Source organism: Pan troglodytes, chromosome 17, assembly GCF_028858775.2.
Source record: "Pan troglodytes isolate AG18354 chromosome 17, NHGRI_mPanTro3-v2.0_pri, whole genome shotgun sequence".
Classification (NCBI taxonomy): domain Eukaryota; kingdom Metazoa; phylum Chordata; class Mammalia; order Primates; family Hominidae; genus Pan; species Pan troglodytes.
In genome coordinates, this window is record NC_072415.2 from 16,758,860 (window position 1) to 16,903,038 (window position 144,179).

Below are 144,179 nucleotides of genomic sequence, written 5' to 3' on the forward strand. Positions count from 1 at the left end.
CGCTGCTGAAGTCCCATGGGGGCAGCTCCCTTAGGCCTTGCCGGGAGATAACAGGTGTTTCCAGTTGCGTGAGGGTGCTGAGGCCCCCAGTGAGCACCAGGGGAGGAGCACTGAGGCCTCAGATGAGCACCGGGGGAGGAGTCCTGAGGCCCCAGATGAGCAGCAGGGGAGGAGCACTGAGGCCCCAGATGAGCAGCGGGGGAGGAGCGTTGAGGCCCCAGATGAGCACCAGAGGAGGAGAGCTGAGGCCCCAGATGAGCCCCGGGGGAGGAGCTCTGAGGCCCCAGATGAGCACCAGGGGAGGAGCGCCGAGGCTCCAGATGAGCACCGGGGGAGGAGCGCCGAGGCCCCAGATGAGCAGTGGGGGAGGAGCACCGAGGCCCCCAGATGAGCAGTGGGCCGGGCGGGGAGCGCCGAGGCCGTCCCCCTTGCTCTTGCAGTGCCCCATTTGACAGGATCGCGGAGATCAACTTCAACATCGACACTGACGAGGACAGTGTGAGCTAGCGGGGCTGTGCGGGGTCATGCAGGCACCCTTTTCCCAGGCAGCTCAGGCCGCGCCCATGGCTCGGTCTGTCGTGGGCCTGTGCGGTGGGGCTGGGAGAGGCCCCTCTGTGGAGCTAGGAACAGTCGCTTTTCTTGACCCTCCCCATCATGCCCTCCAGCCCATGGCGCCCACATCCTGAACTAAGCCCCTCTGGGAGCCCTGTGGGGAGAGCGCCTCCTGTCTCCCCCAGACCGTCTGGAAACTGACCTTGGCGTTTTACTCTGCAGCCCAGCGCAGCTCTGAGGCCTGCTGCAGCGACCGCATCCAGCAGTTTGATGAAGACGATGACATCTCGGAGGACAGCGACACTCGCGGTGCTGCCCAGGTGAAGGCCAGAGCCAGGTGCGGGGCCTGCCTATCCCCCCAAAGCCTCTGCCGAGGAGGTGCAGCCCCCAGAACACCCGTCAGATGCCCAGACGCCCTGCTGTTTGTTATGCCGGCTCACAGAGCAAGCACACCCGTCCTGCAAGCACTGGCGCCCAACGCAGCGGGTGACACTCAGGAGCCCGGAGCTGAGGCCTGGAGCAACTTGTGCTCCTCACTCAGGGCATTCTGTGCTCACCCTCAGCCTGGAGCCTGGTGCTGTCACTGACCCTCAGTGTTAGGCATCTGTCCTGGGCCACCAGGCATCTGACTCTGCATCTCCCCGAGGTTTGGAGCCCCCCATGCTTCAGAGAGCTGCTCAAAGAATGGCCCGGAGTGCGGAGGCCAGGATGGGAAGGCGAGCTTGGAAGCAGACGGTGATGCGCCTGGGGCAGGTGCCCCCCAGACCCTGGAAAGAACAAAGCCCCTTCTCTGGAGGGTGACTCAGAAGGTGGTGCTGTGGGGCAGGGGCCGGGGACATGTGTGTTGGGGACAGGACATGGTACCCTGGCCTAGGGGTGTGGAGGCTTCATTTGGAGCTGAGGCATTTGGGGCTCACTGTGGCCCGAAACCTGCATCTCCAGCTCTTTCCCAGCCATCCTGAGTAGGGGTCTGTGCTGCCCTGTGCCCGGCACAAGGTGGTCTCCTGCCCCTGCCTCTCGGTTGTTGTCACTCCGCCACTGTCACCAAGGTTGATGGGTGGTGTCCACCTAGTCCGCATCATCCGCCCGGCCCCCACACAATGCGGCACAGGCCTGATGCCCACCCCAGCACAGCAGCACAGGCTGGCCTCCACCCTCACGGCTGACATCTAGGGCAGGAGCCAGTCCACCCCGCAGGCTGCGCGGCTGATAAGACCCCTCTCCTTACCCCTGCCCTGGGGGCAGCACTGACCCACTCAGGACTTTGGGGAAGGGGCAGGGATCTCTGTTAGGAGGTGCCGAGCTCTTAGCTGAGGCCAAAAGAGAGAGCAAGGGCAACACCCTGGGGAAGCAGGAACGTCCCAGATAGGAGGAAGGCGGCTCATCCTTGAGGCCAGGGAGGACCCGGTGGTGCTTGGTGAGCTGCCGTCTCTGTTGGATGCGGTCCTGGATAGGACAGGGCAGTGGCATCACCTCCACACTGTCAGCGTCAGCCATGCTGGAGGCCTAGAGGCCCTCAGGCACCTTACTGAGCCTCAGGTCATGGAGGGCAGTGGCATTGCCTCCACACTATCAGCGTCAGCCCTTCCGGAGGCCTAGGGGCCCTCAGGTGCCTGACTGAGCCCCGGATCATGGAGGGTAGTGGCATCACCTCCACACTGTCAGTGTCAGCCCTGCTGGAGGCCTGGGGGCCCTCAGGCGCCTGACTGAGCCCTGGATCATGGAGGGCAGTGGCATCACCTCCACACTGTCAGTGTCAGCCCTGCTGGAGGCCTGGGGGCCCTCAGGCGCCTGGCTGAGCCCTGGTTCACATGCCCCATGGATGTTGGCAGCTTGTCAGGACCCTCGAGCTGTCCCCTGTTATTCTCTGAGGGGCTGAGGGGCACTGCCTGGGCCTCCCTCCTGGAGCAGCCCCATGTTCCTGTCAACCTCTGTGGGGCCCCCGGTGGGGGGTGTGCTGCCTCCCCTTTGCCTGCAGCACCCCAGACAGGCCTGCCCACACCTGACCACTGTGTCTCTCACCCAGCAGATGCCATGTGGATGACAGTGTTTGATGAGCCAGCGAACTCGACGCCCATAGCCCCAGGAGTGGTGAGGGACATGGGTTCCAGCGTGTGGGCAGCTGGCACCTCAGCTCCAGAGGAGAAAGCCTGGGCCAGTTCACCGAATTCCAGCCTTTCTGCTGGTAACAAATGCATTGGCAGGAGGGGGCCGTGTCAGGAAGTGCCTGTCAGGGTCAGGAGGTGCCCGTCCCCCGGGACTGACCCTGTCCTCGTCCTTGTCTGTAGCTCCGAATCAGGGCCCAGGTGCAGCTCTCTGATGGACACAGAACACAGCCAGGCTGAGGCAGCCAGAGCCAAGGCCTCGAGAAAGCCTGTGAGTAGCAGCAGTGCAGGCGGCACCCAGCATCCTGCAGAGGCCTAGCCTTGCCCAGTGTAAGGCCTGAGGCCAGCTGGCCCCCCTCCTTGGGGTCAGTGGGAGGAGGTGGCCAGGACCCCGCATGCTGCTAGGTCTCTGGTGACATTGAGGTTTGATACAGCAGTGGGACTGGAGCAGCCACGTGCAGATGGGGAGGCCCCCAGCCCCCAGAGGGGAGGCAGCAAGGCCATTGGGCTGGCCCTGAGCCCCGTCTGAGCAGGTGGCACAGCCCAGGTCTGCACCCTTGGTTCTAGACAGCAGCACCAGGACCCCAGCATTGAGATGTGTGTGGGTGGGTTGTTGGCAGGAAGCCATTCTGGGGCCTGATCAGAGCCCCTGGCCCCCAGGCCCCTAGTCAGGCCGAGAGGCTCCCTCAGACAAGGCTGAGAGCTCCAGGCGAGCGACAGCTGGCTTCCAACACTGGTGTCCCCGGTGCTTGAAGGAGCTGTGGCAGGACCACACAAGGCAGAGCGGGCCCCTTCCTGAGCCTCTGCGTCCTCATGTGAGACCAGAGCACATTGCCCTGTATCATGGGGGAGGCAACAGTGTTGCTTGTATGGAGACCACATGGAAGGTGTGTGAGCCTGTTAGCCTCATCATGCGGTTTCCACACAGGTACACGTGTGCAGGCAACAGGCTGCATGTGAGAGGGCTACACGTAAGGGATCCCTATGGCCGGGGTTGCCACACCCTGTGGCCCCTCCTGCCTCACTGGACAGCACAGGCCTCCTACTCTGCAGTCAACTCAGCTTCTCCATGTACCTCCGTGTACCTCCGTGTGTGTCACCAGGAAGGCCCCCCTGCTGGCCTCTGACAGCAGCTCCTGTGGGGGCTCCAACAGCGATACATGACGACCAGAAGGCAGTGAGTGCCATGGATGCTGTGAACATGGGTCCGGGCCGGGAGGCCCCCCGCCCCCGCTGCCCACAGTGGCCAGGACAGAGGAGGCTGTCAGCAGGTGTGTGGGGCGTGGGGGGTAGGTGGGCAGGCCTGCCTGGGTGCAAAGGCTGCGGCTTCCAGGCTCTGTCCCCAGCTCTTAGCTCCCTTGCGAGCAGGCTGAGGCCAGGCCAGGGGTCTTCTCCACAGTGCTTCCCCGATGGCCCCGTGACCCCTTACAGGCTGGCTCGGGGTGGTCATGCCCACGCATTTAAATAGAGGCAGGATGGGAGGAGTGTGGGGGCTTCCTTCTTGGACAGAACATCTGTGTTCTCTGTTGTGAGTGGTTAAGACAAGAAGACAGGGCCTGGATGTCCCAGACAGTCCCCCAGGGACTTGATGGGGGCAGCCCCTACCCCAGATCCCAGTTGGAGAGAACAGCCCAGCTCTTGGGGCTCTGGGCCTGGCTGAGCCACCTGGGATCTGGGTACCCTGGTGGTCGGGGAGGGGCACAGACTTTAAGTCCAGCAGGTGAGCAGGCATCTGTGGGGCTCATGCAGACCTTGCCTGCTGCTCCCCTTCCATGGGAGGCCTATGATTTGCAGATGCCTCAGAAGCCAGGACAGTAGGATTGGTGGGGGGGCGGGGGCCTCAGGACTGCACTTGGGGCATCCAAACCCTGACTGAGAGTTGGAGGCAGCTTGCAGATGGGCAGAGGCTCAGGCTCCCTTGAGCCTCCAAGAGCCATTCCTGGGGAGTGAGTGGAGAGGGAGGCGCTCCCTGTGAGGAGGCTGGAGTATGGCCAGCCCCTCCAGCAAGCTGAATCCCATCCATCCCCCCACAGGAAGAAGGTCCCTGGCATCCTTCAGTGAACAGATACCTCTTCTGGCCTTTGGGGTCAGGGGTTGGGAGTTTAGCAGGAGGGCAGGACAGCTGGGGTAGATGCTAGGGCCAGGTAAACCTGAGGGGGAAGGTAGGACTGGGCTTGAAGTGGGGAGGAGGGCACACCCGGCAAGGGCAAAGCTGTGCAGAGGCCCTGGGGCCTGAGCTCCCAGTAGGTCCAGGCAACAGTGGGGAAGTCCTTGGGCTGCATTACTCTAGGAGAGGACAAGGTGCCTTTCACACCTGGCGGTGCATCCCAGTCACTCCTGTTTCCATGCTTGTGAAGGACCTGCCTGGAGTGGGGTGAGGGTGCCCCCAGCCTCGCTGCCCAATGCAGCTCAGCCTGCAAGCGTCCCACCTGTCCTACCCTCCCCCGACAGGTGGGGCAGGTCTGACACCTCAGAGGACCCTGCCCACTGACCCCCAGCAGTCCTGGAGGGTCTGTGTGGTATTGGGGCTCCGGGTATCTCCCCCAGCCAGGCTGCAAGCTCAGCGCCAGGCTGGCTCTCCCTGCCCTGTTGACCAGCAGGCCATGTCTGTGCTCACAGCTCCTCCCCTTGTTTGGCCACGCTGCCGTCAGGGCACCTGCAGCAAGTGGGGGGCACAACACGGGAAATGGGGCCAAGGCCACAGCAGTGGATGTCCCGATGCTGCCAGTCACTGGAAAGCCCAGGCCAGAGCCCCTCGGGTTGAAAGTCATACAGAGTTCCTGCGTGGGCTTCATTCCTTCTTAAAGTTTAGTCACTGAAATTCTTAAAAATCTTTATCCAGCCAGGCATGGTGGCTCATGCCTATAATCCCAGCACTTTGGGAGGCCGAGGTAGGTGGATCACGAGGTCAGAAGTTCGAGACTAGCCTGGCCAATATGGTAAAACCCGTCTCTATTAAAAATACAAAAATTAGCCAAGCGTGGTGGCACACGCCTGTAGTCCCAGCTACTCGGGAGGCTGAGGCAGGAGAATCACTTGAACCTGGGAGGTGGAGGTCGCAGTGTGCCAAGATCGCGCCACTGCACTCCAGCCTGGGCATCAGAGTGAGACTCCATTTCAAAAAAAAAAAAAAAAATCTTTACCTTCGGCTGGGTGTGGTGGCTCACACCTGTAATCCCAGCACTTTTGGGAGGACGAGGTGGGCGGATTGCCCAAGCTCAGGAGTTTGAGACCACCCTGGGCAACATAGCAAAACCCCACGTCTACTAAAATACAAAAAATTAGGCAGGCATGGTGACGCATGCCTGTAGTCCCAGCTACTCAGGAGGCTGAGGCAGGAGAATTACTTGAACCTGGGAGCCAGAGGTTGCAGTGAGCAGAGATCGCACCACTGCACTCCAACCTGGGCAATAGAGCGAGACTCTGCCTGCAAAAACCAAACCAAAACAAAGCTTTACCCACTTTTCCTAAACAACCCCTAAAAAACTTTGCTCTGAAAAGCAGGGAATATCACTGTGCAAAGTAAGTTGCTTTTCTTCACGGGGCTATCTGTGTAAAACTTGCCACTGAGAGCTCTCCCTGCTCCACTGTGACAGCCCAGCCTGCAGGTGAGCTTGCTTGCACTCCCACCTGATCAGAGCACGCCTCCCTGGGTCAGACACTCAATATCCTCGCCCTGCAGGAGGCCAGAGGGCCCATCTGCTGCTCATGGCCAGGCTGGGCCTTGGGGTGCCTGACCCCCTCCAGAGCAAGCCCCTTAGATGCCCAGCAGAATCCTCTCTCCCCTCCTGTACCTTGGGAGGTTTCCTCACACTATGCCCAGTGTCAGGCTGAAGTTGGGATCATGGCACAGGATCCTCTGGGGCCCTCAGAGAGTGAGGTGCTTGATGATGAGCAGAATCTGAACGCAGCCTGGACGGAGGTTTGAGGTCATCAATGGACAGACAGCTTGTCCCAGCACTTAGAACTTAGGGCAGCAGAGCTGCCTAGCTGGGCACAACCTGGGCCACCCCACAGAGGGCAGGAGTGGGAGAGGCCAAAGGGGGTGATCCCAGGACATTTTTGTATCTTTAGTAGAGATGGGGTTTCACCATGTTGGCCAGGCTGGTCTGGAACTCCTGACCTCAGGTGATCCACCCACCTCGGCCTCCCAAAGTGCCGGCATTACAGGTGAGACTCACCGCACCCAGCCTTTTTTTTTTTTTTTTAATTTAAGACAGTCTCACTCTGCCATTCAGGCTTGAGTGCAGTGACGCAGTTTCGGCTCACTGCAATCTCCACCTCTTGGGTTCATGGGATTCTCCTGGCTCAGCCTCCTGAGCAGCTGGGATTACAGGTGTGTACCACCACACCTAGTTAATTTTTTTTTTTTTTTTTTTTGTATTTTTAGTAGAGACAGTGTTTCAGCATGTTGGCCAGACTGGTCTCAAACTCCTGACCTCAGGTGATCTGCCCACCTTGGCCTCCAAAAGTGCTGGGATTACAAGTGTAAGCCATCATGCCCAGCCCAGAGTGCAGTTTAAACCACCATTTCTGTGAAGCTTTCTTTGCCTGTTACCAGGTACTACCCATACATACACTACCCACGAACAAAGAAATGTGCGTTGTTCTGTGCTACACACCACCATTGTGACAACTGTGATGATTTACTTTACAAGTTTCTCTCCCCTCTAGACTGTTGGCTCTCACATTTTTACATCTTTATCCTTTCATGAGTATTTAGCATGGTGTCGCCTTGTAGTGAATGCTTCATAAATATTTGTTAAATGAATGAATTTTAACTGATTATCTTTTTCTAAGCCACATGTCAAGATGTTCTTGTCTGTCTTTCAGTTAGGACTTTATTTTTACTTTTAAATTCAGAGCTTCTTGATGGTTGTTCTTTCTAAATAATTATTATTTAGCAACTGACTGTCATAAGAGATCCAAAATACATCAAATATCTAACACAAAATATAAAATATGCAGTAATCTTAGCCCTCAAGGAAACCCAGATTTCCCAATTCTGAGTATATTGTTCAAGTTCCTTTTTCAGGACAGTGCAAGGTTCTGTCATTTATTTTTGTCTTTGTTTTTGTTTTGTGACAGTTTCACTCTGCCATCAAGGCTGCAGTGCAGTGGTGTGATCATGACTCACTGTAGCCTCAACTTTCTGTGCTTAAGTGATCCTCCTGCCTCTGCCTTCAGAGTAGCTGAAACTATAGGCACACGTCATCATGCTCCACCTAATTAATTTTTTTTTTTTTTTGAGACAGGGTCTCACTATATTTCTCAGGCTGGTCTCCAAATCCTGAGTTCAAGCAGTCTTTCCACTTGACCTCCCAAAGTGTTAGGATTACAGGTATGAACCACTGCACCTGGCCAATTTTTTTATTTATTAACAAAGTGTTTCTAAAATTGTCACTGCCGGTCGTTTGGAAGAATCTGAGAAGTAGCAGCTCTGTTCTTGTTTCCAGAACTGCATCCTCTGCTGAATAGGTCTGGGCGCCCCCAGCGCAAGCCTCACCTTATTCACTTACTGACTCAGTTATCTCCTGACTAGAGAAGAGGCAGACCCATCTCCATCCTAGGAGGAGCTCTTAGTTCCTCCAGACAGGGATGTCTCCCTGGGACCAGGCAGTGTGGCTGGGATGAGCCATTCATCATCAGGAAAGACACAGGCTACCTGGGTAGTCATGGTGTAGAATGCCTCCAGCACAGTGCACAGAAGCCCCTGAATCTGGGAAGAAAGCTACTTCCACATCAGGTGAGAATGCACCTCTGCCCATACCTGGACTGGGTCTTGATAACGCCCTCAGAAATAGCATGCAGGGAGTCACCAGTCTTTTGAAGTGGTGGTGGTTGGTCTCTTGGTAACCAAGATCTGGGCTGCTTGCTGTGCCCAGTGGCACCCCTTGAGGGTCTCTTATGGTGGGCATCACTGGTCTTCTTAATTTGCTACTGTGTCCATCCTCAGAGTCCTTTGCTTTCTTTTTCAAAGTCAAGCTGTGCTCATATCCTAGACTCTTTCCTGTGGAGAAAGCACGTGAGTTAAAGATTCACCACAATAGTTCACACAGAAGCTTATTCCAGAACCTTCCCCTGCACATTCAGGTGACCCCCACTTGTCTCACCTCCCACTTGCCAGCTCCCTCCGCCTGCCTAATAAAGTGAGATTGAGTTCGCTCCTGGGTCCCCAAATGCTCTCTGAATGCCAGGATCTCTAAAATTCTTTCAACCACCAAGAAGACCGCTTCTTACCCAAGCCTTGCTTGTCTTGCTTGTCTGTTAGGATAAAAAAGCAAGACTCTACCTGCTCTGTCTTGTCAGGTGTCCTTGAAATTATTTTTTTTCTTCATTTCTTCTGCTCATCTGAGCTGGACTCTGATTCTGTTGATGAAAATGGAGTGTGTGTGAGTGCCTCCAACTGAACACCTTGGAAGCCTTAGTCCATTTTTGATGCACTAGAGATGAGGTTTCCGCAAAAACTCAGCTCTCCTCTGTGCTCCAGCGCCCAGGATCTGTAAAGTGCTGCATTCAAAAACACTCTCAGTTTCTTTCTCAGGGGAGACTGTGTTAATCTATATCCTGTCCCTTCTCACCTTGGAAGAGTCAAGTCTTACTTGATCTAGCATTGCTGTTTCTGGTTTTGAGCTTAGTTTTCTTGGAATTCTATTTCCCATTTGGATTGCAGTCTGGTCCTAGTGGAAAAGGGAGTTCGGGTGATTCACCTCTCTCTAGACCCAGAGTCCCATAGTCTATTTCTGACTCATATTTGTGGGTCATTTTCTCAACTGATGCTGTTCAGCCAGCGTCAAAAGTGAGTGGGAAGAATACAGTTCCAGGAGATCATCACCACATTTCTCAAAGCCACCTGAGGGCTGTAATCCATTTCCTGTCCTCAATTACAAAATAAACTCCTATCAAAGACATACAGCTTAGTATCCTTGATTCCACCCCTCTTTGCAACCTTCATAAGAACAGCCCAAGGTCTTACCTGAGCTTTGAGTGCAGCTCTCACTGGAATGGAAAGAGAGCATCTTGCCTTTTTCTTCAAATCATTTCTCCTCCTCATCTGAGCCCCTTTCTGCAAAGGAGATATGTTGGAAAGGGGGCTGGCCAGTGAGGTCTTGGATGGAGGCACAGTGAGAATTTTGGTCTGCAGTTCCCCATTCCATGTTGAAGCTCAAACAAAAGGTCCTCTCTCTTACACATCCAGATTCAGAGCGTAGCATGTTATGCTGGACTTGTCTTTTTTAAGTCTCTCTTTGCTTCGTTTTTGTTTTTGTTTTGTTTTGTTTTTTTGAGACAGGGTCTCACTCTGTCGCCCAGGCTGGAGTGCAGTGGCGTGATCTTGGCTCAATGTAAGATTCTCCTGCCTCAGCCTCCTGAGTAGCTGGCATTACAGGCGCGTGCCACTAGGCCTTGCTAATTTTTGTATTTTTAGTAGAGACGGGGTTTCACCATGTTGGTCAGGCTGGTCTCAATCTCCTGACCTCGTGATCCACCCGCCTCAGCCTCCCAAAGTGCTGGGATTACAGGAGTGAGCCACCGTGTCCGGCCATAAGCCCCTGTTTATAAGCATGGCTCACTCTTACTGGCTGAAGAGATTGATTTCTCTTGCCTGCCGCTCTTCATAGCCTCCATAAGGAATGTTTCACGATGTGATTATGCTGGGGACTTAGACACACATAAGGGGAGACTTTTGCAGAGTCCTGCCATAGCATCAAAAAACAAGATATAACAAAACCAGGAGGCACAGGGACTAGAATGCAGGAGGCTCATCACCTTTTGTTTCCCGGCCCAGTTCCCACCCAGGAGTACTCAAAACTCTGCCCAGATTCAAAATGCAAAATTAAACAGACCATATATTAACAATTGTATATATATTTTGCACATGAAGAAAATTATTATAGTATTACAATTGTGTGTGTATATATATAGGCCATAATTTTTCAGATGCTTGGAAATGACAAATATTAAATTATACTTGATTGTATTAAATATATATATATGATAAAATAAAATTCTATGATAGGGGATGTGGCATCTTGAAGGCCTAGTTGGGCTGCGTGTGCCATTAAGATATACAGGGCTGCAGAAAAGTAAACCCCAAATAGAATATTCCTTTATCCCTTGAATGTTGGAAGGATAATTAGATCAGATATGATCACGTTGAATTGATCAGATTGGAGCCAGTGCTAACTCAATCAACTTCCAATTCCTAAGGCAGCAGAAAGCCCAGCTGGAGAGGGAAACTTCTGCTCTGTCTCACCCTCCCTCATTCATCCTGGGAGCCACATTGTGTTCTGTAGAATTTGCTCAGGATTCACAATCTGAGCTGATACCCTTACCTGGATTATCATAACCCTTACCATTTTGGTATTTTCTTTTTGTTTCTCAGTTTAAAATGGGTTGTGAATATTACTAATGCATCATAAGTTTTCAGACACCCAGTATGTCACTTGTCTGGGTCCCGTCCTAGGAAATCAATACCTAAATTCAAAAAATCATCCTAAGATTAATCTTTGAAAGCTGCCTGTGATGATTCGGACTCACTGACCTCCCTTCTCTTCAATCTACAGAGAAAGCAAAAGAGCTACCAAGTCTTAGGGCACTTGGACAGAACCAGAAGATGCCCAGTGAAGTGCTAGGATAGGGTACAGTCCCATAGCTTTTAGGCCAAATGAGAAGGAAAAGCAGAACCTGGGACCAGGAAAGCCCCAGCAGCTCCAGACTCCAGGGCTCTTTACCAAGACTGATGGGAGGAACTAAGGCAAAGATGAGACACCTGTCACCAAGACACTTGTCTTGGCTGCTTCCACTTCTGACTCAGTTGTGTTGGTGTGAATGCAAAACTGGCTCTCTGGCTCCCAAGAATGTACAAATCCAGGACAGAAAACCAAGCATTTGGGCACCAGGCAAGAGGTCTTTCCAGATTCCCCAAACAGACTTTTCAGAATTCCCCAAAGATACTGAAACTCAGACCCATTCTGACCCCACCCGAAAAAGTATCATAAATGGAATCTGGGAGCCATTCAGAGTCTCCAGCCTCCTCTTTGGTGAAAATGGACTTGGACCTAAAAAGGCACCCCACTGTCCACAAGGACACAAATTCAGATGCTGAGCACTGGCCTCCTGCCTTCCGATGACGGATCTTACCTGAATCCCATCAAAGCCCATACTGTTCCCCAACCTCCACCATCCAGACATTAGGAACAATCCCTCAGAACTGTCTTGATGAGATGGGACAAGCAGTGGTAGAGGTCCAGGTTCAGAATGGTTGCCTCATCTTTCCCTTCTGAGAAGTCTATACCTGCTGGTCTTAGCCTTCATCCCTTACATGGCTTAGCCCATGTCCCAGGAAGTGCCCCCTAAAAGAACCTTCTAGTATTTTTCTCCCCTGAAGAGAGGGTCCATGAGACACTCTATGCCAGGAAATACATGACCTCCATTCTCACATGACTTGATTGACTGATAAACTGATACCCTGAGAAAGAAAAAGATGCAGGGAACATCTTGTGTGTGGTGAATCTGCGCTCCTCAGCTGTGGTGCCTGTGCAAATGGTGGAACCCAAAAGAATATTGGGTGGTAGACACACAGACCCTACCTAATAAAATTATGTAAGTTTAGGTTTAATATAGATGGAACTTATAATGTCATATAAAATGTTGTTACTTATTTTGTAAGAAAGCTGAGTTAGATTTTGTAAAGGCATTAAATATAATTTTAATGGGAAGCTATGAAAATTGTGTGCATTTGGTGTGTAAATGACTCATTTTGGGTAATTCTGTAAAGGCCACCTATGAATGTGAGTCATTAGTAACCAAATCTCCTATAGATAGCATATTGCATATTCATTTTAATGTATTCTTTTACCTGAGCTCAATTTTTCTTAATTTTATTCATCAAATTTTATACGCTTTAGATAAAAGACACCTTGTAGTTACCATGTGCTCTATGGATCTCTATTTTGTTAGAAATACAGATTTTCAGGCAAAACCCAAGTATATCGTATCAAAATCAGGTTTTTAAATAATATTCCCAGGTGATTCACATGCATATTAATAATTGTTAAGTGGGGGTAATTCTATAATTAAAAGGGAAAAGGTTATATGAGTGTATTTATTTGTTAAAAAGGTACAGAAAAGATTGTATGTTTCAATGTATATACATCTTATCTCATAGAAAATAACTAAAAACAATAATAAAGTGAGGATGGGGAATGAGTTGAAGTAGAAGTTAAACAGAAATGGCACATAATTAGTAGATGTTTAGGCTGAGCATCAGTCTATTATACTACATTGCTTATTGTATATATGTTTAAAATATTCTCTAATAAAATACTTGTATAAAAAGACAAACTTTATCTACAACATTAGCTCTTAAGACTGTGGTTACTTTTGGAGGGGAGGAAAAGAGAAAGTGGTTTGTGTGGCAGAAACAAGGCTAGTTCTATCCTATGCCTACACAAATGTATTTGCTTGTAATAATTTACTGAGCATTATGTTAATGCTTTGGACATATATTTCTGTATGCATGTCATTCAATAAAATTTAAATATTACATATTTAATCTTAACAGAATAATAGCAATGTTTGGTATTGTTTTGTTTGAAAGTGAGGCATTTAGTGTCAGACATCATGAGATGGGTATTAATATTCCAAGGTATTTATTCACATCCTGACTCTTGGGGGTCCCCCTCGATCTTTCATTTTTACCTCAATTGAGTAAGTAGCATGGTTGTAGTTTTGGGGAATGCAATTTTTTACAGCAAAGTCCTTCCTCCACGATAGTACTCACCACGGCCAGGACACTTAGCACAGGGCCCTGTACATAGTGTGCACTCAGTGTGTGTGGAACTGGTTTGAATCAGAAACAAAACAAGTAGCAGAGGTCAGTTCTGCAAAGGATAGAAAGTAAGTAATCAAGACTGAAAGGCCGCAACTCAGCAGCAAACACTTCTATGTTAATTTGAGAAATAATTTCAACTGGCTCTCCAAAAGATGTTGGTTTAAAGCAGTAACATGGGAGTTGAGCTGTGTGCTATAATCACCCGAGAGCTTTAAATCACACTGTTGCCTAGGTCTCACTCCAGAGATTGACTTAATTACCCCATTGCCACTTGGGTTTGAAGACTTTGAACACTCCTCTACAAGGTTATTGAAATATGCAGCCAAGGGTGAGAAGCATTGATTCAGGGTGAGGAATACATTGGCTGTATGTGATTTTTATGTGTGCTTTAGGGATTTGCCCCATAGCTGCTCCTGAATGTGGGGTCTTAGAAAACATCTTTACCCTTCAAAGCATATTCTGCTGATTGGCTAAATTGCAGCAGGAAAAAATAGCAGCAGCTCTGTCTTTATGTCACTTGCCTTCAAAGCAAAAGGTTTTTCAGGCACAGTAATTTGATTTAGTCTGTGTTAAAAATCATAAATAGCCTAGAAATACAAAAAAAAAGGTGTTCAGGCCTTCATCTCCCTGAGATCGGAGCATCAGAGCCCTCATGGCTGCTGGTTTGAAGTAAAATGTGCTGCAAACATAAAATACACAGCGAGTTTAAAAGATTTAGATCCAGAATATTTATAATTATTTGTTGACCACACATGAAAAATAATATTTTGGGTATAATGGCTTAAAGAGTATTACAAACAATTTCACTTGTTTCTTTTTATTATTACTATTATTTTTGAGATGGAGTCTTGCTCTGTCACCCAGGCTGCAGTGCAGTGGCACAAACTCAGCTCACTGCAACCTCCACCTCCTGGGTTCAAGCGATTCTCCTGCCTCAGCCTCCCAAGCAGCTGGGATTACAGGCGCCTGCCACCATGCCCGGCTAATTTTTGTATTTTTAGTAGACAGGGCTTCATTATGTTGGCCAGAGTGGTCTCGAACTTCTGACCTCTGGCCTCTCAGAGTGCTGGGATTACAGGCGTGAGCCACCATGTCCGGACTCTTTTTATTACTATTTTTGATCTGGCTAATAAAACATTTAAAATTCACAATAGCTAACGTTTTATTTTTTAGAGGATAATGCTTCTCTCTTAAAATCTTAGGTGTCCCACTCCAAAGACCGGCGGCCAGAAAGGTTATGAAATCTGAAATATTAAATAATTGTCATTATATTGCTTCCATTTGTGAACAACGTGTGTGTGTGTTTTATAAACGAACATAACCTTCATAACGTTATACACCACAATGCTAAAAAAATGACCCCTGGGCAGAGCCAGGCGCAGCACAGACAGAAAGCCCTGCCTGAAAGTGACTGGAGCCAAGAGCCTGTCACTCTCGGCTCATTCCGTGCAGTGTATGGTGGCATCTTCTGACACGCAAGGCCTGAGGTCGCGGTGCCTGCACTACTATCCAATCAGGGCTCTGGGGTGGGAACTGTCCAATCAGGCGCGCAGCCAGGGAGGAAGGGGCGGCTTCCGGAATCTGGCGCGGCCTTTGTCTCACTTCAGCCCGAGCGCGGGGTTAGGGCTTCATTGCCTTGTGTCTTCTGCTCCGGGAGACTTCGGTGATTCTGCCACTCACTCCGTCGCTCTGTGACCTGCTGGCATTGAATGATTTATAGCTAAGACTCCAGGACACCCCTGAAGCCGAGAAATGGTGAGTGTGGGGGGCAGGGCGTACCGAGACTAGGGAGGGGGCTCCTTGGAACCGGCTGGACATGGCGGTGACGGGACCTAGTCTGCGAGTCGAGTCTGCAGCTCAGCCCTCAGTCCCCTCCGGTGCAGGGACTCCGGACGTCCTGTCCTGTCCCTGCACGGCGGCTTTGGCCCCAGCCTGTAGCCCTCTTTGCGCAGCTCTGCGCCCGCAGCCCTGCATCTTCCCCAGGTTGTGAGGTGATGAGGCGAAAGTCATCGGAAAGACGCCGACTCGGTGTGCAGGGTTCCTGCGTGGAAGGAGCTGTGGTCCGTGGGGTCCCCCGTCCCTACCTTACCCTGTTCGGAATTAGACTGAGGCGCCATTAAAACATAGACAGCTTATATGAGTAAACAGTGATTAATTAATGGGACAGCGCTCAGCAATGGTTTGTGGTTGGGGGGCTACTAGAAGGTCTTGAAAGAAAGGCTTGTATAAGGTGTGTGAGGAAGCAAAGACAATTAAATAATTGGGTACTGTTATGTAGTCGCTTTATTTGGAGTGTCTGGGTGGAAATTTCCTGGTTATGTAATCAGGGATTAATTGGAGGTTTGTAGTTGTTTAAGCTTGAATTTCGTTTCCTCCTAAGGTAGTAACTTAGAAAAAAATGCATTTGAGTTAGATTTCTTTTTTTACATAGAGGCCTAGACCACTGGAGCCACTTCAGTCTAATTGACTGCTATGTAATTATTTTAACTTTAATCCAAGACACTGGTTTTCGCCTGCATTTTCCAAATGTGTGGCAAGCAGGGTCTCACATCCACTACTCTGTTCTGCCAGCCTAACCTGGCTTGAAGTAAAATCTTAAATTTCCGGTTTCTTGCTGACATTCCCCAAAGCCAACTTCTACGCTCCCATACATTATCAACTGTTTTTGTCCTTTATTGCACATTTCAGAAACAGTATTTGAATTAATCACTTTTTCACAGAGCAGTGGATGGCAATTTGTAAAATACTTATTTTCTACTTACAAATATTTCACATGAGAAAAAAGCAGAAAATAATCCCCTGGCACTCAACTGTAAAAAATCTTTCTGCTGTTTCTCCTTGTATCCTCCCTTAGCACAAACGCCCTTATTAGGACATCTTGGGATTGAGGTTTTCCTTGGGAAACTTTATGGGGCAATGTTTCCTTAGCCACATTCGGGCCTTTTTCTAGTCCTGAGTTTTAGAACTGTCTTGAGATGGCCCAACATACAAACCAGAGCCATGTATTTTGGGAGTTCTGGTGAATAGCAGCCCTTTGGTAATCTTCCAGAGGACACACTGAGGGATGGGAGTGCAGCTTCTCAAAGGAGCAGCTGAATGCCCTGGGGGTGAGAGAAATATCCAGGTTTACCCTTCCTGTAAAAAAAGAATCCCTTGGGATTTTTAAGATTTTTTTTTTTTTTCCCCCCAACCCCAGTTTTCATTCCATGGAAACACATTGCTTGTCAGCCAATCAGATGCTGGTATTCAGAGAAAAAGATAGACTATTCCTGTCTTCTGAATTGTCTTATATTTGCAAAGGGAGAGAAACTAACCTGAAGGACAAGAAAAACCCACCCCAGGGAGGCAGTGCAAGAACCTGCAAAGCAAAAAGCGGAGTGGGGCACAGTGCGGTGTCTCCTGGGAGGGTGGGCATTGAGCACTTCAGTGAGGAGTATGGGGGTGAGAGAAAGTCCCAAGGGATAAGGTGGCCTGATTTGACACTTGAGTCATATGTCCCTGTTCCAGAAAGCACTGCCACTCCCTGAGTTTGTCCCCCTGTATAGATTTGCTCACTTATTTCAACTTCGGTTTTTTTAATTAACTGTAAATTGGATCTCAAAGGATAGGCAGAAAAGGGCTTTTAAAAAAAGTTGGAAAGAGCAAATAAGATTAGAAGGAAGGTGAGAGAGGGTGAGCAGAATGAAGCGTGGCAAAATCAGATTCTAAATCAAAGAGCGTTCAACCCTGAAGTCAGCTTTTTCTTAGGAGGTTAATAAAGAGAGATTGAATGTTGAATCAGGCTGAGAATAGGTCAAAGTTCAGGGATCTGAACAAATAGGCTTTTTTTTTTTTTTTTGACCATCGAAGATGAAATTGTTCAGCCAATTGTATATGAGAAAAAAATGGAAATGTGTGGTCCATGTCTGACTCTGTGATAGGTTTCGAAAAAAAGAAGAGAGAGTATTATTGAAGTCACAATGGGAAGGGTGTCTCTTTTCGTTAAGCTGATTTCGGAGAACAAAAAGCATGAGGAATTTTTTGTCACAGCTATTTAGCAGAATTACCTACCTGCCCCAGCTTTCACCACCACTTTTTCTTGCCCTATGCATCTCTTCCATGTGGCTGTTCCTGAGCTGTATCTTCAATAATAAACTGGTATATGTAAGTACAGTGCTTTGCTGAGTTCTGTGAATAGTTCTACCAATTATTGAGCTTGAGGAGGGGAATGTGGAAGCCCTTGATTTGTAGGAAGTAGTTGAGAAATAAAGATGGGTATCCAGAGGCATGTGACTGGCATCGGCAGTGGGGACAGTGTTATGGGACTTAGCCTGAACTTGTGGGATCTATGCTGACTCTGGGCGGTGTTGGAATTGAGGTGTTGGACAGCTAGTTGGTGTTGGATAATTGGTTGGTGTTCAGCAAACTCCTTACGTTTTGTGTCAGAAGAAAGACATCACTGGGGCCTGGTCTACAAGGAGACTCCAGGTGTCTGAGGGAAGTGAGGCTTTGTTCTGCACACAGGCTTGTCGTCACCCCGTGCGTTGTCCTGTAATTCCAGGTCTCCTCCTACTGTGAGATGGAACGAGAGCTTAGAGTGAAGGAGCTCTGAGAACCGATTCCCTCCCCTGACCCTGCTGCCAGCCCCTACATGCTTCTAAGCCACTCCTGAACATACCCACTAAAAATTGATCTGGCTACACTCCTCCCACGACAAAGTTTTACCCTCAGGAATTGTGCTCACAACAGCTTTCCTCCTAGAGTTTTCTGCCAAGAACATACACAGGTGCCTAGAAGACTCCTGGCTTATCTCAACTGTAGACACTGAATCTCTATCGGGAACCTGTTTTTTTCACCAACCCAGGTTTCTTGGACTACCTGATCATAATCTCTTCTGATTGTATGAACACAGGAATAAGTCAGAACATAGCGCTGCCTGAGCCTGTATCTGTAGCACAAACCAGTTCCTTAACCAATTCTGCCCTGCATCCCCACCCATAGTTCTTGATAGCATCTTTCTCTTTTCTGCTTTTTTCTTCCCCACAAATCCTCTTTCATGTGTACACAGTGTGCCCAAGGCCATCCCTCCAGTGCCTGAATCCAGTGCCTACTAGAAGTCAGATGTTAATGAGTTCAAGACCAAGCCTTTAGACCCGGCTGTTGTAGGAGCAAATACAAATTAGAAAGAAAAGGCTTAATGCTTTCTCTTTAAAATGAGGGAAGAATTTTTGCTCTTCTTTCTTTTCTTAAAGCATTTAGTTTGAAAACCTTTCTCTACTTCTTTGAAATATATGTAAATCATTTTTATCAGTTAAATAGGTCATTTGGTTGTGTGTGTGTGTGTGTGTGTGTGTGTGTGTGTTTGACTCAGAATTGTCTTAATCTAGGACCTGGGAACTATTGCTTTGAAATGTAATTAGCAAGTTTATACACCCTTTCCCACAGTTTCTGTAGGAGAGTAGAAGGCTGCCTTCAGCAGGTGTCTAACTCCACATTGCAACACTACCTCCTGTCATGAAGATGAGGGAAGTTTATTTTTCCTTTAAATATTACCAATTAGAAAACCCAGATGACAGCCCAAATTATAATAAGCTGTGTATGACAAATGGTACAGTTGAATACTAATTATGTTGACCTTTCTCTGTTTGCAATCTCTTAGTATATTGCCTGTGATGCACATCACATTTTAGTTTAATTATATAACAAAACAGTTTTCTTGCTGTTCTGTTATGGTGGAGAGTTGTTGTTTGTTTTTTTGTTTGTTTGTTTGTTTGTTTTTTTTTGAGAGAGAGTCTCGCTCTGTCGCCCAGGCTGGAGTACAGTGGTGCGATCTCGGCTCGCTGCAAGCTCTGCCTCCCAGGTTCATGCCATTCTCCTGGCTCAGCCTCCCGAGTAGCTGGGACTACAGGCGCCCACCACCACGCCCGGCAAATTTTTTTTTTGTATTTTTAGTAGAGACGGGGTTTCACCGTGTTCGCCAGGATGGTCTCGATCTCCTGACCTCGTGATCCGCCCGTCTCGGCCTCCCAAAGTGCTGGGATTACAGGCGTGAGCCACCGCGCCCAGCTGGTGGAGAGTTTTTTAGGGTCGGAAATGGGTTTGCTTTCAGTTATGTTTTCCACACTGTCCAGCATTACTAGATGTTATACACAAGGTGCTCACCAGGCTTCACTTTAGAGGGAACTTTCTTTCTCAGGATTCCAATCACAACCCACAATTGTGCAGCAAAGTGCCCCCCAAATCTTGAAACAGAATGGTCTCTCTTTGGAATCTACAGTCCCTTCTAGAGCAGGTAGAGTAGATTTTTACAAAAATAACTTTTCAGGACAGCAGTCAAGTATTCCACCTCCATTAGTGCTCCTGGCATCTTCACATCTGACACTGATTCAGAGATCATGGGGCCCATAAACCCAATTAGGATCACACATGTGCATTAATTAAACCTGAAAACTTCAACTCCCTCCCACCTCCCCTTGCCCAAATGCCCACACATGGGCCACCGCTCATCAGCCCTTCAAGACCTAAATGTGCAGCTCCAGATTTTGAATTTATGTCCTGGGATTTGAGAGAAGAAAAGGTGTTGAAGGAGCCTCCATGAGAGGATCTTTCCTCTGGTTTTGCTCTGCTTGCTGTAACCCCCAAGAATGCAGAGGCACATTGATCCCACCTAGAATCTGCACATAAAAGCTGGCCTCTGCCTAGGATTCACAAGACAGGGCCAGACTTTGGGTTGAAGACATACAGAAAACTCACAGAAGACATTTTCTGCATCATGAGAGGTCAACATAGACATCTTAAGCATCAGTTTCAGAGTGGAGCCCTTTGAGTTTTCCAGATCTTGTCCAGTGACCTGCTGCAGCTCTGTGAGAGGCTTCTGGTGTCAACAGAATCCTGTAAGTTAAACAAGCACCTTAGCAGTGGGAGGTCAGAGCTACAAAATAACCAGAGCCATAATCACAACTGTGCCTCCCTGTAAACTGTTAGTGGAGTAGAGTATTTTTGTTCTTCCCCTTACCTCAGACTTAGCTGGACAGGGACAGGGGATATTACAGCTAGATTCGGGATCTGTTGCTCCACCAGGGCAGAACCATTTTCTATAATATTTGCACCCCACAAAGCCTGAGTGTCTCCTGTCTCAGGATCATTATGGAGGCGTCAGCCCATAGTCACTGGGGACGCTCTCACCAGCACCTGTGAATTTTGGAGACATTTGAGGATGTCCTGTGCAAATTGGGGTCAGTCCGACTACAAGGTTTAAATTCTGCCCCCATTTTAGAGGAAGAGAAATGGTTCAGCCAGGGTTTGTTCCTCCCCTCACAGAAATAATTTCCTTAATTTGTACCCAGATGGGAGTTGCTTCAGTTTTCTGGTTCTTTGGTGAAAAATGAGGAGATCTGGAGACTCAAACTGGTCAATAAGCTACCTGCTTCTATTTCGTATGTCATTAGAAAAAGAGATGAAGCAGTCATGGTCCCTACCATGAAGGAACTTGCAATCTAGAGCACATGAATAAGTAGTTGAATTCAGCATCGTGTGTTAAGCACAAAGACGGAAGGTGTAGAGGAGACTTAAGCTTCATTTGGGTCACATCCCTTGTTTTGAGTTTTGATGCCACCAACTGAAGGTCTATTCATGGACAGAAGAGAAGTTATTATTTGTATTGTTTTTACCTTGCTAAGAATAAATATTTACCTTCTAATATAATTGCTCTAGGAAAACGTAAGGGTTTTGGTTAAATTCCTTCTTATCGTATGTTACAAAATAGGGAAGTGGCTAAAATAGGTTAAAATTGCACAAACTCTGAAAATCAAATTTCTCTTGGTCAGGCTTAGAAAAGATAAAACTGAAAATTCTTAGCAGCATGGAGATCTGTCCCAACCCTGCGCAGATCCACCCTCTGCTGCTAAACTTTCTCCAAGTCTGATCCCACACTGAAATCTCTCACAGAACTGCCTAGAGGAGATCAGAGTTTGGAGTGACTACCCCTACTGCCTCTCCACAGCTGGTGCTCACAATTTCCTGAAACCCAAAAGGAGATAAAAGGGGAAAAACTATATACTTTGGGGCCTTAAATTCTTTTTTAAAAAATTAGGCCGGGTGCGGTGGCTCATGCCTGTAATCCCAGCACTTTGGGAGGCCAAGGCGGGCAGATCACTTGAGGTCAGGAGTGCAAGACCAGCCTGGCCAACATGATGAAACCCCGGCTGTACTAAAAATACTAAAAATTAGCTGGGCGCGGTGGTGGGCACCCGTAAACCCAGCTATTTGGGAGGTTGAGGCAGGAGAATTGCTTGGACCTGGGAGGCGGAGGTTGCAGTGAGCCAAGATCGCACCATTGCACTCCAGCCTGGGCAATAAGAGTGAAACTCAGTCTTAAAAAAAAAAAAATTAAAACCAGTGTTTCTAGAGACATCCCATCCAGCAACCTGTTCTCCATTCCTGCAGTTTCAATGATTTCTTCACAAGTCTCAAAGTAAATACAAACACTGAATTGCAGTTAACAGTTCCTTTCCGTATCTCTCCATCTGTCTAAAATGAGCTATTATTCTATACATTTTATTTTTAAAATCAATGATAGGAAAACAGAAGAAATAGAAATGGCAGGCCCTGCATTTAAATCCTGGGAAGTGTGGGACAATTAGTACCCACCTCTACAGAAACCTGTTATGAGAATTAACACATAATGTGAGCTTCCCAGCACAGTGCTCTGTGACATACTCTTGAGCACATAGTACATGCTCCATAAACATTGCATTAATGCTTGTGCACATGTTTTTCAACTGCAGACTTATTCAGACATTGCCATTATCTCCTGCCTTTGTAAACTATGTAAAAGGGCCTGCAGAGAATGCCAAGTTTCAGGCTGATGACTGGTGGTCTTTTCTTTGGATGAAGGATATGTGTGTTGTGATAAGGGTGTTGGGATAAGGGATTCTGTGTGTGCCTGCTTTCTCTAGCTGAGTGGTACTATAATGAGTCTACGAGGAGGAATATCAGCATTAACAGGAGACTTGTTATAAGAAGCTAATTCATGGACCCTTTTTAAACCTGCAAAATTTTGTAACAGTGAGGCCTAGAATACCAAATAATTTATATGCACATCGAAGCTTAAGAGGCAGTGCTTAGTTAAGTGCCTCTCAGTGCAGTCTTTCAATAGGATCACATGGAGAGTTTGAAGAGAGACCATCACCTGTGCCCTCCCCAGAGATCCTGTCTATTGTTCTGGGTGAAAACATCCCTGTTTTTTAAATTAAGTTCCTCGCATGATTCTGCAGTGAGGCCAGGGTCAAACATGAGGGCTTCCAGATACTTTAATGAGAGGTGAGTTCACCCGTTGTTCCAGAAGGAGGTCACAGGGCCTGCTCTGCTTGGTTTTGGTAGGGGTAGGTCAGTGCAGCTCATATTTCCATTGCAGCAGCAGAAATTGCTTGCTGGCATCCTTTTCCCTCAGAGTTACAGAATGCTTTAGAGAACATTACTGTGTTAAAAGTTATTTTATCAGATAATCCTAGTCAGCCACATAAGTCAGAACTAGTTATTTTAACTCATTTCATCTCTAGTCAAATTAAGAGCTCTGTCACTTGATATATGTGTTTTCAGGAACTCTTAACATTCAGGGATGTGGCCATAGAATTCTCTCCAGAAGAGTGGAAATGCCTGGACCCTGCCCAACAGAATTTATATAGAGATGTGATGTTGGAGAACTACAGAAACCTGGTCTCCCTGGGTGAGAATAACTTCAATACATAATTCCTAATTCTCCCTCAGAGTTTTATTTTCTTTCTTTGTAGACTGTCTCTTGAGAGCTTCTGCTTTGCATGAATTAATTTCAGTTCTTTTCTTCAAGAAAAAAATGGGAGTTTGCTAGTGTAAAAAAGAAAATCTTTTTTTTTTTTTTTTAATTGAGACAGAGTTTCGCTCTTGTTACCCAGGCTGGAGTGCAATGGCGCGATCTTGGCTCACTGCAACCTCCACCTCCTGGGTTCAAGTGATTCTCCTGCCTCAGCCTCCCGAATAGCTGGGATTACAGGCGCCCACCACCACGTCTGGCTAATTTTTTGTATTTTTAGTAGAGACAGGGTTTCACCATGTTGGCCAGGCTGGTCTCGAACTCCTGACCTCAGGTGATCCATCCGCCTGGGCCTCCCAAAGTGCTAGGATTACAGGTGTAAGCCACCATGCCCAGCCAAAAAGAAAATCTTTATGATGATTCATCTTTACATAAACCTTCTCTTTTTTTGAGCTAATTTGTTTCCTTTACTCTAGATTAGTGGTAGTTTTAGAAATTGAATGACATAAAATATTGTTTCCCACACCTTTACATTCATTTTGTACCACTTATTTATTTATTTATGTGTTTTGCAAACGGAGTCTCGCTTTGTCACCCAAGCTGGAGTGCAGTGGCACAGTCTTGGTTCACTGCAACCTCTGCCTTCTGGGTTCAAGCACTTCTGCCTCAGCCTCCCAGGTAGCTGAGACTACAGACATGCACCACCACGCCCGGCTAATTTTTTGTATTTTAGTAGAGACAGGGTTTTGCCATGTTGCCCAGGCTGATCTTGAACTCCTGAGCTCAGGCAGTCCTCCTGCCTCGGCCTCTCAAAGTGTTGAGATTACAGGCGTGAGCCACCATTCCCGGCCCCGTACCAGTTATTTTTGATTCGATAGTACTGGGTAGTGGAACTTAGAACCTGCAGATTTAAAATACTTAAATATTCTAAAGATTCTGTCAGGAAACAATTTTTGGATTAATTTTCTAGAATCATTTGTAATTTCTCTTTTCTGCTTAGCATAGGAGAATCCCCAGCAACAGTCATGTTGATTTTTTTTTTTTTTTTTAATAAAACAAGTGTTGCTATCTCTAACCAGACCTGGTCACCTGTCTGGAGCAAAGAAAAGAGCCTTACAATTTGAAGATAGATGAGACAGTAGCCAAACCCCCAAGTAAGTGAGGGTGAATGAAGGAGATGACACAGGCAAGGGGACCAAAGGTCAAGAAGGAAGCCAGGCCTTAAAATGTAGTTTAGGCACCGCATGTTCTCACTCATAGGTGGGAATTGAACAATGAGAACACTTGGACACAGGAAGGGGAACATCACACACCGGGGCCTGTCGTGGGGTGGGGGGAGGCGGGAGGGATAACATTAGGAGATATACCTAATGTAAATGATGAGTTAATGGGTGCAGCACACCAACATGGCACATGTATACATATGTAACAAACCTGCATGTTGTGCACATGCACCCTAGAACTTAAAGTATAATAAAAAAAAAATCACTTGGAAATGTGAATTTTCAAAAAGAAAAAAAAATGTAGTTTGGGAAGCTTTGCTCCAATGAAAATAATTTCTGAAAAGGTTGTGTTTTTTGTTTTGTTTTGTTTTCATATTTACAGATAGGGACATCTTCTGTCTCATGCTCTTAAATTTTCTAAGAATTTTTTTTTTCTTTAGTGATCTCCCTTCAAGTTTACAGTGAGACCCAATGTCCCCTTTATCACTTATAAAGGGCTGCATGATCTGTCTGCTTTTCCATTGGTTTTGGATACATAGGAATATTTGTATTTTTGAGGAGTTCTATGTTAAAGTATCTTTTTCAGATATTCTTTTTGCATCATGTCTAAAATGTGTAAGGTGAGTAGGGGACATACTGGGATTTGGTTCAGAAATCCCAGCAACACCAGGGACAGATGTTGCATCTTTTCCGCTTAATAATTTTTAATCCTGTAGAGATTGCAAATGTGATTCTACAAAAATCCTTACTCAGCAATTTTATCAGAACAATAAGCATTTTTCTAAATATGAAAAAATATAATGTTATTTTACCTCAAAGTGTTACTGCTTTAGAATAAATTGAGATTTGTAATTTAAACTCTATATGTGCAGATTTTCAAATTATAGTTCAAAGAATGAGTGTCCAACCTTTTGGCTTCCCCGGGTCACATTGGAAGAAGAAACATTGTCTTGGGCCACACATAAAATACACGAACACTAATGATAGCTGATGTGCTAAAAAGAAAAAAGGTTCATGCAGTTTTCATGATATTCGTCACCACAGATAAGCAAAAAGTCCTCTCATTCAAAGAGCTGGTTGGACACCACTGATTAAAAGTATCTACTCACCTTCTAGATTTTTTAAATGCCCTGTGTCATTAATGAGCTTAGAACATTGCTAAGCAAATATTAAGCCATCTATTATCTTATTTTTTAATAACTATTATCTTATAATTTTGTCTTATTTAGTAGGGAGCCTGCTGGGACTGTGTCATTGAGATATATCTATATGTATAAATGTGTAAGGTGATACACATACACATACCTATATAAATCGTATATGTGTATACTCAGTTCTTAATGTTGATAGTTCCTAGAAGCTGTAACTGTAAGTGAAGCAACATATTGTTTAAGAAAATGAATTTTACCATAGTTTAATTGATACAAAAGAAAGGTATTTGAATGGCATATAGCAGTGTTGTTTCATTTAAAAAAAAGCCAACAGTTTTCAAGAACCTATTTTGAACATTAAGTGAGGACTTACTCTATGACTGTGTTTGTGTGGCATGGATTTTTCAGATAAATAAAAATTGTATAACTATATATTTAATGTGTACAATGTAATGATTTGATATGTGTATACGTTGTGAAATAAAATATAGTCAAGTTGATGAACACATCTATTACCTTACATGGATAACCTTTTTTTTTATAGTAAGTATACTTAAGGTCTACTGTTGTGGCAAATTTTAAGCATATGTTACAGTATTACTTACTATAAACAATGCTATCTGGCTAATCTAATGCTAATGTACATTAGATTTCTCAGACTTGCTCAATTTGTAACTAAATTTGTATTCTTTGAACAACATCTCATATTCCCACCCTCAGGCACTAACAACCACCCTTCTACTCTCTGCTTCTATGAGTTTACATTTTTAGATTCCCCATCTAATTGAGAACATACAGTTTGTCTTTCTGTGTTTGCCTTATTTCATTTAGCATAATGTCCTCCAGGTGTATCCATGTTGTAAATGGCTAGATTTCCTTCTCTTATGGCTGAATAGTATTCTTCTCTGTGTGTGTGTATGTACACACACACACACCATATTTTGTCTGTTGTAAACAATACTACAACGAACGTGGGGGCTGAAGATACTTCTTCAAGGTGCTAATTTTATTTCCTTTGGTAGTAGTATGCCTAGAAGTGATATTACTGGATTATATGATACTTCTATTTTTATTTTTTATTGGTTTTTATGATGACTGTATCAATTTACATCTCACTGACAACATACAGGATTTCCCTTGTATGTATGTCTTCTTTGGGGTAAAATAATCTTTTGTCTGTTTTTGAATAGGTTATCATCATCATTGTTTTGCTTTGAATTGCAGAAGTTTCTTACACATTTTGGATATTAACTTCTTATACATGGCTTGCAAATATTTTTCTGTCCTGTAAGGTTTAAAAAATTTTTTTTTTCCTTTCCTGTGCAGAAGCTGTTTACTTTGATGCAGTCCCACTTGTTTATATTTTCTTTCGATGTTATGCTTTTGGTGTTATATCCAAAAAGCTGTTGCCAAGACCAATATCAACAAGGTTTTCCAATATGTTTTCTTCAGGAGTTTTAAGGTTTTATGTCTTACATGTAAGTCTTTTATTTTTAGTTAATTTTAGGGTATGGTCAAAGAAAATAATCTAATTATATTCTTTTGCTTGTGGATATCTAGTTTTTCTGGCACCGTGTATTGACAAGACTATACTTTCTGCATTGTATATTCTTGGTGCTCTTGTCAAAGATTAGTTGACCTTGTATGCATGGATTGCTTCTGGGCTCTCTATTGTGTTCCATTGGTTTTTGTATCTGTTTTTATGCACATACCACACTTTTTTCATTACTATAACCTTTAAATAAAGTTTGAAATTAGAAAGTATGATGCCCCCAGCTTTGTTCTTTTTCAATATTGCTCAGGTTATTTCAAGTTGTTTTAGGTTACACTTAAATTTTACAATTTTATTTTCTATTACTTTTGAAAATTCCACTAAAACTTTGAATCCGTAGATTACTTTGGATAATATGGTACTTTGACAGTATTAATTATTCCAGTGGAATATGTTTCTATTTATTTGGGTCTACTTTAATGTCTGTCATCAATATCTTACTGTATTTAATGTATAAATTTTTTATATCATCAGTTAAATTTATTTTGATTAAACTTCTTTTATACAATTGTAAATAAAAATTGTTTCTTTTTTTGTGGAAAGTTTGTTGTTACTGTATGGAAATGCAACAAATATTTGTATGCTGAGCCTGGTGCAGTGCTGCATTTCTGTAATCTCAGTGCTTTCAGAGGCTGAGGCAGGTGGATCATTTGAGCCCAGCAGTTTGAGGTGAGCCTGGGCAACAGAGTGACACCCTGTCTCAAAAACCCCACAAGTATTTGTATGTTGATTATCCTGATACTTTAATAAATGCATTTATTAGTTCAAACAGTTTTTGTTGTTGTACTCGAAGGTTTTATATACATATGTATGATCATATCATCTACAAACAGTAACATTTTTACTTCTTTTCCAAACTGGAGAGCCTTGTTCTTTCCTTGCCTAATTGTTCTGATACAAACTTTCAGTAATATGTTAAGGTAGAAGCATTGATAGTGGCACAGTATAACTACCCATGGCCCTGGAGGCAGACCTACAGACCTTGACCTCAGCTGTGGTCCCTGAAGCAGCCCTGTTTCTGTACATTTGAAGGATCTAACAATGGTTACAGTTTCTGTAAACTGTTTTTGGCAGGTAAAGATCTCCTTTTGTTGGGTTCCCAGGCTGATGAGGTTACCTGTGGGGTTGCAGAGAAGAAGGGTTGTAAAGCTGGGTCACAAGGGTGCTGCTGGGTCACTGTGGGGTCTGCCTTTGATGGTCCTGTTACCAGAGATTAGGATAGTCATGGATTCTTTTTGGGACCTGGAAAGATTAGATTTCCTTTAGGACATTAATCTATATGGCAGGCACTAGGGTAGAGATTTCCTTGTGGACATTAATCTATACAGCAGGCACTAGGGTAGGGTTTTGAAATTTGTCTGCATATGATGGGCCATATACCAGGTGTATGAATGGGTTTGTCTTCTACTAGCTACCTTGAAGCAGTTTTCACAGGTCTCTAACTGGGTGCCTATAACTGGCCATGGACTGTGGCTGTGAGGGCTAGAACTGAGTTACAGGGCTGCTTCCGGGACCACAGCTGAGGCCAAGATCTACAGGCCTGCCTCTAGGGCCATGGCTGGGTGTGTCTTCCTGCATCTCTCTTGATAGGAGGACCATTTCTGGACTATAGCTGAGAGGAGTTTGAGACAGGTTGCAGAACTGCTTCAGGATCCTCAGTAAGACCAAGTTCAGTGCGCCATTTCCTTGTCTGTAGCCATGTCCAAGGGCTCTTCAGTTTGCCACCTGGGTGAGGGCCTGCTTTTTCCAAATGACCCTCCTTGATCTTTGGCTCCACAAAGGTTTCACAACCCCAACCATAGGCAGTCATCTTTCTACTGCCTGTTTCTGTAAGTTTATGACATAAGATGTCTTATGTAAGTGGAATCATACACTGTCACTTCATTAGTGTCTTATTTCACTTAAAATAATGGCTTAAAGATTTATTCTTATTGTAGCATCTGACAAGATATTTTCATTTGAGGCTAAAGAATAATTAATTGTGGCCAGGCGCAGTGGCTCACCCCTGTAATCCCAGCACTTTGGTAGGCCGAGGCAGGAGGATCACGAGGTCAGGAGATTGAGACCATCCTGGCTAACATGGTGAAACCCCGGCTCTATTAAAAATAAAAAAAATTAGCTGGGCGTGGTGGCGGGCACCTGTAGTCCCAGCTACTCAGGAGGCTGAGGCAGGAGAATGGTATGAACCCAGGAGGCAGAGCTTGCAGTGAGCCGAGGCCATGCCACTGCACTCCAGCCTGGACGACAGAGCGAGACTCTGTCTCAAAAAAAAGAATATTTCATTGTATATATAAGGCACATCTTTAAAAATTACCTATTCATTGAAGAACGTTTGAGTTTTTTCACTTTTTGTCTTTTGTAAATGATATATTTTGGATCTGGGTTCCCATTTAAATCTCATCTAAGATTGCAGTTTCTAATGTTGGAGGTGGGGCCTGGTGGGAGGTGATTGGATCATAGAGTTGGTTTCTCATGAATGGTTTAACACCATTCCCTTTGGTACTGTCTGTGCTGTAGTAAGTTCTCCTGAGATCTTATTTTTAAAAAGCATGTGGCACCCCCACCCTCACTCTGTCTTGCTCCTGCTCCCACCATGTGAGATGACTCACTCCCTCTTTGCTTTCTGCTGTGATTGGAAGCTTTTTGAGGTCGACACAGAAGCAGAAGCTGCTATGCTTCCTGTACAGCCTGCATAACCATGAGCCAATTAAACCTCTTTTTTTTTAAAATACCCAGCCTCAGGTATTTATAGCAGTGCAATAATAAACGAATACAGTGAATATTGCTGCAATGAACATGGATGTGCAAATATTTCTTTCAAGTATACTCTGCATATTTTGATTAGATGCCCAGAAGTCACTTTTTCCCTACCAGCAGTGCACAAGGGTTTCAATTCCTCTATGCTCTTGACAACATTTGTTATTTTTTGTTTGCTTGATATTGGCCATCCTAATTAATGCACAATAATATCTCATTGTGGTTTTGCTTTACATTTTTCTAAAGACTAGAAATGTTTTCAGTAATTGCTATGTGTATTATTTCATCTTTGGAGAAACATCTTCATCTCTTGTCCATTTGTTAATCATGTTACTTACTCTTTGTTGTTGATTTTTCAAAGTTTATATATTCTGGGTGTTAACTTCTGTCAAACATACAATTTTTTTTCTTCTGCTTACTTCACTAAATGTTTAGCGTGCAGAGATAAATTTAATGTAGTCCCATTTTTCTGTGTTTTTAAATTTGTTGCTCATGTATTTGATGTTATATGCAAGAAAACATTGCTGAGACCAATGTCATAATCTTTCTCCCTATATTATTATTATTTTGAGATGGAGTTTTGCTCTCGTTGCCCATGCTGGAGTGCAATGGCATGATCTTGGCTCACTGCAACCTTCCCCTCCTGGGTTCAAGCGATTCTCCTGCCTCAGCCTCCTGAGTAGGTGGGATTACAGGCATGTACCACCACACCTGGCTAATTTTTAAAAATATTTTTAGTAGAGACAGGGTTTCACCCTGTTGGTCAGGCTGGTTTTGAACTCCTGACCTCAAGTAATCTGCCTGCCTTGGGCTCCCAAAGTGCTAGGATTACAGGTGTGAGCCACCACACCCAGTCTCCCTATATTTTCCTCCAAAAATTGTAGAGTTATAATTCTTACATTTAAATATTTAACTCATTCAAGACAGTTTTTGTGTATGGTTTAGGGGAAGGATCCAACCTCAATTTTTCCCATGTGGATATAGAGTTTTCCAACACCATTTATTGAAGAGACTATCTTTTCCTTAATATGTTGTTATAGTAACCTTGTTGAAGATCATTTGACCATATACACAATGCTTTGTTTTTGAGTTCTCCATTCTGTTCCATCATCTGTCTTCCTGCAAGTACCGCACTGTTTTTATTTATGTAGCTTTGTAATCTATTCTAAAAACAGGAAGTGTGGTGCCTCTAATTTTGTTCTTTTTTTCTAAGAATGTTTGGGCCATCAATGGTCCTTTGAAATTCTGTGTAAATGTAATAATTTAAAAATATATTTCTTCAAAAAATATCTTTTGGATTTTCATTGAGACTACATTGAATTTGAATATCACTGGGGATACTATTGTCATTTAACAATATTAAATCTCCTGACACTTAAAGAAGAGTATCTTAAAGAGTTTGTTAAGTTTCACAGATTTTTCAATTTGGCAATTTTGCTTCTGCTTTTGATTTCTAGTTTTATTCCATGTGGTAAGAAAGGATACATTGTATGATTCAATCTTTAATGTGTACTAGGCTTAATACCTTGGTGAAAAAATAATCTGTACAACAAACCCACATGACACAAGTTTACCTATATAACAAACCTGTACATATAACCCCAAACTTAAAAGTTAAAAAGAATAAGAGTTGCTTTGTGTCCTAACAGGTTGTCCATGAAACAACAACTACCCATTTTCTCCACTTAGCTCCTGAGACAGTTCAGTCTGTTTTCTGTTTCTAGGAGTTTAACTACTTTAGGTATCTTACATAAGTAAAATTGTATAGTATTTGTCTTTTTGTGCCTGGCTTTTTGCACATAAAGTCTTAAAAATGTATTTATTGTGAATATAACAACATTTTCTGCTTTTAAAAACCTGAATAATATTTATTTGTATATTTGAAATTGTCTTTATTCATTTATTAAGTTGGTTCTTTCCACTTACTTGCTTCTGTAAGTAATACTACAGTGAATATGGATGTGCAGATTACTCTTCATTTGATAATATATGCAAGGGATTATTGATGTGCTGTGTTCTGTTTCACTGGTATTGTCTCTTTTTAATCCATTATAAACTATTTTGATTAATGTAACTTTATAATAGGTTTTTAAAATCAGGGTGTATGCCTCCAATATTTCTCTTTTTGACAATTGTTGAACACTTGTGGTCTCTTTAGTTCTGATATAATTTTTAGGATTGCTTCTTATATTGATGTAAAATATGTATAGCCATCATCCAGAGTATACCACCATTTCCTTCAGCACTCTGTCAGGGGAGCCAAACCCCATCTTTGGATAGCCCCTCGGAAACCAGAGATGTGGACACATACTCCACACTTCTTTCTCTCCTGAGGAAGAAACATAGAGTTGGGAGTTTCTCCTGGTTGTACCATGCTGTACTGGGAGAAGGTAAAGCTGTGCTGGGCACATGTAATAAAATTTTCCTTCTCTTCTACATGCTTTTGGAATGGATAAAGCTACAGCAACTGAAGTAGTACAAATTCTTAACTGTGTTTTGGAATTCCCACAAAGGCAATGTGATCAACGTGGTGTTAAGTGCATATATCTATGAAGAAATGAAGACCAGTGGTCTTTTTTTAAGCTTTGCAACTTAAATTTATATATATTTTTTATTTTTAAATTTTATTTTTTAATTTTTGTGAGTACATAGTAGTAGCTGTATATATCTATGGGTTACATGAGATATTTTGAAGTAGCCATGAAATGCATAAAAATCACATCAGGGTAAATGGTGTATTCATTACTTCAAGTATTTAATCCTTTGTTTACAATCTAATTACATTCCTTTTGTTATTTAAAAATATACAATTAAATTGCTTTTGACTATAGTTACTCTGTTGTACTAGCAACTACTAAATCTTATTCTAATTATTTTTGTGCTCATTAACCTTCCCCACTTCCCACCAACCCCCCACTATACTTTCCAGCCTCTGATAACAATTCTGCTCTCTCCCTCCATGAACTGAATTAATTTAATTTTTAGCTCCAGCAAATGTGTGAGAACATGCAAAAGAAACTGGAGGAATCATAGTATTTGACTGTAAATGATACTACAGAGCTGTAGTAATTAAAACAGCATGGTATTGATCGGTGAAACAGTAGAGAGAACGCAGAGATAAATCCATATAGCTATAGCAAACCTATTTTCGACAAAGGTTTCAAGAATATATATTGAGGAAAGGAATTTATTGACTAAATTATGCTACAGAAACTAAATATCCATATTCAGAAGAATGAAACTAGACCCCTATCTCTTGCTGTATTAAAAAGTTAAATCAAAATGGATTAGAGACTTAACTAAGACCTAAAACTATGAAAGTACTATTAAGAAAACATTGTAGAAACTCACCAGGAAATTAAATGGGGTAAAGATGTCTTGAATAATACCCTGCAGGCACAGGCAACCAAAGCAAAAATGGACAAATGGAATCACATCAAGTTAAAGAACTTTTAAACAGCAAGTGAAACAATCAACAAAGTGAAGAGACAACATACCAAATGGAAGAAAATATTTGCAAATGGCCCATCAGAAAAAAAATTGATAACCAGATTATGTAAGGCACACAAACAACTCTATAGGATAAAATTTAATAATCTGATTAAAAATGAGCAAAAAATATGAATAGACATTTCTCTAAAGAGGGCATACGAATAACAGTGCATGTGACAAGGTGCTCAACATGTGGTCATCAGAGAAATGCAAATCAAAATGACAGTGAGATGTTATCTTATCCCAGTTACAATGGCTGTTCTCCAAAAGTCAGGCAATAACAAATGCTGGTGAGTATGTGGAGAAAAGGGAACTCTAGTACTCTCTTGGTGGGGATGTAAATTATTACAGCTACTATGGAGAACAGTTTAGAGGTTCCTCAAAAAAAAAAAAATAGAGCAACTATACTACCTAGCAACCCCAATCCTAGGTATGTACACAAGGGAAATCAGGCCATCAGAGAGAGATTTGCACCTCCATTTTTATTGTAGCTGTGAACACAAAATATCTGAGACAGGTCTCATCCAATTTAGGTAGTTTATTTTACCAAAGTGAAGGATGCACACCTATGACACAGCCTCAAGAGGTCAGGGCACAGCTTGGTTTTATACATTTTAGGGAGACATGAGACTTCAGTATGTTTAAGTTGTACATTGGTTCAGTCTGGAAAGGTGGGACAACTTGAAGCAGGGAGGGAGTTTCCAGGTCATGGGTAGGTGGGAGACAAACGGTTGCATTCTTTTGAGTTTCTGACTAGCCTTTCCAAAGGAGGCAATCAGGTATGCATTTATCTCAGTGAGCAGAGGGATGACTGAATAGAATGGGAGGCAGATTTGTCCTAAGCAGTTCCCAGCTTGACTTGTCCCTTTAGCTTAGTGATTTGGGGGTTCAAAGATTTATTTTCCTTTCACACAGCATTGTTTACATTAGCCAAGATTTAGAAGTAACCAAAGTGTCTATCAAAAACAGATGAATGGATAAAGCCAGTGTACATATACACAAAGGAGTACTTTTCACTTATAAATAATAAGATCCTGTTGTTGGCAACAACATGGATGGAACTGGAGGTCATATGTTAAGAAAAATAAGCCAGCCACATAAAGGCAAACTTTTTTCTTGCAAGACCTTTGGCTCTTCTGAGTCTTTTTTGGTTCTGTCCACTTTATAGGATTGTTTTTCCTATTTCTGTGAAGAATATCATTGATGTTTTGATAGGGTTGCATTAAGTCTGTAGATTGGATTGGGTAGTATAGACACTAAAAATACTGATTTTTCTTATGAACAAAAAATATATTTTCTTTTTTGTCTTTTTAAATTTCTTGCATCAATGTTTTATAGTGTTCATTGTACAGATTTTTAATTTCTTTGGTTAATTCCTAGGTATTTTATTTTAATTTGTGGCTATCGTAAATGGGATTACTCTCTTCATTTCTTTTTCACATTGTTCACTGTTGGTATATAAAAATGCTGCTAGCTTTTTAATCCTATATCTTGACTAAATTTATGAGTTCTAATAGTGTTTTAGTGAATTAGGATTTTCCAAATATAAGAGCACATCATCTGCAAGCAAAGCTAATTTGACTTCTTCCTTTCCAATTTGGTTGCCCTTTATTTTTTTCTCTTGTCTAATTGCTCTAGCTGCCATATGTTGAATTAACAGTGGTGAAAGTGTGCATCCTTGTCATGTTCTCAATCTTAGGAAAAGCTTTTCATTTTTCCCCATTTAGTATCATATAATGTGAGTGTCATATATAGCTTTTTATATGTTGAGGTATGTTTCTTCTATAGTTTTGAGGGTTTCTGTCATGAGGGGATATTAAATTTTATCAAATGATTTTCAGGATCAAAATGATCTTGGTTTTTGTTCTTTCTTTTGTTGATATGATGTATTACATTAATTGATTTGCATATGTTGAAGTATCTTTGCATCCCTGAGAAATCCTACTTGATCATGAGGTATAATAATCTTTTTAATCTGTTGCTGAATTTTACTTGCCACTATTTTTATTAGAAATTTTACATCTATAATAATCTTTTTAATATGTTGCTGAATTTTACTTGCCAGTATTTTTATTAGAAATTTTGCATCTATTGCTGATATTGGCCTATAGATTTTTTTGATAGGCGTTTGTCTGGTTTTAGTATGAGAGTAATGCTTGCCTTACAGAACAAGGTTGGAAGTGTTTCCTCCTCCTCTGTTTTGGAGTAGTTTCAGTCAGATTGCTATTAGTTGTATACATGTTTGGTCGAATTCAAGTGAAGCCATCAGATTTCAGGCTTTTCTCTCATAGGAGGTTTTTTATTATGGATCTCAACATGTCTTGTTTGTCTATTCAGGTTTTGGATTTCTTAACAGTTCAATCTTTTAGGTTCTATGTGTCTAGAAATTTATCCATTTGTTCTAGATTTTCCAATTTATGGCATCTATCTGCTCATAGCAGCCACTAATGATCTTGAATTCCTGCAGTATAAGTTGTAGAGTTGAAATGTCTCCTTTTTCATCTTTGTTATTATTTATTTGAGTCTTTTTTTCTTTTTTCTTTTCTTTCTTTTTTTTTTTTTTTTCTTTTTTTTGAGTAGGAGTCTCACTCTGTCGCCCAGGCTGGGGTGCAGTGGCTTGATCTTGGCTCACTGCAACCTCCTTCTCCTGACTTCCAGCAATTCTACCTGCCTCAGCCTCCCAAGTAGGTGGGATTACAGGTGCCCGCCACCGTGCCCAGCTAATTTTTATATTTTTTAGTAGAGACGGGGTTTCGCCATGTTGGACAGGCTGGTCTTAAACTCCTGACCTCAGGTGATCCCCCTGCCTTAGCCTCCTAAAGTGCCGGGATTACAGGCATGAGCCACTGTGCCTGGCTGAGTTTTCTTTTTTTTTCTTAGTCTGGCTAAAGGTTTTTTTTTTTTTTTTTTAGAAAACAACTTTGCATTTTATTGACCTTTTGTATTTTATTTATTTCAAATTCATTTATTTCTGCTTTGATCTTTATTATTTCTTTTCTTCTAATTTTGGTTTTGTTTGCTCTTGTTTTTCTAGCTCTCTAAGATACATCATTAGGTTTTTTCAATGGTTTTGGAAATACAGGTGGTTTTTCGTGACACGGATATGTTCTTTAGTGTAATTTCTGAGATTTTAGTGCACCTGTCACCCGAGCAGTGTACACTGTACTTAATATGTAGCTTTTATCCCTCACCCGCCTCCCAGCTTTCCCCCTCAAGTCCCCAAAGTCTATTACATTACTCTTATGCCTTTGCATCCTCATAGATTAGCTCTCACTTATAAGAACATACAATATCTAGTTTTCCATTTCTGAGTTACTTCACTTAGAATAATAGCCTTCAGGTCCATCCAGGTTGCTGCAAATGACATTTTATTTGTTAAGTGTTCCCATTTCACCACAACCATGCCAACATCTGTTGTTTTCTTGACTTTTGAATTATGGCCATTTTTGTAGGAGTAAGTTGGTATCTAATTGTGGTTTTCATTTGTATTTCTCTGCTTAGTGATGTTGAGCATTTTTAGATTATTGTTCGGTGTTCGTATGTCTTCTTTTGACAAATATATATTCATTTTCTCTGCCTACTTTTTGATGGAATTATTATTATTTGGCTAATTTATTTGAGTTCTGTATAGATTCTGGATACTAGCTTTCTGTGCATAGTTTGCAAATATTTTCTGCTACTCTGTGGGTTGTCTATATATTCTGCTGATTATTTCTTTTGCTGTGCAGAAGCTTTTTAGTTTAATAAGGTCCCATTTATTTATGTTTGTTTTTGTTGCATTTGCTTTTGGGGTCTTAGTCATGAATTTTTTGCCTAAGTCAATGTCCAGAAGAGTTTTTTTATATGTTACCTTTTAGAATTTGTATGCTTTCAGGCCTTAGATTTAAATCTTTGATCCATCTTGAATTGATTTTTGTATAAGGTCAGAGATGGGGGATCCAGTTTTATTCTTCTATGTGTGGCTTGCCAGTTTTCCTAGCACCATTTATTGAATAGGGTGTTGTTTCCTCAATTTGTTTATTTGTATGCCTTGTTGATTATTAGTTAAGATGAGTTGCCTGTATTTGGCTTAATTTCTGGATTCTCTATTATGCTTCATTGGTCTATGTGTCTATTTTAATAGCAATACCATGCTGTTTTGGTAGCTATAGCTTTGTAGTATAATTTGAAGTAGGGTAATGTGATGCCTCCAGATTTTTTATTTTGTTTTGGTTAGTATTACTTTGGCTATGTAGGCTCTTCTTTGATCCACATTAATTTTAGGATTGTTTTTTATAGTTCTGTGAAGAATACTGATGGTATTTTCATGGAAATTTCAATAAATCTGTCATGAAGTTGTTTATTTGAGTTTTTTATGTAGACACTTTTAGTTATAAACTTTTAGTACTGCTTTTACTGTATATCCTAAGTTTTCATGTATTTCCATGATCACATATTTCAGAAATATTTCAATTTATTTATTAATTTCCTCATTGACCCACTGGCCTTTCAGGAGCATATTGTTTAAATTCTATGTGTTTATATAATTTCAAAACTTTTTCTGGTTATTAATTTCTAGGTTTTTTCATTGTAGTCAGAAAAGATGCTTGATATTATTTTAATTTTTAAAATGTTTTAAGACTTGTTTTGTGACGTAACATATGGTCTATCAATGAGAATGATTCATGCACTGCAGAGAAAAATGTGTATTCTGAAGCCATTTGATAAAATGTTCTGTAAATATCCATTATGTCCATTTGGTTTATAGCACAGATTAGGCCTGATATTTCTTCGTTGGTTTTTCTGTCTGGAAGATTTATTCAATGCTGAAAGTGGGGTGTTGCAGTCTCTAGGTATTATTATATTGGGGCCTGTCTCTTTAGCTGTAATAATACTGGCTTAATATATCTGAGTACTCCAGTGTTAGGTGCATATGTATGTAACATTCTTATATCTTCTTGATGAATTAACCTCATTATTATTATTATTATTATTATTATCATTATTATTTTGAGACGGAGTTTCTCTGAGTTTCGCTCTTGTTGCCCAGGCTGGAGTACAATGGTGCAATCTGGGCTCCCTGCAACCTCTGCCTCCCAGGTTCAAGTGATTCTCCTGTCTCAGCCTCCTGAGTAGCTGGGATTACAGGCATGTGCCACCATGCCCGGATAATTTTGTTGTTGTTGTTGTTTTGTATTTTTAGTAGAGATGGGGTTTCTCCATGTTAATCAGGCTGGTCTCAAACTCCCAACCTCAGGTGATCCACCCACCTCGGCCTCCCAAAGTGCTGAGATTACAAGCATGAGCCACTGTGCCCAGCCCTCATTATATAGATAACCGTCTTTGTCTCTTCTTATAGTTTTGTCTTGAAATCTATTTTGTCTGATATAAGTATAGCTACTACTGCTTTTTTTGTTTGTTTTCATTCACATGGAATTTTTTAAATCTTTTTAATCTATGTGTTTATAGGTGAAGTGTGTTTCTTGTAGGCAACAAATCAGAGTCTTTTTTTTTTTAATCCATTTAGCCACTCTATGTCTTTTGATTGGAGAGTTTAGTCGATTTACATTCAGTGTTGTTATTGATTATATAAAGATTTACTCCTTCCATTTTGTTGTTTTCTTGTCTTGCTATCAACAGCAATAGGGGACCTGAAAGTGGGTAGCCATCTGTGAGGCTGAGTCCTGGATTTTTATGGGTTTAGAATGGGGGAATGCATGCTGACTGGTTCATGGGTGGACTTGGAAAAGGCACCATTCAATTGATTAAAAGGAATCATTCTCAAAGAACCAATAGAGAGAGTGGGTTAGGGATGGAAGTTCTCACTCCAGTCCATGAATTCTTCCTGGAACTGGTAGCTCAGTTTTCAGGCTTTAGACTGTCCTTTCCTCGAAGGTCGAGTTTCACCAAGGACCCATCCCTGCCTGCCTAGGAGTTTGTCTTCTGTCACTATCAGTAGGACTGCAGTGGGTCAGACCTGAAACCAGCACAGCAGTTGATCACACCCAAGGTGAGCTGTAACCACTACCTGGTAGAACCAGTAATTGCTCAAGGTCCTGGGGCTTTATAATTTGTAGGTGGTATCCTACACAGGGCTTGCCAGCGTTGTATCCTTTCCTTCAGAGTAGTGAGTTCCCTCAGGCTCTCAGCAAGCCCATCGGTGCCATCCAGGAGCCAGGGGCTAGTCAATAACCTTAGGAGTCTACTTCGTTTTCTGTTGTACTGTGGTAGAGCTAGCAATTAAACCATAAGATTCAGTTCTTCCCATTTTTCCGTCCTTATTCCACAGGCAGAAGAGCCTCATCCCATTGCTACCATCACCACAGGCCCATGGGGAATACCGCCAGGCTACCACCAATGTTCCCTTAAGATTGAAGGCTCTTTAGTTCACTTGTAGTGAATGATGCTTGGCCTGGTACTCACCCTTTTTGTCAGTGGTGTCCCTTCTGTCTCAGCGCAGGTCCAGAAGTGCCATCCAAGTGCCAAGGCCTGGAATAAGGGACCCCAAGAGCCCACTTGATGCTCTTCCTCCCTTTGGCCATGCTGGGACCTAAGTTGGCAAGATGAAATCCTCTATAGTTTTTCCTCTACCTTTTTCAGTGACTCCCTGTAGCCACCACAGTTGTGAATGTGCTGAGTCTCACCTGATTCTAGCAAGCCTCAGAGTCCCAATGAAAGCTCATAGCAAACTACCTGGTTATCACTGCAGATTATTCCAGGTTGAGGGCTCTTTACTTAGCAGTTGATGGGTCTTGTCAGTGCCAAAATTTTTCATTCAAGGCAGCAGATTTCTTTCTGGCCCAGCATGTACCTAGAAATTTTAACTAGGAGCTAGTGGCTGAAAAGGGGTTTCATAACTCTGACTGGTGGCCTTGCTGGTATCCAAAATGCAAGACAAAGTCCTGTTTACTCTTTTCTGTCTTCTTAAGTAGATGGACATGGTCTCTTGAATCTGTGAACCGTGCAGCCTTAGTTTGGAGGAGGGGTGGTGTAAGCACTCTCTTAGCTGCCCCAGTTTGTATCTCAGTAGGTAATGTGGCCCCCAAGTCCACTGGCTCTAAGCCCAGTTCAGCACTAGGACTCACCTGGGAGTTGCAGTCCTTGTAACCTAAACTGCCTTTCAAGTTTTTTTAGGGCCCCAAAGCATTTTAGACTATGTCAATGAGGCTTGCCAGAACTCAAGTTCCAATCACCGGGAAGGGTGATTCCTCTCTGCCCAGGGCCAGTTGAAATACTCCCTCTGTGGGCAGGCGTCAGCTGAGTGCATTCCAGTTTTGCTTTCTGCTGTGATAGGGCAGCACTGAGTTCAGTGCTCACAATCCCAGTGTTCTCTATCTCCCAAGTGTACAGCTTCTATCTACATAGTATGTGACAGCTGCCAGGGCATGAGTGAGGGGTGGCATTAGTGATTCAAGACGGTCTTTCCTACCCTCTTTTAGTGAGTAGTACAAGGTTAAAACCAGGTACTGTGAGTGCTCACCTTTATTCTTATGAAGGTTTTTTTTTTCTTTTTCTTTTTTAATAGATTGTTGTTAAATTGGTGACCTTGCAGGGGAAATGATCACTGGAGCCTTCTATTTAGCCATCTTGCTCTGTCCTTTCTTGGTTTTCTACTATAGCATTGTGCTGATGTTCTCAGCTTGGCAAAATTTCATATTAGATTTGTAAAGTATATTCAACTGAAATCAGTATGTAGAATAATTAGTTATTTTTACTTCTTTCAGCTGTGTATTCTTATTACAACCAAGGCATTTTACCAGAGCAAGGCATAGAAGATTCATTCAAAAAAGCAACACTGGGAAGATATGGGAGCTGTGGCCTTGAAAATATATGCTTATGGAAAAACTGGGAAAGTATAGGTGAAGGTGAAGGACAAAAGGAATGTTATAATCTATGTAGCCAATATTTGACAACTAGTCATAACAAACATTTAACTGTGAAAGGAGACAAAGAATATAGAATATTTCAGAAGAAGCCTCAGTTTCTGTCAGCTGCTCCTACAGAACCATGTATTCCTATGAATAAATATCAACATAAATTTTTGAAATCTGTCTTTTGTAATAAAAATCAGATAAATTTTAACCATGACTCAAATATTAGTAAACATCATAGTACTCATTTTCTAGAAAACTATTACAATTGTAATGAATGTGAAAAAGTATTTTACCAATCCTCAAAGCTTATTTTCCCTGAAAATATCCATATTCAAGAAAAGCCTTACAACTCTAATGAATGTGGTGAAACTTCTGACCCATTCTCAAAGCTTACTCAACATCAAAGAATTTATATTGGAGAGAGCTCACAAAGATGTAATAAAAAATGTATAATAGTCTTTAGTCAATCACATCTAAAGGGACATAAGATAATTAACACTGGAGAGAAATCAGTGAAATATAAAGAACGTGGCAAAGCTTTTACCAGGGGCTTACATCTTGGACATCAGAAAATTCATACTGGAGAGAAACCTTACAAATGTAAAAAATGTGACAAAGCCTTTAACAAGAGTTCACACCTTGCTCAACATCAGAGAATCCATACTGGAGAGAAGCCTTTCAAGTGTAAGGAATGTGGCAAAGCTTTTAACAGAGGCTCATACCTTACTCAACATCAGAGAATCCATACTGGAGAGAGAGCTTTCAAATGTGAAGAATGTGGCAAAGCCTTTAACAGGGGGTCATACCTTACTCAACACCAGAGAATCCATACTGGAGAGAAACCTTTCAGATGTAAGGAATGTGGCAAAGCCTTTAATAGAAGCTCATACGTTACTCAGCATCAGAGAATGCATACTGGAGAGAAACCTTTCAAGTGTAAGGAATGTGGCAAAGCTTTTAACAGAGCTTCACACCTTACTCAACATCAGAGAATCCATACTGGAGAGAAACACTTCAAATGTAAAGAATGTGGCAAAGCCTTTAACAGGGGCTCACACCTTACTCGACATCAAAGAATCCATACTGGAGAGAAGTCTTTCAATTGTAAAGAATGTGGCAAAGCTTTTATCTGGGGCTCACACCTTACTCAACATCAGAGAATCCATACTGGAGAGAAATTCTTCAAATGTAAAGAATGTGGCAAAGCTTTTACCAGGAGCTCACACCTTACTCAACATCAGAGAATTCATACTGGAGAGAAACCTTTCAAATGTAAAGAATGTGGCAAAGCTTTTAACAGACGCTCAACCCTTACTCAACATCAAATAATTCATACCAGGTAGAAACCCTGCAAGTGTAAAGAATGTGCTAAAACCCTAAACTGGTGCTCACACCTTACTCAACATTAGAAAATCAATACTGGATAGAAATCCCATATGTGTAATGATTTTTGAAACATCAAAATGAAGTCTAAATAAAAATCAGAAGTGTCACTTTAGAAAGAACTAAGGTGCTAGCACTTCCGTAAATTACTCTGAATCAGTGTGTTTATTATAACAAATAATTCAAACTCAATTAGATAATTAAATTGTATGTTTAAAAAGAGTGACGACATTGATGGAGAGGCATAATTATCTTCAATGTTCACTTATTTTTGTAATCACAGTATTCATGATTGAGAAAGTATTATTGATGTAATTAAATTCAAATTAACCTTTTTTTTCCCCACTGTGGTTGATTATTGCTGTCTCTGACATGAGAGTCCCTTCTACGTTAGGTAGGCATCATTCACATGTCTCATTCACATGTCATCATTCACATGTCTCATGACATCATTCACAAGTTTCCCATGGAAGACTAAGAGCATTGGCATATAGGATGTATGATGAAATCTAAATGGAGTTGCTCTTTTTGTTTGACTTACAACACTGAATATAAGTCATATATGAGTTAGGTGTTCAGAATATTATTGTTCTGCATTAAAGTGTGAGACAGAAACACTCTGAGTTTTAGATATGAATAGTTTTACCAACTACCCATTAAAAAGTCTTGCTAGTCCATTAATATTCTAATGTATCTTCATAGCAGCAAGTTAGAAGTCCTGAATATTACTGTGATAACAATAAAGAAATCACAAATATCAGAGAGTGGTGCAAATAACTTCTCTCTGGTAGAACATAGATTATTAATTCAATCCTGTAAATACTTAGGCTCAGTTTAAGAAAAGAGAGAACACATTTTTTTAACATAGGTCATGGTATCAGAATAAGAATGCTTTTTGAATGTTTGCAGTCTGTAATTTTGATGATTGAGGAAACTGGATTTTGAAATGCTTTATTCAGTCTGTAAACTTAATTTTTTTAAGAATAAAATGAAATGTCTTTTAATTTGTTAACACTGTTGTGTATTGAATAATGTCTTATCCTGACAAAAATGTTAACTTATTCCACCTTGCTCAAGATTCCAGGTAGTAAATGGTAATGATATACTATCGGGTATGTCTAGTTCATGCTGTCTTTAGCATTTTTTTACCCTTAGTGGTATTAAACTCCAAATAGTTTGGAGAATGTTGGTTCCATAAGTTATTACTTGTTACTCTAACAAGTTCCCCAAGGTGTGTTTAGTAGTTAATTAGCCCTTAGCTATTTTTGCCAAACATTAGGTTATTAATTTAAAATTGTTTGTTTTTAATGTAGGTGTTTATTGCTATGAATTTCTCTGAACAGTTTGCTGCATCTCATGTTTCGATATGTCATAACTTCATTTTCATTTATCTGAAAATATTTTCCAGTTTCATTTTTTCTTTAACACATTAATTAGGAGTATTTTTAATTTCCATATATTTGTGAGTTCCCCCCATTTTCTGCATTCATTTATTTTTAATTTCCTTTTACTAAAGTCAGGGAAAATACTTTGGATTATTTTGATCCTGTTAATTTTATTGACGTTTGCCTGCTGTATGGCCTAGCATATGGTCTATCCTGGAGAATGATTTATGTGTACTTCTAATTTTGAGTGGAAAATTCTATAAATTTGAGAATTCTATCAGTTCATATTTGTTTACAGTGTTCAAGTGTTATGTTTTCCTGTTGATCTTCCCACTTTTTCTGCCCATTATTTACATTGGAGTATAGAAGTTTCTATACTTCTGATAAACTCCAAATAATGGATTTGATTATTTAATCTATTTATAGCCTGTAATATTATCAGTATAGTTGAATTTGCATCATTTTGCTTTCTATTTTTATGTCTCACGTATTTTTCTTTATTCTTCCTTTACTGCTTTCTTATTACTTTCCATGTAATCTTTTAATTTATATAATTGTTCATGTTTTTGAAGTTACTTCCTTGTTTTCTCTAGCCCTTATATACCTTATCAGAATCTGCTTTATATTTATATTAATTCCAATGAGATATAAAATATTACCACTATATAGCTTTTTTCCCCCAATTTGGATTGAATTTTTAAAATATTGTCTTAATTTAGTTTTATTGTTTTATTAAAAAAGCTAAACTTAACAAAATTGGTTGTATATTAGTTTAGGTGAGGTTGTTTTGTAATGAGAAAATAATTTACAACATATAGAGAATAAATTATTATTATTTTAAAAAGTACTCTACATTTTGTATCCTTACCATTTCCTTTGATAGTTTAAAATTGTAATTCTCTAAATAAGAGATATATTCATAAATGTGACTTGTAAATGTTGAAATTTATATGTTTGCTTTTTCTGCATTCAGTAAGGGTAGTAGTTTCCAGCATCTGTGCCTCTTTAAAGTGAAAGACAGGGGCAGGCGTAGTGGCTAATGCCTGTAATCCCAGCACTTCGGGAGGCCCAGGTGGGCAGATCACCTGAGGTCAGGAGTTCGAGACTAGCCTAGCCAACTTAGTAAAACCCTCTCTCTACCAAAAATACAAAAAATTAGCTGGGTGTGGTGGTGGGCTCCTGTAATCCCAGCTACTTGGGAGGCTGAGACAGGAAAATCACTTAAACCTGAGAGGTGGAGGTTGCAGTGAGCCAAGATCATGTCACTGCACTGCATGCAGCCTGGGCAGCAGAGTGAGACTCCATCTCTAAATAAATAAATTCAGCCTGGGCAACAGGTGAGACTCCATCTCTAAATAAATAAATAAATAAATGAATGAATGAATGATAGGATGGAATTAAAATAGTTTGAAAACACAAATTAACAAAATGGTGTTGACAAAGATTGTTCATTTGTGGTCTACCAGGGTATAAAATTCTCAAAACACATAATCAGTAGGAAACCTCTTTATTCCTGAATATTAGAGAATATTATATGTCTTAAAATTATTCATGTTGAAAAGCTCTGCCTTTCATGCATTTAGGAGAAAAAGTCAGAGGGCAGGAGGTTTATGTAGACTCTGGTCTGTGCCTGATTTGGGGAATGGAAAGACTCGACAGAAGAGGCCAGGTCAGCCAAGCAGGGCTCTGTTGCGTGCAAGATTAACTGCTGGTTTGTCTTTGCAGAGCTCCACGCAGAACATCATCAGAGAACTGATGGACACTTCATCTCCCTGGGTGAGGGGCAGGTGTACCATGCTGTCATGGCCATTCCTGCCTCGATTGGGGTGTGGGTGTAGAGATGGTCTCTATAACCAGGGCCCAGACATGGCTGAGAAGGCCTTCTGCCAGGACTCCACCTTGATGACTCACAGGACTTTGTGCCTTGGCTTTCCCTATTGAGTGACCCACAGTTTTAATCCAAGGGACCCTGAGTCTGTTTCCTTCCTTCAGCCCCACCATTTCACCCCAGCACTGTTCAGGTGTAAAATCGGCTTTCACATATTTGTAAGAATATCTGGGAAAATTATTTATATTTTACTTTCACTTCATGTTATGACCATGAGTGTTTTTGCATTTGCTAGGGCTCATTGTTTTAATTGGCCCCCCTTTATCCCTCTGTGTGCGGAAATAAATCAGCCCTAAATCTGGATGAGACCTGCAGGTGGACTCCATCAGTGCAGGCGTGGTGGGGCAGCAGGAGGATCCCGTGGTGCCCACCTTCCAGAGCTGCCACCTCTTTTACCTCCTGATCTTCCTTCCTGTGCACCTAGAGAGGGTTCACCCCCACCCAACAGCTCCTGGACCTGCTGCCCAAAAGGTAAGTGCTCCATCCCTCCACAGCACAAGGGGGACTCAGCCACCTATTATCTGTGTCTTGGGAAAGTCCCTTCACATTTGTGGGCTTCAGTTTGCTTCTTTGGAACTGGGGTTCTAAGAAGTCTAACATGATATGATTGTTTCAAGAACTAAATGAGATAAGCTATGGAAAGTACTTCAGACTTGGCCTTGTAGAAAGCACTGCTGAGGGAATAGATTGGTTATTCATATTATAAAACTATTTAAAACTCTAGAAAACTATAGTAAGATATAAGATTATAAAAATATCAAAATTAAGATATTGACAGTAATAGAATTAACCTACTCATCTATTTGCATTTTACCAGATTAATTTTTTCTTATGTGTGTGTGTTCTGTGCAATTTTATTACATGTGTAGGTTCACCTACCAGAAGATTAACTCGTTTTCCTCTTATAACCACATCCGCTTCCCTTCTCCCCACCATACCTGCTCTGATTCTGATTCTTTGAAACCATTAATTTCTATTTCTGCAAATTTGTCATTCCAATAATGTTATATAAATGAAATCATAACCTGTGCAACCTTTTGTAATTGGCCCTTTTCCTTCAGCATAATTCCTTGGAGATTCATCTAAATTGGTTTATGTTTTAGTTTGTTCCTTTTGTTATTGCTGTGGGTTTTCATGTGTGGATGTTACCATGAAATACTGTGTGTAACCCTTCACTCTTTCAAGAACATATTTGTTGTTTTCAGTCAGTGTGTGGCTATTATGAATAAAAGTGCTATGTACATTCATGTACTAGGTTTCATGTGAATACATGTTTTCATTACTCTGGAAAATATGTCCAGGATACAATTCCTGGCTCATAGGGTAGTTACAAGTTTAACTTTAATAGAAACTAGCACTCTGTTATCCAGAGTGACTATCATTTTACATTCCCATCATCAATGAATTTCTGTTTTTTCAAATCCTCTTAGCCATACTGACTGATATGTATTGATATCACATTGTTTTAATGTACATTTTTCTAAAGGATAATAATGTTGAACTTTATTTAATGTTCTCATATAACATCTGCCTATTATCTCTGATGAAATGTTTATTCATGTCTGCATGTTTTCTAATTGTATTTGTTTTCTTGCAAGTTTTGAGAGTTCTGTTTATATTCTGGTTACTAGCTCACATAGGCAATAAATAAGTTTTTTTTCCACAAAGAAAAACATTTGCAAGGATTTTCTTCCATCTATTGCTTGCCTTATTTATTCAACTTTTTTTATAATTAGAATAATAACAGTTCTACTTCAAAATGTCAGAGAAAACTGAATCTTTCCAGAGTTGCTGGACATTGTAAGGGGGTGTGGAACCCTATTTAATTTAGCCTGAGGGATGGAGACTTGTAGACCTTTTTGCACACAAGGTGGCTCCCTTGTTGTTATAGCTGGAGGAGGAGCCTAATGCAGATTTAAACCAGAATATGGTGATTGGCAAATAACCATCTCCTTTTGTGTTAAAATGTCATGGCCTAGACAGCAAATGTGAAGTAATGTCTTTAGGATGAACATCTCTTGTATATTTAATATTCACTTATTAGACAGGAAGAGCACTTATTTATAAACCAGTCACTTTCTATTAATATACAAATTAATTTGAATGTTAATATTTTGATTTCTGAGGAGATGTTAGGAGCTGGCTGTATGTATAATATACATAATAAGTATTGGTGTAAGAAATGCTTTTATTGGGCAGCTACTATGTACTTGCATGCTACTAGAGCTAAAAGATGAGTTATAATGCTTTCCTCACAGAGCAGATATACTAGTTGGAGATTAAATCACAAGTATTTCTTCATTACTTTTATGTGCCCATCACCAAGCAAATAAGGAAGAAGTATTTTTTACATTTATTTTTTGAATGTTGGTAGAGATAAGTATTGAGGAGGGGCTGTCACTCCAGGCAGGTCGGGGGAGGCTAGGTTGGTGGAAAGTAGCGGGGAGGCTAGGTTGGTGGGAAGTAGAGGGGAGGTGAGGCTTCCTGAAGGAAGTGATTAATGAAATGGGGAGATGGTGGAAGTTGGCTGGGTAAGGAAGAGGATGAAACAGACCTCCAGAGACCTGACACTGAGAACAGATGTTAATTTTAGGAGTTAGCTCCAGATTCTGTGTCACAAAAACATTCCTTTCACCTGGGAAGTTAGGGTGGAGACTATAAATTTCATGCTGTTGGAGACCAACAGAGGCAGAAAGCACATTTCACTCACTTTACTGGATTCCCTGAAACATAGACCCTAATAAAGATTTCAGATGCACATACTCAGTGCTTTCCAGAAGATGCTCTATAGAACACGAGGGACTCAAGATATTAACAAATGTCATCGGATAAATAGGTCCCGAGGTTAAATAAGTTCAGACGTTGCAAATGTCTGTTGTGAACCTTGTGAACCAGGAAAATCTTGGCAGTGTTCCAGACTGGGTGGCTTTTCCCTTGAGCATCTTGAGAAACTAGTTCTCAGAGAATACTTTGGGAAATGCCACATCAGCATTCATGTGGTGTGGATGCTCCCTGGCTATTGTAACAAGTTGGAGCCTCCCTGAATATCCACTGCTATCCTGAGAGATTAACAAAGCTGGAGACAGCCTGACAGGAGGCAGCCATCAGTGCAATTAATGGTGGGAATACTAAAAAATGGAGAGTGAAAGTTGGCCAGGCATGGTGGCTCATGCCTATAATCCCAGCACTTTGGGAGTCCAAAGCAGGTGAATCTCTTGAGGCCAGGAGTTCGAGACCAGACTGGCCTACATGGTGAAACCCCGTCTCTACTAAAAATACAAAAATTTGCCAGGCGTTGTGGTGGGTGCCTGTAATCCAGCTACTCAGTAAGCTGAGGCAGGAGAATTACCTGAACCTGGGAGGAAGAGGTTGCAGTGAGCCAAGATTGTGCCACAGCACTCCAGCATGGGCAGCAGAGTGAGACTCCCATCTCAAAAAAAAAAAAAAAAAGACAGTGAAAGTTGTATAGGCGACTGATTTTCAACAGGGACAGTGAAAGGGACAGTGTAGAGGACAGTGTGGAGACCATAGGGGTTAGGTCTGTTGCTCTGTGTATGAGGGTCTATCATTGGAAATAAATTGAGGTTATCAATGATGAGAGCTCTGGGGCCTCTGAAATGTGACTCTGAGTCTGGATATGAGGTCATCAGCCATAGGATGTTGACCACAAACTCATTGTGTTTGTTACTCACCTCCCACTTTCTACTTGTGAGTTACTGTGTTTTCTTACTTCACACATGGCATTTGTTAGAGTATTAATATAAACATACATATACACACAAACATTTTCATCATGAAAAACATGAGCAGTATTGGGACAAAAGCATCCTACTGATCTTGCATAAACTCAAAAGGACAAAATACTGACAAATGTTTCCAACACTGAGAGCCACATTATTTACAAACTTCTTACTTGCCAGTCCTTCATGTGGTCATGTCCCCATTCAGGGGAACTGGAATCTGTACATCCAAGCCCTTTGATTTTACCATTCTAAACCAAATGCATCAACTGCCTTATTCCACAAGGGCTCCCTAATGTGATTTATAGAGGATATCTCAGCACATCTTTGCTTTCAAGCTGGAGGCCACCTTCAACGCCAGGTTATTTGACCACTTGGACTTGCACCTCCATGAGGACTTGAGGTCATACTGATATGGGATGGCCATTTCCAGGTGATGATGTGGGCACAGGCTGCTTTACACATACTACACTCCATTTAGTGGGGCCACCTCCACCTGAGACCATCTGTGTCACCCTCTGAAACTCCATCCTGCAACCATTGTGCTTATATAGGGCTGTAGTTTCTCCTGAAAAGAAAAATACTAGTATTTTAGTGAAGCAGTTTTTCTAACAAATCACTAGAAACTTTTTCTTCATTGTAATAAGAATGATGAAACCATAAATTGAGGAAATTGTTAATTTCATCATCACTGTTTTTACTGCTCACCTCTCATCCAATCTAATTTGTAGCCAAAAGGAACTACTTCATTTGATTTGGAGACTCCAGGAGCACATACTATGTATAAACTTGAGTGCATAAGGTTTGATGGAGAAGGTGGTTGGAAACTGATGGTTTACACAGCAGAGCAACATCACTCAACTCGTATATAAGCAGAGAAAGAGTTGGAGAAAAATGAAATGAAGCGTTGAGATATCAGCACCCCTTCACTTCCAAATGGCCAACAACCTGGATCCTTCATCTGTGTCCACTTCCCAGCAAGTCTGAATAGGGTGAGCTGAACTCACAGGAAGGGAACTCAGCCCTTGATACCTGGGAGCAGTGGGCAATGCTGTCCTCTCCCTCTTTCATCTATAGGAACACCACTGTTGTTTTCTGTTTTGCACAAGAGAGATTTACTCTCCAAAACTTAACTTCACTTGAGCCCAAATATTTAATATTGAAAGCTCTTAAAGGTTGGAGACATGAATAGATGGGTGTGGTTGCACACACCTGTGATCCTAGCTACTCGGGAGACTGAGATGGGAGGATTGCTCAAGCCCAGGTGTTTGAGGCTGCAGTGAGGTATGATCATGCCACTCTACTCCAGCCTAGGTGACAGAGCAAGACCGTGTCTCTAAAAAATAAAATAAAAATTTAAAAAGTGGGACACATGAGAATCAGTCCTGGGAAGGTCAGAAGAGTGTCTTTGAAAGTAATCTTTATACATGAGGGAATGAAGCAAATGGTGAAATAGAACCCTTCAGTGTTCATCTTCCTGCAGAAACATCAAATTGAACAACTATCTACAAATAACTTTCACAAGAGCCAAGGAATTCAGGTGAGAAATTATAATACCTGGTTTTGACACAATAATAAAGAGACAGTGAAGTGGGTAGGAAGGGCAGAGTCACATTGCCTGTGTCACCCATCTCCCAGCTTTCCACAGTGCAGCATAGAGAGAGATGCAGCCCACTTGGGGGAAAGAAGTGGGAAGTACATAAAGGACTTTGACTTAGAGCCCAGTGCTGGGCCCATCATGGCAAAACCCAGTACCAGGCAGAAACCCATGGCCCCTGACCTCAGGCCAGGTCCTGTAGGTGGCACCTCTGGACTCACCCCAGTGCAAGGCAGAAACCTTCAGCCCCAAACCATGGTCTTGTGTTCCAGCTCACACCACTGCTAGCCTTCCACAGTGGCCTTAGGCCACGAGTGAACCCCACTAGCAGACAGGCCATGTCAGCCTGGGCCACAAGAGCACCCAGGGCTGTGTTGGTCCTGGCAGCATGGGATTTGGATGTGACCCAGATGAGCGTCAGCCTTGGCAACCAAGAGACTGCTCCTACCTTTTCTCCCCCAGTCCTGGGTAGCACAGTGCAGAGTGACTCTGTCCACTGGCAGGGAGGGAGAGAGAAGTAAGTGCAGGACTTTGTCTTACAGCTCAGTACTAGCTTGACATGGTGAAACCCAACATTGGCCAGAACCTGATGGTTCGTGACCCCAGGCCAATGCCCACAGATAGAGCTGCTGGAACTGCTGCAGTGCCATGTGGAGACCCGCAGCTCTGGTGACACAGTCTCTTGTCCTTATTTGTATCACTGCTGCACTGCTGCAGCCTAGAGCCAATAATAAACCTCATTGGCAGGCAAGCCATAGCAGCATGTGTCTAAGGATGTCTCTGTGCTGCCTTGGTCTTTGCAGCTGTGGGCTTTGGGTTAACCCAGTGTTACAATGACTGCAGTGGCCACAAACACCATTCCTCAACTAAGGAGCACTGAGTGGATAAAGAGGTCTCTTTGGGATAAGGAAAGAAAAGTAGGCACAACACATGGCCCTGCAACCCAGTGCTAGGCCTGCCACAGTGAAGCCCAGCACTAGGCAGAGTCACACAGTGACTCTCCCTAAGCTAATGACCATACATAAAACCTCTGGAGTTTCCCTGTCTCCAGGCAAAAACTTGCAGAACCAAATGGACCCCTTTAGGTTTTGCTCTAGTTCCTCTGGGCCAAAAGAACATAACAACTATGGACACACAACAAAAAATGGAATTCTCCAATACACGGGATTGTCACGTGCCCCTAACATCAAGAACATTCAGGGAACAATGACCTCACCAAATGGACAAGGCACCAGGGACTGACCCTAAAGTGACGAAGTTGTATAATCTTACGGACATAATTCAAAATAGCTATGTTAAGGAAACTCAGTGAACTTCAAAAAACACAGATCACTAATTCAGAAATTTATCAGAGTAAGTTGAAAGATTGAAATAATGTTTTAAGATGTAAATAATACTGGAGCCAGGAAACAAAATGAACAAAATAAAAATGCATCTGGGGGCATCAACAACAGAATCAATCAAACAAAAAAAATCAGTGAGCTCAAAGACAGGCTATTTGAAAATATAGCAAAACAAGATAAGGGCACAGAAACAAAAAAACTATAGGCCAATCTCTCTGCGAGCATAAATTTAAAAAAATTCTCACAAAATACTAGAAAACCAAATCCAATGGCACATTAACAAGATTATTGACCATGCTCAAATAGAATTTATGCCAGCGATGCAAGGATGCTTTACATATGCAAGTTGATAAACATAATACATCACATCAGCAGAATGAAGGACACAAACTTTATGATCATCTCAATAGATGTAGAAAAAGCAGTCTGTAAAATTCAACATTTCTTTATGATTAAAAACTCAACAAATTAGGTGTAGAAGAAAAACACCTTAACATAATAAAGGCCGTATATAACACTCAATGCTAATGTTATACTGAAAAGGAAAAAGCCGGTTTTATAAAAGATCTGGAACAAGGCAGGGATACCGATGTTTACCACTTTTATGCAATATAATACTAGAAGTCCTAGACAGAGCATTTAGAAAGAGACATAATGTTTTTAGAGGTTAGTGTGGGCAACACTATTGTTTGCCTGTTACTAGTTCAACACTCAACATCTCTGAAGAAAAGTGTTGAGAAGGACAGGCCCCAGGCATACAGAGCTCCACTTAGCTGTTTCCTTTCTACCACATAAATATGTATGGGGGCCAAAGACCACTTGATATTTGAGGACTTCCTGTAGCATGAAAGATGGAGAAGAAACACACGCATTAAAGCAAGAAACCAAAGGAAAAGAAAATAAATGCAGAGATCATAGGAAAACTTCAAGGAAATGTCTAGTAATATCTTTAAAATAAGTAGGAGAGACAAAGAATTGTTAGCTGAAAGCTATCTCGTTAACATATTTTAAGTTCAGACTGATGGTTTCTTCATACATAGTGAATCATAACCTAATTGGATGTGTAAACAGATTGTAACCTACTCCTGTAACAGGTAGCCAAGTCTCAGCCAATCACTGCAGCCACATTTTGGCCAGTCACAGTCAGACAATTGTTAAAGCCATGTTCAGATAAGGCAGATGTCAAGCTGTAACCAATTCAGCTGTTTCTGTTCCTCACTTTAATTTTCTGTATGCCACTTTCGTTTCTCTGTCCATGAATGTTATTCAGCCACCTGGAAGCCCTGGAGCCACTCTGAACATACTCTGGTTCTGGTGGAGCCAGATGTGTGAATTGTTCTTTGCTCAATTAAACTCTTAGATTTGTTTAAAGTTTTTCTTTTAATAGTAGCCATTAAGAATATGTACATATTTCTAAATATGTGTGTATTTCTAAATATGTGTGTATTGTTATAGGTGTATGTAGATGCATATGAGTATACATATATGTACGTGTATTAACTGTCAAAGATAAAGGCACTAGTTAAGTAGTAAGGGCAGATTTTAATCAACAATATACTATTCTGGTAGGAAAGAGAGTCCCTCATGAACTAAACTCAACTTTAATTTGAACAGAGATGACTGGATGTTTTAAAGGAGAAAGCGGCAGGATGGAGGGGGATGAGTGGGATCTCAGTAGACTCAGGAAAGTAGAAACTTTCAAAGGGTTGGTCAGTGTAAGTGAGATTAAGCAGCGGTGTCTCTAGCTAGCCATGTGGATGGACTCTGCCCTTTCGCACAGACTGGGAAATAGAGGCTCTGTAGTTCCTGATGATTACATTTCAAAGGAATGCCTGTCACGTTCTTGAGAAAGACACTCCTGACGTATAGGAAATATACATCTCAAAGTGATAGAGGAAGGATTCACCATTGTGTAGCTCTTTCTGGTAATCTCTAAGAAAGGAAGATGGGCTTATTGTCAGGTGTTTCCAAAACAGTGAATTGTTTGGCAGTCTTGAGTTTTCTCAGGCAGGCACTTTTATCCTAGGGATGCAGCCTTGTGCTGATAGAAACCATGTAAGTATTTGTTTAAATCTTTAAATGTAGGAAGAGAGGTGGACACAATTATTTCTGCTGAGTCTGTAAATTTTATAGGCTAAGATTGAGGCCTAGTTGACAAGAGGGCTTAGGGGAGCCTGGCTAGAACTCGGTTGAGGAGAGAATCTTCCTCAGGATGTACATATATATGCATGGTGTGTGGACACACATACATACATGTAAATACTGGAGGCTGATTTATGGGGATTCTGCGCAACTGAAGTCCGAGTTCATGGAGAGAGACTTGGGTAGGTCACTGTCGAGGCTTTCTGTGATATTGTTGAGACTAGGAAGCCTAAGGAAGGCTCTGGCCACCAACAAGACCATTGAATTTGCCCCATGGAATCTTCTCAGGCCTTGCACATCATCTCTGTTGTGGTAACTTCACTCCCCAATGACCTGTCACATTTATAACTACAGCTGTGATTGCTCCTCTAAGTCCTACACTTATATCCTCCTGATTACTTGATATTTTGACTTCATTATCAGGGTCTCTGTCTAAAGTCTTCTCCCAAACAAGCTCATTCCAATTTCCCATCCACATGCACTTCTCTGCCATCTCTTCGTGTTCCAATGAAGGACACCCCCATCACACAGATGCCCATGTAGGCCTGACCCCTTATCCTGGTCCTGACTCCCCTCTTCTTTGCACCCATAGACATCAGCAAGTCTCAGGGTCTCTGCCTCCAGCACAGGTCCTGGACTTCACCCCATCTCTCCATCATTACCTCCACTGCCCCCTAGGTCAATCCATCACCTTCCTCAACTTCAATTCACTGGTATAGCCTCCCAGCTGGTCTCTCTGCTTTACCAGTTTCCACACACAGCAGCTCCTGACCTTTTAAATTGAAATGAAATTCTTATCATGGTGAGAGCTCCCTCCATCATCAGACCCTTGGTGGCCTTCACTAAACTTCCTCTGGCCATCGTTCACTGAATTCAAGCCACTCTGACCTCAGGCTGGTTCTCACACCCACCACATTCATACCTACTTCTGGGCTATTGTCGTTTCTGTCCCCTCACCTGCAAAGCTTTACCCCAGGTGTCCTCACTGCTCAGGTGTGTGATCCTCAATATTTTTTACTGACCTCTTCTACCAATATTGCCCCCATTCTCCCATGTGTCACTGCCTCCCCTCCCCTCTTCATTCTTCTCCGTAAAACTTAACCACCTTCTGATGCTCTGTGTCCATTTATGCCTTTATTTAATAATATTGTTTGGTATCTGCCTTTTCTTCCTAAAATGTCATCAAGAGGACAAGGACTTTCGAGTCTTCATTGCTCTGTCTTCAACCTGAGCACTTCTGATGATGCTGTCTCTGTCACTGATCTCATGTTACTCCTGTACCCCCACTCCCTGTACTCAAAAGTCACTTGCTGCTTCTCTTCCACCATAAGACCCAGTTTGTCTTCACCGCCTAATAATGGTGTATCTTTGGTGACTAAAGATACTCATTGTGGAAACCCTGGCTTAATTTTGTGAGAGAAAATTCCCTTACAACTTTTCTCAGCTTTCCACTGAGAAGTGTTCTGGTGATTTTGACAGGAAATGGGGGGCAGTGATGTGGAATTCCCCAATCCAAGAGGATTTCTTTAAAAAGTCTTTTCCTACAGTGCACTTGTAGTAGAAGAAAACCATCTCCGTGTAATTTAACAATTTTTTATAAAAAAAATTTATCCATTATTAGAATATAGCAATTAAATAATATAAAGTTCAAACATGCCTTCCCACTTTATCCCCAAATAAATATATTAAGCATTTTGTTTTTATTTTTCAATGAATACATACTAAGTCCAAAAAATAATGCTTTAACTTATAACTGTTAGAAATATAACTCTAGAAAAAATATTGCTATTGAGTACTAAAAGTCTTTATTAACAAACTGCATATATTTTCAAAGTATAATACAATAATTGGAGAATAAAATGTAAATTATTTACTTATATAGTTAACATTTGCAGAGCTTTATCTTGAGAAATGTATTTTGATGATGTTTCAATTTGAGGAAGAGATTAGTGTCTCAAGTATAGCATTTCTTTCACTGCCAATGAGAGAGAATCAAACTTTCTGAGAAACTTTCACATTTCTTGCTGTGTTCCGGGATCTCCAGTCTTCTTTAAATTTGGAGAAATTGCCCATGAAGGAGCCGACTGCTGTGTCCAGCATGTGATGGGGGAGGAACTCCAGCCCAGGAAGGGGCTCCCCTGGACCCTCAGATGGAGTCGAAGTGAGTGAATGCACCTGGCAGCTTGGGAGGCCTGAGTGGAGGGGAGGGGCAGCACTCTTTAAGACCCAGGCCCACTCCTGGGGAAGGGACCAGCAGGGCTTGCTTGGCTCTTGGCCTCCTGGGAGGTTTGGAAAGATTGCTTGTGATGGGGTGATTCCTATGAGCTCTTCTAGGAACTCTAGCATTTTTAGCCTCTCGTCTGTCACCTCTTCTTGTTTAGAACATTTGTATTTCTCCGTCTTCATTTCTTGAACCAAGAAAACTGATTCTTCCATCAATCTTGAGATGGTGGTCTTTGCCCTTCTGTAAGCCTCGGCAAGGGTGGCTATACTGAAACACTCTCTAGCCTGGCATTTCTAAAAATGACTCCATCTCTGAACACTCTGAACACAAGTGCCGTTTGTCAGTGAGTTGGTATTTATCCTCAATCTGTGTAGCCAGTGATTCCGCAGGCTTCTTTTCATGCCTTATGTAAAGTCAGTTTCTAACAGATTGAACAGGTCTCAATAAAAATAAGAGACCAACCCATGAGCCAGTGAGCAGTGGACACACCAGTGTCTACCCCTGGAGGCTATGGAAGGTGAGTCGTGCACCGAGCATCTCCACAGTCACCTCGTCCAGCTTCCCAAGGGGTCAGCCCAGGCCTCAGCTCTACAGAGGATCGCAGTCCCTCCATTGCACCGCAGCCATCACAGGGCTCTGCCCAGTAACCGTGGATCCTACTGGAACAACAAACACCAAAGAACATCCCAACATTCCACCTGAAACCCAGCCATCAACTGGCAGCCTGAATTGGTCAGTTTTACCGTCAGAGAAGATTTACAAATAAAATAGGCCTATCTCCATTACTGTTTAATGATTATTTTTTTCCTTTAAAAAATTTTGTATCAATATAAAATTAAAATATAGTAAAATGTGCACGTTACAGAGTTTTAAACTTCATATTCCCTGTAGTATACAACAGCCTTATCAATATATGGATCATGTCTATTGATGCAGAAAATACCTCCTTGTAACTTGTTAACCAATATCCACTCACCCCACCATATGCAGCCCCTGTTTTGATTTCTGTTAACATACATTATTTTATTTTTTCAACTCCATAAAAGTTAAATAAATCACAGTGTACAGTTTGATGTCTACCTCTTTTACTCAAGAAATGCCCATTTAGCCCACAGTTCTAGACTCAGTGTGTGTCCGGAAATCCTAGACAGGCCATGGAAAAAATCAGATGAATGAGTTCTTTCATTAGCCTCAGACTAAACATCCAGATCAAAGAGTCCTACAGTTCATAAGATTCTTTTCATTATAATGCAATAAAGAATTTGTTTTCTTCGCATATTTATCCTTTAATTTGGTGACTCATACAAGTTAGTCTAGTTTCATTTATCTTATAGGAAATACTCAAAAAATATTAGGTTCCCATCAAATTCTCTGAATAAAATGACTTTCATTTACTTGCTATATAGTTCTTAAGCTACATATATTACCTAGTCATTTTAGACCAAAACTTTATTAATTCATTTTCATACTTACATTAATCACAGATGGAATAAGTTTTAATTCTGTAAGTTTTGCTTCTTTCATATTCGTAAAAATTAAAACTTTTATTTGAAAAGTGAGTTCTAGGAATGTAGGTAATTTTTAAAAAATAAATGTTTTTTTCAGTCAGACATGAGTTTAAAAAAAAATTCCAAAAACATATCTTACATGTAGAATGTACCTAATATTCCTAAAAAAATCAAACTATTTTCCAAAGTCCTCCTTGTCCCAGTTTTAGTTTTGCAAATTTCAAATTAATGATGTCAATTCTTAAGTATGTACTGTAGCAGTTAAGAAATTTCAAATAAGAAGACAGTGACAAGGCTGCAATCACATTTAAAATAAAGAAATTAAAGTAATTATGGTGATTTCACCGTTTCAATTCCTTGGATATAAGATTATCATTTCTCAGAATTAAGCAGTTATAAATAAGTATATTTGTCTCCATTAATTTTTACTCCATATATTATTCATTTAAGACAACTTTTATCTTTTCTTTGATAAGGGATGGATATGCCAGAACTCATTTTTAACTAGAATGAAATTTAAGGAATTTTGAACCTTATGTGGTCCTGATCTCTGTGCTTGGGTTTTAATTTTTTTCTCAACCTATATCATATGCACTTAGCCATGAACAATAAAATATGAACAAATCACATTTTCTTGTTGCTAAGCTACAAAGAATATGATGGTAAAGTGAAATCTCTTCAGCAAGAAAACCAGACTTTCCCCTTGTTTTGTTATTAATCAGGGGAACTGACTGTGGTGCAGGACTGCTTGGGTTTCGCAGTCAAGGCAGCTTTTTATATGTGATGAAGCTACTCCGAGTTTTTCTAATTCTTTACTTTGGAACAAGACTTTCTCTTCTGATTTTCCTGAAAAAAGATTCAAATGTCTTGATACTATAAACATGCTAGAGGCAAACAGGCATCCTAAGCTGTACTTTCCATTTGCTAAAACGGGATAATTGTCACATAGGTGTTAAGTAATAGCAGCCACCCATTACCCAAATGTTCCTGAAGTTTCTCTATCCTCCTGGAGTCCATAGGTTTCAATATCTCTGTAAATAGCACTGACATCTAATTGGTGATGATCTTGCTTTCTCTGAGTGTGCCAGCTCTCTCTACATAGTTCCATTCCTTGTTTTCCAGACAGAATTTTGCCACAAGGTGGGGCATGTTGTCCAGTGTACTCACATCCGTAATCTGTTCACACAATGCATGGTCAATCTCACCTCCCAGATCCTTTTTGTCCATTTTTACTTTAATATACAAAATATAATGATGGTGATGACAATGATGGTATTGTTGACCTATATGATAAAGACAAACCAAGCTATGCTCTTTTTATGTTTTCAAATGCAAGCACATCAGTAAGTGATGTACATAAATGATACGATTTAAACATCCAACACAAGGACGCACACAATTTTTATGATCATGTTGCAAATGAGAAAACAAATGACCCATCCCTTTCTTCTCCTTTAATCGTGGCAACATCGGTAGCTCCTAAGAGTTTTATTTGAGGAAGTTCTGCCTGTGTTATCTGGCTGATATTGAAGACTTGGGATTTTGTCACCCAAGTCCCATAAACAGTGGGTTACAGTTCAGGTAAGATGGAATGAAGCATGGTTTTTAGAGTGTACACTGATAGGAGCTCACTTTTATAAAATTTTCACATTCACCAAAATATATTTTCTAATAAAAATAATATATTAACACAAAAGTAGCTATGCAGCTGTGCCTTTTATTTCTTTTTCTTACCTGATTGGTCTGGCTAGGACTTTCAGTACTACATTGAATAAAAATGGTAAACATAAGCATCCTTATCTTGTGTCAGATCTTAGAGAGAAAACATCCAGCTTGTCCCATTCAGTATGATGGTTCTGTTATATATGGCCTTTATTATATTGAGGTATATTTCTTCTATACCCAATCTGTTGACAGTTTTTATCTAATGAGATGAGCATATGGTTTTTGTCCTTTGTTCCATTAATCTGATGTGTCACCTTTATTGATTTGCATATGTTGAACCATCTTTATATTTCTGGGATGAATTCTACTTGATCTTGGTGAATAATCTTCACAATGTGCTATGGGATTTAGTTTGCTAGTATTTTGTGAGGATTTTTGCATCTGTATTCATCAGGGAAATAGTCCTGTAATTTTGTTGTTGTTGTTGTTGTTGTTATGTCCTTGTCTGATTTGATATCTTTTCAAAAAGCCTGTCTTTGAGCTCATTGATTCTTTTTTCTGTTTGATTGATTGATTCTGCTGGTATTTTTTATTTGGTTCATTACATTTTTCAACTGTGGTCACTGCTGCTTTTTTAGCATTAGAGGGCGCTCTAAGCCTGGGTTTGCCACATATCCAAAGTTGCTTTGTCGTTCTGGCCTGGAAGGACTAGAGCGGGGCTTACAGAGTGTATTTCATCCCACTGGGTTTGCACGTTTCTGCCTGGGGCCGGAACAGCTCCAGGGGTTCTGTTTACGGTCCCCAGGTTGGGGTCAAGCACTGCAGGGCTGTGCCCAGGGCTGGATCTCTGTAGTGGGCTCAGCACTGGGCTGCAAGGCCACATGTGCCTGCTTTCCTTTGCTTCCCTGAAGCAGTCTCCATGCTGTGCTGCTTGTAGTGGGGCATGGATGAGACAGGGAGTCCTGTGGCCACCACAGCTGCTATGATGCTACATCATGCCCAAAGCCACTGAGGCCAGCGCAGCGCAGGGGTATCCTCAAGTTCCACGGCTACAGCTTTCCGGCCCCTGAGATTTATTCATGGCTCTAGGCTGCTGCAGAGAGTCAGTGGTGATGTGGGCTGGGACATGAGACTGTGCCACCAGGGCTGCTGGTCTCCACCTGGCACTGTGACAAGTCCAGTGGCTCTGTCCACAGGGACCAGCCTGGGTCAGGGGCCACTGAGTCTTGCCCAGTGTTGGGTTTCACGATGGTGTGCCAGCACTGCATTGCCAGGCAAAGCCCTGTGCTTAGTTTCTTTCCTTTCCTTCCCTCCAGTGGGTGGAGTCACTCTTTGCACTGTGCTGCCCAGGGTTTAGGGAGGGATGGTGAGGGCAGTCCCTTGGCCACCAAGACTCATGCTTAGCTGGGTCGGGCCAAAGCCCATGGAAACTGGGGCCAGCACAACCCTGGAATGTGTCCCAGGCCTATGCTGATACGCCCTGACTACTGCTGAGGTTTGCTCGTGGCCTGATGCCACTATCGAAGGCCAGAGGTGGTGCAGGTCAGAACATGAGACTGTCCTATTGGGGCTGCAGTTTTCCACTAAGTGCTGGGGTGATTCCAGAGACTTTGTCCATGGGTTTTGGCCTGGGGTCAGTGGCTGTGGGGTTCTCCCTGGCCCTGTGTTTTACTGTGCTGGGCCCAACACTGGGTCCAAGTCAAAGTCCTTCAGTCACATCACTCACCTTCCCTCCTGTGGGTTGTGTTTCTGTGCTGCACTGCCTGGAGTTGGGGAAGCGCTGAGGTGAGCAGTGAGACTCTGTCCTTCCTACCTTCTTCAATGCCTCTTTTCTTATTGTGCTAAAAACAGGTGCTCTATTGGATTCCTTAGCACTTGTAAAGGTGCTTTTGTGCTTGGATAGTTGTTTAATTTCATGTTTTTGTGGGGGAGATGATCACTGGAGGGCCTTATTTTTCCATTTGCCTCACCCCTTCCTCTCTTAAAGATTTTTTCCAAAAATTTTTTTTCCAAAAAAATCATCCTTCTGATTTTCCTAGAAGTGATTCTTCTGTCTCCATATTTTAAGGGCTTTCCATATTAAATATTTGGGCTCAAATATATTTACACTTTGGAACATAAATCTGTCTCGGGCAAGGGAACAATTAGCATTTCATTGCAGAATAAGGATATTTAACCACACCTGTGACATTCCTTTATAATAAAGTTTATCATGTATTCAGAGTGTGTGCATCTCTGTGGATGTATTTGAAAGGCGTATGCTAAGTCAGCCCAGGGAATTTTACTAGACCTCAAAAAGACCTTGAGCTTTTCATATACTTAGCTGTTTCTTTTTTTTATCCCCCAGTGGAAAAGCGAGATTTTCTTTGACCATTGGCTATGGACATTGTCAGGGATGGTGCAGCCTGAATGAGAATGTCTGCAGTATTTCCTGAAATAAGTATCCCTCAAGGATGATACTGTGGACCTCACTCAGGAAGAATGTGTCCTTCAGAGAAAGCTGCGCAGAGACGTGGTGCTGGAGAAGCAGTCATCTGGTTACTTTGGGTGAGTCTTTCAACATTCATTTATTTTATACAAAGTTTTCCAGAATACTTTCTCTATATTCCACCTCCCTGTATGCCCTCCTTGATTTATATACTTTCATAGTCCTATTTACATGTTTATAAAGTAAGTGTATTTCACTTACTCACTGACTGTGCAATGAGGAGGAGCACCAGGCCTTGGGAGGGGAGCCGGTGAAGGAGGCTAACTGCAGTTTGGGGGCTAAGGCTCGGAAATGGGAGGGAGACTGGGAAGCTCGGGACCAGGAGAAGGGAAAAGCTCTGCCCACCCTCCCCTGGTGATCCTGTGCAGGGACTGTGGGCTCTGTAACTTGAAGTGGGGGGTCAGTCCCGCCACATCCCCATGGCTGGCACTTAATATGTGGCTTCATTCAGCTGGAGGGTGTTCTGAGGACAGGAATAGGACTAGCTCACTTTCCTCATGTAGGAGTTTCTTTTCCCTGAGTCCCTCCTTTTCCAGTGGACAGCGTGGGACCACCTCTTCCACATGTTGAATTCCCCCTCTTGGCAGGTTTGTGCCCCAGGAAGTAGTGTGTTGATTTGAAGCCCTAAAAAAAATATTTTCCACACTCAAGAGTGACTTATCCAGACCGATTTTACCTAAGAAACAAGCCTGAAGGAGGAGAGAGAAGAAAGAAGAGTCAGAACTAGCACTTTCCCAGGTGAAAGTCACACTGTGGTTGATTGTTCTGTCTTCTCCCTGCAGTGCTGTGTTCAGGACTTGCTAATCTCTGACTCTGCAATGTCCTGCTGCACACATTTGCTGGTACTCACTGAGGGCCTTGCCTCAGTCCCCTCCCATCTCCATGTCACTGTGACCCAGTGAAATGGGCCTGTGAAGAGGCCATTTGGGGGGTCATCCTGGGCAGGACTATACCCAAGACCTGGGTTGGGGACAGGGAGCGGGTCCTGTGGGGTTAGAGGGATTGGGCAGCAGGGATTGTTTAGGGGACACATCAGATGCATTGTCTGCTCCCAGTGGATGAGGATTAAAGAAACTGCACAAATAAGTAGTGTATTTATGTGTAGGTGGAAAATCCTGGACAAAGATTAATAAGGGGAAACTTGTTCTACCTGACTTCATTGTGAATTTGAAGCTCAACCAACTGAATCAGTGTGATTCTGGCCCAAAAGTACTATTGATTTGGCTTTGAACTCCTGGCCTCAAGTAATCCACCGCCTCATGCTCCCAAAGTGCTGGAGTTACAAGTGTGAGCCTCTGCACCTGGCCCTGTAGTGTTGATTTGGACTAGAATGGAATAAATTATTCAAAAATTGATATCATCGAGAAATAAAGGTTGGATTTCATGCAGATGATAAAGGGTGGTTTCATTTCATAATTGCTTTTCAAAAAGTTGAATCAACCTAAGCATTTAACACTAGGAAGTTGTTTAAATCATTGACAGAATATCCATCCCATGGAAACCTTGTTCGTGGAGTGACTCATGTAGCCATTGGGTTAGGTCTTTTTGTTGTTTGTTTGTTCATTTGTTTTTTTGTTTTGTTTTTGAGACAGAGTCTTGCTCTGTTGCCCAGGCTGGAATGCAGTGGCACAATCTTGGCTCACTGCAACCTCTGCCTCCCAGGTTCAAGCAATTCTCGTGCCTCAGCCTCCCCGGTACCTGGGAATACTGGTGCACATCACCATGCCCGGCTGATTTTTGTATTTTTAGTAGAGATGGCGTTTTGCCTTGTTGGCCAGGCTGGTCTTAAACTCCTGGCCTCATGTGATCCACCTGCCTCAGCCTCTCAAAGTTCTGGGATTATAGGCGTGAGCCACTGCACCTGACCGGGTCTTTTTTTAAAAACACAAAATTTTGTATGTATGCAATTCAGCTGAGACACTGGGGCAGCGAACTGTCTTAACCATCAAGAGATCAAAGCCAGGGCAGGCACAGTGGCTCCCAGCACCTTGGCAGGCTGAGACAGGAGGACCACTTGAGGCCAGGAGTTCATAGTCCTGGGCAACATAGTGTGACCCTGTCTCTACAGAATTTTTAAAAATTAGCCAGGCTTGGTGGCATGTGCCTATAGTCCCAGCTACTTGAGTAGCTGATATAGGAGGATGGCTTGAGCCCAGGAGGTTGAGGCTGGAGGTTGAGGTGGTTGAAGCTTCAGTGAGCTAATTATCGTGCCTCTGCACTCCAGCCTGAGTGATGGAGAGGAAAAACAAAAAAGAGGTCAAAGCCAAATTCTGGTACTATCAATTTTTATTAAATATTATTTTATTTTACTTTAAACATCACCATATATATATTTGTTTTGTGGTAAAACTCCTAATAATGACACAGTTTGAGACTTGAGAGAAAGGAGCAAAGCAGTCTTTCTTATCATGTCTGCCACTGCCTCAACCAGGAACCACTGTTGTCAGTTCTGTGGCAAGAGTCAGGGAAACTCTTGTAAAAATCCATTTACACATAATTATGTGAGTTGAAAAAATAGTTCGGTGAATCTATTGTTATGTAGTATTCTTTTTTAAAACTACATATCTTGAATCTGTTTTCATGTTAGCAAATACTGAAATACTTGCTTTCTTAGATCTGTTTGCAAACATTTCATGCTTAATAAGAATTTATATTATGCTGTTCAGCATGCTTATTATTAAATATTTTATTCTGAGATATAATGCTATGATTATTTCTGATTTTTAATCTTTTGATTTAACTAATAAACTAAAGTGGGGTTCTAATTATGAACCATTGCTGTGTTAATGGAATAAAACATTTAACTTATATTAGTGGCTTTAATAAAAATTTCTTAAGCAGTGAAAACATGGCTAAATAGCTAAATTTAAATGGACTAAATTTTATTTATTTTTTTTATGTATATCTTTGATGTGGACTAAAGTTACAGTGTTTTATATATTTTATTTTTATTTTCATAGTTTTTAAATAACCTGACTAATATAATATAAACAGTCTTGTTATTTCTTGCAAGATTTACATCTCAAAGAAACTGTATCTGGCATAAAATTTTAAGAACATTTACCCTTAATGTGAATTAAATCTTGTTAGGCTTCAGAAAAACACGTTGGAGACCTTTTAATTTAAATATTTATAAGGATTAATTTGATTGTCTCTTTATTTTTAATATACTTTATTTCTTAGAGAAGTTTAAGGTTCACAGCAAAATCTAGCAGTGTTACAGTCTTCTTGTGTACACCATCCCTCTCTGAAAGTTGTCAGAATTAAAGTGGAGTCCCTAATTTAAGAAAACCGTAACACATAAAGCTGGGGAAGGCTGTAAAGAAAGGGTTCTCATGCTATATGCCTGATAACAAAAAGTTTCATGAGAGACTGCAGAACATCACAGCCTTGCACAAAGGCCATCACAACCTCACACAAAAAATATTTCTGCAAGGACATCTGCCCAGCAACTGCCTGTCCAGCTTTTGACTAGCATTGCCTTTATTATTGATCTTTGGAGCCAAGGATAATTATTTCAAAACAATTAGGTAATCCTCATTTTTTTCTTTAAAAAGCTATGTCTTCTTTTACCTTCCTAAATATGCACATAGTTTATAATGCCCATATGTTCCCATTGCAATACTTTATTTCCCCATTTTTTTTAATTTATAGAGAACATCTCACTGTTTCTTATTTAGGTTGACACCCCCATACATGCATAGTGTCCCCCATTAACAACAACCCCCACAAGAGTGACATGTTTCTTACAATTGATGAGTCTATATTGACACATTATCACCCAAAGTCAATAGTTCTCATTACAGTTGACTTTTGAAATGGTACATTCTGTTAGTTTGGACAAATATATAATGACATGTATCTACTATTATAGAGTTAAACAAAATAGTTTCAGTGCCCTAAAAAGACTCCATGCTCTATTTATTCCTTATTCCCCACAAACTCCACTAATTGTTTCACTGTCTCTATAGTTTTACTGTTTCCAGAATATCAAATTGTTGGTCATATACTATTTAGCCTTTCAGACTGGCTTCTTTCACTTAGTAATAAACACTTAAGTTTCATCCATGTATTTTCAGGCTCGATAGCATATATCATTTTAACACTGAATAATATTTTATTTCTGGATGTACTATCGTTTATCCATTTATCTACTGAACAGCATCTTGACTGCTTCCAAGCTTTGGCAGTTATGAATAAAGCTGCTGTAAAGGTCCATGTGAAGATTTGTGTGGACCTAAGTTTTCAGCATCTTTGGGTAAATACTAAGGACTCTAATTACTGAATCAAATAGTAAGAGCATGTTTAATTTTATAAGAAATTGCCAGCCGGGCACAGTGGCTTATGCCTGTAATCCCAGCACTTTGGGAGAACAAGGCGGGTGCATCATGAGGTCAAGAGATCGAGACCATCCTGGCCAACATGGTGAAACCCCATCTCTACTAAAAATACAAAAATTAGCTGGGCATGGTGGCGCGTGTCTGTAGTTCCAGCTACTCAGGAGGCTGAGGCAAGAGAATTGCTTGAACCCGGGAGGTGGAGGTTGCAGTGAGCCGGGATCGCGCCACTGCACTCCAGCCTGGTGACGGAGCGAGACTCTGTCTCAAAAAAAAACAAAAAACAAAAAAACAAAAAACGGCCAAATTGTCATCCAAACTGGCTGTACCATTTTGCATTCCCACCAGCATGAATGAGAGATCCTTTCGCTTCACATCTTTGCCAGCATTTGGTGTTGTCAGTGTTCTAGATTTTGGCCATTATAGGTAAGTGTGTACTGATATATTGTTCTTATTTGTTTTTCCCTGGTGAAATATGATGTGGAGCATCATTTTGTCTGCCTCTTTGTCATCTGTGTGTCTTCTTTGGTGAGGTGTTAGCTAAAGTCTTTGGCTCATTTATTATTTTTTTAGTTATTTTCTTATTTTTGAGTTTTAAGAGCTACGAGATACATGTTTTATAAATATTTTCCTCCAGTCTATGTCTTTTCTTTTCCATTTCTTGATGTTGTCTTTCACAGAGTAGAAATGTTTAATTTTGGTAAATCATATGGTTATCAGTTATTTCTTTTAGGAATTAAATCATTGATGCTGTATCTAAAAAGCCATTGCTAAACTCAGGGTCATCTATAATTCCTGTGTGCTATCTTTTAGGAATTTTAGAGTTTTGTGTTTTACATTTAGACTTGTAATCTATTTTGTGTTCATTTTGGTGAAGATGTTAAGGTCTGTGATTCATATTTTAATATGTATATGTCCAGTTCTTCTAGCACCATCTGTTGAAGAGGCTATCTTAGCTACATTTTATTACCTTAACCTCTGAAGTCAAAGATCTGTGGACTATATTTATGTTGGCCTATTTCTAGGCTCTCTGTTCTTCCCATTGATTTGTCTATTATTTCATCAATACCACACCGTCTTCATAACGGTAGCTTTATTGTAAGTCTTGAAACTAAGTAGTATCTCTGTCCTCCAATTTTATTATTTTCCTACAATATTGTGTTGGCAATTCTAGGTCTTTTGCCTTTTCATATAAGCTTTAGAGTCAGTTTTAATATCCACAAAATAAGTTCCTGGAATTTTTATTGGAATTACTCTGAATATGTAGATAAATTTGATGAAAACTGCCATCTAGACAATATTGTCTTCCTATCTATGAGCATGGTATATCTCTTCATTTGTTTAGTTCTTCTGTTCTTTTCAACTGATAAGAATATTTATTGGACTACAGGTCTCCCTCCTGTGCTGAGGAGTGGACAATGATGAATGCCATATTCTGTAGACAAGTCACCTCTGTGGGCCACATGTCTGATCACAAACAGGAGGGCCATAGAAAGATACAAACACCAAAGGAAAATTGTGAAATTCAAGAATTGGCAACTGTGTCGGAGGCAACCCCTTTTTTTATTCCAGGGTGCCTGTCACTTCCACCAAAATCTGCCAGCTTATGCCAAGGATACTGGTGCTTCTGCTGTTTGGCTCTGCCTCTTAATTGGCTTTGGGTTTTGTACATCTTGAAGTTAGCCAGATAGTGCTTCTTCATCTTTACCTTGAAGGAAAACTTTTTACACATTAAAAGTTTCAGTCACATAGAACATCTATTAGCTTTTATTTTAGTACTTCCTCTGAAAAAGACCATCTTTGTTTCTCATAATCAAGGATTTTTTTTTATTAATTTGATTAATTCTATTGATGGATTTCCAAATGCTGAATCTTACTTGCATTCTTGGCATAAAGGCCAGTTGATAATAATATAATGTTTAATGTTCTAACACAATGGTTTCTAATATTTAAAACTTTCACAATTATATTCATATGTTCAATACATCTGAAATACTCTATTTGACTTAACCCAGGCAAAGCTGTCATATCACCCTTATGTAGTCTTCCTAAAAATTATTCTTTAAAACTCTTGAATAATTTAGTTAGCATTTGTTTATTAGTAAAATTTATCTCTGGATCATATGAACATGGTACATTTTTGTGTGAAAGGGACTATTTGATAAATGTCTATTTTTTTCTGTAAATATTGTGCAGTTTGGAGTCTCTACAGCAGTAAATTGATAAAATATGTATTCTTAGAATATATATAATGTACATGTACATGTTAATTTGCATTGACTTATACAGCTTCTCCCCTATTAATTTTTTGTATCAGTACATGACTTCAGGCTCCTATGTGCAGAAGTCCTCAACCCCCAGGCTGCAGACCAGTACCTGTCCATGGCCTGTTAGGAAACTGGCCGCACAGCAGGAGGTGAGTGGTTGGAGAGCGAGCATTGCTGCCTGGGCTCTGCCTCCTTTCAGATCAGCAGTGGCATTAGATTCTCATAGAAGCAGCGAACCCTATTGTGAACTGCACATGTGAGGGATCTAGGTTGCACACTCCTTATGAGACTGTAATGCCTGATCATCTGAGCTGGAACAGTTTTATCCCGAAACCATCTCCGCAACAACACCTGATCCTGTCCATGGAAAAATTGTCTTCCCATCCGTGGAACGGGTCCCAGGTGCCAAAAAGGTTGGGGACGACTGCCTATTTGCACCGTAACCTATTGATACATTCTTTACCAGTCTATTGTATGATCCCATTTCTTTATTCATAATTAAATAATAGTTTGGCTCAGGAATTTGGGGAATAACAGAAAATTAGATTTTCAGCAGGGAACACATCAAGGAAGCATAGAATCCAGTAAGACACACTGCCTTGTGGTCAGTCCCTCATGTCCCAGATCTCAGCATTTCCTGCTCCATCTACATGAGTCCTGTCCCTCCAGGAGTCCTGGAAAAGAAGAACCTCTCCAAAACATTCACATCTCTCTGGAGGCACTCACTAGAAAGTTGTAATTGTTTTTGGTAAACAGTAACTGGGAAAATGTTTTTCAAACTATCTTCAGCTCCCCAAGTGTGTACTGTCATTGTTGCTACAGGTGAAATGATTATTGCAGTTTTGAGGGGAGATGATGTCACAAGATCTCGAACCCATATCTCAGAACTGCCTGCCTCCTCCCACACACTCTGGCTGTCCTGACCATCACTTCAAGCCCACCAGCCCTGCAGCAAAAAAAATCAAACGAGTAGTTCAGAAGGCAAAGTCTGCAAGGGAAGGAAGTGTATTGGGAGGTACAGTAAGTACTCCTGTCTGGAGAAGGTCTTCTTTGGGGCTAGAAACTGAGCCAGTGCTAAAGCCATGCAGGAAGGAGGAAATAATCAGTGAGCCACGGGCTGAACTTGTGGAGAAGAAATGGAGGGCAAGGTCACAAACCAGTCCCTAACTGCTTCTAATTTAATGTAATCCTCACTGTTTGTCATTATTGCTTTTGATGGCCATGAAATCTGTTTTTTTCCCAGTTCTCTAGTGTAATTTGGAATTAATTTCCCAGCTGCTTTATTTTTTTTCTAGAAGAGTCAGGGACATTTTCAGGATTAGTAGAGGTGTTTCTACAACACCTTCATGCCTTCGATAATGTGTAAGAGTTCACCAATTGAATTACCTTATTCTGTTCAGAAGTAGTAACTATAGAGTTTAACCACTCTGGACATATTATATACTTAATGGAGACCATAGCTGTGTGGTGACTGAAAACATGCATTGTCTACTCCTTATGGTGAGACTGCTTTCCTTCATGAAGTCAGTAAAGAAGGGTAACTTTTCTGTAGATTTTTGTATTTTTAAAAAAGGTCAAGATCTTCGGCAGTTTTCTGAATTGAATTGTTTGTGATATTTGCTCTGTTTTTAAAATGTTCTAAGGCCATTACCAGGTTCAGTGCTTATCTTAGTACAATTTAAATTGATTCCGTGAATAATTTTTCCTGCCTCCAGTTTCCCTTTTACATAGTGGGCTCATGTTTTAATATGTTAAACAATTCTGACATTGAAATAATTTTATTTTATATTTTTGCATTCACAAATACTAATTTTCTCCATATATTAATGGTGATGTAGTTTCTCCTCGGCAATATTTTATTGCCTACTCATGTTTTATGTCCCCTGGATTACAGCACTGTCATTCCACTGTGCCCTATTTCTTGGTTATGATGAAAAGACTCTTAATTCCAGTATGAAATCATTTCTGCATTCCATAAATTTCATTTGGCATCTGTGGAATTAAGGCATCTTCATTGTATTTGGATCTCTGAATCATAAGTGATATTTGCCTATAAATTAAGCAATGATATTTAAATAAGAGATTACCACAATCATATTTTATAAATATACAACCATTTTTAAAAACCTGACAAAATCTACAAAAAAAAGAAAATGAAATATATGTGGAGTTTTAGAAAAGACTGACTAGGTCCAAGGTTGAGGCACATAGTGGTTAAGCACATTGTCAGCTCCGGACTCTGCCTCTTACAAGGAAGGAGGGGGCTTTAGATGTTATTTAGCTGTTATTTAGCCTTTCTACACCTAAGTTCCCCTCACCTGTAAAAAAAACAATAATAATAAATTGCTTACTTTGTAGAATCATTGTAAATGTTCTATGTAAAATATGAATATAGTACTCACAGTAAAGATGTGTGTGTGTGGTGTGTGGTGTGTAGTTCAGCAATAGAAAATGGAATTTAATAAGAACGTTATGAGTTGAAAACAATGGTATGTGGACAATATTGAATTTCAGTTGCCAAAATAAAATAGACCTCATGTTTCCCTTCAGGATCCTCTAACTCTGAATATGAATAGAAGTATCAGTCACTGGAAAAGAACAAATGTCCTCTAGGGATGTGGCAATAGGAATAATCTTATCTCAGACCATAATTGGGTTCCTGATGAAAATATTTTTTCTTTAGCATTGTATTTCTCTTTATTTCACCAAATGCACATTAAGGTCTACAGATCTGATTCTCAAACACCTGGCTGTAGCCACCTCCTTTGTGATACTTTATAAAGGAGTCCCACAGAGAGTGCCTGCTTTTGGGTTGAAACATTTTCTCAATAATAATTAGGTACAAACTTGTTTTCTATGTTCACAAAGTGGGCAGGGCTGTGTGCATTGGCACCACTTGCCTTTTGAATATCTTCCAGGCCATCACAGTCAGCCCCATGTACTCCTGCTGGGCAGACCTGAAACTACAGGCTCCCAAATAGAATGGGTGCTCCAACATCCTCTGCTGGATTGTGATATGCTGGTAACCGCATGTGACTGGCAAGTGGAATGGCGAAAACAACACAAAGAAGGATTTGGTTACTGTTCTGCAGTAGTTAATAACTGATATGGTTTGGCTATGTCCCCACTCAAACCTCATCTTGAATTCCTATGTGTTGTGGGAGGAACTTGGTGGGAGGTGATTGAATTATGGGGGCAGGTCTTTTCTGTATTGTTCTCGGGATGGTGAATGAGTCTCATGAGACCTGATGGTTTTAAAAACAGGAGTTTCCCTGTACAAGCTCTCTCTTTGCCTGCTCCCATCCATGTAAGACCTGACTTGCTCCTGTTTACCTTCCGCCATGATTGTGAGGCCTCCCCAACCATGTGGAACTGAAAGTTTGTTAAACCTTTTTTTCTTCCCAGTCTTGGGTATGTGTTTATCAGCAATGTGAAAAAAAATGGACTAATACAGCAAAGTGGTATCAGTAGAGTGGGGTGCTGCTGAAAAGATACCCAAAAATTTGGAAGCGACTTTGGAACTGGGTAACAGGGAAAGGTTGGAATACTTGAGATGGCTCAAAAGAAGAAAGGAAAATGTGGGAAAGTTTGGAACTTCCTAGAGACTTGTTGAATGGTTTTACCCAAAATGCTGATAGCAATGTGGACAATAAAGTCCAGGCTAAGGTGGTCTCAGATGGAGATGAGGAACTTGTTGGAAACTGGAGCAAAGGTGACTCTCGTTATGTTTTAGCAAAGAGACTGATGGTATTTTGCCCCTGCCCTAGAGATTTGTGGAACTTTGAACTTGAGAGAGACGATTTAGGGTATCTGGCAGAAGAAATTTCTAAGCAGCAAAGCATTCAAGAGGTGACTTGGGTGCTGTTAAAGGCATTCATTTTTTAAATCAATACCTCCTGAAGTCCTCCTGAGAGCGCCAGATATGCATTCGGGCCGCATGGGGCAGAAAAGGAGGGCTCCATCACTCCCTGCTGGCCATGAGGGTGCAGTGCAGGACACTCAGAGCTCAATACTTAGTTGTTTCCCAGTGCCCCCTGCTAGACCTCCTACTGAATCCTGAAATTCTCAATTTCTTGATCTGTCTGCTCCTTTGGATGAATATGCGTCAAATCCACGGGAGCATCACAAAAGGATTCTTTCTCAGTCATGCCTGTGTGATAGGACCTTCTTCCAGTTTCTTTCAAAAATTGAAAAAATCATCTGAACGATGCAGTCTACACTTCTATCCTCAGACTCTGCTGCAGAGCTTCATCCTGCAGGACACAGATGACTACAGGGCTGTTTGAGATGGAATCTTCCTTTCTAAATCTTCTAGGCTTGATCACAGTCACAAATGAGCAGAGCAGATGAAAGTGAAAAATCTTCTGGCTTGTCCCTATTTGGGGAGAGCTCTCCAGAAGTATTTTCAAGAAATTAGTAGCTATTCGAGGGAGTGAAATACAGCTGGTTTGCCTTCGAGAAAGGAAAGTGAAGTGTGCTTTTGTTTCCTCTCATTTAACAGTTGCAAAAGGCAAATTAGAAAATAGGAATACTCATGACACTTTCTTATAAATACTGCTAAACAAAATAATCTGCATTCATATTTTTGTACTGGTAAAATATCTGAAAGCAAAATCATGGGAAGATATTTAAGTATATTATACATCATGAATTTCAAAAACAGAGTGAAGATCATGATACAGGTTTCTTATATGAATAACTGTATGGTTTATATTTTCCTTCGCCTTTTGAAATACTCAGGAAATGTTTGTTGTACACAGAATTTGAATAAAAATTGTCCAGGCCAGGTGCAGTGGCTCACGCCTATAATCCCAGCACTTTGGGAGGCCAAGGCAGGCAGATCACCTGAGGTCAGAAGTTCAAGACCAGCCTGACCAATATGGTGAAACCTTGCCTCTACTAAAAATGCAAACATTAGCTGGGCATGATGGCGAGTGCCTGTAGTCCCAGCTACTTGAGAGGCTGAGATAGGAGAATTGCTTGAACCCAGGAGGTGGGGGTTGCAGTGAGCCAAGATTGTGCCACTGCACTCCAGCCTGGGTGACAGAGTGAGACTTCATCTCAAAATAAATAAATAAATAAATAAATATAAAAATAAAAATTTCCATGCAAACTTTTCTTCAATATATTTTTGTTACAGTTAACGTAAAATTAGCTGTTGTAATAGACAAACCTGAATTTATCAGCAGTTTGATCATCATGTAATATTTATCATTGCTGGCATATACCACCTCAACACAGGCTTTCAAATGTCATGTGACTCTGCTTGTGGATTTTCCTCCAAATATGGATTTAGGGACCCCCATACCTTCTATTGGTGTATTTCTCATTGCTAACCTGTGTCTTCAAATCTGGCTATGGTGCTTGGGAAAATTTCATGCAGTTGTATGGCAAAAAATATTTGGGGCTTCACAGAGGATGTTTTCACAGGTCAGGCCTGTACCAGGTAAATGTCGTTTCCACCCACTCAGCTAGGATGCTTGTATGGCCAGACCTCAGAACAAAAAGCCTGGGGAAGGGAGTCTTGAACTGTGAGACCAGCGGGAATACAAGATTGGTCTGGTGAATAAGACCACTGTTTTTCTTACACTATGTGAAAAAAATGCTGTTAATGTGAGCAACAGCCGGTTTTCCTGCTTTCATACATTTATGCAAGAAAATGTGACTTAAAATCTAATTCCACAGATTAAACCTAGAGAATATATTTCAGGGAAGAGGGCAAAAAGGTCAATCAATAAGGCTCACACTGTTGACCATCTGAAAGGGGATTCCCATTGAATCCCAAAAGCACAGAGTAGAGTTGAAATATTCCCTAGACAAGTGTTGTAAAAAAAAAATGAAAGTACATTACATATGTAGGAACATTTAGATATGAACTGACACTAGTGCCAACACTCAGTCACCACGAGAGGCCCTCAAGCATCCAGGATAGCCTGTTCTTCCCTCAGCATAACCATAATGTAACAAGCTAACCTTTTCACAAAGGGTGGCTATGATTATAAACCGAGTATCAGTAATGAGTTAACACAGGCAACGATAATATCCTGCTACTGTAACTTAAAAACGTGTTTTTATGTCCATCAAAATCAAGTAGTGATTGTGCATAAAATTTTGTAATATTTAAGGGTTAGGTATCCATCAAACATGTTACAGACCAGGCAGTTACTCCAGAAATACCTTTAAAAGGAGAGAATTATTGCAAACCACATAAGATATTTAGTCTGCATTAGGAAATGAAAATGCAAGAAACATTCTGCAATGTGGAATGAACAAATATGATTCCTTAAAATGCATAAAACTCAGCAAGGACAGAAAACCACGCTGTTTCTCCACTGTGCTGTAAACACAGTGGTCAACAAAACCACATTAACATTTTGCCATGCCTTTGTCAATAACTTTTCTTGGCAGCCTCAGATATAGCCTTCACTTGCAAGACAAGTTGAAAGGGTCTTGTAACATCTTTCTCTTTTGAAAACCAATTTATCAAAATGAAAACCTTTTATTGTTGATTTCACCATAAAGTTAGTAGAATCTCAGAAAAGATACAGATAATGCATATGTGTCTGAGAAAGAGCTCCTGTAAAGCCCAACACCAAATACAGGTCATATCATAGAAGTATTGGTGTCCTGCATTTTGCTCTTGTAATTATACCTGCGTTTATTACTCTGGGGAGATTCTCAGGACCAGCATTGCTGCATTTTGCTTTTCTATATTTTAATTGTTAATAGATATTGTTTGGTTGCCAACCCCTAAATGTGGAACACTTTATAATCGTAATATGCAAGGTATGAGAACACAGTACTTCTTTCATCATCTGTGATGTATGATTATTCACCCTAATTTTCTTGAGTCTGAGCAGTTTAACGGAGGTATATTTTTATTAGTTCACTATTGTTTAAATTTCTTGTCTTTTCATGCTAAAAGGAAAGTTGATATTTATCTATATCTATGTCTGTATATGCATGTATATCTATAGAAATAGATCCATTTGTTTGAAGAACCCTCTGTAATTAATTGTGATGAATTATGCCTGTTTTAGAAAGTATTTTGTACACATATTTTTAATAAAAATTTTCCCCCCGAATATTTAACCAATATGACATTAAAAGAGTCAGGAATTTGTCTCTCACTTTATTTTCTTTTTGTGGATCACCAATTATTTTTGGATTATTCATTAAATAAAGAATCCTCTCACTGAGGTTAAATCTATAATTTTATATATATATTTTTTTTTATTATACTTTAAGTTCTATGGTACATGTGCACAATGTGCAGGTTTGTTACATATGTATACATGTGCCATGTTGGTGTGCTGCACCCATTACCTTGTCATTTACATTAGGGTTATCTCCTAATGCTATCCCTCCCCCCTCCCCCCACCCCACAACAGGCCCCGGTGTTTGATGTTCCCCTTCCTGTGTCCAAGTGTTCTCTTTGTTCAATTCCCACCTATGAGTGAGAACATGCAGTGTTTGGTTTTTTGTCCTTGCGATAGTTTGCTGAGAATGATGGTTTCCAGCTTTATCCATGTCCCTACAAAGGACATGAACTCATCCTTTTTTGTGGCTGCATAGTATTCCATGGTGTATATGTGCCACATTTTCTTAATCCAGTCTATCATTGTTTGACATTTGGGTTGGTTCCAAGTCTTTACTATTGTGAATAGTGCCGCAATAAACATATGTGTGCATGTGTCTTTAGAGCAACATGATTTATAATCCTTTGGGTATATACCCAGTAATAGGATGGCAGGGTCAAATGGTATTTCTAGTTCTAGATCCCTGAGGAATCGCCACACCGTTTTCCACAATGGTTGAAATAGTTTACAGTCCCACCAACAGTGTAAAAGTGTTCCTATTTCTCCACATCCTCTCCAGCACCTGTTGTTTCCTGACTTTTTAATGACGGCCATTCTAACTGATGTGAGTTGTTATCTCATTGTGATTTTGATTTGCATTTCTCTGATGACCAGTGATGATGAGCATTTTTTCATGTGTCTGTTGGCTGCATAAATGTCTTCTTTTGAGAAGTGTCTTTTCATATCCTTTGCCCACTTGTTGATGGGGTTGTTTGTTTTTTCTTGTAGATTTATTTGAGTTCTTTGTAGATTCTGGATATTAGCCCTTTGTCAGATGGAGAGATTGCAAAAATTTTGTCCCATTCTGTAGGTTGCCTGTTCACTCTGATGGTAGTTTCTTTTGCTGTGCAGAAGCTCTTTAGTTTAATTAGATCCCATTTGTCAATTTTGGCTTTTGTTGCCATTGATTTTTGGTGTTTTAGACATGAAGTCCTTGCCCATGCTTATGTCCTGAATAGTATTGCCTAGGTTTTCTTCTAGAGTTTTTATGGTTTTAGGTCTAACATTTAGTCTTTAATCCATCTTAAATTAATTTTTATATAAGGTGTAAGGAAGGGATCCAGTTTCAGCTTTCTACATATGGCTAGCCAGTTTTCCCAGCACCATTTATTAAATAGGGAATCCTTTCCCCATTGCTTGTTTTTGTCAGGTTTGTCAAAGATCAGATAGTTGTAGATGTGTGGTATTATTTCTGAGGGCTCTGTTGTGTTCCATTGGTCTGTATCTCTGTTTTGGTACCAGTACCATGCTGTTTTGGTTACTGTAGCCTTGTAATATAGTTTGAAGTCAAGTAGCGTGATGCTTCCAGCTTTGTTCTTTTGGCTTAGGATTGACTTCGCAATGCGGGCTCTCTTTTGGTTCCAATGAACTTTAAAGTAGTTTTTTCCAATTCTGTGAAGAAAGTCATTGGTAGCTTGATGGGGATAGCATTGAATCTATAAATTACCTTGGGCAGTATACCCACTTTCACAATATTGATTCTTCCTATCCATGAGCATGGAATGTTCTTCCATTTGTTTATGTCCCCTTTTATTTTGTTGAGGAGTGGTTTGTAGTACTCCTTGAAGAGGTCCTTCAAATCCCTAGTAAGTTGCATTCCTAGGTATTTTATTCTCTTTGAAGCAATTGTGAATGGGAGTTCACTCATGATTTGGCTCTCTGTTTGCCTGTTATTGGTGTATAAGAATGCTTGTGATTTTTGCACATTGATTTTGTATCCTGAGACTTTGCTGAAGTTGCTTATCAGCTTAAGGAGATTTTGGGCTGAGACAACAGGGTTTTCTAGATATACAATCATGTCATCTGCAAACAGGGACAATTTGACTTCCTCTTTTCCTAATTGAATACCCTTTATTTCCTTCTCCTGCCTGATTGCCCTGGCCAGAACTTCCAAAACTGTGTTGAATAGGAGTGGTGAGAGAGGGCATCCCTGTCTTGTGCCAGTTTTCAAAGGGAATGCTTCCAGTTTTTGTCCATTCAGTATGATATTGGCTGTGGATTTGTCATAGATAGCTCTTATTATTTTGAGATACATCCCATCAATACCTAATTTATTGAGAGTTTCTAGCATGAAGGGTGGTTGAATTTTGTCAAAGGCCTTTTCTGCATCTATTGAAATAATCACGTGGTTTTTGTCTTTGGTTCTGTTTATATGATGGATTACGTTTATTGATTTTCATATGTTGAACCAGCCTTGCATCCCAGGGATGAAGCCCACTTGATCATGGTGGATAAGCTTTTTGATGTGCTGCTGGATTCGGTTTGCCAGTATCTTATTGAGGATTTTTGCATCGATGTTCATCAGGGATATTGGTCTAGAATTCTCCTTTTTTCTTGTGTCTCTGCCAGGCTTTGGTATCAGGATGATGCTGGCCTCATAAAATGAGTTAGGGAGGATTCCCTCTTTTTCTATTGATTGGAATAGTTTCAGAAGGAATGGTACCAGCTCCTCCTTGTACCTCTGGTAGAATTCAGCTGTGAATCCATCTGGTCCTGCATTCTTTTTGGTTGGTAGGCTATTAATTATTGCCTCAATTTCAGAGCTGTTATTGGTCTATTCAGAGATTCAACTTCCTCCTGGTTTAGTCTTGGGAGGGTGTATGTGTCCAAGAATTTATCCATTTCTTCTAGATTTTCTATTTTATTTGCATAGAGGAGTTTATAGTATTCTCTGATGGTAGTTTGTATTTCTGTGGGATCAGTGGTGATATCTGTTTTATCATTTTTTATTGCATCTATTTGATTCTTCTTTCTTTTCTTCTTTATTAGTCTTGCTAGTGGTCTATCAATTTTGTTGATCTTTTCAAAAAACCAGCTCCTGGATTTATTGATTTTTTGAAGGGTTTTTTGTGTCTCTATCTCCTTCAGTTCTGCTCTGATCTTAGTTATTTCTTGCCTTCTGCTAGCTTTTGAATGTGTTTGCTCTTGCTTCTTTAGTTCTTTTAATTGTGATGTTAGGGTGTCAGTTTTAGATCTTTGCTGCTATCTCTTGTGGGCATTTAGTGTTATAAATTTCCCTCTACACAATGCTTTAAATGTGCCCCAGAGATTCTGGTATCTTGTGTCTTTGTTCTCGTTGGTTTCAAAGAACATCTTTATTTCTGCCTTCATTTCATTATGTACCCAGTAGTCATTCAGGAGCAGGTTGTTCTGTTTCCATATACTTAAGTGGTTTTGAGTGAGTTTCTTAATCCTGAGTTCTAGTTTGATTGCACTGTGTTCTGAGAGAGTTTGTTATAATTTCTGTTCTTTTACATTTGCTGAGGAGTGCTTTACTTCCAACTATGTGGTCAGTTTTGGAATAAGTGCAATGTAGTGCTGAGAAGAATGTACATTCTGTTGATTTGGGGTAGTGAGTTCTGTAGATGTCTTTTAGGTCTGCTTGGTGCAGAGCTGAGTTCATTTCCTGGATATCCTTGTTAACTTTCTGTCTCGTTGATCTGTCTAATGTTGACAGTGTGTTGTTTAAGTCTCCCATTATTATTGTGTGGGAGTCTAAGTCTCTTTGTAGGTCTCTAAGGACTTGGTTTGTGAATCTGGGTGCTCCTGTATTGGGTGCATATATATTTAGGATAGTTAGCTCTTCTTGTTGAATTGATCCCTTTACCATTATGTAATGGCCTTCTTTGTTTCTTTTGATCTTTGTTGGTTTAAAGTCTGTTTTATCAGAGACTAGGATTGCAACCCCTGCCTTTTTTTGTTTTCCATTTGCTTGGTAGATCTTTCTCCATCCCTTTGTTTTGAGCCTATGTGTGTCTCTGCACGTGAGATGTGTCTCTTGAATACAGCACACTGATGGGTCTTGGCTCTTTATCCAATTCGCCAGTCTGTATCTTTTAATTGGAACATTTAGCCCATTTACATTTAAGGTTAATATTGTTATGTGTGAATTTGATCCTGTCATTATGATGTTAGCTGGTTATTTTGCTCGTTACTTGATGCAGTTTCTTTCTAGCATCGATGGTCTTTACAATTTGGCATGTTTTTGCAGTGGCTGTTACCAGTTGTTCCTTTCCATATTTAGTGCTTCCTTCAGGAGCTCTTGTAGGGCAGGCCTGGTGGTGACAAAATCTCTCAGCATTTGTTTGTCTGTAAAGTATTTTATTTCTCCTGCAGTTATGAAGCTTAGTTTGGCTGGATATGAAATTCTGGGTTGAAAATTCTTTTCTTTAAAAATGTTGAATATTGGTCCCCACTCTCTTCTGGCTTGTAGAGTTTCTGCTGAGAGATCCACTGTTAGTCTGATGGGCTTCCCTTTGTGGGTAACCCGACCTTTCTCTCTGGCTGCCCTTAACATTTTTTCCTTCATTTCAACTTTGGTGAATCTGACAATTATGTGTCTTGGAGTTGCTCTTCTCGAGGAGTATCTTTGTGGCGTTCTCTGTATCTCCTGAATTTGAATGTTGGCCTGCCTTGCTAGGTTGGGGAAGTTCTCCTGGATAATATCCTGCAGAGTGTTTTCCAACTTGGTTCCATTCTCCCCGTCACTTTCGTGTACACCAATCAGACATAGATTTGGTCTTTTCACATAGTCCCATATTTCTTGGAGACTTTGTTCATTTCTTTTTATTCTTTTTTCTCTAAACTTCTCTTCTTGCTTCACTTCATTCATTTGATCTTCCATCACTGATACCCTTTCTTACAGCTGATCAAATTGGCTACTGAAGCTTGTGCATTCGTCATGTCATTCTCGTGCCATGGTTTTTAGCTCCATCAGGTCATTTAAGGCCTTCTCTACTTTGGTTATTCTAGTTAGCCATTCGTCTAATCTTTTTTCAAGGTTTTCAACTTCTTTGCGATGGCTTCGAACTTCCTCCTTTAGCTTGGAGAAGTTTGATCGTCTGAAGCCTTCTTCTCTCAACTCATGAAAGTCATTCTCCATCCAGCTTTGCTCCATTGCTGGTGAGGAGCTGTGTTCTTTTGGAGGAGGAGAGGTGCTCTGATTTTTAGAATTTTCAGTTTTGCTGCTCTGTTTTTTCCCCATCTTTGTGGTTTTTATCTACCTTTGGTCTTTGATGATGGTGGCATACAGATGGGGTTTTGGTGTGGATGTCCTTTCTGTTTGTTAGTTTTCCTTCTAACAGACAGGACCCTCAGCTGCAGGTCTGTTGGAGTTTGCTGGAGGTCCACTCCAGATCCTGTTTGCCTGGGTATCAGCAGCAGAGGCTGCAGAACAGCGAATATTGCTGAACAGCAAATGTTGCTGTTTGATCGTTCCTCTGGAAGTTTCATCTCAGAGGGGTACCCGGCTGTGTGAGGTGTCTGTCTGCCCCTACTGGGGGATGCCTCCCAGTTAGGCTACTTGGGGTCAGGGACCCACTTGAGGAGGCAGTCTGTCCGTTCTCAGATCTCAAACTCCATGCTGGGAGAACCACTATTCTCTTCAAAGCTGTTAGACAGGGACATTTAAGTCTGCAGAGTTTCTGCTGCCTTTTGTTTGGCTATGCCCTGCCCCCAGAGGTGGAGTCTACAGAGGCAGACACGGCTCCTTGAGCTGCGGTGGGCTCCACCCAGTTCGAGCTTCCCTGCTGCTTTGTTTACCTACTCAAGGCTCAGCAATGGCGGGCGCCCCTTCCCCAGCCTTGCTGCCACCTTGCAGTTTTGAACTCAAACTGCTGTGCTAGTAATGAGCAAGGCCCTGTGGGCATGGGACCCTCCGAGCCATGTGCGGGATATAATCTCCTGGTGTACTGTTTGCTAAGACCATTGGAAAAGCGTAGTATTTGGGTGGGAGTGACCCGGTTTTCCAGGTTCCGTCTGTCACAGCTTTGCTTGGCTAGGAAAGGGAATTCCCTGACCCTTTGCGCTTCCTGGGTGAGGCAATGCCTCGCCCTGCTTTGGCTCACGCTCAGTGCGCTGCACCCCCTGTTCTGCACCCACTGTCTTGACAAGCCCCAGTGAGATGAACCCAGTACCTCAGTTGCAAATGCAGAAATCTCCCGTCTTCTACATCTCTCACACTGGGAGCTGTAGACTGGAGTTGTTCCTATTCGGCCATCTTGGAACCGCCCTATAATTCGTTATAGAGTCTATTTCCCTACGCACTTGGATATAGCTTCTGGCACCGAACTGTGTTGTATTTTGAGTTAACAATTATTTTTACCATCAGATATTATATCCAATCTCTGCTTAGTTCATAATTATATCTAATTTCTGTTTAGTCCATGATGAAAACACCCCATTTTTATTGTTTTGTTTCCAGCTTTTTTCTTTTCTATTGAAGTGTCCAACATGGATTCCAGCTTACAAATACTTTAAATTATTCAGTCTTTCTTATGTTTTGTTTTTTAAAGTTTTTTTATATGGAGTCACTTTAGCATCATTATAACTTTTGTCTTTTATCATTTCTTTGCGTGTGGTGACTATTTTTCTAAAATTTGAGTTGAGTGTTGACCTACTTTTCCAAATACTCCCCTTTCTGTAAAAAATATGTATTTATTAGGCAAGTGTCCCTCTAGGGAAATTTTTTACTGGATTGTAGAATGTTTAAAATGTGGTAACATAGTGATTCCTTATATTTAAATGTCTTTGAGTTTCCAATGCCACTATCTTTTTGCTACAAGTTTTATTTGGTAATTAACTGGCTTTAAAGACAATTTTAATATAACTTCTTATTTTATTGAAACAAAGCCAGAAAACACAGCATTTATCATATTGCTCATTGTTTTCATTTGTGTGTGTGTGTGTGTGTGTGTGTGTAGTCTTCCTTTATTGGTTACACATTTGCTATTTATAATTTAGTTTAAAATTTTATGAATTTTCAAATTGTTGTGTGCAGAGATCTCTGTTTAAAGAAAGGTGAAAATTTGTCTTTATGGTGGAGGCTGCAGTGCAGAAAAACTTTGTAAGTTATGCATACTGTATAGCCAAAAGCACAGAAAGAAATTTTGTCTGAAAATCTGGAAGGATTTATATGTCTCCATGGGGTGGGGTGGGGGGAAACCTCTATCAAATACAAAGAAGTCCAAACTTCCACCCAGCAAATTACTGTTTCCTTCACTCTCTAAAAGTCCAAAAGTTTATGTCTCTAAATACTCTTTCCACAGAGAAGGCACACACACATTTTCCTCATGTCTGAGTAGATACAGAATCCAACCTCTCTCAAAATACTAAAACAATCATCAGACAAATGCAAGCAGATATGCACAGATACTTCCAGTTTGTCAGCTTAACTAATTTATCTGTGTAGTAGGAGCGGGTCTCATCTGTGCCTGGATGATTATTTAATAAGGCAGAGTAGAATTGCCAAATGTGTTTGGAAGCCATTGGGAGAACCATGAGTTTGTATTTAGATAAGGGTCAATATCTCCGTCCTGTGCTGTGACAGATGCAGCCATCGAAGAGTCAGGTATTTAGGGTCATTCATGACGGGGGTCTTGATTCGTAAATCAACTGAAAGCTCAACAGGACTTGAGACTATTTCCCTTAGTAAGTATAAATTTAAAGTTGTAATTGTGAATTAAACAAACCAGAAAAATTGAAAAAGGCATTGGCTGATGTTTGGGAAGTGAAGTCAATGTGCCAAAGGATCCTGTGGGGTAGGAGAACCTGGGCATGGGGAGGAATTATGTGAGAAACTGGAAGGAGAGAAAGCACAGTGAAAAGGGGTACTAGTCAGGTAAAACCTGGCTCAGGTGCGTCCTCTCAAGATGAAAATGTTTGAGGATTTGAGTTTGTGAGATAGGCTGAGCTAAGTTTAAATTCAAACTTTTATGACAAATAAATTTGTCATATCACTAAGCTTTTTGAAGCTCAGATCACAGCATTTGCTGAATGGGTAAAAAAACCATAAAGGGCAGGGTTACTGTTAGGATTAAATAAGTGAAAATATGTAACCATAAGCTCAGAGTCATGTTTAATACATCTTTATTTGACTCCTAATTGTAGACTTCAGGTTCCAAAGGGTGAGTTAATCTTACTTCTATTCTTAACATATTATTATATACCTGTCAATACATTTAATTATTAACCATGTTTTAGGTGGGGACTGTATAGATTAAAATCACTTCACATATATAAATCATGAAGTGTGTAATGTTGAGTAATATAGGGTAAAAATTTCCAGCTGCTGCTCCACTAAAATATCAGATGGACCAACTAGTTTTTCCCCAACCCCTTCACTGTATATTTTATCTTTGGGCCTTAAGGGAACTGTGGGACATAACACAATTATGGGAATTGTGGGAGTCTGTGAGTGTGTGTTGTCTGTGTTTTATGTGTTCAGTGGGTGTTTGTCTGTGTGGGGAATGTGTGTGAAACAAGTATTTTTTAGACTTTAGCATGAGCACCACCATTGTTGTCCTGTTACTAGTTCAATACTCAACACCTCTGAAGATATATTGAGTCCAGAAAGACACAGGCCCCACCCAGGTACACAGAGCTCCACTCAGCTCTGTCCTTCCTATTATGTAAATATGAATGAGCATCCAAGGGCCACTTGATATTTGAGAACTTCCTCTAGTGTAACAGATGGAGAAGAATTGATTATAGAAGACAAAGCATCTATTAAGAATATATATGTATATATACACGTTTGTGCATACATGTATTGTTATGTGTGTGTATATATGTGAATATGAGTATATGCATGTGTATTAACTGTCAGTGATAAAGGTAGACACTAAAGTGGTAAGTACAGTTTTAATCAATAATATACTACTGTAATAGGGAAAAGGGCCTGTCATAAAGTGAATTCAACTTTGATTTGTGCAATGGTGACTAGGTGTTTTAAAGGGAGAAAGTGACAGTAAGCAAGGGGATAAGTGGGGATTCAGTAGAGTCAGGGAAGTGAAAACTTACAAAGGGTTGGTAAGTGTAAGTGAGAGTAGGCAGCTGTGCCTGCTAGCTGGCCATTATGGAAGTTAGAATTCTGTTCTCCCACAGAGACTGAAAGACAGAGGCCTTTTGCTTCCTCATGATTTCATGTCAAAGGAATGATTTTCAGAGACTTGAGAAAGATACTCCTGATGTGTAGCAGACACATGTACATCTCAGAAAAGGGAATAAGAAGGTCTCACAATTGTTTATCTTTTTTCGATAAACCCTGTAAGAAAGGGAAGTCAGGGGCCTATAGTCAGTTGTTGCCAAGACAAAAAAAAGAATGAATTCTTTTGGCAGCCTTGAGCTTTCTGAGGCAAGCACTATAGAAACTACAAAGCAACTAGCTAATGACTTCACGATATGATCAAAACTTCACATATCAATATTAACCTGAATGCAAATGGTCTAAACACCACACTTAAAAGTCACAGAGTGGCAATTTGGATAAAAAAACAAGACCCATCTGTCTGTTGTCTTCAAAGGACCCATCTCATAGCAGCACTCATAAGCTCCAAGTAAGGGGTTGGAGAAAGATCTACCATGTAAATGGAAAAAAAAAGCAGAAGTCACTATTCTTATGTCTGATCAAACATACATTAAACCAACAATAGTAAAAAAGAACAAAGAGGCCGGGCGCAGTGGCTCACACCTGTAATCCCAGCACTTTGGGAGGCTGAGGTGGGCAAATCATGAGGTCAGGATTTCGAGACTATCCTGGCTAATATGGTGAAACCCCGTCGCTATGAAAAATACAAAAATTAGCCAGGCATGGTGGCAGGTACCTATAGTCCCAGCTACTCGGGAGGCTGAGGCAGGAGAATGGCATGAACCCGGGAGGCAGAGCTTGCAGTGAGCCGAGATCACGCCACTGCACTCCAGCCTGGGTGACAGAGTGAGACTACGTCTCTTAAAAAAAAGGGGGGTGGGGCATTATATAACAAAGTGTTCTATTCAACAAGAAGACATAACTATCCTAAATTTATTCACACCCAACATTGGAGCACCCAGATTCATAAAGCAAGCACTTCTAGGACCTATGAAAGGACACAGACAGCCACACAATAATAGTGGGGGCCTTAAAACCCCACTATCAGCATTAGACACAAATTCTGGACTAACACAAATTCTGGACTTAAACTCAATTCTAACAAATTCTGGACTTAAATTCTAACAAAATTCTCAATTCTAACAAATTCTGGACTTAAATTCTAACAAAACAAATTCTTCAATTCTAACCAATTCTGGACTTAAACTCAATTCTAAGAAAACTAACACAAATTCTTGACTTAAACTCAACAGTTGACCAATTGGACCTAACAGACATCTACAGAACACTCCATTCATCAACTCTAGATTATGCATTATTCTTATCTACATACAGAACATATGCCAATATTGATTACATGCTTGGCCATAAAGCAAGTCTCAATAAATTTTAAAAAATCAAAATCTTATTAACCATATTCTTGGACCACAGTGCAATAAAAATACAAATCAATACCAAAGATCCTCAAAAACCATTATGAACAGTTCATGCACACAAAGTAGAAAATCTACAGGAAATGGGTAAATTTCTGGAAACACAATCTCCCAAGATTGAATAAAGAAATTGAAACTCTGAACAGACCAGTGTCAAGTTCTGAAATTGAATCAGTAATTAAAAGTCTACCAACCCCGAAAAGCCCCAGACCAGATGGATTCACAGTCAAATTCCACAAGATGTAACAAGAAGAGCTGGTACCAGTTATACTGAAACTCTCCCAAAGAATTAAGGAGGGACTCCTCCTGAACTCATTCTGCAAAGCCAGCATCACCCAGATACCAAAACCTGGCAAAGACACAATGAAAAAAAGAACACAGGCGAATATCCCTGATGAATATAATGCAAAAGTCCTCAACAAAATACTAGCAAACCATATCCAACAGCATGTCAAAAAGTTAATTTATCATGATCAGGTAGGCTTCATTCGTGGGATGCCAGGTTGGTTCAATATATGCAAATCAACAGATGTGATTTAGCACATAAACAGACCTAAAAACACCACATGATAATCTCAATGATGTGGAAAAAAGCTTTTGATAAAATCCAACACTACTTCATGATATAAACCCTTAAGAAACTAGGCATTGAAGGAACATACCTCAAAATAATGAGAGCTATCGACGACAAACCCACAGCTAACATCATAGTGAATGGGCAAAAGCTGGAAACAGTCTTCATGAGAACTGGAACAAGACAAGGATGTCTACTCTCACCACTCCTATTCAACATAGTACTGGGAATCCTAGCCAGAACAATCAGTCAAGAGAAAGAAATAAAAGGCATCCACATAGGAAAATAAGTCAGACTATCTCTCTTTGCGAATGTTATGATTATACAAAATGAAAGCCCTAAAAACTCTGCCTGGGACTGATAAAAGACTTCAATAAAGTATCAGGATATAAAATCGATGTAAAAAAATTAGTAATATTTCTATATGCAAATAACATTCAAGCTAAGATCCAAGTCAAGAATGCAATCCCATTTACAACAGCCACACAAAAATACCTAGCAAAATAAGCAGGGGGGTAAAGGATCTCTATGAGGAGAACTACAAACATTGCCGAAAGAAATCAGAGATGAAACAAACAAATGGAAAAACATTCCATGCCCCTGGATTTGAAGAATCAATATCGTAAAAATGGTCATACCGCCCAAAGCAATCTACAGATTCAATGTATTCCTTTCAGACTGCTAATGGTATTTTTCACAAAACTAGAAAAAACTTCTAAAATTCATATGGAGCCAAAAAAGAAGTCAAATGACCAAAGCAATCCTAAGCAAAAAGAACAAAGCCAAAGGCATCACGTTACCCTACAAACTGTACTACCAGGCTACAGTATCCAAAAACAGACACATGGTACTGATATAAAAACAGACACATAGACCACTGGAACAGAATAGAGAACCCAGAAACAAAGCTGCACACCTGTAGCTATCTGATCTTTGACAAAGTTGACAAAAGTAAGCAATGGGAAAAGGATTCCCTATTCAATAAATGGCACTGACACAGCTGGCTAGCCATATGCAAAAGAAGAAAACTGGACCCCTTCCTTTCACCATATTCAAAAATTAAGATGGATTAAAGATTTAAATGTAAGATCTCAAACTATAAGAATCCTAGAAGAAAACCTAGGAAACACCCATTCTGGAAATTGGCCTTGGGAAAAATTTTATGACTAAGTCCCCAAAAGCAATTGCAACAAAAATAAAAATTGACAACTGGGGCCCAGTTAAACTAAAGAGCTCCTGCACAGCAAAAGAAACTATCAACAGAGCAATCAGACAACCTGAAGAATGGGAGAAAATATTCACTAACTATGCATCTGACAAAGGCCTAATACCCAGAATCTATAAGGAACCTAAACAAATGAGCAAGCAGAAAACAAATAACCCATTGCCATTAAAAAAATGGGTAAAAGACATGACAGACACTTTTCAAAAGAAGACATGCAAGCAGCCAACAAACGTGAAAAAATGCTCCACATCACTATTCAGAGAAATGCAAATCAAGACCACAATGAAAGCCATCTCAAACCAGTCAGAATGGCTACTATCAAAAAGTCAAACAAGAAAAAAAGATGCTGGTAAGGCAGTGGAGAAAAGGGAATGTTTATACATTGTTGGTGGGAGTGTAAATTAGTTCATCTACTGTGAAAATCAGTTTGGAGATTTCTAAAAGAATCTGTAACAGAAGTATATTTTCACCGAACAATCCCATTACTGGGCTTGTATCCCAAAGAAAACAAATTGTTCTACCAAAAAGACACATGCACTTGCATGTTCATTGCAGCAGTATTCACAACAACAAAGAATAGAATCAACCTCAGTGCTCATCAGTGGTGGACTGGATAAAGAAAATGTGATACATAAGCACCATGCAATACTACACACCACAGAAGAGAACAAAATCATGTCCTCTGCAGCAGCACGGATGCAGCTGGTGGCCATTATCCTAAGTGAGTTAATGCAAGAACAGAAAACCAAATGCCACATTTTCTCACTTATAAGTGAGAGCTAAACATTGGGTACTCATGGAAATAAAGAAGGCAGCAGTAGAAACCAATGACAACTAGAGGTGGGAGGGAGGCAGCAAGGGTTGAAAAACTAACTATTGGGTACTGTGCTCAGTACCTGGATGATGAGATCATTCTTAAAAATATTTGTTATTATATTTGAATATAAATATTAATTAATTTAACTTTCTAAGCATACCCTTCCACTTTATCCCAAAATATATCTATTAACTTTTAAAATATGAATATATACTGAGGTCAAAAAATGATGCTCTAACTTGTGATTTATAACGGTTGGGAATATAATTTAAAAAATTGATAAAGTCTTGATTGAAAACTGCTTGTATTTTTAAAGTGTAACTATTTAGAGAATAAAATAGGAATTGTTCAATTATTAATTTATGAATATTTACAGAGCATTATACTGAGAAATGTAGTTGGATGATGCTTCAATTTGAATAAAAGATTAGGCTCTCAAGTACAGCATTTCTTTGACTGATAATGAGAAAGAATCCAAACTCTCTGTGAAAGGAAAGAAAGTCACACATTTCTTGACATGTTGCAGGATCTCCTATATTCTTTATATTTGAAGGAGTTTACCGTGAAGAAGCTGACTGCTATGAACAGCATGTGAAGGTGGAGGAATTCCAGCCCAGTGAGGAGCTCCCCTGAACCAACTGGCCTCAGTGACCCTCAGAAGGAGTCAAGGTGGGTATACGCAGCCTGGCAGCCCATGAGGCCCAAGTGGAGGGGAGGGAGCAGCACGGCTTTAAGACCCACGTCCACTCCTGAGAAGAGAGCAGCAGGATTTGGTGCTTCTCCAAGCAGGTTTAGAAAAGCCCCTTGTGATGGGCTCTGCCCAGTAACCATGGGTCCAGCTGCCACATACAAACCCCAAGGGACACCCCAACATTCTGCCTGGAACCCTACTAGTAGCTGGCATTCTGGATTGGTCAATTTTATGGTCACAGACAGGGGAAATTTGTGAATGAAATATACTTATCTCATGACCTCTTCTACAGACTGCACCATTTTTGGCATCTCCTCCTTTGCCTCTTATTGCTTGGAGAGTTTGGATCTCTCTTTCAATTCTCAAAACAGAGAATTGAATTCCTCCATCAGCATCAAGTTGGTGCTCCTCATTTTTTTTTTTAAGTATCCTAAGTCTGGGTATATTTAAAGACTCTATCTACCCTGACATTCTCTAAAGATAATTCAATCTCTGCAAACTCCTTACTGGTAGCACTAAGCTTGTTAGTGAATTGGCATTTCTTTTCAATCTGTGAATTTAGTGTTTCCACAGTTGTTTCCACGCTTTACACAAAGTTGACCCCTAACAGACTGAACAAGCCTCAATAAAACCATGAGACCCACCAATAACCCGATGAGAGGCAAACACACCAGTGTCTCCACCTGGAGTTTGTGGACAGTGAGTTGTGGACTGAGATCATGTGGCAGGAGCTCCACCACCACCTTGCCCAGCTTCTGAAGGGTCAGTCCAGGGCCCAGGTCCACAGAGGATCTCAGACTCTCCATGGCACTGCAGCCACCACAGAGCTCTGCCCAGTAACCGTGGGTCCAGCTGCCACAACAAACCCCAAGGTACACCCCAACATTCTGCCTCGAACCCTACTAGTAGCTAGCATTCTGGATTGGTCAATTTTATGGTCACTGGCAGGGGAAATTTGTGAATGAAATATACTTATCTCCATTACAATTTGATGATCATTCTCCTTTCCATCTTATTGTTTTATCTTAACACAAAATTAAACTATAGTGAAATGTGCAGATGTTATCTGTCAATGACTTTACAGATTTTTATAACTTTATATTCCTTACAGTATCCAACAGCCCTATTAATATATGGATCATATCAGCACAGAAAATCCCCTCTGACATTTCAGACAGGCCCACCCACTCTACCACACACAGCCCTGTTTTGATTTTTATTTTATACATCATTTTTGACAGTTCTTCAACTTCATAAAAATTACAAAAATCACATTGTACACCTTCATGTGCGCCTCTTTTACTTGAAAGTGACTATTCCACAGATTTTCAATCAGTGGGTGTTTGTACATGCTAGGCGGGCTGTGGAAGGAAGTCAAATGGTCTACAAATGAGTTATTTTGATAGTCTCAGGTTACACATCCAGGTCTTACAGTCCTCCAGCTCAGAAGATTGTTTTCTTTACAATGTAATGGAGAAACATTCTTCTTAGTATGTTTATTTTTTATTTGATGACTTACAAAAATTGATTTTTTGTAAAACAAGAGAGACTTAAATGACATTAGGTCCCCTACTCCATTCTCTTTATAAACCGATTTTCATTTACTTGCTGTATCAGTTCTCAAGATAGATATTATTATATTATCTAGTCATTTTAGACTAAAACTTTACTAATTTATATTCAAACTCCTGTATATTAGGGATGGGATAGATTTTAACTATAAATTTTTATTCAGCATGTTTAATTTTTTCTTTTACATTCTTAAAATACTGATACTTATTTGAAAAGTGCCTTCTAGTAGTATAGGTAATTAAAAATACATGTAAATACATAAATTAGTTTTAAATTTTTCAGTAAAACCTTGTTTTTTTAATGGAAAGAAAATATGTCTTAGAAATAAAGTTTAATCTTACATTCCTACAAAATATATAACAGTGTTTTCCAAAGTTCTCCTTGACAGAGAAAGAGAGAGAGAGAAAGCAACCAAAGAGTAAATTGGAATTCATCAAAATTAGAAACCTAAGCTTTGTGGAAGTCCCCTTTAAAGGGATAAAGTAACATACTACAGACGTAAGGAAGTATTGGCCAGCTGCATATCTGACAAAGGGTAGTATCCAGAACATGTGAAAAACACTCCGAATGCCACAGTGGGGAAAAACTCAATTACATTAGGTAACAGATGTGAAGTGACATTTCCCTGAGGAGGAGATGGAGATGGCAAGTATCCACATGAAAATATGTTAGCTATTTCTCGGAGATGCAAATTGAAATCATACTGCAATATTATGGCAAATTTACCAGAATGCTTTAAGCAAAATACGGAAAATGTACCAAATACTGGTGAGCATGTGGAGAAACTGGATCACTCATATTGCTGGTGGTAATTTATTTAAAATGATATAGCCACTATGGGAAAAAAGTGTGGCAGCTTTTTTTTTTAATATGGCAGTGAATTTCCTGTAATCAAAAACAACCATGACAAATTCATTAAATATCAAAAGCTACATTTTACTAAAAACAATCTGTCTTTTTAAATGTTGAATCACACACTGTATATAATACATGCTTCTTTCCCTCTTGCACTTCACTATCCATTTGAGTCCTTCAGCTAGCGTCAAGCACTTAGCCTCTGCTGTCTCTGACTTGGAGTAATCCCAGGCTTTGAAATCTCAAAGGTATTCACAATCTCCTCCCAGTCAGGGTACCTCACAGCTAGAATTCCTCGATTCCTAACTTGGGTGTTTTGGTGAATTTCCTCACTTTCTTCATTAATATTAACAGGCTCTATTATTTGCAGTCGGTCTTGGTCAGGTTTTACTCTTGCAAAACCATCCTGTATAATGAAGGAAACATGAAAGATGTTTTCCACTGTTTGGGGGAAAGATTGTGGATCAACCACAAAGGCAAAGAAGGACGCTGGGTAGCATCTCGAATATACAACTGCAACAATCCCAAGATTCTTTCTACTTCTTTCTTTGTTGTTTCTTGATGAGATTCTTCCCTTCTTTTTAACTGGGCAGGCATTATCGTCTCCTTTTGTATCATAGGAAGTTTTCTTGGACTAACGATTTGGGACTTTGGCACAAGGAACTCTCCTTGTGTTGAATCCAACAGAGAGTGGAGTGTATGGGCTTGATTAAAGGTGTTTTCTGCTCTTTTGCCTGATATTTTCCAGGAGTCATAGACTATGAATTCAAAATCAGAGCTATCTTCATCACGGATGAGTTCTTCAGCTTCTGGCAGATTTACACCCATACATGTCAGTAAAGTTTCAACACAACATGTCCAACAAGTTCAGATCTGAGCACAGCTGCTTTGCTTTCCCTTTGCCCAAATCCGAAGCCAAAACAAGAATCTGGGCATCTAGGACTGCTTGTCTTGCTCGGGACACTCTCTTAGACAGAGTGAGAGCCTCTTCAGCACCTCAGTGCTCACAACCTCCATGCAGCAGGTGTCCTGGTGGGTTGATTGGACTCAATGGTGATGCCCCTGCCTCACTGTGAGCCTCTGCTCACACTCAGCTCTGCCTCCAGCGTTGTCCACATGCCTCAGCCCATTGTGGTCACACACACAGTTCACCAGGGAGTTACTTCTCCACCAAGGCCATGGGATTGATGAAAAAGTCTTTCACATTCCTTCTCGGCTAAACCATTACTAGCGGAGAATGAAATAAATTAGTTTAAATGTTGGGAAAGAGATTATTTGCTGATTCATTCCTGGCCTGCCACACATCTAACAGAGTGTGAACACACGTAACTGGCATGCCACCAACGTTCTGGCCCATAGTACAGCAGTCAGATACCAAAGTGAGGAAGAAATTATGGTCCTGTGTTGGGGGTGAACCCAGTAAATCCCTGTAGTTAAGAATCTACATGTTCAACTCAGAGAAGACAAACTTACAGAAAATATTTGACAAGCTTTCGGAATCTGTACCAAGGTTGATGGGTGAAGATTTTTTCCTGCTAAAGCAATCTGTAAATGCTGGGAGATGGGACTGCTTCTTCGAATATACAGATACCACCACAAACTACAACAAACATCAAGAATCAGGGGAAGATGACCCAATCAAAAAGAATGAAGTGAATCTTTAGTAACTGATTCTTTAAAAATGGAGTTAATGAATTACCTTACCAAAAACAATTTTTAAAAATCTTAAAGAAGCTCAGTGAGTTACAAAGAACATAGATAAACAACTAAAAATTTCAGAGAAATGATATTTTTTTAAAAAAGAAATTATAAAATAGAAATAAACTAAAATTATAGAGCTAAAATATAATAACTGAAATTAAAAAATTCAAGAGAGGGGTTAAACAGCAGACATGATCAAGCAGATCCTCAAGCTTTTATTCTGGCTTTAAGCTAATAAATTTTCTGAACTGGAGAAGAAATTATTTAGCTTTTTGGAAGTTTTCTCATTTAATATTAATAAGTTTTTTTAAAATACACTCTTGTTTTCTAAAAAATAATTTATAATCAACTTATAGCTTCTTTTAAGTGAAAAGTTACCCTTTTGCTGTAATGGTGTTAACTTTCAGGCATACTCCAAAATGCAGCTTGACGCATTCAAGTGGAGCTCACATAGGAAAGCAGAACAGAGATGCTCAACTGAAGCCTGTGCAAACAGCAAAACCAAAATATTCTATAAATGCACAAAGATGAACATGGCATGTCAGAGACATTTAGGGAGCTTTGGGCTCCTTCATATAGAAATGGTTAGTCTGAAAAGAGCTAAGGAGAAACCAGTCTTAGAAATCACTATGTTAAAAATAAACATATGAAAGTAAAGTAGCCCATTCCTTTATTCTTTCTCTTAAATATTATATTGTGATTTTAAAGAATATAATGAGCCAACTGGACTTTCGTTAGCAGCTACCTTCTGTAGATCTATCATCCCACAATTTCTCCCAAATAAGAGGACTGTGTAATATATTGAATAATTTTAAAGTAATAACAAAATAATATTTTGAGATGTTAACTGACTTTGCTTTGTTCAAGTTTCCTTGTGTTTGTTGCCTCCATACTCTCAACAGCTGGGCAGTAGTGATAGATTTCTGCATGTCTTACTCTAGCGAGGAATAAATAGCCACACCCTTCAACTTAGTTATTGAAAACTTACTAAACAGATAATTTACTGAAAGCAAAAACACTTTTTATTTGTAACTGTAGTTATTGTAATAGAGAAAGTCATTTGGATTCTAAAATTCAGAGCTTACAGACCTGACACATGTATTTTATTAAAAACAACAAAAACCAAAAAGCAGAATATGGGAGATATGAGGTGATGATATGAGAGTTGTTTTCCCACCATAGAGCCAGGCAAGAGACAGAAACATTTCCTGGACTTCAACAATGAGTTTGAAGAAGGTTGTAAAACAGGGCCAGAAATTAAGACATCGACTTGGATCTCTGTGCTTCTTTCATCTCCATGTCAGCCACCTGCCAACTGCATGGTTTAAACCTCCATTAAGGGTAGGAAGAAGAAAGCAGAAAATGCTGATGTCTAAATTCTCATCTGGCTCTTTTGAAATACAGCCTCCCCAAATGAGGTGATTACAAATAGTGATTCATTTTCTGTGATAATAAAAAATAATCTGAAAAGTAGTCAGAAATGGAAAAAATATTTAAGGATGCTATAAATTGTGATATATCTATACAAGAGTGCCAGGTCAAAAGAACATCTAGAATAGTGATGTAAGGAGCTCTGTGGATCCCCTTTCTAGTAAAACAATAATAACTGGTAATAATTATAAAAATAATATTTTAATATCTGGATGCCTAAGGTCATACAGCAAATGGAGAAATGTTTATTCAAGGAAATCTACTAAGTCATGGTAAGAACAGCAACAGTCAATAACATTTGAGCCATAATTTGCTCCCTATGACTTCCCCAGCTCAAATTGATGGACATTCTATTCCAGGCATATGTTGCCAAGAAGATGCAGCTCTCTTTTACCCCAGATCCCAATCTAAGGTTATGGTATTCCCCTAGGGGGAATAGGCCACCACTATTTCCCCCTTCCCCTTAGCTCCAAGTTGCAGGAGCCCCATTCAAGGCAAGACCAGTAGAGTTGCTGGGGGTTCCCTTTCTCCACCGAGCTCCCACTTAAAGAGAAGAAGTCCTATACCAGACATGATAGGCCAAGAATACTGGAGCCTAATCACACTTCCCCCACATTCTGTGTATGCCAGATGTTCCACTACAGGAGAAGAAAGACAATACCAGCAGCTACTACCATGACCTGTACCCTACACACAGAACAGGGGCCATTATATGAGAAGTACTCTGCTGTCCTTGCACCCACACTGTGAAGCAGTGACATCTGTTTTCTCCCCATGGTGGGGAGAGAAAGGTCATAGGAATAAAGAACTCCATAGTTCTCTCTAAGAGGACTCACGTTACATGAGACAGAGTATGGGAAAGTTCAGATCTAAGGGCATTGTCAAAAAAAAGGAAGAAAATTTAGTGATAAGCAACTAAAAGTGGTCTTGAAGCTCTGTAGTAACAATAACAGCAAAGATATGAGACAGTTATAAGTTTAACGGAAATAAGAAAGAAAAAAATAGCTAAGTGGAGTCCACCTGCAGATCGGAAGAAGCCTCAAAGTCTGGCCTCAAAGATTATCCCTGTGAACAAGCCCAGCTTTAATTCCATCAAACTACAGACTAATTTACATCCCATGATGTTGTCAAAAATAAAAAAGCAATTAGTAGATGCTAGAAATTAGTAGATGCTAACATCTGTGTCTGATTCCCGTACAGTACTGATACCAGTACAGCAGAGCAGCCAGTAGCTGAACAGGGAGTTCAGAGAAAGAAATAGTCAAATAGAGCCTGGACGAAAACACTGTCATGCCAGTGGGGTGGGGGAGTCAGAATGAGTGTGTGCATGCCCACGCTTGTACCCTCTGAAAAGCAGCATCAGAGGCTGCACACTTGGGGAAAATTGTCTTCACTAAAGTAGTTCAGCCAAGTCACTAAAAACCAAACAAACAAATTAGCAAACAATAATGACTACTTTGGGGGTGGGGTGATAATATCAGAGTTGCTAAAATATATTGTCATCCAGTTTTCAACTGAAAATTATAAGTTAATAGACCAACAAAGAAGAAGATTTAAATATGTTCAGGGGTTTAAAAAGCTGGCAAGAAAAACTGCCTTTGAGAGAGCACAGATGTTGGACTTAGCAAACAAAGACTTCAAGCAGCTGTTGTATAATTGCATATTCTGCTTTCTTTTGTTAAGTGAATTTAAAATAATTGTATAAAATTACATATCTGTATATATATTGTACTGTAAAATTACAGTACTGTAATTGTACTGTGGGGCCCATAACCTACAGAAATAAAATATATTTTGACAAAGGTGAATGGGAGCAAAGTTTATTGCCATATGAAAATGACACCACATGGTAACTTGAATCCACAGTAATAGACAAAGATAAGCAGAAATGCTAAATAAGAAGGTTAATATTACCAACTCAATAAACATGTATCTTTTTCCCCATTTTATTCTATCAGATTCTTTAAAACAGTAGTCCCCAACCTGCAGGCCACAGACCAGTACCAGTCCATGGCTTGTTAGGAACCAGGCTGCACAGAAGTAGGGGAGTTGGGGGTAAGCGAACATTACTGCTTGAGCTCTGCCTCCTGTCACTTCAGCATCAGCATTAGATTCTTATAGAAGCATGAACCCTATTGTGAACTGCACATTCAAGGGATCTAGTTTGCGTGCTCGTTATGAGTCTCCTTATGAACCTGATGATCTGAGGCATGACAGTTTCATCCTGAAACCACACCCCTGACCCTCACCATCTGTGGAAAAATTTGTCTTCCATGAAACCAGTCCCTGGTGCCAAAATGGTTGGGGACCACTGCTTTAAAGTACATAAACTTATATAAGATGATAATTAGAGCAATGTAGTGTGTGTGTGATATATATTGATGTAATATGTAGAATAATAAGATTACAAAGCATGGGAGAAAGGGATAAGCTATAAAGCAGTAGAATTTCGATATCACACTCGAGTTAAGCTAGTCTAAATTTGAAGCATATCTGATAAGATGCATATAATATAAGCATAGAACAAACACTAAGAAAATAACTAAAACTATGATGGAACAATAATTTGATGAATTAAAATGTTATACTAGAAAATATTCACAATGCAAAAGACAATAGTAATGGTGGAAGAGAAGAACAAAAGAGATATCAGACATAGAAAGTAAAATACCTGTACATCAGATATTATCAATCATAACATTAAATGTGAACGAATTAAACAATCCAATACAAAGACAGAGGTTGTCAAGGTGAGTGAAAAATAAAACAAATGTTGTCTACAGGAGAAACCTTTTCAATTCAAAGATACAAATAGATTGAAATTAAAAGAATGAAAATACATATACTGCAAAAACAGCACCATAACAAAGCTTGATTGGATATGCTAGTAGCAAGCAAACCACAAAATACAAAGCGTTACCAGAGATAGAGACATTTTATGATGATAAAAGATCAATTCATCATGAAGACATAGTAATTATACACATATATGCATCTAAGAGCAAAGCTTTAATATACATAGATCAAACACAAATAGACTTGGAAAGAGAAATAGAAGATTCAAAAATAATTGGTGAATCATCAATAGCAAAGACATGGAATCAACGTAAATGCCCATCAGTAACAGCTTGGTTAAAGAAAATCTGGTACATATACACCATGGAATACTATGCAGCCATAAAAAAGAATGGGATCACGTCTTTTGCAGGAACATAGATGGAGCTGGAGGATATTATCCTTACCAAACTAATGCAGGAATAGAAAACCAAATACTACATGTTCTCACTTATAAGTGGGAGCTAAATGATAAAAGTTTATGAATGCAAAGATGGAAACAACAGACACTGGGGTCTACTTGAGAGGGTGGGAGGAACAGAAAAGATAACTATTGGGTACTGGGGTTAATACCTAGGTGATAAAATAATATAAAAGAACCTAAAATGAAAGTTAAAAAAAGGAAAAAAAATATCAAAAAATTGACAAATCAAATACCCCACTTTGAGAAATAGATAGGACAATTAGGCAGAATATCAATAAGGATTTTGAAGACTTTAAAAAACACTATAAGCCAGTTATAACTAACATATCTGTAGAACACCCCACCTGACATTAGCAGAATATACATTTTTCTCAAGCACATATGGAACATTGTCCAGGGTAGAACATAAGTTAGACTCAAAAACAAGCCTCAATACAATTAAAAAGGTTAAAATATCACAAAATATATCATCTGACCACAATGTAATAAAATTAGAAATTAAAAACAGGAAGAAATTTGGCAAGTTCACAAATTTGTGGAAATCAAACAACACACCCTCAATAAATAATTGTAGAAAGAAAAAATCACATAAGAAATTAGGAAATCGTTTGAGACAAAAAAAAAAAAAAAAGTAAAAAAACCAATATACCAAGAAGGACTGCTGAAAGAAATCAGAGACAGCAAAAGCAAATGAAAAAACATTCCATGCTCATGGAAAGAATCAATATTGTTAAAATGCCCATACCACACAAAGCAATCTGCAGATTCAATGCTGTTTCTATTAAACTACCAATAGCTTCTTCATGGAACTAGAAAAAAACTATTCTTGAATTTATATGGAAAAAAACAGCCCAAATCACCAAGGCAATCCTACAGGAACAAAGCTGGAGGCATCACAATACCCAACTTCAAACTATATGACAAGCCTACAGCAATTAAAACAGTACTTAATATGGTTTGGCTGTGTCCCACCCAAATTTCATCTTGAAATTCCATGTGTTGTGGGAGGAACCTGGTGGGAGGCAATTGAATCATGTGGGCAGGTCTTTCACATGCTGTTCTTGTGATAGTGAATACGTCTCATGAGATCCGATGGTTCTATAAGGCGGAGTTTCCCTGCACAAGCTCTCTTCTTTTTTCTGCCACCATATGAGATGTGCCTTAAGGCCACACCTATAATCACCTGATTTTGGACAAAATCAACAATAACAAAAAATAAGGAAAGGACTTCCTATTCAATAAATAGTGCTAGGATAACTGGCTAGTCATATACAGAAGATTGAAACTGGACTCCTTCCTTTCACCATATACAAAAATTAACCAAGATGGATTAAAGACTTAAATGTAAGACCTAAAACAAGAAAAACCTTAGAAGAAAACCTAGGAAATACCATTCTGGATATTGGCTGTGGCAAAGAGTGTATGATTAAGTCTCCAAAAACAATTGCAACAAAAAATTTAACAAGTGACACCTAATTAAACTAAAGAGCTTCTGCACAGAAAACAAAAAACATCAAAAGAGTAAACAGACAAGCTACACAATGGGAGGAAATATTTGCAAACTATTCATCTGACAAAGGTCTAATATCGAGAATTTATAAGAACCTTAAACAAGTCAGCAAACAAAACAAATAGCACCATTCAAAAATGGGCAAAGGACATGAACAGACACTTCTCAAAAGAAGACATACATGAGGCCAACAGATATATGAAAATATGCTCCACATAACTAATCATTAGATAAATGCACATCATAACCACAATGAGATGCCACATCACACCAGTCAGAATAGCTATTATTAAAAAGTCAAAAAGCAACAGGTGCTAGCAAGGTTTCGAGGAAAAGGGAAGACTTAGACACTGCTGGTGGAAATGTAAATTACCTCAGTCATTGTGGAAAGCAGTGTGGAAAGTTCTTAGAGCACTTAAAACATCACTACCATTCAACCCAGTCATCCCATCCCTTATTGGGTATACACCCAAAAGAAAGTAATCATTCTGCCAAAAAGACAATGCACTCATATGTTTATCTCAACCCTATTCACAATAGCAAAGACATGGAATCAACCAAGATGCCCACAAATGGTGGATAAAGAAAATGTGGACAATATACACCATGGAATACTACGCAGCCATAAAAATGAATGAAATAATGTCCTTTGCAGCAGCACGGATGCTGCAGGAGGTCATTATCCTAAGTGAACCAATGAAGGAACAGAAAGCCAAGCACCACATGTTCTCACTTATAAGTGAGAGCTAAACATTGAATACACATGGACACAAATATGGGAACAGACACTGACAACTCCTTGGGTGGGGAAGCTGGGAGGGGAATATGCATTGGAAGGCTACCTATCGGGCACTATGCTCACTACCTTGATGACAGAATTATTCATACACCAAGCCTCAGAAACATGCAATTTACCCATGTAACAAATCTGCACATGTATCCTTTGAACCTAAAATAAAAGTAGAAAAAAAGTTTAAAAAATTATGGCCTGCAACTAAAGCAGTGCTTAGAGGGTAATTTATAATTTTAAACATCAATATTAAAACAGAAGAACCACGTCAAATCAATAATCTAAACTTTTACATTAAGATGTTGTGAAACGAGAAGCAAACTAAACCAAAAGCAAGCAAGAGAGGAGAATAATAATAAATATTAACATGGAGACAAAATAGATAAAAGAAAAATATACCAAAAAATCAATAAACTAAAAGTTGGTTCTTTGAAAAGATCAACAAAATTGACAAAATTTAATCTAGATTGTCAAAAAAATAAAAGCATGAAGACTGAAATTTCTGAAATCAGGAATGGAAGGGGAGATATCACTCTCAACCTTATGGAAATTAAACAAAGTAATAATATAAACGGTAGTATGCCAACTCATTCGATAATTTAGACTAAATAAGCAAATTAATTTCTAAGAAAGAAACCACCCAAGCTGTCAAAACCAACATCAGAAATAATATAACATCTGAACGGATAGATAAGAGAGTGTATTAGTAATCAGAAAACTTCCCCCACACACAAAAAGCCCAGGCCAAATTGGCTGTACTGATGAATTTTGCCAGACATTTAATAAAAAAAACTAATAACAATTCTTATAAACTCTTTTAATAAATAGAAGAGGATAACAAACTTTCCAACACACCTTATTAAGCCAATATTACCCAGATACCAAAACTGAGCAAATACAAGACAAAAAAATAAAAGTACAGATCAAGATCTCTGTTGAATAAGGTCAAAAAAATCCTCAATGAAAAAGTCAAGTCATGCAACATATTAAAACATACACATAATGACCACATGCAATTTATCCCAGGAACCTGAGTTGTACCCAAAAGTGTGGAAAACTGAGCAATTTCACTGCTATTTTAGTGACATTCTGAGCCATATAAGTGACATATTCACAGGTGCTGAAGATTAGTGTGTGTACATCTTTGAAGGGCCATTATTCTGTCTACCACATTACTGTAGCTATTATTTGCTTTGTTTTTTGTTGGTTTAGTTCTAGATTGTTATTAAATTTTTATTTTTACCTCTTAACTATGACACTATATTAATTCCATTGACCTTGATATTGCATCCAGAGTTACTCCTTGATATGTGTTTACTAGTTGGCTAAAATTAGCTGAGGTGTGCTTAAAAAATAGAATGGGAGGCCGGGCATGGTGGCTCACGCCTGTAATCCCAGCACTTTGGGAGGCTGAGGCAGATGGATAACGAGGTCAGGAGATCGAGACCATCCTGGCTAACACGGTGAAACCCCGTCTCTACTAAAAATACAAAAAATTAGCCAGACGCGGTGGCAGGTCCCAGCTACTTGGGAGACTGAGGCAGGAGAATGGCATGAACCCGGGAGGTGGAACTTGCAGTGAGCCAAGAGTGTGCCACTGCACTCCAGCCTGGGTGACAGAGTGAGACTCCGTCTCAAAAAAATAAAAATAAAAATAGAATGGGACAGACTACTCAGTTTTACTCACTTTCTTTTGGTTGCTCTCCAGCTTCCTGTGATGCCAATACCTTGCAGTAAGTCAGTTAATTTAGTGGTAATTGGACTGAAATGCTCAGAAACATTTTAGATGACAAACAACTGCTAGATAGTCAGAAATCTAGAATTCCCTATTAGATAATAGCTAGAAAGTGAGACCCTTGTATCCTCAGACACAACACTTGAAAACCACACATAGGTGACAACCTTTTGAGCAGAATTTTCACATAAATATATTTTGGATAACTGCAAGGAAGCAGTGGTGCATGAAGAGGCCATCTCACTTTTAGGCACAATACTTAGACTCAACCACAAGCTCTTTGGCTTTAGATCTATTTGATGATATCAGTGCTAAAATTTCATCATGTGATTTCAGATTACTCTTCTTTAGTGGTGCTAAAACCATACTATCCTATTCAATCAGCCCATTGGATTATGTTGTTTGAGAACAGATCACTGGGTGGCTCCATACAACTATTTTCTGACTATTCTTGCAAGAGCCTTAACCACAAACTTTATTGATATATGCCTTCAGGACAGTCCCTAATATCACCCATCCCATTTTGGCTCATAATTTTTTCTTTTTAGAAAAAGAGATCTTTAGGTGAATTTAATTTAAGGATGATAAATCTGAGCTTTCATTCGAATTCAAAAACTAACTATTTAACTTCTATTCCCAAGGCTTTTTATTTCCATTTCACATGAGGCACAAAAGTAGGGAGAATACTACATGCCATAATCCAGAAAATACCAGAAAAACTAGACAATTGTACTAAGACTGTAGAACTGCTTATGGAGAGGTTCTTGGAATTAGACAAGTGGTGGTTCAAAATAGACCTTCTTGAGGTTCCAAGATGGCCAAATAGGAACAGCTCCAGTCTACAGCTCCCAGCATAAGTGACACAGTAGATGGGTGATTTCTGCATTTCCAACTGAGGTACCGGGTTCATCTCACTGGGGCTTGTCGGACAGTGGGTGCAGCCCATGGTGTGTGAGCTGAAGCAGGGTGGGGCATCACCTCACCTGGGAAGTGCAAGGGGCCAGGGAATTCCTTTTCCTAGCCAAGGGAAGCCATGACAGAAAGTACCTGGAAAATCGGGACACTCCCACCCTAATACTGCACTTTTCCAATGATCTTACCAAATGGCACACCAGGAGATTATATCCTGCGCATGGCTTGGAGGGTCCCATGCCCAAGGAGCCTCACTCACTGCTAGCACAGCAGTCTGAGGTCAAACTGCAAGGCGGCAGTGATGCTGGGGGAGGGGCATCCGCTATTGCTGAGGCTTGAGTAGGTAAAAAAAGCAGCAGGGAAGCTCCAACTGGGTGGAGCCCACCACAGCTGAAGGAGGCCTGCCTGCCTCTGTAGACTCCACCTCTGGGGGCAGGGCATAGCTGAACAAAAGGCAGCAGAAACTTCTGCAGACTTAAACATCCCTGTCTGACAGCTTTGAAGAGAGTAGTATTTCTCCCAGCACGGAGTTTGAGATCTGAGAACGGACAGACTGCCTCTTCAAGTGGGTCCCTGACCCCCAAGTAGCCTAACTGGGAGACACCCCCCAGTAGGGGCCGACTGACACCTCATACAGCTGGGTACCCCTCTGAGACAAGGCTTCCAGAGGAAAGATCAGGCAGCAACATTTGCCATTCTGCAATATTTGCTGTTCTGCAGCTGGCGATACTGAGGCAAACAGGGTCTGGAGTGGACCTCCAGCAAACTCCAACAGACCAGCAGCTGAGGGTCCTGACTGTTAGAAAGAAAACTAACAAACAGAAAGGACATCCACACCAAAACCCCATCTGTACGTCACCATCATCAAAAACCAAACGTAGATAAAACCAAAAAGATGGGGAGAAACCAGAGCAGAAAAGCTGAAAATTCTAAAAATCAGAGTGCCTCTTCTCCTCCAAAGGAATGCAGCTCCTCACCAGCAAAGGAACAAAGCTGGATGGAGAATGACTTTGACTAGTTGAGAGAAGAAGGCTTCAGATGATCAGTAATAAAAAAAACTTCTCCAAGCTAAAGGAGGATGTTCGAACCCATCGCAGAGAAGCTAAAAACCTTGAAAAAAGAAGAGACGAATGGCTAACTAGAATAAACAGCATAGAGAAGACCTTAAATTACCTTATGGAGCTGAAAACCATGGCCCAAGAACTACCTGACAAATGCACAAGCTTCAGTAGCCGAATCGATCAAGTGAAAGAAAGGGTATCAGTGATTGAAGATCAAATGAGCGAAATGAAATGAGAAGAGAAGTTTAGAGAAAAAAGAGTAAAAAGAAATGAACAAAGCCTCCAAGAAATATGGGACTATGTGAAAAGACCAAATCTACGTCTGATTGGTGTACCTGAAAGTGACGGCGAGAATGGAGCCGAGTTAGAAAACACTCTGCAGGATATTATCCAGGAGAACTTCCCCAACCTAGCAAGGCAGGCCAATGTTCAGATTCAGGAAATAACAGAGAACACCACAAAGATACTCCACAAGAAGAGCAACTCCGAGACACATAATTGTCAGATTCACCAAAGTTGAAATGAAGGAAAAAATGTTAAGGGCACCCAGAGAGAAAGGTCGGGTTACCCACAAAGGGAAGCCGATCAGACTAACAGCAGATCTATCAGCAGAAACTCTACAAGCCAGAAGAGAGTGGGGGCCAATATTCAACATTCTTAAAGAAAAGAATTTTCAACCCAGAATTTCATTTCCAGCCAAACTAAGCTTCGTAAGTGAAGAAGAAGTAAAATCCTTTACAGACAAGCAAATGCTGAGAGATTTTTGTCACCACCAGGCCTGCCTTACAAGAGCTCCTGAAGGAAGCACTAAACATGGAAAGGAACAACTGGTAGCAGCCACTGCAAAAACATGCCAAATTGTAAAGACCATCAATGCTAGGAAGAAACTGCATTACCTAACGAGCAAAATAACCAGCTAACATCACAATGACAGGATCAAATTCACACATAACAATATTAACTTAAATGGAAATGGGCTAAATGCTCCAATTAAAAGACACAGACTGGCGAATTGGATAAAGAGTCTAGACCTATCAGTGTGCTGTATTCAGACACATCTCACGTGCAGAGACACACATAGGCTCAAAATAAGGGGATGGAGGAAGATCTACCAAGCAAATGGAAAACAACAAAAAACCAGGGGTTGCAATCCTAGTCTCTGATAAAACAGACTTTAAACCAACAATGATCAAAAGAGACAAAGAAGGCCATTACATAATGGTAAAGGGATCAATTCAACAGGAAGAGTTAACTATCCTAAATATATATGCACCCAATACAGGAGCAAGCAGATTCATAAGGCAAGTCCTTAGAGACCTACAAAGAGACTTAGACTCCCACACAAGAATAATGGGAGACTTTAACAACCCACTGTCAACATTAGACAGATCAACGAGACAGAAAGTTAACAAGGATATCCAGGAATTGAACTCAGCTCTGCACCAAGCAGACCTAATAGACATCTACAGTACTCTCCACCCCAAATCAACAGAATATACACTCTTCTCAGCACCACATCACACTTATTCCAAAATTGACCACATAGTTGGAAGGAAAGCACTCCTCAGCAAATGTAAAAGAACAGAAATTATAACAAACTGTCTCTCAGAACACAGTGCAATCAAGCTAGGACTCAGGATTAAGAAACTCACTCAAAACCGCTTAAGTATATGGAAACTGAACAACCTGCTCCTGAATGACTACTGGGTACATAATGAAATGAAGGCAGAAATAAAGATATTCTTTGAAACCAGTGAGAACAAATACACAACATACCAGAATCTCTGGGACACATTTAAAGCAGTGTGTAGAGGGAAATTTATAGCACTAAATGCCCACAAGAGATAGCAGCAAAGATCTAAAACTGACACCCTAACATCACAATTAAAAGAACTAGAGAAGCAAGAGCAAACACATTCAAAAGCTAGCAGAGGCAAGAAATAACTAAGATCAGAGCAGAACTGAAGGAGATAGAGACACAAAACACCCTTCAAAAAAATCAATAAATCCAGGAGCTGGTTTTTTGAAAAGATCAACAAAATTGATAGACCACTAGCAAGACTAGTAAGAAAAGAGAGAAGAATCAAATAGACGCAATAAAAAATGATAAAAGGGATATCATCACTGATCCCACAGAAATATAAAGTACCATCAGAAAATACTATAAACACCTCTACGCAAATAAGCTAGAAAATCTCAAAGAAATGGATAAATTCCTGGACAGATACACCTTCCCAAGACTAAACCAGGAAGAAGTTGAATCCCTGAATAGATCAATAACAGGCTTTGAAGTTGAGGCAATAATTAATAGCCTACCAACCAGAAAAAGTCCAGGACCAGGTGGATTCACAGCCGAATTCTACCAGAGGTACAAGGAGGAGCTGGTACCATTCTTTCTGAAACTATTCCAATCAATAGAAAAAGAGGGAATCCTCCCTAACTCATTTTATGAGGCCAGCATCATCTTGATACCAAAGCCTGGCAGAGACACAACAAAAAAAGAGAATTTTAGACCAATATCCCTGATGAACATCGATGCAAAAATCCTCAATAAAATACTAGCAAACCGAATCCAGCAGCATATCAAAAAGCTTATCCACCACGATCAAGTTGGCTTCATACCTGGGATGCAAGGCTGGTTCAACATACACAGATCAATAAACGTAATCCATCATATAAACAGAACCAAAGACAAAAGCCACATGATTATCTCAGCAGATGCAGAAAAGGCCTTCAACAAAATTCAACAGCCCTTCATGCTAAAAACTCTTAATAAACTAGGTATTGATGGGACGTGTCTCAAAATAATAAGAGCTATTTATGACAAACCCACAGCCAATATCAGAGTGAATGGGCAAAAACTGGAAGCATTCCCTTTGAAATCTGGCACAAGACAGGGATGTCCTCTGTCACCACTCCTATTCAACATAGTGTTAGAAGTTCTGGCCAGGGCAATCAGGCAGGAGAAATAAATAAAGGGTATTCAATTAGGAAAAGAGGAAGTCAAATTGTCCCTGTTTGCAGATGACATGACTGTATATTTAGAAAACCCCATCGTCTCAGCCCAAAATCTCCTTAAGCTGATAAGCAACTTCAGCAGTCTCAGGATACAAAATCAATGTGCAAAAATCACAAGCATTCCTATACACCAATAACAGACAAACAGAATGCCAAATCATGAGTGAACTCCCATTCACAATTGCTTCGAAGAGAATAAAATACCTAGGAATCCAACTTACAAGGGATGTGAGGGACCTCTTCAAGGAGAACTACAAACCACTGTTCAATGAAATAAAAGAGGATAAAACAAATGGAAGAACATTCCATGCTCATGGGTAGGAAGAATCAATATCGTGAAAATGGCCATACTGCCCAAGGTAATTTGTAGATTCAATGCCATCCCCATCAAGCTACAAATTACTTTCTTCACAGAATTGGGAAAAATTACTTTAAAGTTCACATGGAACCAAAAAAGAGCCCAAATTGCCAAGACAATCCTAAGCCAAAAGAACAAAGCTAGAGGCATCACGCTACCTGACTTCAAACTATACTACAAGGCTACAGTAACCACAACAGCCTGATACTGGTACCAAAACAGAGATATAGACCAATGGAACGGAACAGAGCCCTCAGAAATAATACCACATATCTACAACCATCTGATCTTTGACAAACCTGACAGAAACAAGAAATGGGGAAAGGATTCCCTATTTAGTAAATGGTGCTGGAAAACTGGCTAGCCGTACGTAGAAAGCTGAAACTGGATCCCTTCCTTACACCTTATGCAAAAATTAATTCAAGATGGATTAAAGACTTAAATGTTAGACCTAAAACCATAAAAACCCTAGAAGAAAACCTAGGCAATACCATTCAGGACATAGGCATGGGCAAGGACTTCATGACTAAAACACCAAAAGCAATGGCAACAAAAGCCAAAATTGACAAATGGGATCTAATTGAACTAAAGAGCTTCTGCACAGCAAAAGAAACTACCATCAGAGTGAACAGGCAACCTACAGAATGGGAGAAAGTTTTTGCAATCTCTCCATCTGACAAAGGGCTAATATCCAGAATCTACAAAGAACTTAAACAAATTTACAAGAAAAATCAACAACCCCATCAAAAAGTGGGCAAAGGATATGAACAGACACTTCTCAAGACATTTATGCAGCCACAGACACATGAAAAAATGCTCGTCATCACTGGCCATCAGAGAAATGCAAATCAAAACCACAATGAGATACCATCTCACACCAGTTAGAAAGGCAATCATTAAAAAGTCAGGAAACAACAGGTGCTGGAGAGGATGTGGAGAAATAGGAACACTTTTACACTGTTGGCGGGACTGTAAACTATTTCAACCATTGTGGAAGACAGTGTGGCGATTCCTCAAGGATCTAGAACTAGAAATACCATTTGACCCAGCCATCCCATTACTGGATGTATACCCAAAGGATTATAAATCATGCTGCTATAAAGACACATGCACACGTATGTTTATTGCAGCACTATTCACAATAGCAAAGACTTGGAACCAACCCAAATGTCCATCAATGATAGACTGGATTAAGAAAATGTGGCACATATACACCATGGAATACTATGCAGCCATAAAAAAGGATGAGTTCATGTCCTTTGTGGGGACATGGATGAAGCTGGAAACGATCATTCTGAGCAAACTATCACAAGGATAGAAAACCAAACACCGCATGTTCTCACTCATAAGTGGGAATTGAACAGTGAGAACACTTGGACACAGGACAGGGAACATCACACACCAGGGCCTGTCGTGGGGTTGGGGGAGTGGGGAGGGATAGCATTAGGAGATACACCTAATGTAAATGACGTGTTAATGGGTGCAGCACACCAACATGGCACATGTAGACATATGTAACAAACCTGCACGTTGTGCACATGTACCCTAGAACTTAAAAGTATAATAAAAAAAAAAGACCTTCTTTATATAGTATACTTGTCTCTCAGGAGAATATATAGGGAAAGAATATTGTACTTAAATCTGACAGCTCTCTCTTACATCTCTAATATTACCAAAAAGATTTGAAAAAATATATGATTTGTGAACTTAGGCATTTTAGCTGATGTCCCCATATACAGTTTTGCTGGCCATTTGGATGGGGAATTTGATCTGTCCTCAGGTTTAATTTCAGTACTCATTTGCTTGATTAGAAGCGGACTACAGTTCTGGTAATAATAATTCAAATTAGTGTTTGTGTTGCAGAGCTTAAATGTGTAATCTCCAGAATCTCAAATGTTATTTCATAGCTGCAGTCCCATCAAACAAAATGATAAAAGAAATTCTCTTCCAACAAAAATAGAAGAAAATAGAAAACTTAAGCTTCAAGAAATTGAAATTATTATCAGAAACTTTACACATGACTGTAACATATCAAGCAGTGATTAAGTGATTATCTGGGTACATGATGGCTTTATCATGTACCCAGATAACAGGCTGTTTTTCAGATAAGGCTAATGAATAAGGAAAATAAAGGACTGAAAGCAGATACCAAAATAACTTTCTGTCCCTGTGTTAAATAACGCTGTGTCTGGGCATACATCTTGTGGCTATATTAAACAATACTGAGAATAAACATAATAAACGTAGGTACTCCAGGAAATCAGACTGTGAACAAATGAGGATAGCTCATGTACCAAAGACTGACAGCTGATTTGCCGTGCCTCACTTCAAGACCCTCACTTCTCTGCAGGCTCCAATCCAAAGTCAGTACATCATAAATTCTGACAAGTCCCAACCAGTTCTGCTCCTTGCAAGACCCACCTTAAAATTTCTCTTTTCAAATCCTAACATTATATGACTATCTTCCTCCTCCCTGAGTTACCCCTTACCTCTGTCAAGATTGCATTTTCGCTTACTGCAGTGTGTCTAATAAATTTAGCTTTGCTAAAGTAACTGGTTATTCTTGTCTTTTGGGGAGTTGACAGTTCCACATCCCTTAAATTTTTATATCCTATTAGACAATAAGTTTCTGAGATAGCTGGCCACTGTGTTCTGATTTTATATATCAGAAAGTACCAAAAAAATTATTGCATTTGCATTCAGAAAAACCTGTTGAACTAAAATATGGCTTTATACTTTTGCCAATAGCTCTGTTGGAAGTAGAAAAGTATTTTCTCATGCTTAAGGGACTAGAAAATTAATATTTTATTTCATTGCTTTCAAACTAATGTGGAAATTATCTAACATGGAAAAATGAAACTCAGGAGATCATTTCAGTCCAGAGGAAAAAAAAAGTTCACTGGGGTTTAAGAAGATATATTTTTTAGATCCAATAAGGAAAAACAGAGGGAATATGTAGGAGTTTGTACTAACTTAGTCATGATACGATGAGTAATCTCTTCTTAAAAGGGGACTAAAGATATCCAGGAAAGCATTTATTCATTCAGTAAATGTTTTTAATAACTACTACAGGGTGAGTATAATTTTGGAATTAGTGTATGATGGTGAATAAAACAACATGTTCCCTAACTGCATGGGAAGTGGTGAGAAGGCAATCTCTTAAAAAATGAACGTATACATCAGTATAAAATTACAACGTGTGGTAAGTACCTTGAAGTAAAAGAATGTAGTGAAAGAGGTTCAAAACTGACTTGGATACCAGGAGACTAAGAAGCTTTCTAGAAGGCCAGGCACAAGATTAAGTGGGATGTAGGATTTTGTTTTGTTTTTTTCCTACCTTGACTTGAAAAAGTAGGCTAAGTTTTCAAGCAAGATGGGAATGTACAATTTTCCCAAGAATAGAGGAGAAGAATGGAAGCAAAAGTGAATGTTCAGTTATCTTAGATAATGGGAAATAATAGAAGTGTTTTCCCAATATTGACTGCAGTGATGCCGCAGATTTAGGGAGAAATGATTGAGACCAGGTAAAATCGTCACCTCTAGAAATTCTGTTTTCTTACAGTATTTCCAAAAGCTTTAGATAAAGTTATTCTGAAAGAAATTGGAATTACAGCCTATTACAAAACCCTAAGAGAAACCAAAGTTATTAGTATAACAATCTACTTATCAATTTAACTACAGAGTAAGTGCATTTTTCATTACCTACAATGCATAAGATAGAATCTGTTCTGCATTAACGAAGTTACACATCTTAACTCCATTTTAGCATGAACACACACGTATTTTCCCAATTACTTTAAAACAGTTTAAATATTTTTTAAATATAGATCTTATATGCATACTAAATTGGATGTGCTTTGTATGACTTTTAGTAAATCCCACAATTCCATTTATGGAAGAGGAAAGCTAAGCAATTGTGTAAATAGGTTTTGAAGTTAGGGTTTTTTGAATGCAGCATCTGTAATGATCTTTCTTGGCCACTTGTATTCCCAGAGGGACTGTGAAGTTCATATTTCTCAATAATTACTAAGTATGGCAGAATGGGATATTAACAGAGGGGGTGCACTTCACAGCAGTAGCCTTGGTAAGGGAGGGGATGCGAGGTCTGTCTGTGCATGCTGGCAAAACAGTGAGGGAGTGGCCCTGGATGAGTACATCCCAGCAAAGCGGCATGGGGGAGTGTACATTGTGGGGAGGGTGCCAGTGTGCTGGTGCTTGCTCAGGTTGGGCTGTGCTGGAGATCTCTGACAATCGGGGGCAGTGTGCTGGTGAAGGAGCTATGTTGTAGCAACTAAGGCTGCATGGCCAATGGCCATGGCCAGGCTGGGGCCCTGGGAGAGGCCAGCAGATGACAGGCACTCAGATCAGACTGGCCTCATCTCATGGGCAAGACCACCCTGCTCTATTTTGGTCTGACAGTTCCTCTAAAGCTAAAATCTCCTAGGTGAGCATGGTGAGCCCTGGGGGATAGGGGTCCCTGGCTGTGCTCCACTGCAGAAGTTCTTGGACCAAGCTCTCTGGGCTCTGCACAAGCTAGAGTCCTGCCCCTACCACCTCTCTAAGCAGGTCTCCTTGCCAGCTCAAATGTCCATGAGGGTCATGGGGTCTCCTGCTGCCAGGATTCCAGAGGTCTGTGGCAAGAGCTGATCACTCCTTACCTGTTCAACTCGCCCCTTCCCCAGGAGTTGTTGGAGGCCAGGAACAAATCCCAGTGTGTGGTAGCTCTTAGCAGGGTTCCCAGCTTCTTCCCCCTTCAGCCCAGCATCTGTATCCTCCCTCCATACACTCTCAATGCCTTCCCTCCAAAGATCTGCTCAGACAGCACCAGTCTTCCTGATGCCCCAGTCCCTCAGTGGAAGATATTCCTCTTGGCTGCATCTAGTCGGCCATCTTGCTGCAACTCCAGTCGTACCTTTTTTTAATCAAGAGATTTTCCTCTAAATTCCACTTACCACATAAAATATGCTCATTTTAATGTTTAGTCCCAGTGTCCCAGACAATTCCAATTTATACTTTCATTATTTTAAGAAAATATAATTTATATCTGAACTACACTGTATTTTATGTAGCCAGCTAAACTTACATCAAGTCAAAATTCAAATATCTATGTTGCCGGGAAACACAGTTTAAAGAGTAATATGTGTATTTCATAAGATAGGAATAATTCTACAACAGAATAGTCATGGTAGAAGACAATGTTTTTAATAGGTTGGAGCTCAGAGAGGACATCATCATTTGTAAAACATTAATAACATCTCCAAATAATCTTTTATGTTTTTTTAAGGAAAACACAGTATTCAGTCAATTTTATAAGATTTTATTGGAAACCTACTAGATCCAGCATTCAAAATATCCAAATATCTTCTCAAAGATATTCTCACATCTCCGAGAAGAAAGAGCATTGAAACCTTAGACACAGGTTATGTTTTCAAACATTATTTCCGACTTTACCAGCTTGGGGTAAAAATGATATTTTAAATATATAACATGCAAATTTTAAAAACTTGATCCCCATTAAACATATGTCCAGAAAGTCTTTCCAGCCTTGCCCTGATCTCCCCCTCTAATAATGAGGCCAAAACCCCCAGGTGCGCTCATCAAATCAAGGGGCCTGTCCTGCTCACCTGGGCCTTGAACCAAATTTGGGGAGGTGCCATGCTTCAGAGCTTCCCTCCTGCCGTCAGGATGCCTGGGGGCCAAGCAATTGTATGCCATTCCAGCTCTTGAGGGGATCGAGGACTCACCAAGGCCACTAGAGTAGCTGAAGTTCCTTCAGGGTAAACGTGAAGGAAAGCCCCCTTCTGCCAGCACAGGCCAGGCTCCAGGGCACAGCTGGCTTGACACACAGCTTGCAGTTCAGCAAGGCCTAGTTGGAATGCTATAGCCAAAAAGCTGCTGGAACTTTAAATCATCCTGAGCACCTAGAACAAACAATTCCTTCCCACAGAACTAAGATGGGGTCATGATTGGACTCTAAATGCCAGAACTCTTTCAGAAGCAAGGGGTCTGTTGGCCCAGATGATCCAGGGTTATAATATACCTCCACATACCTTCCCATAAATGGTCAAATTTGAAGCCCTCCAATCTGATCCTGCCAAGGCAACATTCCTAAATCCTTTCCCTTGCCCTCTGAGCCCACAAACTTGCCCCAGACCCAAAATCAGGAAGACAGATTTGAGCCTGCTACTGTCTGCTTGCTGGCAGGTTTGGCAAGAAAGCCTTTCTTTTCTCAAAAGCCAGTGCCACATAGCTTCAGCATCTGTGTGCATTGGGAAGTGAGCCCATTTGCTCAATAAGGTAACTAATCAAATTGTGTGTTGTGTGCTCCCAGTCTTGTATGGAAAATGTAATGCTGCCGTAACTTCTCTGTCTCTGCCTATATATAAGTGAAACCTTTACTGTATAAGTGAAACCTTTACTACTCCACTGTGGAAATATTGACCCCATTCCCAGGTGACCCCATATTGACCCCATTCCCAGGTGACCATCCTCAAGCTTTGTGCTCAAATAAACTTTACACTTACTTAGATTTTCTGAATCTCATTATTTATGGTTGACATTCTGGTGACCATAAAGGGACCCAAAGTGCACCCCCAGTGATCCCCATTGCTTTGCCAATGGCTGGAACCCTTAGTAGCATAAGACACTTTCATTTACCCATTGTCACAAGAGTCAATGGGGATTTTTGGTGAGGCTCCCTTCAGTCTGAGTCCTCCTAGGCTTGGTTGAGGATTTAGGCTTTAATCAAGCCACACACATTCGTAACTTGACAGGGTTGGGATTGAAGCTCTGCTGCAAGACAGGAGTTTCATTTGTTGTTTTCTAGTGACTGCTAATCACAAATTTGTGATTTTCACATTTCTTTGAGGTTAAGGTTTTATTTGGAATTATTTATTAGAGTTTTCACAACCTTTTCTCTCATTCAAAATTTTGATCAGCAGAAAAACAATGTCTCTCTGAAAAGAGGCAGTGTGAATCTTTGTGGCTTAAGTGAAACATTTGTTATGTTTAAGCTGGCCAGATTATGAAGTTTGGTTCAATTAACAAATCTAAACTTTCTTTTTGAATGACTAAAATTATAAAAGGCTCCAGGAGGACAAGAAAAGCCCTGAAGATAAGAAATCCTGCTTCTCTTGGCTGAAAGGTGCCTTAGGTGACTACAGTCTTGCAGGAGTGTCAGAACTTACCATTCATGGTGTAAAAAGGTCTCACAGGGAATTCCTTAAGAAGACCATGCAGGGAACCTTGCTTATCTCTGGACACGTGTAAGCATTAATCACCTAGTACGTGAAGTGTCCAGGGTCCTTGGGATCACCCAGACACAGAGATGGAAGACACGACTCAAGGGTGACACCTTGAGGAACAAGTTCCACAAAAAGCATACCCAATCCAAAATATTTCCCCCTAGGTTTCTGGTCATTCAGAAAGAAAAATATAAATTATGGGCAATCATACATCTAAAATCAAGTCTTTCTTCTTAAGGAGATCCACTCTTAGAAACACTGGATTTATGTTTAATACTTACGCTGCCTTTTCTCATAAATATTTAGAAAAATGGTTTCACATAACTATTGATGACCCCCAAATACAATGGCCAAAATGGGATACCTTTGAAATACCTAAATGGGTTTATCTGTGCACTAAATTAGAAAAAGCCAGATCTAAAACAAAATAACTGGGAAAATTACCTAGAAGTTTCTAAATGATGTTCTGATAAATCATTTCTTTACAAAAGGTAAACAAAAGATTGTCCAAAACACTTTCTGAATTGAAAAAGACGCCAAAAAATCGTTTATGGCTCGGAGGTCACAAGATTTGTAACTTCCCCAATCGCGTCCATAGATAACATTACAGTGTCAAAACCTAAGATTGGCCTTTGTGGTATTTTTCAGACTTTTGCATTCTGGTGACTGACTGACTCTGCCTAGTCTCATGACTCATGTCGTATACCAAGGAACTAATAATTCAACTGGTCCTGTGACCCCCACCCAGGAACTGACTCAATGCAAGAAGACAGCTTTTGACCCCCTGTGATTTCATCCCCGATCCAACCAATTAGCATTCCCCATTCCCTAGCCCCCTGCCCACCAAACTATCCTTGAAAAACCCTAACCTGTGAGCTTTCAAGGAGACATTTGAGAATTAGCTCTTGTCCTTTGGCTTGGCCGGCGCTGCAATTATGAAACTCTTTCTTTGCTGCAAAAGCCTGCTCTTCTCAGTGCATTGGCTTTTCTGGGCAGCAGACAAGATGAACTCATTGGACGATTACAGTGCTTTTACTTACCTCACTTTTCTTAGACTACGGTGGCACAAAGCCAGAGACTTTGTATTTTGTTCCCTGAGGTAGCCCCAATGCCTCTAAATCCTGCTTGATATCTAATAGGCACTCAATTAATATTTCTGAATCAATGACTGGAGAAACAGCATGTCGATCATCTCTACCCCAGCCTAAGGCTCAGCTTTGCCTCCTGCTTTGTGGCCTGTCTCTCCGGGCCCCAGCCTTTCCTGATCTATTTATTAAGCACCAGTTCTTGAACATGCCTAATCCCATTCCAGCATATGTTGTACTGCCTTTTGTTCAAACCCACCTGCCCCCAATAAAAACAGGCTGCCTGTTAGCTTCCCCTTCTCTTGTCTGCTTGCCCCTTCCCATGGAGAGTCCTCTACCTGCCCTTGATAATCACCACTGCCCCATGGGTGTTTCTAGGTATCAGCTCCTGAACACCTCAGCCCACCCCATTCCTAATCAACTTTCCCCAGAGGCAGGAACAGTAACACCGATAAAGTGACTCTAGAACAATTTCATACACTATCACTCACCCAAAAGAGCCTTATGTGCTGAAAAAAAAAAGTACTCTATTTTGAGCCCATAGTTTCAGGAAATATATATTTGGGGAAAAAATTTTTTTCTATCTATGCTATCACCAATACTGCAATACTTCACCTCAGAGACCAGATGTCAATGGGAGTCAGGGAGATTCCCCACACAGACAACTTCTTCAATACCAGCTGGGTGTCCCACAATTCAGTATGGTTCTGACACTAGCAAGAGTTAGCCCAGAGAACTTACAGGTTGAGGGCTGAATCCCACAAGACTGCCTCCCACCGTTGTTTATCTAGGAATGTCAATTTCTCCCTCACTTTTGAAGTACAGTTTTAGCAGATATAACAGGATTCTTCGTTTACAGTATATTTTTGTTTTAGCACCATTTAGGCCCACTGTCTTGTGGTCTCCAAAGTTTCTGATGAGAAATCTGCTAATAATCTTACTGAGAATCCCTGATATTTAATTAGTTGCTTCTCACTTGCTGCTTTCAAGACTCTCTGTCTTTGGCATTCAAAAGTTTAATTATAATATATCTTGGTGTGGGTTTCTTTGAGTTCATCTTACTTGGAGTTTGTTGAGCTTCTTGGATGTTCATATTTATGTCTTTCATCAAATTTGGCAGATTTCTACTCTTATTTCTTCAAATATTCTCTTTACTCCTTCCCTTCTCTCTTCCCCTTCTGAGACTCCCACAGTGCAGATTTGTTCCACTTGATGGCATCTCACAAGTCTCTTAGGTTCTGTTCCTTTTTCTTTTTAATGTTCTTCAGACTCAATAATTTCAGCAGTCCTATCTTCAAGTTTGCCAATTGTTTTTTCTGCCTGCTCAAACTCACCTTTGAATCCCTCTAGGGAATGTTTTATTTCAGTAATTGTACTTTTCAGCTCCAGAATTTCCTTTTGGTTTCTCTGTAGGTTTGCTGTCTCTTTATTGATATTTCCATTTGTTCATATATCGTTTTCTTAATTTCTTCATATCATCCTTTCTCTAAGGAAATTGTTTTCAAGTATGTATTTAGAATATCTGCCACCAACTCTTTTTCAGGAATGGTTTCTGTTGATTCATTTTTTTTCTTCTTTGATAGGGACATACATTCTTATTTATTTGTATCCTTGTGATTTTTTTTTATTAAAATTGGACATTTGAATCTAGTAATATGGTAACTCTGGAAATCAGATTTTTCCTTTCTCTCACAATTTGCTAGTGTTGTTATTGGTTCTTTTTTTTTTTTTTTTTTTTTTGATTTTTTGGTTATTGTGAACTGGCCCTGTGCCAAGGATAATCCTGAGGTGTAAACTTAGGTCTTCTCAAGTCTTTTTTCAGCCTATGCCTTTCCCTGGACATGCACAGTCACTTTCTAATTTTCCCCATATTTGAAAGTGTTTTTGAATGTCCTAGTCTTTAATGCTTGTCTCTGAAAAGGAAAAAAAAAAAAGGAAAAATTAAGGAGGAGTGAGATAAAAAGGATGTCAACCCTTTAGATCCCCTGGAAATTACTTCAGCCAGAGAAAGGGGGACTTGCATCAATGGAGGAAAGTAGAACAACATGGCCACTACATCACTGTACCTTTGTGATCACACGTAGCAATCAGTGATCAGAGCACAGATCCCTTATATTTAGATGACAGCATTCTTTTTTCCCACCTTGGCTCCCTCAAGATGTATGTAAGCTGTTCCAGGAAAAAAATGCACAGCTGCCTGCCATGGAGCTGAGGGTGGGGTATGTATAGCTGTTACTGTGCTAAAGGATACAGTTGACTGAAATCAGCTAGAGTTTGTGTTCCAAGCCTTCTCCCCCAAATTACAAGCCTTCAAGAAACTCAAGAGTTCCAAAATAGTTACATCAGACAGATTCTGCCAGTGTAATTGTTGTCTAAGTTGGGAGAGAGATTCCTGGAGCTTCCTATCCTGCCATTTTCCCAGAATCTTCTGATGTCTTTATTTTAGAAGAGAATTTTGACAAGAAAAATTTATATTTCTTGAATGAGTTAAAGAGTTGGGGATCATATTGAAAACTCTGTTTTCTCAGGGCACTATTTGAAGAAAAAGCTTGGGGAAAGCAAGCCAAGGAGTTTCCTAATCCATGTAATTTGATTCTAAGTTATATGTAAATGTAACTTTGAAAGTAGCATGGCAGAGACCAGAAGTATATTTTTCTAATGTGCATAAGTGGTTCAAAGAGCAGCCAACCAGGATAATGTACCATTGTCATAGGTAAAGCAGAGGGATGCAAAAGAAAGTGGGCACAGACAAGTGGAAGACTTATCCTTAGAAATAAGAAGAGAAATTCATTCTCCATAAATTAGAGGAAGAAGGAAAATACCTTGATCTATTTTAGAATAAAAGTATACCCAACCCACAGATATTTATATGTGGGTGTATGTACATATATGAGTAAAATTCATAGAAAGGACTAAGAAGGTACGCATCAAACTGTTGACAGTTTCCTTCTGAGAAGAGGACCAAAGGTGAAGTTCAAGACTGAATAAGGGAGAATAGGTGAAATGTCATTCAGATGCAAAAAATAATAACAATAATAATCAAAAAACTGTAGCTTACATGACATAAAAATTTATTTTTTCTCTTACATAAAATTACAGATAGACTGTTTGAATCTGTTGTGGTAAACTCAATGGTAAGGGAACTCATAGTCTTTTAATCTTGTTGCTCAGCATGTGAAATCTCCATTCTCAATTTTACCTTGTGGTCCAGAATGACTGCTTCAATTCCAGTCACCACATATACATGCTAGACAACAGAAAGGAGAAATAGGGAGGGAAAGACATCTCCCCTCCCATTCTGATAACTTCCTAGGGGTTGCACACACCACTTCCATTTAAATCCCCTGGCCAGAATTTAGTCACCAGCTATAAGGAAAGCTGGGGGAAAAAGTCTCTGAGTGGCTACATGACTAACATAAATTTGGGGATTCAATTACTGAGGAAGAAGGGGGAAAAGATATTCTCTCCCAGTGGGGGGAACATATTTTACTATGTTCTTACTTATTTTGTGAAATCCTTACAAATACGTATTCACATATTAGTTTTATAATAAAAGTAAATAAACATAGAAATTTGGGTGAAGGAAATGAGAATTGAAAGGAATCAAACCTGACCTTTATTTTCTCATTGATAAGGTGAGGTTGATAATGAAAGAATGTGTGTGAGTTGAGGAGTTTGGTGAGTAGGAGACAAGTATGGAGCACCTTTATGGGGATTGTGCAGGAGAAGTTTTGATGCACTTGTAGGACATTAGTGTTCCATGAGATGCATCAAAGCTGCCTCTGCTAAAACTGAAAATGGGTGTTCTCTTCTCCATTTACAGAAAAACATCCAGTTGTTATTTATAACTTTTGCAACTCCAAGTTTCTCCAATAAGTGAAACCATGGGTACCAGCTGCAACTTGCCCATTGGCAAGCATGGGAAGATAAGAAAACAATAGAAGAAGCAAAGCACAGACTCCTCCAAAATAACTAATTGTTCTTAGTTGATATCTTTCCTTTTTTATGGAACATCTGACTGTGGATGCTAAATTAGATTGCATTTGTTATAATATGTTGTTATAAACTTCAAGTAAAATTGCTTCCAAGTTATTTGATAGAATTAAATATTTCAAAGTTTCCTAATATCAGGCAAAGAGCATGGCATTTGAGGGAGAGTGTGATGGTGCTGGAGTGCTGGAGACTGTCAACTAGGCAGAACATGAATACTTCCAAAAGAGGATTGAGCTGACCATCTGAGGCTGGAAAGTGCAAACGTGTGAACAACTCAGTCAAGACTTAGATATTCCCAGAAAAACTTAGTGCAATCAAGGAAAGGAACAAGAGACATTGTGTCGTGAGTGAGAGAGACAAGCAGCTGTTGTTGAAGCCACTGCATTGAGCTGTTTGCTATGCAGTTGCTGAATAATACAGACCTCCTGCAGCCCAGCAGGACTCCCTCCCCACTTTCCCCTGGCATAAGTGTGCGATTGGATGAGTAAGACAAATGTGACAGAAGATAAACAAGGGTGGAGGTGGTTATGAAATGTTCGTTAAACTGTGGTGAAAATTGAACATGAGTTTCAGCCTGGAATGAGAAGCATGAGAAACCAGGAGGGGACCCGCAGTCTGGGAAATAGGGGCAGTATAGGAAATGCTAGGTCCCACGCACACACATTCAGAAATACCATGGCACTGGGTGCAATGTAGAAAACATGAGGCAGGGTGAGGGGGTACTATATGGTATTTGACAAGAAGACCAAGAAGTGCCCAATCCGTCTTGGCCCTGTCCTTTGCAGGAGGTTTCCCAGGGAGATCTAGGAATCAGGAGACAATGGAAAATGGGGAAATTAAGTGGCATTTTATTATTAACCAACCTTGTAACTGAAACCTCACTTCCGAGAACTCTGGTGGTTGGACTAAAGCACGGGGCTTAAACCCAAGCTTTAAGAGAATCTCCCTACCTCCACCTACAAACACACCTCTAGGTAAAAAGCCCTGAGAATATACAAATGCAAAGTGCAAAAGCCACAGGGAGCAGCTGGCTCTATACAGGCCCAAGAAAGAGAACAAAAGAGGAGAGCCCTGGGATGCCACCTGTGTGTCCTTGTAAGACCCTTACCATAGGACTATTATTGCCCTAGCACCATGAGACCAGTGCTATCTAATGAGTATTCTGTCTCTTGGGGAGGAGAAGAGTTTGAGAACATGCCTTCCCCTAAAGGCCCATTGTCCTCTTGAATTCTGTCAACCAGTGAACTTATTAGCCAAGCCTATGTTTACCTCCCTTGTGGGTGTTCCCTTTAGGGTAGGAAATGCTGATGTCCAGGGAAGGCCTGACCCTGCCTCCTAACTGCTGGTTCCTCATCCAGCCCAGCACTCTCTGGGAGCCAGCCAGGGCCAATGAGGCCAAGCACAGGTGTTGTTATTTAGGGTCATTCCAGGCCACTTCCTCCATGCCACTCCCCTTTGAAGTTATGCCCAGCTACATTTAACTAAATCACCACAAAGGCCCCTCCCATTATTCAGTTCTCCCAGAGTAATTAAATATTCACAGAGCCATTAAAATCCCAATAACAAAAATCCCTCCCACTGTTGCCACAGGAAAACAGAGTCTGCTAATTAAAATTCTTAAAAACAGAGATTGGTATCCAGAATATCTTAAAGTAAAATTAAGTTTTTAAATGCTAATTTTTATTATTAGTCTATATTAATCTCATTTTGTCATCATTTCATTCAAGCCTCTTTTTGGCATCTTCCCTGGAAGTATCTGCCTAAGATGCCTTTCACAGGAACAAGTGCCTTCATCCCAAAGTTAGATTAAGCCAGTCCTCAGTATAATCTGTTCACTACCCTCCCAAATTCTAAAGCGACATCAGCCTCATAGGCTTGAAATATACGGACAGGAGCTTTCCAGATACCACAGCAGTTTATAAAGGGGTTCCCCACACCTCCTACTCTTGTCCTCCAATTTTTGTGCCCATAACTATCTTACCACAAGGTAACTGCCATCAACCTTAAATCAGTGTAGACTTAGAATTCATGAGAAAGAAGAGGAGTGAAAAGAAAACAGTTTTCTGTGCACCTGTATAAGAATGTCAGATGCCCAGAATCCCCAACTCTGGACGTCAATGCAATGGAGCTGTCTCCCTTCCTAAGGTGTATTGTTCCTGGAGCTGGCACCTGGAACCTTTCTAAGTTCCTGTAGAATTTAGCTATGTGCTCTGCTGGTGCTCCTGGAACTCATTTCTCCCTTTAGTGCCCACTGAATGTATTGAAAGCATATGTGTTTCACTCTGCCTCTAAGCCCTGTGTTGTCATTGCAGATGGACTGATGTGCAATGCAGATGCAGATGCAATGTCATTGCAAATGCAGATGCAGATGCAATGTCATTGCAAATGCAGATGCAGATGCAATGTCATTGCAGATACAGACTGGGCTGATTGTGAACCTGTGTCTAGATCGGAGCTTCCATGCCTCTTGTAAGTAGGGCTGTCCACATTTACAAAATGCATCTCTCCAAGTAACTGTCCCTCTCTTGGTCTCTTCCCTTGACTTCTTTAATTGTTACAGGATACTTAAACATCTCAGCCTGAGCCAGTGGCTGCCCTGAAATGTTTGCAGCTCTGAACTGTGGCAGTCCCCTGACTCTGCCCTTCCTTGACTCACATCCCTTTTAGCTTATTATAAAGTTTCCCGATTCTGTGCCTTCAGAACACAGGGAGGATCCACCCTGTGCTCATTTGTACTCTTCACCAAACCCTCGCCATCTCCCTGCTTTTTCATTTTCCATGTCTCAAGCAACTTTCTGAACAGCAAGAAGCAATCTTCATTTCTGCCACCTCTTATTCTATAGCAAGGGGTTGTGCCCTCACTGGTCATTCTGAATCTTCACCTGTGATTTGATCACATGGGAGTTGCTAAAAAAAAAAAAAAAAAAAAAAAACACTGATGCTCCAGCCATGCCCCAGATAAATGGAATCAGAATCTCTGCAGAAAGGGATCCAGTAGTCAAGGGTAGTTTTTTAAGTTCTTCTCCCGACTCCAGATTGAAGAAGTCAGAGAAATCTGGTATGAAAAGTGTATCTTTTGGTCAAACAGGCTTTGTCTACCTCACTTCTAAGAGTAGCAGCCTTTAACCCTGTGACTCTCCTGTAATGGTCTCTCTGGATTGCCCGGCAATTCACCTATTAGAACTCCTGTTTATTCAAGGAGTAACCTCCTCTTTGGAAAAAGTCAGTTTCCAGCTCAAATATAGAATCTAATTAGTAGGCACCAATGGGATGTGAGTGTATGTCTATGGGAGGCTTCTTGAAAACGTGTCCTTGTCCTAAAGAAAGAGATACTGAGAGGATAGCCCCTCCTCTGTCTCTGGACACAGCCATTGCAGGCAGCCCTGCTGGAAGTTTGGCAGCTGTCTTGGCCACCAGGAACCTGCTGTAGGTCAAGCAAACACATTGGCAGGATGGAAAGAATCGAGTCCATGAGGAGACTGTGGATCTAATGGACTAGGCAATTCTGGAAGTATCCTGCCTCTAGACTGCTCAGGGAAACCTAGAGGCACTTTTGAAAGCAGGACAAAGAAAACAGGAGAAAGCGAAGCATCCCTCGGAAGATGCTTTTGCCAGGGGACATTAAGAACCAGCAGTGATCAGCTTTGTCAAGCTCCTTGCTCTCTAAGCCTCCAGTGGCAACGAGATGTGTAACAAATTAGATTTTCAATCACGTCCCCAGTCTATGCTATTTCAGATTATGTCTATCATTTTCTCACTCCCACCTTCAAAATCTATTGAAGGCAGCATGTGCAGCAGTGCCCTGGGTATAAAAGTCATCTTGTCCAGCCAGAAGGTTCTAAACTCTGAATAGGGCTACTGGCCATTCTCTTTAAATCAAAACTACCTTTACCCAGACCGGAAAAATAAAATCAAACACTACATTTTCATCAATTTAGAAATTAGTCCATTTCATTTGCTTTCCAGAATTCTCTTTGTGTTTAAATCATCTTCATCAAGCTTCTTGCTCTGTAAGCCTGAGTAGCACCCAGATGCATAACAATTTGGATTTTCAATCATCCTCATTTACTACCAGGGAAACAGGTTAAAAAATCAAGACATTCAATAGGGTAATTTTACAATGCTGCATTATTTTAGTTAAAATAATTATCATGGTTTTTAACAAACTAAAAATGAAGATTTCCACTTTATACATACATTTATTTGTAAAGCTATAAGGCTTGCCTTCTGGGACTGTGAAAATATATTAGGCATGTTCACATGTATATAATCAGCTTTGGAGACATTTCAAACTGTAAAGACACTGTTGAGAACTTCTTGATTATGCTTCTGTTAGAACTAGCAGTTTCCCCACAGCAAAGCATGACAGTTGCACGGACTGGAAAAGTTAGAAAATGCCTGATTATTATTTTTAAGTCATTCTTCCTGGTAAAGCATGATTTTAGAGACATTGCTTTTGATTTCTTCCTAGAAACTGAGAATTTTGGCATGCCACTCTGAAACACAAACATAAGTCAAAAATGAAGTATTTCATTATCACTCAATGTTTTGGGTCACAGTCATCAAATACGCCCTTATTAGCATTGGGAAATTACTAGTGTATGTTGTGAATTTGTTTAATGCAAACTTATGAATCCACATTAAAATACATTCATTTATAAATATTTAGAGAAGAAAACCTCTCAAATGATTAGGGAAAATATTTAAAGAGGAAAATATTTGGAAAAACTCTGTTTTATGTTTGTTCCCCCCAGTTTTGACAATTGTTATCTTGCTTTTGCTATTATTCTGGAGCTCAAGGTTTTAATATGTTTGTCAAAGTGCTTTTATTCTATCTAGAGAGAGTTAAATGATTAATGTTTTGTTTCTTCTCACATAAAATAGTGATGGCTTTGCTTGCCTTCATTTCATTGTGACAATCATTTAATTATTTAAAAGAGAGGAGAATGCTATTTCTAAGTAGATACTATTAGAAGCTTGATTCAACAGTTCTTATTAACAGAGTCAAATGTAGGCACACAGTAATTCCTCTGGTTAACCAACTGCCACCTATGTGCCTGGTACACAGTGAGTGCTCAGTAAATGTTAGTCTCTTTTTGGTGTGCATCCTTTCAGGTCTGAATCTAAAAGAATTTAGATGTTGATGAACATAAAGACAGTCAATAAAGGTTTTATAACAAGTTTCTAAAATATTCATGAGTATCATTCACATCAGTACTATGTATACTAATCATGAGAGTCATGCAATACATGCTATTAAATAATATAATGAAACTATTATTCAACCTATTTTTGTAATAGCATAAATTACTTAACGACAATACTCCAAACTTTTGGGCCAGAATGAAAACCTCATGTTACTTGCTCCCCCAGAGCTCTTTGACAAACTGCTGAAATTTTTGTTTTGTGCAATCCAAAGAAAACTAAGGGAGTTCCTTTTTTAATGTTGTGAAATTGTTTTCAGTCAGTCCTTCATTTTCTTTACAAACTCAAAGGCACAATAGCACAGAAGTTTATTTTTCAACCAAATCACTGCCTGTAATACTGGTGGAAAACGAGAAACAAAGCATATGGGCAACAATAAGGGATTGGTTAATAAATGGTAAAACATGAGATGCTATGCAGCCATAGAATGATGGTGAACAATGGAAAAATGGGTCCAATATATAGATAGAGTTTCATATAAAAATAGAATAAATGGAGAGATAGCTTCAGTGTTTATCTCTGGTTGATAAACTTATGAGTTTTCTTTTTTGTTTGTTCGTTTATTTTCCTTCTCTAATTTTTGTATGACAGGCGTATTTTGTGTTAGAAAAGTGGCATTTTAACATATCTCTATGATTTTTATTATTGTAAATTTTTATTAATTATTTCTAAGAAAGTGCAAAATGTTATGCAAATTTTATCATGACATACAATTTAGGCAGAAAACAGTGAAAATGTAACTTGTTGCAAGGTGTACTTATCAGCATGCTTGCTGAGGAGTTCGTCTTCTGTTATTATTCTGAATACCCACTAAAGCTTCCTTTTCTCTGATATTAAGTCAGAACTCGGAAGGTGAGATGACCAGGCTGATGTAAGCGAAAGAAGCCAAGGACACGGAGCAGGCCACCCTGATCTGTAACCACATGATATTTGAGGCGCATTTATTCTCATGCTATCCTGTAAGAATTCAATAAAGATGAAACTGCAAGAAATACTTTTTTTCTGTTTTCAGCTTCTTAATACAATGCAGGATTTTTGGAATCATTAAGAGAGGAATGAGATGACCTTGTGAAAATGTCTGAAAGGATTAATTAAAACTAGGCTACGATTGCCATTTCCATATTGAGTAAATTTAAGTAATACGAACATTAACAAATATATTGAAGGACTTGTTTCATACCCCTCATGGCTTTTGAAAAGCATTTTTCACCCAGTCCTGCAGTAATTTATACCGTGAACCACTTTATGCTCAGCATCAAGCAGGTTCTTGGCACCCAGCAGGTACTCCAATGTTTTAGGAAGACAGGCAGGAAGGGAGAGAAATATCTCTAAAGATTGGGAAGTCTGTACTACACCAAGGGGATCGGTGGTTCCTACAGTTGAGGGGGCAGCATGGTTGCACACCCAAGTTTTCAGGGCTTCTTGGAAATGTTATAGGATGAGCCAGAGCTAGAAAGCCATATGCACGATAACAAAGAAAACCTTAGGGTTCCTTTGAGATTCTTTATAAAAGTGAAATAAATGGGAAACACATATTCAAACACTTAGTAAGAAGGCAAGACAAACCGCACCCCCACCCCGCCCACCACCATGGAAGCTCCTCTTCTGTACAAGGTCAGGCGTCTATCACCGTCTTTAAAAGTCTAGAGATGCAAATGCCCCAACACCTGCCTTCTGTGTACTTGGACCCCAAGGATGACGGAGATAACTGAAGATGTATTTAAGTTACTAGGTTCAAGAAGATTTAAGTTTAAAATAATGAGGAATATAGTAAAATCCAAGATGGCTATTCCCAAAATACTTGACATTTCTTAGTATTTCCTTAAATTTCAGAAGAAAAAGTAGAAGACTAGAACTAAATAACCTATCCTTTTACTGTGACCGTTAGACAGAATGGTCTTTTTTCCTCCCGTCACTTAAACCCCCACTCTCCCCTCCCTGCCCTGTGCTCACCATCTTGGTTCCCCTCCTTCACTTCAACTTGCTGGATTTCAGCCAGGGACTTTCATGGGTGACCATATTAAAATCTTAACTTTGATTTAGGTAAAATCCTGAGGTTGGTCACTTTTCTCTTCTTACCCTTCCACTCAAGGAAGCCCTGTCCAATATCCTCCTCTCAGCAAGCTTTCTTGTTGGTGTAGACCACATAATGGACACCGTTACACGTGCTTACCACAGATTTGAGTAAAATTTAAAATATGTTGATCAGAAATTTTAAGTGACACAAAAAATTTTAAAAAGTATTCATTATGATTTCATCTCAGCAAAATGAGTGGTGTTATTGTAATGTTTCACTAAGGCATTTATATCCAGGTAAATGATCAGATTCCAAACCCAATTGATTCCTTTCTCATTCTTGATTTCTGCTAAATTATAAAGTCCTAATTCAAACTACAAATAATCAGAAATAGCATCAAGTACTCTCTGGTTGTGTCAGATTGTTGTAGACATTCCAATAAAACTTGGACCCAGAAATCTCAGATTTCTCACCGGAAGGCAATTTGTTTTTCAGATGATAACTCCATGACTATCTCATCCTTAAAGGCTCTACATTCCAAATATGAAGATAGAAGCTTCTGTATGTGCTTTTTAAATATACTGAGAGTGCAGAATTATTTTTTGCTAAGGCATGAGAAAAAATCATCTTGCTATGCACAGTCAAGACATGGAAAGGGTCCTTCTCATTTCAGTTCAGCTTTCTTAAGAAATTGTGGTATCTAAACCTCACCAATAAATATGACTGTTTAGCTGTGAAATGCTGTTTGAGGTCCTATATAAACCTCTGAGATGTGTCATTCAAATCACAGCAGTGTCTTTACTGGCCTTATCAGGGTCTTCAAACAATACATCTCATCTCCCATTTCAAAAACACGTTTGAGCACATTTCCCCTGAGCAGCCGAAGCACTTCACGGAAGAAAGGTCAGGTCAGGTACTTGCTGCCCCTTTTCTCTCATGGCAGGCTGAGCAGTCATTCACTGAGTGGCTGCGGTTTGATCATAGTTGCTATTTTTATTATTCCCTCCCACATTTAGTCAAGAGCAGAAGGCATCGTGTCCTGTCAGCTCCTCTCTGTGGATAGGGTGGTGAGCTGACTGGCATTCTGGTGGGACCTCATATTCATCTTCCAACACCCTCCCTGCCCTGCACTTCACATGCCACTAATACAGGGGCAAAAGTAAGTTGTGACACACTGCTTATTGGGGAATAAGATAATAGGAACACCCCGAATCACAGTAACTATTCAGGGAAGATATTTGGGGGCAGGAAGGCCTTTGATGCCTCTCAAACTCTCCCACATAAACTCAGCCTCCATGACCCATGAAGTTGATCCTCTGCAACTTCCAAATAGAGGTGCTGAGAGCTGAGTCACTCCCACCTCGATGCACCTGGCTACCCATTGTGGAGACAATGCTGGGAACCTTTTGGTTATTTTTTTTTTTTTAATTCTTCTTATAAAATTGTTGTAGTTGGAAAGAATAGATAAAATACAAACTGTATGGATGAAAACTAAGTAACATTTTTTTTTTTTTGAGACGGAGTCTCGCTCTGTTGCCCAGGCTGAAGTGCAGTGGTGTGATCTCGGCTCACTGCAAGCTCCACCTCCCGGGTTCACGCCATTCTCCCGCCTCAGCCTCCCGAGTAGCTGGGACAACAGGCACCCGCCACCACGCCCGGCTAATTTTTTGCATTTTTAGTAGAGATGGGGTTTCACTGTGTTAACCAGGATGGTCTCGATATCCTGACCTCGTGATCCGCCCACCTCAGCCTCCCAAAGTGCTGGGATTACAGGCGTGAGCCACTGCGCCCAGCCAAAACTAAGTAACAATTTTATAAAAACAACATATATACATACACACAAGCATATGTTTGTTTCTTTAAAAAAGACTAAGAAAAGAATAACAAAATGTTAATAATGGCTGTCTCTGCAGATAATTTTTTAAAATTTTCTCCTTTATATATTTTTTGTAAGTTCCAAAGTATCTGCAATAAACTTGTATACCTTTGTCTAAGGTATAAGAAAAGAAATAAGAGACAAGTACACCGAAATGAAAACTAATAAGCCACAATGGGAAACACACCCGCGAGTGTGAGAGTCACTGGTGTGCAGTCAGGTAAAGCTGCCTGGTTGTGCCTAATCACATTTATGTTCAATGCTCATTATTCCATATAAAGTCTTTACGAGATTATGTCTTTTTTTTTTTTTTTTTTTTTTTTTTTTTTTTTGAGACAGGACCTCACTCTGTCACCCAGGCTCAGAGGTACGATCACAGCTAACTGCAAACTCCTGGGCTCAGGTGATCCTCCCACCTCAGCCTCCCAAGTAGCTGGGACCACAGACACGTGCCACCATGCCTGGCTAATAAAAAAAAAAATTTTTGTAGAGAGGGGGTCTCACCATGTTCCCCAGGATGGTCTTGAACTCCTAGCATCCTCCCACCTCAGCTTCCCAAAGTGCTGACATTACAGGCATGAGCCAGTGTTCTCAGCACCCATTAATCAGTAGCAACAATTTAAGACATTTTATTTCCTTTCTCCAGAATAAATCATGATGATACTCTTTCCTAGATCATTAGAACTAAACTCTTCAGCATGCATATTAATTATACATAAAACTCTGCAGTTGAAAACAGAAGCAATTGTGAATTCATGGGAGAGCAATAGGAGTTGAGGATGATTGGTGATGCCTGCACGTGCTTTAAATGCAGGTGTGGACATCAGTATTCTTAGGAATTTCCAAACAAGCCCCTGGCAGTAATCTCTGTGCACAGGGAAAGGGAATTCTGAATGCCAGTAGGGGACAGAAAGCAACACACACCACACAGCCTTCATCTGAAGGTAGTGCTGTGGTTTGATGTGCCCTCTCCAAAATTTAGGTGTTGCCAATGTGAGAGTATTGAGTGGCAGGGCCTTTAAGAGGTGATTAGGTATGAGGGCCCCTTCCCTCGTGAAGGGGTTTAATCTCTCATAATACAAGAGGCTTCACACAGTGTTTGGCTGCCTTGCCCTGCCACCTTCCACTGTGTGAGGATGCAGCAAGAAGGCCCTCACTAGATCAAATGCCGATTTCTTGATTTTGGACTTCCCATCCTCAAGAGTGGTGAGGAACAAATTTTTGTTCTTTATAAATTATCTGGTCTCAGGTATTCTGTGATAGCATCATAAAGGGACTAAGGTAGAATCCATAGAAATTGTCTACGGTACTTGAATCAAGTTCTGGAACTGTATCTCCAGAATTCCATCTTTTTTATCTTCCCAAAGATTTAATTACAATACTAATGGTTAAAAGTTACTATGTTCTGTGCGCAATGGTAAACATCTTACTAACTACAGGAAGGGCCATATCCAAAGAAGTGATAAAAAGAAAAGCAGAAAAACAGAAGCCCACACAAGGGTTCATCTCCAAATATAGCCTTCTTACTTTGGTAGAATAGGATCAAACCCATTAAAAGTTTACAAAATATAGTTCTTTGTCAATCATGCAATTAGACAAATATCCTGGTAAATGTGGTAATTCAGAAATGAGTAATGAATAAAGCTTGTCCACTGTCAGGCAGGGGACTTTCTGGCTGTGATATTTGCCCCAGTTTTTATGTCCTAAATGTTGTAAAAGTAGGCACAATCAGCCATTTATTTTTCATGAATGTATTATCTGAGGCAGTTCTGAAATTTCCCCCAATTACAAGGTTGTTTTCCAAAGGCCATCACTCCAGTTGTGTGTTTCAGGTTAGGAAAAAATACTCTCAACCAACAACCTATCAGGCATAGTAGAATGTGACCCCAAAAGACTTGTAGGGTGGTGTTCATTTACTTTTGGAATTGATCATGGGATTGATCAGTTTTACACACTTAAAACAACCTAATCTGGCAGCACACAAAAGTGGATCTATTTATTGGTAGAAGGCTGACATTAAATTAAGCCCATAAAACTGGTATATAAAACCTGTGACTGAGAGACATTAGGTATTTCCTGGAACAGATGGGATATACTTTTGTAGGGTAGCATGTGCATCTTTTGAGCCTGGAGACTTCTTCCCACGTTGTAAAAGACCAGCATCCAATGGTTTCCTTTACAGTATAAACAGACATGACAGCCCATCACTATGGCAACAAACACTGAAATTATAGCATGTGCTGAAAAAGGAGCTCTGGTCACAAGATTTATTGTTTAAATATAGAAATAAACAGAATAATGATGGAAGTATGGTTTTATTTTTCAATTTTTGTTTGGTTTTAGTTTTGTGGCTTTAATTATTGAGAAAACTTTAGTAGAATTAATCTTTGTAAATTAGGCAGATTATCTTCTCATTACTTGATCGTTACGGCAAGAGCAAAGTGGAGATCTTGCACTACTCCGTGAAATAAATTTTATGGAACACTTTGTAGTCACTTCCTTACAGAAGAAGACACGTTCAACCAGTATGACCAAAAGTAGCAGCTATAGCCAGCAATGGCATTATTTGAGGCTCTCAAGGCCAGCAATAAGTAAAAGGAGCTTTCCATTCTGGTCCGGAATATGAGGATATGATTGCTTCTTCTAAACATCTGGCTGTTGTGCACGTGTGGAGCTAATCTAAGCATGCCTCTCCTTCTGTTGAATGGGCCAGAGATCACAAATTTCTGAGCTTTTATGGATGGAAGCAGGAACTGCTGTCTGCAGTGACAGAGATACATCAAATGTGGCTTCAAGATCAACCAGGAAAAGCTCTCGGCTCTCCTGGAAGATTATACTGTACTGACTGGGGACTGTGCACTAAATTATAAGGTAACAAACTTTGGTTCAGTTATTTTATTTGCCATTGAGTCACCAAGTTTAAATCTTTGAATTCTGAAGGATAATTTCTGAAATGTGGTTAGGCACAATTCTGTAATGACTAAATGCTATTCCAGCTGCTGACTGACTTTCAGGTTTTCTATGAATAAAGGTTTAGCAAAGATCTTGAGAAGCAATGGCGTGTACATGTTGGCTTCCTGGGGAACCACGGCAAGGCCACAGGCAGCAGATGGAGAAATCAGCAACAGCATGAGCTCTAAGCTTCCCTTTGGCAATGTGGCCAGCCCTCACCCATGGTTCATTCTGGGCAGGTGTTCCACTGGTGGGCAACTGAACGTTCACACTGGCACAACTGGAACAGTACTCAACTTTGAGAGAGAAAACAACATCAGAGGCAGGAAAGAAGAAAGGCTAGGGGAACCAGCCAGAAAAAAGAATGAAAAACAAGATGGAGAAGAATAAAGACCAAGATAGACTTCTTATTGTCTGAGATTCATCCTAAGGAGGTGAAGAAAACCCATTTATGTGTCCAGTCATCAAAATGATGTTTGTAAAAAGTCTCTGACTTTACATTGAAGACAAAAAATAAATAAGTGCAATAACAGTGCAAAGCTACCGCGTCCTAGGCACTGCAGAATTTCACATGCAATTTCTTATTTAATCTTCAAGTCAATATTATGCCCCTGGTTACAAATAAGGAAGTGAGGCTTGGCTTAAGGGACATGCCATAAATCATAGTTAATATGAGGCAAGGCTGAGATTCAGACCCAGGTCTGTCTTTAATTCTACACTGCATTGCCAATGGGGGCATGGAGTCAGTTATCAGTCTATCAATGTTCAGGCCTGTATTCAGAAAGAAAATATCTGATAGAAGTACTCACATAGGATTTTCAGAAACAAAGGAACTGGTTGAGAATAATCAAGGATTTCCTACTGTTAAATTGCGAACTGCCTTGCTACACCACTAACCCACCCTTCGTTGCTCTGCAGAAGGTAGGTGGGATGACAGCGCCAGTGACCCCACAGAGCCTGGTCAAGCCCTTGGCCTGAGACCTGCTGTGCCTTCTATTATGCAGGTCCCTGCTGGACACTGCCTCTGTCCCGTCCACTTCTGTGTTCTTTTTGGTGTGAATCCTTCAATCCGCACCTCCAGGTACTTTGTACTCTGCCCTCTGTGCACTAATTCTCTTTCCTCAGCTGGCTTTACTCATGTGTTGTCTTCACTGAATCTCACTCGCATTCATGACCTTGGTTTCCATGTTCCTCTCTCCATCTGCCTTCTCCCAGGCTGTGATCTGCTCCAAGGAGCCCTGGGCCTCTAGGGAACCATAGTCCTCGCATCTCTAGTCCTGTTGGTGTACTTCTCCAGTCACAGGAGGCTTGCCCACTCTGCCCCATCTACCTACGCAGGCCAGGCTGGCCAGGCCCCTCATCACTGTGGCTGTGAGGGCTGGCCACAGGACTTACCGCTCCAGGGCTCCCAGTGCAGAGGAAAGTCATCTACTTCCTGCTCTTATTTTACTTTTTTTTTTTTTTTTTTTTTTTGAGACGGAGTCCCGCTCTTTAGCCCAGGCCGGATTGCAGTGGCACAATCTCGGCTCACTGCAAGCTCCGCCTCCCAGGTTCACGCCATTCTCCTGCCTCAGCCTCCCGAGTAGCTGGGACTACAGGCGCCCGCCACCGCGCCCGGCTAATTTTTTGTATTTTTAGTAGAGACGGGGTTTCACCGTGTTAGCCAAGATGGTCTCGATCTCCTGACCTTGTGATCCGCCCGCCTCGGCCTCCCAAAGTGCTGGGATTACAGGCGTGAGCCACCGCGCCCAGCCTCTTATTTTACTTTTAAAAAACATAATAAATATGAAACAGTAGAACATATCTTTCTTTTTCTAAATTTTAGACTCGGGTGCATTAGTCTGTTTTTGCACTGCTATAAAGAAATATCTGAGACTGAGTAATTTATAAAGAGAAGAGGTTTAATTGGCTCACAGTTCCATAAGTTGTACAGGAAACATGGTGCTGGCATCTGCTCAGCTTCTGGGGAGACCTCAGGAAATTTACAATCGTGGTGGAAGGCAAAGGGGAGCAGGCACGGCTGGAGCAAGAGCAAGAGAGAGAAGGGGGAGGTGCTACATACTTTTAAACAACCAGGTCTCCTGGCATTTCTATCAGGAGAACAGCACTAGGGGAATGGCGCTAAACCATTAGAAATTGCCCCCATTATCCAATCACCTCCCACCAGGCCCCACTTCCAACACTGGGGATTACATTTCAACATGAGATTTAGGTGGTGACACAGAGCCAAACCATATCAATGGGGTACATATGTAGGTCTGTTACACGGACATATTGCATAATGGTGAGGTTGGGGCTTGTAATGAACCCACCACCCCAATAGTGAGCATTGTACCTGATAGGCATTTTTTTCAACTCTCGCCCTCCTCTCAGCTTTCCCCCTTTTGGAGCCCCCAGTGTCTATTATTTCTGTCTCTATGTTCATGTGTACCCATTGTTTAGCTCCCACTTATAAGTGAGAACATCAGATATTTGATTTTCTGTTTCTGAGTTATTTCACTTAGGATGATGACCTCCAGCTCCATCCATATTGCTGCAAAGGACATGATTTCATTCTTTTTTATGGCTACATAATATCCCACAGTGTGTATGTACCACATTTTCTTTACCCAGTCAACTGTTGATGGACACTTCGGTTGAGTCCATGAGTTTATTATTGTGAATAGCACTTCCTGTTTTCAGGGCGAGGGAGGCAGTGGCTGTGGCAGGTGGGAGATTCCCCTGAGGCAGGGGAGCAGGCAGAGTCAGGCAGAACCCAAGACAGGAAACGACCTCAGAGCTTCAGTTCTCCGTGAATCAAGGACAGCCAAGGGGGACAGATCAGGACAGAGGCAAATTCACGGAGCCAGTGACCTCAGCACCCTGGGCAGAGGACAGAGAGACAGAAGGGCTGACCGGGCACCAAGTCTCCCTGAGGGGGCCTGGTAAGAATTTGCGGCCTGAGACCCCACTCCTGAGATCCTCCTTCCTCCACGGTGGAGGCGGAACCACCCACTGCTACATCCTGCTTGGCAGTGGCACTGGGCCCCGCTACCCCTGGTTCTTTAATTCACGTGTTCATTCACTCAATATTTATTGAGCAGTGATGATCTTTACCACAAGGGACACAGAAATGAAAAAGACAAAACTGGGCTAAGAAACTCGCGGTGCAGTGCGGACACAGCCGTCCAAGGTCCCCACAGTCCCGCGGCCGCGTCCACCTCCACTGGGGCACAGAGCGCGCAAGGCCTTGCAAATGGGGCGGTGTTCGCGCCGCGTCCTTCGGAGGCAGCAGTGGGCCGCGTGTTGGGGACTCCGGGCCGGCCACAGCCTCGGCCTCCAGCCCGCGCGGCCCTCCCATTCCGGGAAATGCCGCCCAGCGTTTCCGTCTTCTCTTTGGCTTGCCTGGGGTGCGCTTCTCCTCCGGAGGCACTTGCGCCCCTTCGGCCCTCCCTAGGCCTCCACCCAAACGCCCCCTGCTGGGTCAGCCTCGGAACCGAGAGTGAGTCCGCAGCCCTCCCGCCCCTTCTGGAGGCCGCAGCCACCGAGACGCGGGGGGCGCGGGGAAGGCGCGGGGGCGGACGCGGGGTGGGTGGGAGCGGACGCGGGGGGGGGGGGGCGGACGCTGTTGAGGGGGCGGACGCGCGGGAGGAGGCGGGTGTAGCCGTCCCACAGGCTTCCAGGGAAGCCCGCGCCAGTGCTGAGGAAGCTGCCGCTGCGGCTGGAGATTTCGGAAGTGCAAAGACGGCTCTATTTGGGAGGACTGGAGAGAAGTCAAACGGATGTGCAGGCTGCAGATGCTGGGAGTGGAGTGGGTTGGGAGCGTCTTGCTGCCTCCAGGCACACAGGGGGAAGGGGGTCGCAAGGAGCAGTGGCGGGCTCCGGGCTGCGGCCGTGGGCGCCTGGTGGGCGCGGATGTGCACGCCTGGAGGGGCGAGGCCGCCTTCAGGGGGAGTCCTCCGGGTTGGCGAGGCCGGTGGCTGCGCTCCTTCCCCGCGCGGAGGCCGGCGGGGTTATGGGCTGAAACAGGGTCGAGGAATTTGAGGCTGGGGTCTCGGATGGTCCCTCCCTCTGATGTTTGGAGCTGTCCGCGGAGAGAAAGCCCAGGTGCCCAGTCCTCAGGGCCTGAAGGGCAGCTCATGGATAAGGGTGGAAGCCACGGGAAGGGCCTCGGTCAGCGCTGTCTGCCCCGGACTTGGGAGTCCTGGAGAAGCTTCTGGTGCTCAGGCAACTTTGACTCTTCAGGCCACTCTATCAGCATTCCTAACCATCTCTATCCAGTCCATATTAAGGAAGTAACACAGGTAAAAGAGGAGTTAATTGAAAAACTATTTGCCAAATAACAACGCGCATTTAAAAAAAAAAAAGTATCCTGTGGCCAAGCAATCAAATAATAACAACAAAATACAGTAACCCACTATTCAAAGTTCCACTTTCCGGGGCTTCAGTTACCCACAATCAACCTCGGTCTAAAATAGGCGAGTACAGTACAGTAGTATTCTGAGAGACAGAGAGGACACGTTCACATAATTTTATTACACTATATTATTATAACTGTTTTATGCTATTAGTTCTTCATCTCTTCCTGTGCGTAATTTATAATTAAACTTTCTCATAGATATGTACCTGCAAGGGAAAACACCGAGTCCGTGGGACTTGGCATTATCCTGGGTTTCAGGCAGCCACTTGGGTCTCGGAGCACATTCCTAGTGGGTGAGGGGCACCTGCTGGAACACACTTGCACAGGCCCTGGGCTTGAATGCCATGGACGACATAGAAAATAACGAAGGCCCATCACCATGAAATGCCACACTACACCTTTCCGGCTTCCTGTCTGCCATGTCCCCTCAGCCACGCTGGGAGTAGGACAGAGGGCCCAGAGAAGGCTAATTGAGGAGTATGGCCGGGTGCGTGTCGGAAAACAACATCTCTGACCAAACACTAAAAGCAAATCTAGCAAGGAAGCACATCCCACCCTCTTGAAAGAAATAAAAAAAGATAGACGGGGGGGAAGGGGGACGGAAGGGATGAAGAAGGAAGGAATAACGGGAAGGAGGCAGGGCAGAAGGGAGAGAGGAGAAAGGTGGTTCCTGATTGCAAGTATCACTGAGGCTACCTTCCTGCAGCTTCACAAACAGCATAAAATCATTTTATCTGTGAAAAGAATATTAAAATATGGACTTTTAGTGCAACCCTGACTTCGACCACTATTAGTACACTAATCTTTGCATTTCTATTGCAAGAATAATACGCCAGCTTCAGGGGAATCCAAAATCCACGTAGTAGACCAAACGAAGGAAGTCGAAAGGGAAATTAAATGAGGAAATAAAAATAAAGAGGTAGATAATCTCATTAGGCAGAAATGACAGGGATGGAAGATTCAGTGAGTGAAATATTCTATTAATAAAAAACAAAAAATACAAAGAACAAAAGCAAAGATAAGTAGCAGTGGCCCTTTATGGGCTAGCCTGTGGAGACCACACAGACACAGCGTCCACGCACATCTCACCAGGAGTCAGGTTTTCAAGGTTAGCTAGTAAAAACAGGTCTTGTGAAAACCACATTTTTCCAAAGCCATAGCATGAATTGCTCCAAGGAAGGAAGGGAGGGAAAAAGGGAGAAAGGAAAGTGCAGTCATTTTGCGCATAAATAATGCAGGCAGATCCAGTCAATTTTTCTAATTTGCCCATTTAAACTTTAAATGCTAAAGAACACTAGTTCTCTCTTCTCACCTAATTAATAATTAATTAAAATTAAATCAAGGAAATAGGACACATGATTTTACCCCTCCCCCTCCCCTCCACCATTGCTTTCCCATCTGTCATATGTCATGGGACATAGGACCCAATCCTGTCCCGTTGTGGGGTAGCAATTCGCTCCCCCTGACACTGTAGCCAGCTCTGGCACAGGCAGAGAAGTGAGTGCCCCCAACCCCACCCCACACACCCTGGCCCTGGACATCTGGCTCTTCCCAGGCACAGCACTAAGGACCTGAGCAGAGTGAAGGGAGGGAATCTGACCCTCGCTTGGTTTTCAGATCTGTGGGTTCCATTTCGGCACCGCTTCCTGGGTGCATTGCATCCTGACCTGACCATTCCCTCAGCGTCCCTCTGCTCTGGTCTCCTTTCTACCATAGTCTTATAGGATCCTCGCCTCTTGAGCCTGTCTGCGCCAGCAGGCAAGGATGACTCCACGCAGCCACACTATCACAGTAGGTAGCTCTGGTTCCAAAAGATGTCACCATTCCACATATATCACCATTCCACTCAGAACAGAACACGGGAGAGTGCAGGACACTGCCCACTCCCAAGGCAGACTTTCCTGCTAAATACTCTGCAAGGGGCAGAAAAAGATAACCATTTTAATAGCAGTAACTGACACCGAGACATATGAGTTTCCAGGACATTGACATAATACAGATTGATTGTGCAGCAGATGAAGCTATGTGGTGAGGCTGGGAACTTTTTTCTCAAAGAAAAATTCAGTGAAGGTGAATCAGATACAGATTTTCTAATTAATAAAGCTATATTTTGACTATTATTTAATAACAAATGGAACCTACATGCAAGTAATGCTTAAGTAATATGAGTTATTTATTACCTAATGTTAGATTTTTCAAAATAATTTCATTAATCTCACATTTTCAACGCATATTTGATTATGTTCAAGAAAAAAACAATCAAGGAGTGGTTTTTCATCACCAGAAAGTGTCCCATTAACTATGTTATTCTATTTAAGTCCATGTTCCCCAAAATATGCAAGATGTGCTGGGAAAATAAAGCAAATATGTAATTAAATTAATGTCTTCGCCATTTGAGATAAATATTAAAATTTGATATTGATCCAAAGATAATGTTTACTGTTGTCAAATAGATAATTATTTATGTACAGGACAAATACACAGTATTAACTGATGCAAAATAAAGTAAAATCTACTCCCCTATGTTCAACTGAAACTTGAGAAATATGATCACAGTTCTAATAAATAAGAATTGATTTGTCACAAACCAAAGAAACATGTAGTTAAACACCCACATGAGGGCCTGCAAAAGGGGAGGAGCGAGCCCCTCCATTTGATGGCTCCACGTCATGCAGAGGGAAAGTTTTCCTGATAACACCAAGGGTACTGTCATCAATGGGATCCTTCACCCATTCCAAAAAATATCCCATTCCACAAAGGAACACCCTTTGATGAAATGCCAGCTTGCTGGTTTTTGCAGAGTTATCTAGCCTACCCTAGTGTAAGTGGTGCTGTCTTAAAATCTGCAACACTTAACAGTTAGGTTATAAGGATGTACCAGGACAGCGAGACCATATGTTATTTGGTTTTAATATGGCATTCTCCTCTGCTATCTCATTTAAACCTTTTCTCTTTTACAGTATATCTGTTACTTTTTCTCTTAAATCTTACAAAGAAGTTCTGTGATGGAAACATTATTATTGAATGGGAAAAATATAATGTCTTTTTGAAGAAAATCATTGGTTTCTTTTTCTGGGAAAGTAATTGGGGGAAAATTACGAGTGTGACATATTTGTGACTGTAGCAGTTTCTGTCTTACATGATCTGTTCCCTTCCTATCTTTGATTCTGATTCATTCTCCAGCAACCCACCCTTATCAATTCTCCAACTCTCTACCACTTTACTCAAGATAGCCCCCATAGTCCATATACTCTTGTAGTTAAGTACTTTTACTATACATATTTGTTGCTGTATTTTCTTTCAAGACGTCATTTTGATTTTTATGTCTTATTATTTTAGAAATACATTTCATAATGCTATAGCTGCCGTAGATAGTGATTCCTCTGATGGATCTGAGCCACATAAAACGAAAACCTCCTGGAAAGGATTCACCATTCTAGATTCCATTAAGAACATTCAGGATTCATGGGAGGAGGTCAAAAGATTAACATTAACAGGAGTTTGTAAAACGTTGATACCTACCCTCAAGGGTGACTATGAGGGGTTCGAAACTTCCATGGAGGAAGTAACTGCAGATGGGGTGGCAATAGCAAGAGAACTAGAATTAGAAGTGGAGGCTGAACACGTGAATGAGTTGCTGCAATCTCATGATCAAAGTTGAACAGATGAGGAGTTGCTTCTTACGGATGAGCAAAGAAAGTGGTTTCTTGAGTTGAAATCTACTCCTGGTGAAGAGGCTATGAACATTATTTATTTTGCCAATTTTATTTTAGGCTCAGAGGATACATGTGCAGGTTTGCTACATGGGTAAATTACACATCACTCAGGTTTGGTGTATGAATACTGCCATGACCCAGGTAATAAGCATAGTACCTGATAGATAGTTTTTCAACCCTCCACCTCCTCTCCCCCTCCCATCTCCTCTCCCCCTCCCATCTCCTCTCCCCCTCCCATCTCCTCTCCCCCTCCCATCTCCTCTCCCCCTCCCATCTCCTCTCCCCCTCCCATCTCCTCTCCCCCTCCCCCTCCTCTCCCCCTCCCTCTCCTCTCCCCCCTCCCCTTCCCATCTCCTCTCCGCCTCCCACCTCCTCTCCCCCTCCCATCTCCTCTCCACCTCCCCCTCCTCTCCCCCCCTCCCCATCCCATCTCCTCTCCCCCTCACATCTCCTCTCCCCCTTCCATCTCCTCTCCCCCTCACATCTCCTCTCCCCTTCCCATCTTGTCTCCCCCTCCCCCTCCTCTCCCCCTCCCATCTCCTCTCACCCTCCCATCTCCTCTCAACCTCCCATCACTTCTCCCCATCCCCTTCCTCTTCCCCTCCCATTTCCTCTCCTCCTCTCCCTCCTCCTCCTCCCCCTCCTCTCCCCCTCCCATTTCCTCTCACCCTCCCATCTCCTCTCATCCTCCCTTCTCTAGTTGTCCCCATTGTCTATTGTTCCCATCTTTATGTCCGCGTGTACTCAGTATTTAGCCCCACATGAGCATTGTTGAAATGACAACAAAGGATTTAGAATATTACATAAACTTAGTTGATAAGGCAGTGGCAAGATTTGACAGGACTGACTCCAATTTTGATAGGTGTTCTACTGTGAGTCAAACGCTAGCAAACAGCACGCATGCTACAGAGAAATCTTTCGTGAAGGGAGGAGTCAATTGATGTGGCAACTTCATTGTCTTTTTGTCAGAAATGCCACAGCCACCTCAGCCTTCAGCAACCACCACCCTGATCAATCAGTAGCCATCAACACTGAGGCAAGACCCTTCACCAGCAAAATAAACCAGACTCGATTAAGGCTCTGATGATCATTAGTATTTTTTTAGCAATAAAGTATGTTTAAATTAAGGTATATACATTTTTAGACATAATGCTGTAGCACCCTTAATAGGCTACAGTACAGTGCAAACATAACTTTTATATGGACTCGGAAACCAAAAAATTGTTGTGACCCACTGTATTGCAATATTTGCTTTATTGCAGTGGTCTGGAACTGAACTCACAGTGTCTCTGAGATATGCCTGTGTAAGACATTCCGAAAAAGGTAAAACTATCGAAAGAGTAACAAGATCAGTGGTTGCCAAGGGATAGATGGAAGGAAGCGATGACTAAGTGGAGCGCAAAGGATTTTTAGTGCAGTGAAACTACTCTGTATGCTATTAAAATGGTAGAAAACACTTTATACATTTGTCCAATCCACAGAATGTACAGCATCAAGAGTGAAGCTGAATGTGCACTAAGGTGACTCTGGGTGATAATGATGTGTCAACGTAGGCTTATCAATTGTAACAATGTACCTCTCTGGTAGGGGATGTTGATAGTGGGGGAGGCGTGCATATCTGGGGTTAGGGAGTATAAGGAAAATCTCTCTACATTCCACACAATTTTGTGCTGAACCTACAACTGCTCTAAAAACTAAAGTCTAATAAAAATGTTGTTTTCTTGAGTTCATTAAAGTTTTCCTACATTTTTTGCAAAGTCTAATAAAACCCCGGCCCATGCATACCCCTCATGGGAGACACGGTCACAGCCTACTGCCCTGCATTGTTAGGGTAACAGCTGGAGTTAATATTCCTGGAATGGTCACTCACAATGTATGTCAAGAATCAGAATCGAATAATCAAACCACAGAGAAGGGTTCAAACCCAAAGCCACGTCGCACAGAGGTGTTAATTCAGCTGAAAGAGGCGGTGCACATTCTGGCCCTGGTTTCTGCAACCTATTCACCTCTGACATATTCTATTTTCAGAGTGGCTAAAAGGAGCCATCTGGGAGCAAACTTTTCAAATACTGGACCTACTGCAGCATCTTCCCACCCCTTCATATGCCATCTCACATTTGGGGATACGGGAACTTAAAACTTCATATGTCGTGCTATGTAATAAATTCTAGCAGGCACTGCCTAGCTCATAATGTGAATCCAGAATAAGAAAAAGGACAAATAGAGGACTTCCTTTCCAAGATAAAAAAGGTAAGGGAAGCAGAAGTTGATTCCACTGATATAGTAATCCTCCAATGTGGATTGTACAGGGACCAAGAAATAGAGACCAGTGGAGCAGAGCAGAGGGGCCAGGAACAGACACAGTCTCCTATGGAAATGCAAGATAGTAATCCTGGGGAAAGAGCTGATTTCTCAACAAACAGTTACCTTTTAAACAATTGGATTTCAATATTTTCAAACATGAATATATCTTACCTCTCATAATGCATAAATATGAATGCCACATAAATTAAAGATTGAAGGTGAAGGACAAAAACTATGAAATCTTTAGAAGCATACATAGCAGAATGTTCTTATGATACCAAGGGAATACAAACATTAAAAAGTCATATACAGTAAACATCATAAAGGAAAAGATTAATTAATATGATTACATTAAACTCAGTAACTCCTGTTCAAAAGCCATCTTAAAAAGAAGAAAAAGAAAAGCTACAAAGTGGGAGATGATATGTGCAACCAGCATAAAGAACTTTCACAAATTAAAATTTTTTTTAAAATAAAGATAACAAAAAAAACCTAATAGGCATTTTATGAAGATGAAATATGCATGTCCAACGAACATTTAAAAAGATGTTCAACCTCATTAGTAATAAGTGAAACATAAATCAAAACAACAATGAAATACTGTCTCACAATTCACAGTTTGGCAAACAATAATGACATAAAATTTTGACTCAGATGTGGGATAATGAAAATTGCCGTTCCCCGTTAATGGGAATATCAACTGTTTCTCTCTCATACATAGTACAGCTAGATATGTACATAACTATGTTTCATTAATTCTTATCCAAGGCATAGAACAAATACATGTGAACTATTTCCATAAGAGTAAAGTGCCAGAAACAATTCCAATAACCATTAACAAGAGAACAGATAGATTTTGGTATATTTAAAGCCTGGACACAAAACCCTGCTGAAATAAATAGATGATTCAAACACATGAAAAAGCTTTCCATGTGCATGGATTGGAAGGATCAATATTGTTAAAATG

The 144,179-nt window shown here is 40.8% G+C and overlaps 1 protein-coding gene and 2 pseudogenes across 2 annotated transcripts; 2 read left to right on the forward strand and 1 right to left on the reverse strand.

Moving 5' to 3' along the window:
* Positions 1 to 15,034: 15,034 nt before the first annotated feature.
* On the forward strand, positions 15,035 to 71,615 carry ZNF519 (zinc finger protein 519). Of its 2 annotated transcripts, XR_010151848.1 has the most exons (6): positions 23,101 to 23,197; positions 45,782 to 46,415; positions 50,416 to 50,676; positions 62,511 to 62,710; positions 69,306 to 69,404; positions 70,078 to 71,615. XR_010151848.1 is itself a non-coding variant. In XM_523986.6 (3 exons), exons 1-3 carry the CDS (start codon positions 15,244 to 15,246, stop codon positions 42,629 to 42,631), a joined length of 1,623 nt encoding a protein of 540 aa, XP_523986.5. In that variant the 5' UTR covers positions 15,035 to 15,243; the 3' UTR covers positions 42,632 to 43,680. The 2 variants fall into 2 exon arrangements, 1 of the variants encoding a protein (XP_523986.5); XM_523986.6 differs by lacking the exons at positions 45,782 to 46,415; positions 50,416 to 50,676; positions 62,511 to 62,710; positions 69,306 to 69,404; positions 70,078 to 71,615 and adding exons at positions 15,035 to 15,246; positions 41,139 to 43,680 and having other exon boundaries at positions 23,071 to 23,197.
* PANTROV1R-PS260 (vomeronasal 1 receptor panTroV1R-ps260 pseudogene) lies at positions 71,858 to 72,358 on the forward strand (annotated as a pseudogene).
* LOC129137940 (non-structural maintenance of chromosomes element 4 homolog A-like) lies at positions 92,834 to 115,615 on the reverse strand (annotated as a pseudogene).
* Between the last annotated feature and the right edge of the window lie 28,564 nt (positions 115,616 to 144,179).

Coding starts and splice junctions, on each gene's coding strand:
- ZNF519 (XM_523986.6), top strand. Junction 23,198..41,138: donor CAGAAACCTGGTCTCCCTGG/GTGAGAATAACT, acceptor TACTTCTTTCAG/CTGTGTATTCTTATTACAAC.